The 144,179-nt window shown below is 39.6% G+C and overlaps 1 protein-coding gene across 1 annotated transcript; it reads right to left on the reverse strand.

Annotated features, from left to right (window-relative positions):
* Window positions 1-21,343: 21,343 nt before the first annotated feature.
* On the reverse strand, window positions 21,344-22,111 carry LOC147422398 (uncharacterized). The gene has a single exon (XM_086503058.1). It carries the CDS (start codon window positions 22,106-22,108, stop codon window positions 21,344-21,346), a length of 765 nt encoding a protein of 254 aa, XP_086359184.1. The 5' UTR covers window positions 22,109-22,111.
* Window positions 22,112-144,179: the final 122,068 nt, after the last annotated feature.

Here is a 144,179-nt window from a genome sequence, read left to right on the forward strand (position 1 = left end):
AGGGTGAATATATGTATACACCACGTTGCGAGAAAAGAGAGAGAGAGAGAGAGAGAGAGAGAGAGAGAGAGAGAGAGAGAGAGAGAGAGAGAGAGAGAGAGAGAGAGAGAGAGAGAGAGAGAGAGATTTTATTATCGTCCTCGGAGGTCAAATATGACCTATGGGACCAAAGTTACATGTGATGTAGTATGTGTATGGCTGATGAGTGACTCTCGATGCTCCAAAATTGTGGTGATGAGAGTCGCAATGGAGAGCCCACACTTTGGCTGGGAGAGGAAAGTGTGTAGGTCTAAGTTATGGCTGAAAATGTGAGAGAAGCAAGTTTGGATGTGACCAAAAGCTGAGCACTCTAGTAGTGTGTGGTACTCAGACTCTCGAACTTGCAGTGAGCATAATGTGCACAGTCGATTTGACTCTTCTCCATTGCCCCAACGTCCTATCTCGCATCGAAGGAAATGGGAGCTAAGCCGAATGGCTGCGATAGTCCGTATCTCTGACAATGGGATAGGCTCAAGCATGTAAATGTGCGTACGGTTTCCTCTTTCAGCGAAGAACATGGTTTTGTAGTTGGGGGCAATATGGGTGGTGTAATGTATAAAGCGTGACCCACCGGATTTCTCCCAAGCTGTAATACATTGGTGTTGTAGAAAAGCTTCATTCACTTGGGAGTCAATTGAAGCATCATGTAGCAAGTGTAATGCATCCCATCTCCCAAACCACTTCTTTATGTCTTGCATCCATCCCGTGCTCAAGATCTTGCTTTTATGCGTCTTTTGAACTTTTTTGCTTGCTTCCCATGCAATTGTAGGAAGTCGATGTGAGGGGTTTTGACGCATCTTTATCATGTACTCCACAACCCTTTCCATGCCCATAACCTCAATTGGAAGACATCCCGACTCAAGAAGTAGGAGCATATATGGTGTTTGTGTCTTCACTTGGAGAAAGTTGATAAGAAAATGCTTTTGGACATTCTCAAACTCTTTCCAAGTAGACTTTGAGATGCTGCCGCCCCACACTTCAACTCCATAAAGAAGAACCGGTGTCACCAATGCATCGAAAAGATACTTCTTGAGAACCCAACACTTGATGTTTCCCGCATTACACATGTTCTCAAATGCATAAAATGCTCTCTTTCCCGCTTCCAAACGACGCATAGCACATTCATGCCACTTGTGATTGGACGGAACCTCGAGGCCAAGGTACTTAAAGCTCTCAACAACTTCAAGTGTCTCATTGTTGTACACAATGCATGGTTTCTCCTTATGGTTGGTTTTCACAAGCATAACCTTTGTCTTAGATTCGTTCACAATCAGCCCACTATGAGAGAGAGAGAGAGAGAGAGAGAGAGAGAGAGAGAGAATATAGTGGAGGGTGAAATAGAGTGCACAAAGACATGAGAAAATGACAACAAATAATCTTTAAATGCCCCATCTAAATGAAAACGGCAACCATGTATTAATGCAATGACAAAATCTGGGTATATCATAACATCAAAAGGTTTGTGACATAATACTAGCAGAGCACCGGACCCTGTGTAGGGATTGACTGGTCCACCCATCCACATCCGCTCTACTACGGATAGAGAGAATTTCACTTCGCCGGGGGCAAGCCAGAACACCTCCAACCTACCTGAGCCAGACATGAGACGACTTCACCTCTCTCCATGAACTCGAGCTCTGAAAGTATCTCAAGTACTAGTAGGTGGTAGGGTATCAACACCAACCATACCAGTTTAGGCACCACGCCCCTTCGATGCCCAACACCGGTGTTTAGGCAAAGCCAAGAAAAAATCCTTGATGCGTTAGCCGTGTAGGTCATTCAACCCCTGATGCACTAACCGTGTAGATGAGCCTAACAAATGGATGAGCCTAACAAAAAGAAGAAGACCTACGCAACACCCCCGATCCAGCAAAGCCCCAGGTCAACGACCCTTTAGTCTAAGGCTAAGGGATGTAGGTGATCCTAGTTTTGTAGCGACGCTGCCATGAGAAACATAATACATGAGTCCAATCACAATAGCATTTTTCATATGCACAAACAATCTTTTCATATGCACAAACAATCTTTTCAAGCAGTTAGACTATTTTGGGTCTCTACCCTTACATGTCTACCAATAACCATGTAAATCACTTCATGATCCAATCCCAAAACCATAAACCATAATCCAATCACATCACACGGGTGAGCACTCTACCCAACTCGGGTGAGGCACGACCATTCCTGCATAACCACTTTAGAACATAACATGCCTGCAAAACTTTTGGCAGCATAACCAAATCCATAAAAAAAAAACCATGAGCCACACCGGCTTCCACCATAAAATCACAACCATAATCCATGAGAGAATCTGAGCCCGTAACCATAAATCATAATCACACTGAACCAACTCCCACACTTGGAGTTTGACACATCCCCCTTCAATCAGTTAGAGTTCTTAAGACGTGATTCTTTCATGCATAAAAAGAGTCCAACCAGCAACTAATCATGATATTAAATTCCAATTTTGACAACATCCAACCATGCAAAGTTGATGCATCACATCTACACTTCACCTTCCTAGCACATAGAGCTAGTTTTGACCTAGAAATGTGGAAAGAAATCATAACCATGCATATGAGGCATCCATATCAATCCAAAAGTTCCCATACATCATATGATAACATTCCATCACCATAAACATGATGCAAAACAGCTCCTCAACCATAAACCATAACTTCACAGATATGCAGAAAACAACTTTTTGACATTTTTGGGAGCATGCATAACACACAAATGAAAGTGTTTGACCTCAAACCAATGCATAAATCTCAGCTCCATAATATAGACTATCACTTTATCACATCACTTCACCCATATGGTACTCACACAACAAACAATAACCCAAAAACAAAGCCACTTTAATCATATCCGCCTATACGGTTTGGGATGTCTAACCATATACCTTCATATAATTTTATGGCCATATAATAGTTGAAATCAACTCACCAAAACAAACCATAAATCATACATAAACGGATTGGTTAACTCACGACGTCATATGGTACCCCCCCTACACGTGTAGGTAAAACCGGTTATAGAACGATTAATAAGTCGCATTCCCGAGGTGATTATAGAGACCTAGATTCATTTATCATCAAGTTTCATCAAGCTTTCCAATTGGTTAAGTGGGTTTGCCCATCCAGTGAATCTATATAGTGGTTCTCCAAGGAGCCTGGAGTCAAAAAATTTGGTTTAGTGGACAACAAGCTATTTTTGACCATATCTTTTAGATCGTGCGTGATTTTCATATGGCACCAAAGAGAGAAAATGTTCTATATGATGTGTTTTATCTCTGGTCTAAGAGGTTCGAGTTGATTCATAATGGTTTCTGATTTATGACCAAAACAGTGTCCCTACGACCTCTATGGCGTGAAACGAAAAGCGCTTTTTATGCACGCACGTGATCATAAACGCATCATGTGCATACATCAACGTGTTAAAGATGATGAAATAATCATGGGGCAACTTCATACATACTCGGTTAAGCCATACATGCACTCGTATATGAAAAAACAATCATCGTGAGGGTTACTACTCTGAAAAACGACATAGAGAGAGAGAGAGAGAGAGAGAGAGAGAGAGAGAGAGAGAGAGAGAGAGAGAGAGAGAGAGATGATGGCTATGGAGTTTAGAACTTCTCACCGTGCTTTAGAATCGATTAGGGGCTGTGAAAAGGCTTCTTGCTTTGCCGCAAGAGAGCGGTGATGAGAGCTACGTAGAGGTATTCACCACGAAAGCTTCTGGAGAGCGCGTACACCGTGAAATGAGAGAGAAGATAGTAAGCAAGTAGAGAGAGAGTATCCTTCTTCTTCTTCTTCATGAGAGAGAAAAGCTTTTGGAGATGGTGATGAAGATATTTCACCACTCCGTATTATAGATACGTATAGCCTTGCGGTAGTAGATGCAACAGACGGCACTGAAAATTGAGCACTAACCGGCAATTTATAGGCAAGTGCAGCAGGCTAGAGTAACCCCAAGCCAGAAGGTAGTGTTACCTCTGAGCTGGATTAGCTTCTTGCTTTTGGGAAAAGACTCCAGTCTTTTCTAAAAACATGGCACAGCTTTTGGTGGTCAACTCTCCCACTTACCATTCAATTTTTACAGCAAAATTGACCAATTGAATAGTATCCGGCCAACTAATGGAAACCGTAGCTAGACTATGTCGCACCGTAACGTCCCGAGATAATTATGACTTTCCCGTTTTGCCCCGGCGTATTTACGATACCGCTTTTCAAAAAAATAATTCTCGTAAAAATTCCGTTTGGTCTCATTTTGCCTCCGGGTGATCATTTTTAAATCCGATGGAGACTAAAATTAATATTTTTATGTTTAGGTCACATAAAAAACACATTGCTTTTCAAAAACGTTGAAAAGCACAAAAAGCTAAAAATAGCGTAAAAAGCAAAATTTTCTAAAACTGAACCACGGGTTTCCCTTGTCCACTGGAATAAAAAAGCGGATTCGCTTTTCACTAAAAAGCACTAAAAATCATGAAAAACTAAAAATAGTGTGAAAAGCACTCAAAAAACAGATTTTTACAAAATTGGACCATAGCTTCCTTGGAACACGTAGATCAAGGACCCGACCTTACTTTTTGCAAGAAAACACCTAAAAGCATGAAAAAAGCTAAAAATAGTGGATTTTTCCAAAACTGAACCAAACATCTGTCTAGCCTACTGGAACATGGAAACGAGCTTGCTTTTTACTTTAGAACCTTCCAATACTGTCAATCAGGTATCTTAAGTCAATATTTGGCCAAATAGATATTGAAAGCTAATTTTTTTATTTTTAGAAGAGACCCAAACATTGGGGATCTTACATTTAAAAATCCCAAAACATCGGTATGGTTTTTGGTATAAGCGTCGATATCGTACTGTCGAAATAGACTTTGGTATGTGCGGCATCCGTATAAGAGCTGGAAAATACCGACGCTTATTTTGATGCATATTTCAGAGTGCATACCAATGTCTATACAAACACCTCTACCGACTTCAAAACCTAGAAAAAAAGTTTGAGCAGAGTGGAATGGTAGATGGTGTTGCATGTACTGCAACAGTAAAAACCGTTCCTCTCTGCTCAAAGGGAAGAGTGCAAAAGCAATCGCACTCCACTATATTTTGGCTAAAAATTGAGCAGTACTATGAGTACACATTGACATTGTAACCATTACCATAACAAGATTTTAGAAGCATAACCATGACAAGATTCACAAACCATAACCATAACAAGATTTTCAAACCATAACCATCACAAGATTCGCAAACCATAGCCATATCAAGTTTCCAAAATCATAACTATAGCAAGATTTACAAACCATAAGCTATAACTATAACTATCCCAAACCATAATCAGATGCTTCAACCATAACCATAACCATAACCATAACAAGATTTGCAAACCATAACCATCACAAGATTCGCAAACCATAGCCATATCAAGTTTCCAAAATCATAACTATAACAAGATTTACAAACCATAAGCTATAACTATAACTATCCCAAACCATAATCAAATGCTTCAACCATAACTATGACCATAACACGATTTTAAAACTATAGACATAACCATCACAATCTTTTGAAACCATAATCATAACCATAGCATGATTCCAAAACCATAATGAAAGAGCGATTCCATATCCATGACCATAACATGATTCCAAAACCATAACCTAAGATCAATTCCATAACCATAAGCTAATAGAAATTTCATAACCATGGCCATAACATGACTCCAAAATCATAACCATAACCTTAAGCGGATCCCAAAACCATAACCATAACATGGTTCCAATACCATAACCATAACACGATTCTAAAACCATAACCAAAGAGCAATTCCAAAACTATAACCATAACATGACTCTAAAATCATAACCAAAACCTTACGCAAATTCCAAAATTGTAAGCATAATCAGGTTCTCAAACCATAACCATAACCATAACCATAACATGATTTCAAAACCATAACCATAACTATCACAAGATTCTGAAACCATAACCATAACCATAACATGATTTCAAAACCATAACCATAACTATCACAAGATTCTGAAACCATAACCATAACCATAACCATAACCATAACCATAACCATAACCATAACCATAACCATAACAAATTTCCAAAACCATAACCAAACAACAATTCTATAACCATGGCCAGTATCAAGACCATAACTATAACCATAACAATGTTCATAATCATAACCAAAACCAAAATTGAGTATACATGGATATACTAGAACCATTAAGTGTACATAAACCAAAAGCATGACCATAACTAACTATACGTAAACTATTCTCAATGAATACATATATATAAACCTTACTCGTCAACGTAATGTCTCCTAGTCGATGGCCTCTCCCTCATCCTAAAGCTAGCACTGAAGAGCACTGAAGAGCACTGAAGAGCTGACAACCCATGATTGAATCCATATTTTTCTTCTCGACGTCTTGGAGAACGCTTCATGGTATGTTCCTATATGATAAACACTTATTCATAAGATAAACATTAGAAAAACATATGTACATACTCTATTTAAATAGTGTATGACACTTACAAATTCATGTCAAAGAGTCTCGTAGCCTCCCCTCCCAAGATGAGATGATCCTACAGACCCCAAGTGTACTGTAGCTGCATCTCAAAAGAATATAGTCATCTGCTTCAGTTTGCCGATTGGACTAACTGGAAAAATGAAGCTCGGAGAGTATGGCTCCTTGTTGTCTACCATGGTGGCAAAAACTAATTTAAAAACATATATACAATATGTTAGTTCACTTAATCATAAATACTTCTTGAAGTGGCACTGGGTGTGGTCAGATGGATGTGCTGCTCAATTCAAGTCATCTAGACCGTTCTTCTTCATGTCAAGGTACGCCAGGTTTTATTCCACCTCTGATGAAAAGCTTCCAAAAATTTGTTTCTGCCCAACGTTGAAGGTGGGTCATTGTTTTAGGTACTACGGTTTGGCTGGCATTGAAATGCTGTGGAGTTTCTTTGCCTCGGGCCACAGAAAAGGGGAGCATGATGGGGCAAGGGAAGTTGTTAAGAGGGCTTTAACACATGAGCAGTGAAAGCCTGATGGATGGCACATGAAGTGTGCCAAGGATGTTGTTGGCTTCTTGAAGCATAAATTTAATGATGAAAGTGGTCACACAGGGGTGAGTCGGATTTTTTGGGAGGTCCAAGAAACTGAGGTGCCAAGGGAGAAGAAGTGGAATGGCAAGCGAGTTGAAGGCGCACGATCAATACATTGTGTCAATGGATACTCCAAGAGTGACAAGAATGCACTCTGTTGCAACTTCTCTCTTGTTTTCGTGAATTTTGTATGTCCCAGCGTTGGAGGTGATGCTTGAACAACACACATGTTGAGAACTGGGAGTATCTAACCCTTGAGGCATTGGATGGTGACAATGCAAAAAGTGAAGATTTTAGTGATGACGAAGGATCACATCTGTCGATGTATGGTGGGCACCGTGACACAATTAGTGATACCTTTGCCACCAATGCCAATGAAGATGGAGCTGATATCTACCTTTTGAGGTGCTCAGAGGAGAAATACAAAATAGCAAGGGCCACAGAAAAGGGGAGCATGATGGGGCAAGGGAAGTTGTTAAGAGGGCTTTAACACATGAGTAGTGAAAGCCTGATGGATGGCACATGAAGTGTGCCAAGGATGTTGTTGGCTTCTTGAAGCATAAATTTAATGATGAAAGTGGTCACACAGGGGTGAGTCGGATTTTTTGGGAGGTCCAAGAAACTGAGGTGCCAAGGGAGAAGAAGTGGAATGGCAAGCGAGTTGAAGGCGCACGATCAATACATTGTGTCAATGGATACTCCAAGAGTGACAAGAATGCACTCTGTTGCAACTTCTCTCTTGTTTTCGTGAATTTTGTATGTCCCAGCGTTGGAGGTGATGCTTGAACAACACACATGTTGAGAACTGGGAGTATCTAACCCTTGAGGCATTGGATGGTGACAATGCAAAAAGTGAAGATTTTAGTGATGACGAAGGATCACATCTGTCGATGTATGGTGGGCACCGTGACACAATTAGTGATACCTTTGCCACCAATGCCAATGAAGATGGAGCTGATATCTACCTTTTGAGGTGCTCAGAGGAGAAATACAAAATAGCAAGGGCCACAGAAAAGGGGAGCATGATGGGGCAAGGGAAGTTGTTAAGAGGGCTTTAACACATGAGTAGTGAAAGCCTGATGGATGGCACATGAAGTGTGCCAAGGATGTTGTTGGCTTCTTGAAGCATAAATTTAATGATGAAAGTGGTCACACAGGGGTGAGTCGGATTTTTTGGGAGGTCCAAGAAACTGAGGTGCCAAGGGAGAAGAAGTGGAATGGCAAGCGAGTTGAAGGCGCACGATCAATACATTGTGTCAATGGATACTCCAAGAGTGACAAGAATGCACTCTGTTGCAACTTCTCTCTTGTTTTCGTGAATTTTGTATGTCCCAGCGTTGGAGGTGATGCTTGAACAACACACATGTTGAGAACTGGGAGTATCTAACCCTTGAGGCATTGGATGGTGACAATGCAAAAAGTGAAGATTTTAGTGATGACGAAGGATCACATCTGTCGATGTATGGTGGGCACCGTGACACAATTAGTGATACCTTTGCCACCAATGCCAATGAAGATGGAGCTGATATCTACCTTTTGAGGTGCTCAGAGGAGAAATACAAAATAGCAAGGGCCACAGAAAAGGGGAGCATGATGGGGCAAGGGAAGTTGTTAAGAGGGCTTTAACACATGAGTAGTGAAAGCCTGATGGATGGCACATGAAGTGTGCCAAGGATGTTGTTGGCTTCTTGAAGCATAAATTTAATGATGAAAGTGGTCACACAGGGGTGAGTCGGATTTTTTGGGAGGTCCAAGAAACTGAGGTGCCAAGGGAGAAGAAGTGGAATGGCAAGCGAGTTGAAGGCGCACGATCAATACATTGTGTCAATGGATACTCCAAGAGTGACAAGAATGCACTCTGTTGCAACTTCTCTCTTGTTTTCGTGAATTTTGTATGTCCCAGCGTTGGAGGTGATGCTTGAACAACACACATGTTGAGAACTGGGAGTATCTAACCCTTGAGGCATTGGATGGTGACAATGCAAAAAGTGAAGATTTTAGTGATGACGAAGGATCACATCTGTCGATGTATGGTGGGCACCGTGACACAATTAGTGATACCTTTGCCACCAATGCCAATGAAGATGGAGCTGATATCTACCTTTTGAGGTGCTCAGAGGAGAAATACAAAATAGCAAGGGCCACAGAAAAGGGGAGCATGATGGGGCAAGGGAAGTTGTTAAGAGGGCTTTAACACATGAGTAGTGAAAGCCTGATGGATGGCACATGAAGTGTGCCAAGGATGTTGTTGGCTTCTTGAAGCATAAATTTAATGATGAAAGTGGTCACACAGGGGTGAGTCGGATTTTTTGGGAGGTCCAAGAAACTGAGGTGCCAAGGGAGAAGAAGTGGAATGGCAAGCGAGTTGAAGGCGCACGATCAATACATTGTGTCAATGGATACTCCAAGAGTGACAAGAATGCACTCTGTTGCAACTTCTCTCTTGTTTTCGTGAATTTTGTATGTCCCAGCGTTGGAGGTGATGCTTGAACAACACACATGTTGAGAACTGGGAGTATCTAACCCTTGAGGCATTGGATGGTGACAATGCAAAAAGTGAAGATTTTAGTGATGACGAAGGATCACATCTGTCGATGTATGGTGGGCACCGTGACACAATTAGTGATACCTTTGCCACCAATGCCAATGAAGATGGAGCTGATATCTACCTTTTGAGGTGCTCAGAGGAGAAATACAAAATAGCAAGAGCCTTGAGTGAATTTGGGAAAACATAGTTTCTGCTGGGAGCTATTTGGTTGAGGGGTACTATTACGAGCCAGTGGAAGGTGCCGAGAATATATATTACATGCCTGCTAGTCAACCAAAAGTGCTTTTGGCATCACACTTAGTTAGATCGATTAAGATACCCTTGGAACCCTTAAAAGGAGAGCCACATGAGTGTAAACTCGTTGCAGAGGTATACTAAAATGTGTATAACAGTATGCCAATAGTGATATAGGTTGCTACCCAAGTAACTTGTAGAAGTACCAGTAATTAGCTTCAAAGTACCATGCAACTATTCCACAGGTGGTTTTTGTAGGAGCCTATCATAGGTTTCAAAACCTCTTACAGGCTAGTCCAAACAAGCACTTGTAAATGTTTTTTTCTACTTGAGTAACAAAAATAGCATTTCAATTTTGGAAGACAAAGTACCGGTCTGCCAGCCTAAAGTACCTTACAGGTAGTCCACAAGCACTTCTGTTAAAATATGTAGGAAACAAGCACTTCTAAAATTTTGTCTACCGGCCCAAACTACCTTTAAGGTAGTCCTCTTGTGGTTTCTGTATGTTAAGATATGTAGGTAACAAGCACTTGTAAAACTTTTTGTATGCCATCTTGAAGTACCTCTAGAGGTGGTTTCTATAAGAAACTGTCTGTGAAATTATGAAGGAAAAAGGCACATTTAAAAGTTTTCTGTATGCCTACCCAAAGTACCTTATAGGTAGTCCTCAGGTGGTTTCTATAGGAAACTGTCTGTTAAAATATGTAGGAAACAAGCACTTGAAAAAGTTTTGGTCTGCCAGTCCAAAGTACATTATAGGTACTTTACAAGTCTTGCAGGTAGTCCACAGGTGGAAACTATCTTAAACTATGTAGGAAACAAGGACTTTTAAAAGTTTTTGTATGCCAGCCCAAAGTACCTTATAGATAGTCCTCAGGTGGTTTCTGTACATAACACTCTGTTAAGTTTTTGTATGCCAACCCAAAGTACCTTACAGGTAGTCCACAGGTGGTTTATGTAGGAAACTGTCTTAAACTGGGAAACAATAACAGAATAAAAAAAATAACACTTCAATGCTATGACACTTTAGCAGTCTTAAACTACTTGAATCAGAAAGTAACACTTCAATGCTGGGACACAAAGACAACGCATCCAACCAAAAGGAATATATTACATCTTCATCAATTTGACATCAAGTCATTACATGAGTTACAATGGCAATCAAAATGAAACCAAAAAATTGGTTTCCACATGGAAAGTAGCATATAAATATACAAGGTTCTGCCTCGGGTTTATTTGAGTTATACAAAAGGTACATAAAGGATCTATCATCCTAAAAAAATTAGCAAGGGACGTCATTGTGGCTTGCACTTTGTGGACATGAGCTGCGGCCTACATAAGTACGCATCATACGATGTCTTTTCAAACCCTTTTGCAATTGCTGTGAATACATACTTGTTGTCATCAATAGGTTTTGATTTGCTGAATGTGTCCGCCAAGGCACGACGATCTATAGCATGCTGCCACCCTTCTAGCCAGGCGTTTAGATCTTTTGACAAGTATTGGCTGGAACGATGCTCAATACCAGGCACTATGATGTACGTACCATATGGATTATAATGATATTTATAGGAACTATTGACAATTAAAAGGACATTGCAGGTATCATACTGCTGCAACTTCGCAATTTTTTTTTGCAATACCTTGAAAAATACTGGTCTTCCACCACCAAAACAATAACTACCCACATTGCTGTGTAGACTAGCTAGCAACAGAAGTCACAGTCACCCTCTACCCATAAACGATGTTAAAAAAATGATGGCATTCTTGAAGTGGTGGCATTGTCCATTTCTTGCAATTTTCCACGTCCCCTATAAATTATTTGAAGGGTACAAATAAAACATAAGAACTACTTCGAAAACCACCTGAAAAAGCCCTTAAACTGACCACCATTTCATGCTTTTAGCCAATAATATTTATCTTTATATCTCATCCTAATATTTATCTCAAGGGTAATATTTTCTTACTTTATCGTTAGAAAGTACTATGGGAAAAAGCATCAATAGCTCTGCTTCTTTAACTTGGGGCAAAAAGCATTGGTTCTTTCTTTCTACTATCTCATTACCATCTCACAACCTAGCTAGATCCTATATCTAGGGTAACTTCCAATATATATATATATATATATATATATATATATATATATATATATTCTATGTAGTTTTCATATTTTTCTTATATTTAGCTACTAGGAAGGAATCAAATCCTAGTGAGACACTAGTTTGCATGATTCTCAAAGATACACCTATTTTAATGCATTATTCCAAGGATGATTAAAAAAAATTGTCAAGGAGCAATGTCATGATTTCATATTGCATGAGGTGTCCATTGGAATCAAATGAAATTCTAAGCTAAGGGGACCACAAGAAGACTTTTGCTGCCAGAAATGTACTCTAATTTGATGATTTTTTAACACAAGGTTCCAATCTGAATTGAAAAAAGTATATAAAACGGGGGTCGTAGCTTATGAGCTGTATTTTTTTCTCCTATTTTTATTTCTTTATTTAGAGCCACTTGAGGAGATATGATCAAAATGCTGGACCCCAGTGTGCCCACATCATGTAGGGACAACCCATTTCAAACTTTGCCAGTTCCTGTTGACACTAGCTCCTCTTTCTTGTGTAACCCTTGGGGGTTCCCTTCACCTATAAAAGGGGACCTATTCTTTCTTGAAATTCATTCAAGAGGGAGTGAGAGGATTCATGCCAAATAAGCCTTTAACCCTACTCTTGCCTTTGAGATAGGCTAGCTAAACTTGAAAGCATCCTTGTAAACATCAATTCTAGTCAATCAAGGCCGAAGTCTTCTATCTCTTGCCATCTTCATCAAATTGGCAAATAATCTTAAGGGGTTGATAATTAAGCTGTTTTTTTTAATTTTTTCTTTTGTTGATTTTTTTGTTTTTCATCTCCAAGCCCACCAATCTATACCTCCATGTCTTACTTCTACCTCTACTCCTATCTCCATCTCTCTTGTGTCCTAATTGTTTCTCTTGAAGGCATTTAAGCAACAACGCTCTATCAACAACCTTCTTGTGAAAAAACACTAGTGCACAAGGTACATCTCTCCCAGCTATAGGTACATCTCGCCCCAAAGTGTGCTTTTTGAAGGGCCTTGAGGGCCAAGCCTTGGAAGAATGCCACATGGCAGGGCATTGCCCCATATACCAAACAAGGGAGCAGAAAGGCATGGGATATATACTGGAGAGGATGCCCCCCATAGACAACAAAGGTGAGGGAGGGGAGCTCCCCCTTGGCCTTGGCAATGGCACATGTGCAATGGAATTGTGTGTAGCGTTCGGGTGGTGCTGCTCATGTGGTGTGGTTGATGATGTAACCGCTTGGTTAAGGGCGGTGCCCACAAGCCCTATGGGCACCCAAATCTTTTGAAGGCAAATGTTTGCTCAAAATGGTTGTCACGACATTGTGACAACCAAAATGAGCTCAAGGGAGTACTCTCAAGAAGCGTGCAAAAGGGAATGAGGTGCTGAGGTGTTGGCACTTCACAAAGGGTGCTAAAATGGTCTCCTCGAGTGGATAAAATAAATTCAATCTAAAAAAATGGGCTCCTAGAGCTGTAGGGTAAAAAAAACCCACCGTTTTAAAATTTTCAAGTGTAGCCTCCTATAATTTTTTTATAAAAGAGTTGTAAAGGGTCTTTTTTGCTAGTCAAGTTTTTGGAAGAGCAATTCAGGAGCTTTCTTGTGTGTATCTATAGGATCCTTGTAAATGAAGTGCAATAAGAAGCTCACCTTCCTTCCCTCTTTTAATGTTGATTACCTGCTTCCCCTATCTTCTTTCAATCGTGTACAATGCCCATGTTTCCGATTGCAGTGCGATTGAGTGCAACCCCAAACCGACGTCCTTGGATGCAAGGAAGGAGAGAGAGAGAGAGAGAGAGAGAGAGAGAGAGAGAGAGAGAGAGAGAGAGAGAGAGAGAGAGAGAGAGAGAGAGAGAGAGAGAGAGAGATAGATAGATAGATAGATAGTTCTATTATCGTCCTGGGAGGTCAAATATGACCTATGGGACCAAATGAACATGTCACGTGGTGTGAGTGGAGTTCATAAGTGACTCTCGATGCTCAAAAATGGCTGAAATGAGCGTCGCAATAGAGAGTCCACATCGTGGTTGGGAGAGGAAGGTATGTAGGGAGAGATCATGGCTGAATATATGGAGAAAAGAGGACCTAATGTGGTCAAAAGCTGAGCACTCAAGTAGTGTGTGGTACTCACTCTCTCGCACTTGACGAGGGCATAAGGTGCAAAGTCGATGACACTCCTCGCCAGTGCCCCAACGTCCTGTCTCGCAGTGTAGAGAAAGAAGGGAGACATAAACGGAAGGGAGCTACAACACTCCATCTTATCAACATTGGGTTGCTCATAGAGATTCTTACAATGCATATACATATCCTCAAGAGTCAAGTCACCAAAGCTCTCAACGCGCTTGCCTTTTAGATTTTGCCAAAACTTGCCACATGCATGTGCTTTCTCTTGTGCTAAAAGAAGTTGTTTTTCGACTTCCCACCTTCTCCTTTTCTTTTGAACAAGTGCTTTGTATGTGTGTGAACATTCCAAGTAAACTTCCTTGTCTTTGATTGCATCCAATCTTAGCAAGTGTTTTCGGGCTTGACTACATTCCATGTCAAACCATTTCTTCTTGGTGCTACCCTTCTTAGACCTTTTGCAAGACATGTGTTTCACCGAAAAGCATTCCTTCGCACAAGAGAAAATTACCTCTTTGAAAACTTTCCACTTGCATTCTAATGTTGGGCTCTCTTGATGCTCTATCATGCTTAACATTTGGTCCACCATATCAGCATATATAAGTGCTCATTTGAAGTTTAGACGTAGGTACAAATGATTCACATCATGATTGGAGGCTACATGCTCGGGCCGTTTACCACACTTGAGGTCAATACATAACATCCTAAAATCCGATTCCGGATTCCATTCACCAAGTGTAAAGCTTTGTATGCATTCTAGAGTGGCTTCCGAGAACAACATATAGTCAATCACGCTAGCACCGTTGTGCTTTCTACATGTAAAGTCATTGGTGCCTTGCCATAGAGATACACCATTTGCAATGAGCATTCCGGTACTATTGCACATATGTAGAAGTGACTTTCCATAGCGATCCACTTCTTTTGCATCATTAGAACTTCGATTATACATGTATGAGTCATCCATTCTTCTTGAGACATGCGGCATGTCTACTTGTTGTGTGTCGTGTTGTAGCATATTTGTGCGAGCATTCATGTCTCCAAAAACAATGACTTCACCTTGATCCTTGTAATGAGCAATGTCTTCCTCTAGTTCAACAAAGGGCTGATCTCTATCTATATTCAAGCAAGCATAAAAGTTGGAGTCATAGTGAGGAATGTAGCAACCGGCCACAAACATGACTTGACCATTTGGTGGGCTGATTTTCAGCCATAAGTAGCGTTTATACTTATCTTCTTTGACAATGGAAACATCTTTCAAACCCTTTTTGGTCATACATGCTACGTCTCCTTGGCCTCTTCGTTGCTTTGCATTTTTGGCCCACATCAAAGAATGCACATCGTATTTGTCAAATCCAAGAATTCGTTGCGCATCATGCTCCCATGTTTCGACAAGAAGTATCACATCGGAGTCATTGGTAAGCTCATCAATGCCAATTCCCGCATTCCATGGATACCCGTTACAATTCCAAAAGCTTATTCGCAAGCGTGAGTTGGTCTCATAGATCATGTGTCCCTATTTGTTGGGTGGACTTGCATCCTCCTTAAGTGGCTTTTCTTCTTGAGGTGATACCTTAACCTTCTTGCTTCTTTCCTCATATGCTTTGCGACGTACATTTTGTTGCATAATAGTGCGATCCTCATATACATTACAACCTGTTCCTTTGAGGTAGATCCAACCATTGTCAAGGATGATCTTTCTCTTTACCTCATCAACCATGGTACATACAATAGGTCTTTCTCCCGAGCGAGGGACTCCTTGTTTTCCAACTCGATGTGCACCATAAGCCATGATTCCTGACATGCCAAAGTGTGTAGCAAAAAACTCTTCAATAGCAACTGCAAGAGATTGGGGTGTTTCCATGCTTTCCTCCTTGATTCCACGAATGATGATGTTCTTTGAGAGAGAGAGAGAGAGAGAGAGAGAGAATCCGTATGCACTAAGAAAGAGAAAGAGGAAAAATTATGTTTTTTCTCTCATGCTAAACAGAGAGAGTGAAAGAGAGCAATTGTGTGTGTGTGTGTGTGTGTGTGTGTGTGTGTGTATGTGTATTGAAAAAGAGAGATAGTAATCTCTTTTGTTCTCTCATTGGGTTGATCCAAAAGAGTGCAAGAGAGAAATTGTGAGAATGTGGTTGTGTGAGAGAGATTGAGTGTGTGATAAAGAGAAAGAAATAGCTAATCCAAGGGGAGAGAGAGAGAGAGAGAGAGAGAGAGAGAGAGAGAGAGAGAGAGAGAGAGAGAGAGAGAGAGAGAGAGAGAGAGAGAGAGAAAGAATGTTTTTGGAAGGGGATGAAAAGGCCACTGGTGGGTGAAGTCAGGGGAGGAGGAAAACCTCCTTGATGACATGCATGAAAAGAAATTTTTGGAAGGCAATGAGGAGCCCATTGAGTTGAGCCAGGAGAGGAGAAAGACAAACCTTCTTGATGCCATGCATGGGAGATAGTGGTGGGGGCCATTTTGGCCACCCACTTGTTATATATATATATATATATATATATATATATATATATATATATATATATATATACACACACACATATATATATTGAGGCGGTCCGGGGTGGACAACAAGAGAGGCAACCTCTAAACACCCCTCAAAGCTCCCGTGCTACTCAATTGGGGCTGGGGAAACCACAAGCAAGAAAAAGAAACAACAAACCCACAACCAAACAAGTGAAGGGGCACCACCTAGTTATGGGATGCGAACTAGGATGCAAGAGAGATTTTGTCACAACCAAGAAGAGGTGCAACAAAAACACACACACAAGCAATCTCACACCAAGACCAACACTAAATGGAGCAAGAGAGAGATAGAGAAAAGGGAAGAGAGAGAGCAAGAGATGGAACTTGTATAATACCTCTTTTGTAACTTGCAAATGGAGATGGTTTGCCACAACTCTACCATAGAGCTTCTACAAAAACTAACCCAATGCATAGTGAATGCTAAACATTGCCAACACACATGCACACTGTCTTAGGATGTGGCCCGAGTCCTCTCACCACAATATTCTCTTACAATGGACACAAATTTGGTGATAAAAACACACTAAGAATTTTCTCAAACAAACTCGAATGATAGAATTTATAAGAAAATGCCGATGTCAGTTGATGAGAATACCCAATTAGTAGAGATTAAGCATGGTTTTACATGCTGATTTTTATGCATATAGAGAAGAGATAAAAGGAATTGTAATTTAGAGAGAGACATAGAGATGGTATATGTACATGTAAAGTTCATATGAGAGTGAATGGAGGTGAGATGGGAGGTTAATGGTGAAGAGGGTGAGAGAAACCATGGAGGATGCATGTTTTTGTGAGGGATGGAGAGGAATGAGTGTGTGTGTGTGTGTGGAAGTGATTGAGGTGAGAGAAGACTAGGGTGACTTGTGAGGAAAAGTGGGAAGACTCGGGTGCACCAAAAAAATCATATCTCGCCAGTGGAAGCTTCAAAATTTATGAAAACTTTTGAAGCAATTATTTAGCTTGTGAGCTAAATTTTGCATTTTGGTCACTTCCTCAAATTCAGAGTGGAGGTGGATGCCAAAAATCTCACTAGAATGCCTGTTTTTCCTCCTACAAAAGTCTTTAGTGGCCCCCCTTTTGTTGAATTTGCATAATCCTCCATGAGTAAGTGAGCCCCTCCTTGCATGCGAGCATGACCTAAAATATTTTTGAGGGTTTGAAAATATGCATGGATTAGGATTATTCACAAATATGATGTATAGATATGAAAGAAAAAAATAGTTTAGTATATAAACAATTCATGGAATCTAAAATAGTGTCACCTTTATATAAATATAAACTGGAAAAATATTGTGGAATACACAGTGCGTTTGATCTCAAGATTGGACTCAAAACCTCTGCCCTCGTTCAGGCCCGCGTTCTTTCCTATATAGCATGTACCCCCTACATCAAGATACACTTTCTTGCCTTATAGGCTTACATCAGCACTGGCCGGTACTGCCAGGTGGACTTACTCCACACCTCCCCCCAAAAACAGAAGAAGGGGGTCATCACGTCTGTGAAGGGGCGTGATAAGGCTTCATGCGCGTGATGTGAGCAGTGGTGATACGGTTGTTAGACAATCGCTGCAATCTATAGGTGTTGGTGCGGAGCTTGTGCAGGATTTTGTAGGGCCCAACCCAACGGTGTAACAAAGATTCACTCAAACCCGGGCGTCGGATGGGGTAGTACAGTAGTACTAAAGAATTCACTGGGTATTCCACCAAGATCCGGCCTTCATCATAAGCTTTTTTCTGACGGGTTTGTGCTATGTGTAAATTGTGAAGAAGGGCTCTACGAAGAAGAGGTTGTTGTTGCTGGAGATAATGTAGCCAGTCAACCGCATCTGCTTTGGATGGTGTGAGTTGTAATGTTGCCATATCAGGAGGAAGGCGAGGATCGCGCCCATACAAAGCTCGAAAAGGACTAACTCGTGTGGAAGCCTGGACTGAAGTGTTGTATGCATGTACTGCAAACGGCAACACTTGATCCCAGTCTTGATGCAAAGGATCTACAAATGCAGCAATTACTTGCTTGAGTGTGCGATTTAAACGCTCTTTTAAACCATTAGTCTGAGGGTGATATGGGGAAGCAAAGAGTTGAGCTACTCCCAGACTTTTTGTTAGAATCGCGAGGACTTCACTCTTGAATTGTGTTCCTTGATCAGATAAGAGTTGTCTAGGACATCCATGGCTGAAAATAAGCTTCTGTAAGAGTGTTGTAGCGATTGTAGATGCAGTTGCATCTGGGAGCGCAATTGCCTCACACCACCTGGTTAAGTATTCTGTGATGACGAGAATATAGCGATTACCTGTAACAGATGTGGGGAAAGGGCCCATTAGATCCCAGCCCACCAGCTCAAATGCTTCACTGACCACTATTGGGGCTAGCTGTCTTGTATTCCGAGGGGGAGATTTAGTGCTTTGACATGTCTCACATCTTTGAAGGAAGTTGGAGACTGACTGCCTCATCTTTGGCCAATAATAGTGTAGGCGCAGCTTTTCTAAAACCTTGTGAAAGCCTAGATGTCCTGACATGGGATGAGCGTGATAAAATTGTAAATAGAGAGGTTGTAATGCAATAGGCACCACAATCCGCGGCTGTTGGCCCTCAGAAACATAGTGTAAAACCTGATCGAATACCATAAACCTTTGCTGATGGTTTGTGGACTGTGCTGACCGTAGCTTTTGGAGTATATGCTGAATTTCGGGGTCTTGCTGTTGCAAGGCAGCCATCTGATTGAGTGCTACTGGTAGATTTGCTGGAGGGGGGGTGAATTGTGCTACTTGGTGTTCAGCCCTAGAAAGCCCATCAGCCACGAAATTGTGGATGCCTTTGCAATAGATGATGGAGAACCGATACTCCTGCAAAGCAAGAGCCCAGCGTAGTAATCGCCCAAGAGGGTGGTGCTTTTGCAACAGATGAATGAGAGGCTTGTGATCTGTTTCGACCATTACCTGCGTCCCATGAAGGTAAGGATGTAGCTTGTGAAAAGCCCAAACTATGGCGAGAAACTCCTTTTCAGTTGTCGAGTAGTTAGCCTCAGCCTGTGTAAGGGACCGACTGATGAATGAAATGGGCTGCCATCACAAGAGATCATCTTGCTGGAGGAGCACTGCTCCTAAACCCTGATTTGACGCATTTGTCTGAAGCTTAAATGGCTTTTGGAAATCGGGGTGAGCCAAAAGAGCTGCTTCCTTTATGACGTGCTTGAGCTTTTCAAAACTTTGCTGACATGCTGATGTCCAATTGTACCTAGTATTCTTTTTGAGCAGTCATCGAAGAGGATAGGTTATGGAAGCCAAGTTGGGGACAAAACGCAGGGCAAAATTAGCCATTCCTAGAAAACTTTGGAGTGTTTTAACTGTAGTTGGAGGAGGGTAATCCTGAATGGCAACTATTTTTGAAGGATCCATTTGTATGCCTGCTGCGGAGATGATAAAACCCAGAAATTTAAGCTTGGTGCTGCCCCACTTACACTTTTTGAATTGCAACTGGAGTTTGGAGTCCTGAATTCTCTTCACGACTTCCCGCAATACTTCTAGGTGCTGGTCCCAACTCTGTGTGTGGATGAGAATGTCGTCTAAATACACTAAGACCACGCCCTGTTCGATGAGATCGCCAAAGATATTATTGGCTGTTCTCTGGAACGAGCTTCCTGCATCAGATAGACCAAACGGCATTCTTGTAAATTCGTACAAACCCATAGGTGTTCGGAAAGCAGTTTTGTGGGCGTCAGATGCGTGCAAAGGGATTTGCCAATACCCGGAGGCCAGGTCAAGGGATGTGAAGTATTGCGATTTTCCCAGTTGATCCAACAGGTCATCTATTCTAGGTAAGGGGTAAAGATCATGGATGGTGACTTTGTTAAGCGGCCGAAAGTCAATACAAAATCTGTAACTGCCATCTTCCTTCCGAACCAAATGGGGTTCGGAGACCCAATCACTACATGAGGGTTTAATTACTCCCTTTCTGAGCATATCTTGGACTACCAGACTGATGCGTTGTTTCTCTAAAGGAGACCTACGGCGAGAGGCCATGCGTACTGGGGGAGCATCACTGGTATTGATACGATGCGTGATAGGAAGATTGATTGGGGAATTATGTGTCCTAAACAGTTTGGGAAATTGATGTAGCATTATGCGGACGTCACGAAGACGTGTATCTTGATTTACAACAACATACTGTGCATGCACAAAATTTGGCCCTCGATGTGAGCAAAATATTGAAAGGGGAACTGTGTTTGGCAAAATTAAATGCTGAGAATCAAAGTGTAATTGAGCTTTGGTCTTAACAAACCAGTCACAACCTAATGTAATGGGAAACAACTGTCTAGGCAAAACATAAAATGCATGAGTGAATTGTTTGTGGGCTATTGTGAATGTGCAAAAAACTTGTGAGTGGGAATGATACTTTTGATTGTTGTCTCCAAACAACACAGTGATTGGAGGAGCTGTGCTGGTGAGAAGGCCTAATCGCTGGACTAGCTCCTGACTAATAGAAGAGATTGTACTCCCAGAATCTAGAAGTGCCTCATGTGACGTGTCCTCGATTTGAACTGGCAATGAACACACCATGCGCCCGGAAGATGTTGCTGCTTGAATATGCGGGTGATGCTCTTCCACCACCGTCCCGCCTAGATGTTTTCCTGCAGTTCTGCTAGGGCAGCAGCATCAGCCAGTTGAATTTGTGCATTTTGATGTTTTTGAGTTGCTTGGAGCCGACGAAAATGCCGCCTAATGTGGCCATATGTGTTGCAGTAAAAACACTTGGGACGTCCTTGAGCATCACGATCAGGTAATGCTCTCCTGCAGGTCTTTGAGCAGAAGGTTGCGATGTTAACACAGTAGAAATGTCAGATTGCAATGTACCTTCAATGCATTGTGCAATTTGAATAGCCGCATGAAATGAAGTAGGGCCCTGATCACGAACACGTCGAGAAATGTCATGTCGCAGACGAGGCCAAAGAAAGAAGAGTTTCATTTCCTCGGACATGGTAGGGTCGGCGCGAAGAAGCAGTTGATTCATTTTGACAGAAAATTGGGCGACAGGCTCTAATTGTTGTTGTTTTAAAACATGCAGTTGTTGTAAAGCACTCTGGGTAATGTTCTGGTGAGCAAAATTTTGAATTAGTAAAGATTTGAGCATACCCCAGTCACTTTTCACGTCCTCCGGTTGCTGGATGAACCAAGTCGCGGCCACGCCTTCGAGAAGAGTGCGTGCTTCCATCGCTTTGCGATCATCAGACCAGCGATGATAACTGGCCACGTTATCGAAGTGGTCCAACCATGTGAGGACATCTTCGGTCGAAAACCCCGAAAAAGATTTGGGCCTAATCTTGGAATCGGGTTTCTGCGTATGTGGAGCAGCAGTGGACAGGTAATTGAGCAATGCCTGATTTGTGTGGCTAACATGAAGCATCATGTTGGAGATGGTCTGCAGCATTTGCTCCATTTGTGTGTTGCTGGTAGTGAACTCAGGATGCATAGATGCATCCTCATAGTGAGGAGAGCTGGGTGCTTGGTGTGGAGAGAGAGGATGACTCATTTTCTGGGCAAGAATGAGATGCACAGGGGCGGGCTATGCTGGAGAGCAACAGATAGATGTCTGCTGCCCGTCTCCTCCACCAATGTGGAATACACAGTGCGTTTGATCTCAAGATTGGACTCAAAACCTCTGCCCTCGTTCAGGCCCGCGTTCTTTCCTATATAGCATGTACCCCCTACATCAAGATACACTTTCTTGCCTTATAGGCTTACATCAGCACTGGCCGGTACTGCCAGGTGGACTTACTCCACAATATATATATATAAATATAGGGAGTCAAATGAGGGGGCCCTCATTTGTTTTAATTGATGTAAGACTATTTATAAAAATGAAGGAAAAGTGCATGTAGAAAAATGGTAATTTAGTTAAAGAGAATGACTGGGTGAAAGGTATTTTTTTTGGTGATTTTTTCTCGAAGTGGGTTCACATCAAGATTTGGAGAGGGTTGCATGAAAATATTATTTATATAATAAAGAGTATGCGCACTGGTAAGAAAAAATATGGTAATGTGAGTATAAAATACTTAGGAAAATAACACCCACACCTAGGTAGAAATATATAAATAAATACCAAAAATAAATATAACAAAAACCCCTATATTTAGGCCCTATATAAAATGAAATCTTTACACACAAATGGGCCATAATATATGTTTATCTTTTGTTTTTATTTATTATTTTGGTTCAACTAGCCCAATTACTAGCTAGCTAAGAGTTTTAAGAAGATATGGGGAAAGTCCCCTAACTCACACACGCCTATGTACAGTGAAAGGGTGAAGATAGCCACAATGTTTGAGTGATTTTGATAGGGTGAGATAGATCACTATGGAAATTTTGGATAAAACGACTATCATTAGCCCTCCCCTAGGTTGATGGTACATGTACCATCAAAAGGCATCTTTTCCAATGAGAGCGGTTCCAGGCTATTTGCGATGTTTTGTGCCTCAAAAAAGTCTTCATTTTGTAGTTCTTCTTCACCTTGTCTTGAACTACTGACACAAACCAAACTACAAGACTTACATGATGATATAGATTCTTGGTGATGCTCTTGCAAATCCTTTGGTAAAGTGCGACTCAAGTAGGGATTTAGTCGGTACCCATTCGCCTTCTTAGGATGCTCCTTGCTATCTAAATCCATGAGCTAATAATAGCTTGAACTAAAAGTTATTTTGACCACATACGGACCTTGCCATCTGATCTTGAATTTAGCATCAAACCTATTGTCAAGTTGATACCCACCTTCCTTGATACCCTTGTCCTTAACCTTCTTATCAAGCTTTTCCTTTGCTTGCATAGCTTTCCTATTGTAGCACTCGTAAGCTGCTTCTGTTTTCCACTCAAGCAGCTTAGCTAAAGTAAGAAGTCAATCCACATGCATCTTGATCTCCTCCCGTCCCTCTGTTGTGGAGCCGCGTTGTTAGAATGTTGAGCTCGATAGGCTAAAAATCCTCATGACCATAGACCAAGTGAAATTGCATGAACTTTGTGGCTTCCCTATATGTGGTTCCATATGCCCACAAGGCACCATCCAAGAAGTCATCCCACAACTTTGTCTTGTTTTGCACCATATTTCTAATGATGCCTGTAATGACACCATTAGACTTCTTCACCAAACCATTTGACTGTGGGTAGTAGGATGTGCTATGACGATATAGAATGTGAAGCTCTTCACAAAATTTTGTGAGTAAACCCTTCTTGAACTCTGAACCATTATCAGAAACAATATCTCCAGAGGTGTGCCAAATCTGCAACAAATACTAGTGTAGACAAACCTGCTCACTGTTTTCCCATTTACCCTTGCCACACTTTGAGCCTCTACCCACCTAGTCATGTAATCTACATCCACTAGAATGTAGAACTTACCATTTTTTGTTCTAGATAGAGAACCCATAGCATGAATGCTCCACTTTTCAAAGGGTCCATTTGCAAGCACAATTTGCCTTGGACCATGTACCAATCTCCTATTCCCATTTACTTGACAGTTGTGACAACTTTTACACCAATGTTGGACATCCACATGCATGCTTGGCCAAACATACCCCGCAAGAAAAATCTTCTTCACAGTTAACTCTTGAGCAAAATGACCGCCACATGCCTCTTCATGCAAACCTTTTAGAATGGCTGGAATTTCCTTGATAGTTGGTACTCTTTTGCACACTTGATCCTTCGCTCTTTGATAGAGGGAGCCTTCTAGGAAGAGATAAGAACTTGCCTTCTTCATGAGTCTCCTCTTCTAAGTTTTTGTGAAGTCTAGTGGAAACTCGCCCTCCAAAATGTAGCCAATAATGGGAGCCAATGATTCCAATCCTTGGTATCCCGGCTGCTTGACAGTTGCTACCACCATGATGACATGCACTTCTCTCTTAACACATGTAATTGCTTGTTGTGCAAGTAAATCAACATCTTCATTTTGTTTCCTAGGAATATGATATAGTTGCACTTCTTCAAACTTAAAATTTGCACTATAGGAATATTCTTGCATGCCCAAAAGCTTAAAATTTGCTTCACAATGAGAACTGCATCCCCTTTTACCATGAGACGTTGTATACCTTGGCTAATGTACATCTTCAAACCATGAAGCAGTATGTCTTACTCTGCTTCATTATTGCTAGTCGAGCGTGGTAGATTGACCTTCTCTTTCATGACCACCTCTCCACTTGGATTGAGCAATAGTAGCCCTCCCCCGGCTTTTCCTATGGCTCGTCAAAAAGATCCATCAAAGAAGAAGGTAAATGCATTAGGGATACTTTTCGATGGTGGAAATGGTAGGGCCCTTACTTCAGGCACTTTACATGCACCCTATAAGTGAGAATCCCTACCAATTGTGCACGTACACTATCTTCTACCTTGAAAGAGTATTGGAACTCTTGCAATTCCATAATCCACTTTGAGATACTAGTACTAAGATTCATTTGAGATGACACCCAAGGAAACAAACTTTTTGCAATGACAATTACAAAAGGTTTTGGTAGCAAGTAGGATCTAAACTTTCTCACCGCAAACATGAGATTAGGCGTCATGAGTTCAGCTTCTTTGTAGCCTCTCTTCAAAGCATTCATGACCCTACTAGAAAATTAGATGGGTCGCACCCTGGTACTATGGGGATCTTGTTGTAACAAAAGAGTCCCAATAGTTTCCTTCCCAACGCTAGAGCTAACAAAGAATGTGTACTCCCAACAAGGAGGCATGATTGTTGGGTAGTTCTAACAGAATGACTTTAATGTTACAAAAATATTCTTCAAGCTCATTAGACTGAACAAACTCAATTTGTTCTATCAATTTTTGCAAGGGGTGAAATAACTCCGAGGCTAAGTGAATGAAGCGTGACATATGCTTTACCTTTTGAATGAATGAGATGACCTCCTTAAGACTCTTGGGTGATTATAACTCAATAAGAGCCTTTGCCTTTGAAAGATCCACCTCAATGCCTTTGTAAGAAATTTGTGACCAAGCTAGATCACCTCGTCCTCACCTATATGGAATTTGTCAGGATTGAGTTGACCTCCCACGTCGTACAATTTATTTAAACCTTCTTCTACCCTCTGTAAGTGCAATGATTTTGAACTATAAATGCAAAAGTCATAAATAAAAACCCCAATTTACTTTATAAAAAATGCTTGAAACACCATGTTCATGAAGCATTTGTCAGGCCAAATGGCATGACTCTGAAAGCATAACAACCCCAAGGAGTGATGAAGGTTGTTTTCAATTGATCCTTTAATGAAATCCCTATCTGAAAGTAACCTGAGTATCCATCATACACAATGTACTTCTCATGACCGGCTACCTCATTTAGTATCTCATCCTAAAATGGGAGGGGAAAGTGGTCTCTTTTTGTCGCTTCATTGAGTGGACGGTAATCCACACACACCCTCCACCTGCCGTTCTTCTTGGGAGTGACAACAAAAGGAGAGACCCACTCTAAATTCTCCATTGGATAAATGAAACCTACTACTAGAAGCCTTTTTACCTCCTTGAGTAGAGCCTGCTCCTTGATAACTCCTAGCCTTCGTATCTTCTGAGCTTTAGGTGTGGCCTCCGGCTTTAACTAAATATTGTGTTGAACAACATCTACTCCACGTACATTTGTGTAGTATTTAGCAAAAAACTTAGGAAACTTTCGTAGCACACCTTTAAACTCCTCTCTTTCTTTCTCTATAAGTGTTGTTGATAGCATACCTTCTAGCATCCCTTCATCTTGCACATCTTGGTTCTCTTGAGGACCTACCTCCTCCAAACCTTGACAAGAGGTCTCTTCGACGTTGTTTTTCTTAAACCTCACCCCCATGAATTCAATGGAAGGCGATCCCTTGCATGCATATTCTTGAGATGGTGTTTTTTAACCAGTGGATTGTAACATATCTTTTGTATATGCAATGCACTTTGGTACAACATGTATCAAGATTTTCTTTGAGCTACAAGGTTGGTGGATTATTACAAATGTTTGTTAACCACCGGAATCCACTTCTAGTAGTCATGAGTCGGGCTTGTTGGTGCAATAGGAAAAGGGTAAGAGTAATCGCCGATGAGAGGTGCACTCTAACTAGAACATTCAAGGGTTAGTTGGCTAAGCATGGGTGCCCAAGTGTGAATGGGCGAGCTCATAAAAAAGTCACCTAAACTTAAAAATCACTTATTCTCTCATTTGTGCAATTGAAGAGTGCTCTTGCTCCATCTCCTTCTTCTTCTTCATCTCCTTGTGTGTGTGTATGCATGAGAGAGAGAGAGAGAGAGAGAGAGAGAGAGAGAGAGAGAGATTGAGCATTGTGACAACACGGCGGCGGCGAGGAGGTTGAGCGCGGCACAGCAGTAGCTCCCTCTTCTTCGCAGCAAGGAATCCTCCACGAAGGCAAGCATTGGGCGGTGAGTGACACACCCTTGCTCTCTTGAGCTAGATTAATCTCGTTGTGTGCTTGTAGCCATTTATGGCTAGCACACAGTGTACGACAAGTCTCTTGCTTTGACACATGCGACATATGCACACATTTTTGGCACCATAGCCGGGGAGATGCCCTGCACTAGGCTTGAATATAACTCTATGCTACTTTGTGGTGCAATATGAGATGTAGGAAAGGTAGAGAAAGAAGGTGTATGGATGTTGAGAAGGAATTGTGAACTTTGTTTTTGCTACAGTGTATTGTTTTCTATTAATAAATTGTTAGATTTTTTTGCTACGATGTACTGTTTTCTGCTGATAAGGTGTTAGATTTAAGGTATTAGATCTATAATATTAGATCTGTAAGGTGCAATAAGTAGATCTGTTAGTTGAATCCTTGAAACCCTTTGAATCTAAAAAAATCTCCTTTGAATGTTGGATGTCTTACTTATTTTGGAAGCCCTTGAGAAGCTTTGATTTCTTTGAAGTTGAAGTGCTTGAAGATCAAAATGAATAAGGCCTTTGAAATTGAAATCCTTGAAGCTTTGATAGCTATGGATTTTCCCCTTTTGGAGCACCAAAAAGGAAAATTGCCTACTGTTAGAATTGCTCCTTATTGTGGTGCCATTCTTACTGTATGGCCGTTCTTCACCCACACAATGACTAGAAATTTTATTTTTAGGTTTATGTCATTTTAAAAAGCACATTGCTTTTCCAAAATGTCAAAAAGCATGAAAAGCTAAAAATAGTATAAAAAGTAAGATTTGTTAAAATTGAAGCATGGATTTTCCTCGTCCATCCAAACAAGAAAACAGACTCACTTTTTATGAAAAAGAACCAAAAGGCATGAAAAGATAAAAATAGCATGAAAAATACTCAAAAAGTTATTTTTTAACAAAATTAAACCAAAACATCATCTGAACTCATAAATTAAGGAACCGGCCGTGCTTTTTATAAAAAAGTATTGAAAAACATAAAATACAAGAAAAGGCTAATTTTTATTTCCATAAAATAACCAAGTGTACGTTTGACATATTGAAACATGAAAACGACTTTACTTTTCATTAAAACCTTACAATATTGTCAAGCGAGTATCTAAACCAAAAATTTTAAGAAATAGACATTGGAATCTAGTTTTCCTATTTTTAAAAGACACCCAAGATTTAGGTATCTTACATCCTTCCACACTTGAAAAATTCAAGGTATACTCATCTCAACATAAATATATCAAATACGTAAGTTTAAACTCACTAAAAATATAAGCTACATTGACTATTCCAGAAGACATTCACTTATGATCGTGTCCTGAAGAGATTTTGGTTGCAATAGTATGGTATATTGTTGGAGCATTAGCAGGTCCAAAAGGCACTAAAAATTCTTCATTTTCTCATTGATTTGCAACGATTACATAGACACAAACATTTTATGGATTTTCTCCACCTCGAGCATTCTAAGTTCTATTTGTTTGAGTTCCTCCTTGATATTGTCGATTTTCTCTTGAACGAGGTGGTATGTTCTTGTTGGGTGGTCCATTTCTTGTAAAGATCAAATTATTAGGTCTGCAATTCCCTTGGTTCTATCGTGGTCTCTAATCTTGTTGATACAATTTTTGTTGTGCTTTATTAAGTATAGACCAAGAATTTTTGAAATTCCTATTAGTGTTTGTACTTCTAGCATCATTTTGTCTTGCAAGTTCATAGTTTTTTACTTCAGATATGAAGCTATCAACAAGCCCTTGTTCCTCCTAAAGCTCCACTGTGGAGTTGGAACTGTGGTGGGATCAACATCTTCAAGCATTAAGAAATCAAGTGCTCCAATCATCGTTGGCACTAAATTTGGCAGATCATCTTCTATTATTTTTTGCTTGCCCTTTATTTGTTCCTGAGCTGTTGCTAGGGCTTCTTGTAAGTCAGCTATTTGCTTTTCTCCTCTTCTATCATAATAGAGAGTGAGATATCTCTCCTTTGCATCTACTCCAGCTTGAGCTTCATCTCTATGTCCTTGTTGTATTCCTCTATGTCTTGCAAGCTGGTAGGTTGGCGTATCAAAGATTCCGACTTGCTCGACCTTTTTCTTTCCAAATCCTCTTCTCGGTAAATCTTTTCTAACTCTGTGAGAGGGTCTTTTCCATAGAAAGGATTCTTTTTTCTCAGTTTCAAATGAGGGTTTGGTTGCCAAAACTCCTTAAAGTCTCCCTGCAAACCTCTTTCTCTCTCAAAAGCCTCTTTCTCTTTATCTAGTCTGCTTGTCCTCTGTGAGGGCTCTTAAAAAATGTAGACTCTTTTTTCCGATCATTAATCCATCTTCTATTTTCCATTATCCATTGTCTTATTTTCTTCTTCTTATTCTGGGTCAAGATCACTTTCATCAAAAACTTGGTCTGCAGACTCCTCCCTGGGTGTGAGATCCCCAAACCCGCCGACACCAAAAGCGGAATGGGATCCTTGACAGGTCTCTAGGCCTAATAAAATCAGAGTCTCTAAACAAGAAGAATCCAAGGATTATACTTTTACCATTAATAATGGTTTAGGTTTATAGCCCTAGAAGGAGACCTAGTCCTATCTTGTCATGGATATGGGACAACTTGTTGAATTTCTAAAACTACTCCGGCCCTATAACTTCCTTCATTCGGATAAGGTTTCCTTAGCCAACACTTTTTAACCCCTAACATATGTGAGGGCACAGCCCGCTGGTGGATTCCTCTTCCAAGTGGAGAAGTTTCTAAACACTTTCAGTGCACAGGAATGGATAGTTACCTGACTAATTAGGTCCACCTGTCTTTTATTGAAAACCTTAGTCAATCCCCACTTACCACCCCGCACTCACACATGTTGCTTTGTTATTTGATTACTACCACATTCTTGTCACAATTAAAATAATGATTCCTTTTATCCTTCATAATTGAATTCCATTAAAACAGTATTAAAAATAGTATTGAAAACATTCTTAGCAAACATACATCTTTAGACTTAAGACAAGGTACTGTCATTTTAGAGTAACTATGACCAGTACTGACTTGTCTCAAGACCACCTATACAGGGGTGAAAATGGCACCCATTCCTTATTTATAAAAACCGGGGTGGAAAAAGTCATCACCCAAAATCCGGGCGCCCATATGCCAACCGATTGCCCATACAACCGAGTGGTTCCTCTAGGATAAACTCGATATCCTAAGTAATATCCCCAAACACAGACAAGCATGGAGTAAAGACTCCACGCACACTGAGGAAACCGACTCATCTATGGCAAAATTGCCATAATTATTCGTCACCTAGAGTAAAAATATTCCAAGGAATTAGAGGTGTCTTGAGACAAGCTGTTTTAAGGATGATCAAACATTTCTTTCCTAGGTCAATCAGTCGTAGCCCAAACATTTCTTTCGTATTTACAACCAATGCTCATTGGTTTCTTGGAAGTTACCTTTCGTTTACCGCCAGTTACTCCTTCCTAGTTCTTACGTATGCAATGTTAATTTATAAAAGAACTTTAGGCTATTTAAAGAACTAAATGAACAAATGGAAATCCACCTGTGTGACTGGTCAGCCATTTGCTGCTGTGCTAGCGCCTATAGAGTCTCCTCTATAGGCCTATGACTAGGCCCAGCCTCATGGTCATGGGTTGCTCTAGTCCTTTTGGATTGGATCCTCTTCATCGGAAAGAGGATTTCGTCTGGTCCTTTTTGGACCCATATTGGTAGCCTTTATAAAAGGATACGTAATCGATTAGAGAATTAAATGAATAATCTCTTTTCTTCCTTTTATCCAAAAATAGGGACTTTCGGAGTAAATAGGTATCTTTATTAAATATTTGGGTGAGATATTTCTCATGTAGCTTCCTGGTAGTATTATTATTCTCGCATAATTATCTTATAATTATCAAAGCTATTTTACTAAATTCCTCTTTTAATTTATATTCCAAAATATCCTATTTTGGCCTTAGTAATTTATGAATTACCTATCTGCTAGTGGGGTATTTTTCCTAGGTGGATTTTTATATATTATAACTCTAGTAATTATCTGGCTAACTGATAAATTGATTTACAAATTTCCCTTCTAAATTTATGGTCCAATCTAGACAATATTTAGCTAAGATAAGTTGTTCTACTAACTATTTGGGGTTAACTTAATTTTTCCAACCTTCAAAAGTTGTTTCCTATCTTTGGTAATTATTGTGTAATAATATAAATTAATTTACTAATTTCCTTTCTCCAATTTATAGACAAAATTTGATAATATTAGCTAAGATAATTAGCTAAACTAAATATCTGAGTATGATCTATTTATCTCAAATTTTTAATAGTAATTTGTACCTCTGATAATTATTATATGATTATCTAAGTAATTTCTCTAATTTTCCCCTATATGTTTTTCCTAAAAATAGATATTTTTGGCCTATTTAATTAGGTAAATTAATATCTTGAGTATACCCTAATTATTTTGGCTTCTTAATCATAATTCTACCTCTGGTAATTACTGAGTAATTATCTACGTAGTATTTCTAGTTTCCTCTTTTTATCTAACCTCAAAAATAGTGTTTTTCCACTAAGATAATTAGCTAAATTTATTTTTTGTGGTTATTCTAATTATCATAGGTTTTTAAAGATGTGTTTTAACTCTAAAAATTATCTCAAAGCCTTTTAGTTTAATTTGCTAATTTTCCCCTTGAATGTTCCCTTAAAAATAATGTTTTTCTACTAAGATATTTAGCTAAAGTAATTATTTGTGGTTAAGCTACTAATCACGGGTTTCTTAAAATGTATTTTAACTCTAAAAATTATCTAAAAGCTTTTTAGTCTAATTTGTTAATTTCTCCCTATAAATTTTCCTTAAAAATAGTGGTTTTCTACTAAGATAATTAGCTAAACTAAATATTTGTAGTTAAGATAATTATCACGAGTTCCTTAAGATGTGTTCTAATTGTGGAAATTATCTCAAAGCGTTTTAGTTTAATTTGCTAATTTCCCCCTTTAATTTTTGACTAAAAATAGATAAATTATGCTTAAATAATTACAAAAACTAAGCAAAAAATTAAGAGATAATTTTCCTAGTATCTTAAAAGTTTAATACATCTTTAATAATTATCTTATATCAATTCAGATTCTATCAAAATTCTGTTCTGAAAATTTCTAAGCATAGTAAAGTCATATTACGGTTCCAAAAATACCAATATTTGCCATAGCTGGATAATTCTACATTGTTTTCTTAACAAGCAGGTTAATTTGATCATGCTTTGTACAATTTCTAATATCTCAAAAACTAAAAACCTTACAATGGGACCCTCATCACTTTCTTCATTGCTCTTGACTGGAGCTTGATGGTCTAGTTTTTTCTTTGACCTTCAAATAAGTAGTGGCAGCTCATCTTTTTCTTCTTGTCCTTCTTAATGTTCTTCATTCTTCATGCTCACAACCGAATCTTGCAGACATAGTATTCTCTTTGACTTTTGAATAACTAGTGGCGGCTCATCTTTGCCTTCTTCTCCTTCTTCATTTTTTTCATTCTTTAGTCCGGCTTCCGAAGAGGTGTTTTGGTATGATGATGGCAGTAAATTATATGCCATTGCCACCGCATGGTAGGAAATGCATGTCAGTACCTCTCGTGCTTCCAAGTACTTGATACCTTATGTATTTTTGGTGCTCTTCAAAGTGTTGAGCAGGTAGGAGGCATGATCTATCAGCATTGGCAACTTAGTCTTTAAGGAAGTGGTAAATATTGATGCCATTGCATGGTTTAGGCATGTATATCTTGGTGGTCTCTTGGTTTAGAAGTGGAAATGTTTGTGAAATAAACTGGTGGGCTCCTCCATCGGCTTGTGGATTATATCTTGAAATGTTGTCGTGGCAATGTTCCAGGTAAATATCCCCATTCTTTTCTTTTCCTTCGGCCACATTGATTCCCCTTCAATTGGTAGTTTGAGAGCCTCGACCACTATCTCCTTTGAGATGTTTCCTTCTATTGGTTGGCTCCATAGAATCTGATATGTGAGTTGTCCCATCTTCTTGTATGGAGTTTAGCAGTTCATAGGCTCTTCGCAAATCTACGCCACAAGGTGCCATATGGTAAAAAGATTAAAGGCAAATCTTCATGTGGGCTTTGGAGCTTCAGCCACATTATACATCTCTTTTGGCATCATTTGAAGTTTTACTGCCTGGTTATATGTTGTTCTGAACTGGCCGTGGAAGATGACCACATGATTTTTGTCAATGAGATCTCTCGCAAAAGTACTTGATGTAAAATCCCACAAAAGCCCAAGGAAACCCCTTCCAATCCAAAAAGTGTAAAGCTACATTCAAGGCAACGAACATCAAGTACAACCTCCCTAAGCCAGGAAAATGCAAAAAAGATGAGAAAATTCTACAATAGATAAGAAGAGTGTTTAATATCTATTGCTCCTAGATGAGTCCAAAAGTGCTAATTCTTATTTCCATCAACTTCATCATGCCCTCACAAGGCTACAAATCAATTTTGGGACTATTTGGACACACCAAAATTTTGCACCAACACTTAGTCATTTCAGAAGCATTCCAATAAAAAAGCGATCTCAACCAGGCATTCATGCATCCAAATTTTCCCAAACAATCATATATATTTTCAATGCCTACAACCCATGTGCATAGCCCAAATCCATGTTTGAAGCCAAATCACACCCTACATAATAAGCACTCTTAAAATCTATGATGTTATTTTTTTGCCAAAGCATGTATTGAAAGTTTGACTTCTTGGTTATATGTTGTTTTAAACCGGCCGTGGAAGATGGCCACATGATTTTTGTTGATGAGATCTCCCCCAAAAGTACTTGATGCTCCATTGCCTTGAATGTAGTTTTACTCTTTTTTGGATTGGAAGGGGTTTCCTTGGGCTAATTTTGGGTATTTCGGAAGCTTTGGTGCGTTCTTTCATGGTGTGATCATGAGATGAGTGATTTTTGACATGTGAGGGGGTTCAAGGCCTTGATGCATCATGTGGACAAGGTGTATAAGGAGAAAATTTCAAGTTGAGTCATTTTGGAGTCAAAAGATAAACTATTATCTACCCTTGCAAAAATTTAGCCTACTCAACTTTTAATGTTGCACACTTGTCCTACAAGCCTAGTAAGTAACTTTTAGCCCTAATTTGAATTGATTTTGATCTCCTAAAGTTTTTTTTTGCACTTGGTCCTCTGACTTTGGAGGTTTTTCTCACACTTAATGAGGGTCACTTTTCTTGCATCCAGTTTTGGGGGTGGTGTCCCATATGTCTTGAGGAGCGGCCTTATCAATTTTGGTACCTTTTGGAGTGGTTTTGAGACCCTTGCTAAAAAATCACGCTTTGTGATGTTCCGAACCAATTTCTTTTTTTTGAGGCCCCAACTAAGATTTCCATTTGGTTCCACCCAGGTACATTGGTTATGACACCTATGTGGAAGTCTTCTATGAGGTAAGATTGTGATTCCGACTCCGAGCCAAATTTCAACTTATTATCTATAGACCCCCCTAGACTCAATCAAATGTTCATATGAGTCATATGGAATGTTTCATTAGTACTTTATATGCCCCCCTTCAAGTTTGCTGGTCAAGTTTGGCCCACAAATTTGGTCGCTACAATCATTTTTGACTTTTCTTTCTCACGAAGGTTTTGCTAATCTAGGGCTTTCTCGAGCTATTTGAGCCTAAAAGTAAGTTCAAACAAGCTTGTTAGGAACTTACCCCTCATGTCTCGTGCAAGATTGTGTAGCATAGAAGCTAGTAGGAGTCAAAAAAATGCACGAAATAGGGCTCAGAGGGCTCTCTTCAAGAAGACAAAGTAGAAATGAGATTAGTTTTGGCCTACCTTGGATATACATACCTGAGCTTCCCGACTCATTTTCTCTAGAGCTGCCCAATTAGTCTTGCTAGACTGTGAAGTACATTTTCCTTTTCAAAAGTTCTTATTTGGACATCGATTGCTCCTTTTTTGAGAATTTCACCAAATCAGGCTTTGCGAACCCAATTTAGGCTTTCCGTCACCGTCGTCAAAGTTGAACAAGATTTGACATGCCGATTTGTCTTCCCTATCTGATCCCAAGACATCTTCCATTTCTCCATATGAGCTTGTTTACTATTTATTTTCTTTTTTTGACTCTTTTTATGAAAAAATTTAAAAGAAAATTACGAGGTTAATCCAAAAAACAAAAAAAAACAATCCAAAAATTATCTAAACACACATAAACACTAGACTTGGTCATATTTTTGTGGAATTCTTTATTTTGATCACCATTCTGGGAAAAAAACACATAAAAAGAGTAAAAATTATAATATTTTTGGCTTTTTTGGCAACATTTATACTATTTACACACACCTAGGGGTTATCATATTAAACTATCCCCGTTCTCTTTATTTATAAGGGAATCTTTCTTGGATTGCAAAAACTCACATGTTAACATACAAGCCCTTCAAAACATTGCTCTTTTTCTAGTCGGTTTCACCTATCTTGGTCTACATTCAAACTGCCTCCCCCGTCCTTTTTGGAGTCCTCTGGGATAATAGGGTAAAGCCCAGATAGTGTATTGCCTCGATAGTCAAGTCATGTCTATGCTTAGCTAGTATTAGCTCTATTATGCTATTAATGTCAATGCAATTCAAATTACTATGTTGTGCAAGAGGAGGGTCTTGAGAAAATAGCTCAAGGGCTATCGGCATCGAGGTATCCTGTTGATTAAATCTCTTGAAAAGTAGATTTTGGAGCAATTGTGCTTGTTCTTTGATGGTTTGTGGCAAACAAACATCTATTTCCATGAAGTCATTTTGAAATGATGCGAGTGTTGTTTTGGTGGATGCTAAAGCTTTGATATCCACTTATAAGCCACCTTTCTTGGTGTCAATGACTTTAAAATAGCCTTAGGTTTCCATTTGTACATTGGTTTGGGTTGTGGCATGGCTTCAAACTGCCTTGTTGGTATCCACATCCACTTAGACTGATGTAGCTGATGTAATTGACGTGACTTGTTTAGCTAGGGTTGTGGAGGTGCTGATTGTGATTTCTTCTGGTTGATCAAATATTTCTTGGGCATCAAATTGGATTAGGATTTTTTTGCAATTGATCTGCTCTCATGTCTTCTAGAAATTTTTGATTTGTCAAGTATTCTATTAGATATCTACTCTAGTTTGGTGTAACGGATATCTGAAATAACATTTCATGTGGAATGATTTATCTTTCTTTACATTGGGAACAATTGTCTACATAGGCATGAACATCTTTCCATAGTAGGCCAATAGACTCCTAGCCATGTTAGTCATTGTAAAGTTTGATCTTCTTCAAAATGGATTCCCACTACTATTGTATGAGCCTGATTTGATTAGTCTACTTGTTCCTCAAGGCTTATGCTCATAAGTAGAGTACTATCGTTTTTCTTCCAATATAAACTTTCTGCTAGAAACTACTTTATCAATCATGGTGTATTAGGAAGTGGGATCTGTAAATCTACTTGAGATATGGTCATCAAAGAGATAAGATCTTCTAACCATCTAGGAATCATTTCCATGGAGAACAAATAAGCATATGCAAATCATCATCCACTCCTTTTGGAGGTTCTTTGAAAGTGGTTCTTGAAAGGTGATATGCTCATTGATGCATGGTTCCCTTCTTGACTACCACTATAAAATCAAACTCTAGTAGGATGATAAACCATCTTACAATCCTCCCAGTATTGCATGGCTTTTTTACCAGATAAAGTACGGTTTTGTGGTCCACAAAGAAAAACTTATTAGCCAATAAGTAGTGCCAGAAGTATTTCATCGCATACACCATTCTAAGTCCTTCCCTTTCAGACATGGTGTGGTTTTTTTCTGCTATGTTTAACTGCCTACTAGCATATGAAATTGGGAAATCCATTGTCCCCTCTCTTGGTTGGGCTAGTATGCAACCAATAGGCAAATTTAAAGTATCCACATTAACATGGAAATCTTTGTTCCAGTCTAGGATCTTCAATATTGGTGCTAATTACAAGGATTGTTTAAGCTCTTTTCAAACTTCAATCCATGGGAAATATTTTTCTTTTTAACCCGATGAGATCAGGTGTGTGGATCCTAGGATGGTGGATCCAACGTTAATGTGGGGGTAATATTCATTGTTCTACACTTGCCTTGGAATTTACGTCCTATTCTTGTTCCAAAAGCTCACCTTCGAAAGTTGGTTGATCTGCTTAATGAAAATATTATGATGGGAATTTTGGAACCCTCTTGTGCCCCTTACTCTAACATGTGGTTTATGGTTCCCAAGAAGAATGGTACATTCAGGTTCATACAATATATGCAAAAAGTGAACAAGGTAGCCATCACAAATATAGGAATAGATCCAGTGGTTGATGATTTTGTAGAAGATTGTGCAGGTAGATCCATATGTTCCATGGGAGACTTGTATCTAGGCTATGATCAATTACAATTGACTATGGAAAGCAAAGATTTGACAACCATGCATACACCTTTGGTATTGGTAAGAATGTGCACATTGTGAGTAACCAAATGACTAGTTCAGTTTCTCACATGATGAATCAAATGAACAAAGTGTTGTATGATTTTATCCCTTAGAGTTACCATGTCTTTTATGAATGACATGACGAGTAAAGCATGCGAAGAGGGTGAAAAAGATAAGGTCAAAGATAATAGGGAGTGCAAATAGTTAATGGCTAACCATATTGTTGATTGTGATAGGGTATTATCTAGTCTTGAAGAGGTGAACCTTACACTCTTAGGCCAAGAGTCTTTGTTTGGGGTAAGAAAGTGGATGCTATTCAAAGGATGAAATTGACATGCAATTCATTTACAAACGTGCAAATATTCTTAGGTGCATGTGTCTTTTACTTGATATGGCTACCCCATTTTGCTCATGTTGCAAAGTTTTTATATCAATTTCTCAAAAAGGATCGAAAGTTTGTCTGGAAAAAATAAAACTTGAAGGTTGTTTGCAAACTAAAGAAGATGTTACAAAAGGATCCTACATTAAGGAAAATAGACTACAAAAGCAAGAAGCCAGCTATTGTGATGGTTGACAGGCTACAGGTATTGGGTGGGCTATTGGGTAGGATGATGAGTAGGGGAAAAGTTATGTTATTAGATTTGGTGCCAAAGTATCAAGTGCATTGCAAATAGCATATCCCTAAGTAAAAAGGGAACTTTGGTGTGTACCAACTTCCCTAATGTGCAACAAGGGTGATTTTGTAATAGTGGAGACATATTCTTTACTATTCTTGGGGATGATTACAAGTTGTTCTACACCAGATATAGCCATGCTACATTGGATTGCATACATTAAGTCATTAGATCCTGAGTTTCATTATATTGCAGGTAAGGATAATCTAGTAGCTGATATGTTGGCGAGGACTAGATTTTTAGATGAAGAGAATATAATTTTGGAAAGTGAAGATGTGGGCTTGAGGTTCTTTACCTCCTCATCAATGCATGTAGAATGTGAAAGTATGATTTATGCATTACAGTCTTATCCAAAGGATAAATATGAAGGTGAATGGTTACTGATCAAAAAATATTTGAGTACATTAAAAAGGTAGAAGGACAAGATTAATAAAGAGTTTCAGTGAATCCGTAAGAAGGCTTATGGGTATTTCCAACAGGATGGTTTTTTATGGAAGCATCCAAAGAAGCAAAGAGGTGCCCCTTAGCGAGTGGTTTGTGAGACAAGGCAACATAGCTTCATGTACTTAAAGAATTTCATGGGTCACTATGGGAAGGTCACAGGGGAGTTTGGGCCACTTTTGCCAAAAGCAAAGACCAATCTTGGTGAAACATTATGTATAAACATGTGGTACAATTTGTTAAAACTTGTGTTGTATGTCAAATGTACTCAACTATAGAGCATCATGATGGATTACATCCAACATATCTCTTCTGTGTGTATTTTAAGTGGGTGCTTGATTTGATTACCATGCCCATAGATTTATGGAAAATGAGATACATCGTGCTTGCCAGAGAAGATTTGAAAAACCAAATTGAAGGAAGGGCCTTGCAAACCAAAGCTGCAAGTGCTGTATGCAATTTTTTCCTTAATGATGTAATATGAAGGCATGGTTGTGTTAAAAAATTACTACAAATATAGGAGAGTTGGATATTGACAAAGGGAGAGACTTTGTTGCTTGTATGGGTATCAAGCTATCACTTATTGTTGCATACAATCCAAAAGGGAATTGCAAGAGTGAAAGGGGGCATCCAACTATGTGGAAGATGGTTAAGTGGTGGCTTGGCCCGTATGTGGCTTAACATGCTTTTCCTACTGCTACCTAGGTTATGTGAGATGGATGGTATGGATGTGAAGGTCCCAATTGTTGGTAAGCGTGTCAAAATATAACGAAAGATTCAAAGCTTCGAATTAAAAATGAAGGCTTGAGTGTGCCCCAAGACACGGATTTGGATGATGGATATGAGATTTTAGATGAAAATGTTTCCTTAGATGACTTCTAAAAGGTCGCACATACCAAAGGATGTGGAGGTTTGGAGGGGGTGCATGTCATGCCACTTTGCAATCATGGGATGAAAAATGAAAATCTATATGCATTTTGAATTTTTGCCAATCTTATGATCTATACCAGGATGTGTTATGAAATCAAGTTGATTGAAATGAATACTAATTGTGGGTTTTGAGGTGAAATGCATGTAGGCCAAGATGGTAAATTTTGTCAAAATGTGGTTTTATATGCCAAAAATGTAGTGCTTGGCACTCTCTCCATGCCTAGATTTACGGTTCGTCAATCGGAGACAAAACAAGGAAGGTATGGGCTATTTTTGGACCCGCCTTGAGATATGTGTCGATAGATTGAATTAAAATTAATAAGTGTTTTTTTACAACATGTGCTTTACAAAGCTCAAATTGGGCATTAACTGTTCAAACTTATGGTTTGTTGAGTTATCTCTGTAGTTTCAAACATCCATGAGCAAGAAAATTGATGTGGATGCAATTAAAGTTGTGCCCGTCACTACTTTGGTCAAATATCTGGGCCAACCAGGGTACTTGGAAATTCCTTGGTTGATTTGCATGACAAATGCAGTGCATTTGTCAAAGAAAAATTTTTGCTTGATTTTTCTTTAATCATTATCTACGGGTGCTTGGTAATACTTGGTTAAGAGGTAAGCTAATTCTGATGCTGTTATGACAAAAAAAAAAGTCTTAAAAAGCTTCTTATCTTAAATGTCATCACTTGGAATGCATTGATTGAAGAAAATGTCTACATGGCTGTGGTAGGGAAGCTTTGAGCTATCTTAAATGGGTTCTAAGGAAAGGCCTTTTTTCAAATTCTTTTGTTGATGTATGCACCTTGAAGACTTGAAGGCTTATGCAAATTCATAAAAAGATTGTTTTTCAAGGGTTTTTTGAAGAAGGATGATGTGCTTCAACGTGCTAATGGTGAAGCAAGTTCTCCTTGGCAGTTCTTTGGTTGATATGTAGACCAAGTTGGGAAAGGGAAGCAACCCGCCTTGAATTTGTTAGCTAATGTCCAATCAAATGACCACCTGTGATTTAAAGCAAGTGGGAATTCAATGGAAAAAATGGATGGCTTAGGCGTGAGTACCAAGTGATAGAGGAGCGCAAGATCTGGGGGTTCATGGGGAGTCAGGTAATGCTTGAATGGATTCTCCAAAGAAGTGAAAAATGGTCTACATGTTGTGGTTCCCCCGTTGATACCAATAACGACCAGTTTTGTGTAGCTCCCTCTACTTACTACCATGTCATCAAGAGGCTCTGCACATGCCAAGTAATAGCAACATCGCTATTGGGGGGGGACCAATTTTAGTATTTTTGAAATTGAGCATGTTAACTGGAGTTAATGGAAAGAGGTAAAGAGAGTTTCCTACATGAGGGGATGTCTAGCTCTCTCGCTATGCCTCTCCCTCATACCCAAAGCCATTTATCTCTCTCACCCTCATGAAGCTTAGGAAAGATATCTCATTTCAAACAAGCGGATCTCTTGAAATCCTTAAAAAATCTTGATAGCTCTTAACCGTTAAGGTTCCACAACCGAGGTAATTCTTCTCACTTCCAATCAAACTAGCTTAGCCATTAATCTCACTCATCTTCCCTCAAGATCTATAGCTCATCAATAATCCATAATTTATTACTCTCCCACTATCCCTCAAGCTAAAAATTCCTTAGCTCGCTCTCGATCAAGCTAGTATAGCAATATCTCTCTTCTTCTGATAACAAAGCTCCATAGCTCTTTCTATCTCATCAAAAAGTCACCATAGCATTTGTTCAGGATCATGTCTATCTCTCACCCTAATACTTATATAGAAATATACCTCTCTATCTTGGAAAATTTTCACAATCTTAATCCAAGAATATAGCTCTTGCTTTTGAGTAAGCCATAACCGTGATTTGGGGATTTTTTATTAGAGGGTTACAAAAATGCATACTGATGCAAGCGTATGCAAATGTTTTGTGATAGGGATCTCAAAAATCAAATTTTGGAATCATCTATTGGTTAACAACATCGTATATGTGTAAATTATATGTTTCTTATTGTTTTCAGTAAACACGTTCTCAACTATAATCATCTCTTGTGAATTTTCTCTGATCTTCACTATTTACTCTTATTAACCCTAAAATTATCTCTATCTACACCTTTTCTCTTGGTTTGAGCCTCTACTAAGTTCCTATCTACAACCATAATCTTGATGCTTTTCCAATTGACCATAAAGAACCATGTTCTTCAACAACACAAAAATAAGTAATGAAGCAACAGAAAACAAAAGAAAACAAAATAAGTAATGAAGCAAAAGAAAACAAAAGGAGTACCTATGACTTTCATGAGAAATAAAACACACTATTTGTTGCTTGTAGGAGAAAAATATTGTGTCAAGATCACAAGGAGATTTGTGTAGTCTATTTCAACAAAGACAAAGATCCTAAGAAATTAAGCAAGATAGGAAATTAAAGAAGCAAGGTCATGACCCATTTTTGATTCATGACATATCATCTAGTGGAGTCATAAGGCTTGCTACATTAGAGGGAGAAGAGATGCCCAATTGGAAAGAAATATCATTTTCCAATAACCACCAAAATATTGGAAAATATCCATGAAGCTACTAAAAGAAAGAAAGAACCCAAGGCTAATAAGACAAAGGCTCAGTAGGAAGCTAAGTTGAGGATTTTAAAGCGCAAATAACAAAGATGCGACTTGCAAATTTAGCCACAACTAGAAATGTCACTTTCTCAAATAGAAGCAATTTAGATGGAGCACAATTGGCTTGGAGGCATGGATATACACATCAAAATACAACTTCCAAAAGGATCAACAAAACAAGCACTAGTGGACACAAGAGTAAGAGCCAATGTCATCAATTATTGTATATATAAAAGATGACAGATGCACCACTATCAACAAATCACATGGAACTAAGGTTTGCAAACTGAGGGAGTACTATGAGCTTAGTCCAAATCAATCTACCAATCACAATTGATGGCCATCAATGCTCACATCAGTTTTATGTCATCGCATATGCAGATATTAACGAGACAATCATCCTAGATGTTCCCTGGATGCACACATACAAAGTAGCTTGAGATTGGCAAGAGAATGCATTTAAGTTCATAATTAACAACACCTCTTATGTTACTCCACTGGCAAAAAGTGATTACTTGTGGGAAGTATAGCCCATTGATACAAAACCACAACAAGTGATGAAACCTATGTTTGTAATACATTTCACCGAACAATCAACAAGGTAGGTATGGGAAAAGAAATCACTCATGGCCATCAATCTTAAGCAAATATGGACACCCAAGGTCAAATCTCCAAAAGAGGCAACCAAAACAATATATCATAGTACTCCTAAAAAATCTCAACAACCTCAATGCAATTATACTTGGTAGTGGCAACCATAATGATAGTTGAAATCCACAAAAAACCCACCCCAAGTATCAATGGATTTACAAGAACACACAAACCCCATCAATCCCAACCAGCTTGGAAATGGAAACTAAAACTACCAACTCAATACTTAGCCTAGCGATCTCCGCCAACCACAACAATCAAGTACAAGTGGAAACTTAATCTGTCAAACACAAATGAGATCATGACATAGGTACTCCAAAAACCCACAATCAAAGAAAGAACGTGGCATCTTTAAGCACTTTTATTCAAAAAATGTAGTATAAATAAGTCCTCTATAGAAAACACCACTGAACAAATAGTTCAATATCCACATCTTGCACATCATAGTCTTTTCCCATGCATTTCTTCCATTGGCAAGCTAGGGCGACATTACACGGCCTTGCATAGACATAGTGTTGTTGCCCATGCACAATGCATAACCTTGTATATGGGATGACTCAAAATAGGAAGGGAGGAGTAGTGGCTACTGCAAGATGAAGCATAACAAACTCCGGGCTAGAAATTTTCAGAACAAAATTCTGATAAAATCTGGAAAAGGGATTCTGAAAGGTTACACTAGGAATTCAATTAGTTAAGTAAAATTGGATGGTTTCAGTAATTATTATTAACAAAGACTTTCTTATCCTAAGGTTCTAGAAATTACTGATCTTTCCAATTTTCATCATTGGAAATCAATGAAAATAGTAAAAATCGATTCTGGAAGCTAAGGGGGGGCTGTGTGGGGTAATGATGAACTTTCCTAGACTAGATTTAGCAACAGGGGACATTTTTTGATCTGTAGGGCTGCTTGGGATGCAAATTATTGCCATTTTCCAGCCTGTGAGTGCCCAAAAACCTATAAATATGACCCTTGCTTCACAATTTGACAGACTCAGAGCCTTGACACACTCTCTCTCATCTAGAGAGACCGCTACGCAGAAATCAATAGAGATTAAGCTCTAGTTGATTAACTTAAATGGTAATTAGTCTAATCCTTCTTAATTAGCAAGCTAGATTAATCTATTTTCTTAATAAATTAAAAATTAAGCCTATGTATACTCATAAATCCTCTCTTAATTAAATATTCTCTGTTGATTGTTGTAATTAAGCTTGAGAATATTAATCTAATTAATTATCCTATCATATTGTAGTGTGCTCACTACAAGACACCTGAGAGAGAGACTGGACCAAACTAGGCTTCCTTTTCATTAATCCGTCATCTCTCTTAGAGCAAGAGAGGTTGGTTACATATGCCAAGAACCTACTAGTGTCCTCCCACACTAGGTGGTCGGACACACGACCACACACCACACCTCCCCCCTTAGGGAGAAAAAGATGGACATCTTTTTACAAGTTTGGACTGAGAAGGGACTCGACATAAAGGGATCAGCTCCAACGCCTCATCTGGGGGGAGTGATCATACAACAGCTTAGCAGCTAAGGACTGGGCTTGGGGAGTGGACTCGACTAGAGAGAGAACATCATCATGCCGAACACATCAAGGCATGGAACGCGTACGTCTCGCTTATGCAAACATCAGGCCGCTATCCCAATGTAATGGACAAGACGAGGAAGGACAAACTGAAGACTTGACATGTTATTTTTGCGACATACATCCATCTCCATAAGGGGTTTGGTGTGACGATAAGGATTGGTCGACAAGACTGAAATGACAAAAGACTATCACTAAATGCGTAAAAAAAAAAAAGATATAATGTGGGGTTCTGCATCACAACTATGAGAGCATAAAGACTAAACTAAGGACCAAACTAGCTTCAAGGTGATCTGAGGCATAAATATGAGCACTCTAGAGGACATTAACTGTAGATTATCATGAAACCATCATGAACATGGGCCTCGCTACCATCACTACGGCAAAGTGAGGCCTGGATGGAGTTAGGATGCGAAGGCCGCGTGCATGATTGCCTTCTTGCAAGCTTCTTGAATATGGCATCCTTCGTTTCTGCAGAAACTTGATGGCATCCTTCGTCTTCAAGATTATTCGTGCAAAGCTTGTTGCTCCTCACTGGTCATCATAGAGGCACTGCTTGTATCACCAGGAGACACATCTTGTTGGTATGCTGCTGATAGAGCTTTCCCTGGGCCAGCTCACTCTCTACTTGGCTCTCAGAGATGAATCCCTGAGGCACAAAGGAAACCATCCATGTCTGGTGCTCGGCCAACATCTCTGTGGCGGGCATCACATGCATTTGGCGGGCACGCAAGAACCTCATAAGCAATATGGCGTCGTCAATTCCCTGCATGGAGACGCCTTGCACGAGGAGAGAGGTGTGCATTTCCGCAAGCTTCGTTTCCATGCCATCGTCCTCCAGCTGCCGGAGCTCCATGCTTCCTGTCATCTGCTTCTTTCTGCTAGACAACAAGCTTTATAGGTACTGCCTTTGCTTTTCCTTTCCTCTTACCCACGGAAGCAAAGCTCCTCGCTCAGACATTCCAAGATCAGTCAATCACAACCATCAGCTTCGTCACCTTCAGCACTTCCTCTCTTGACCAGCCTTGTGGAGCTCTCGCGTACTCAGGTGGAGCTATCAGATGCCCTGTCTGCGTGGCGTTGCAGTTTTAATGAGACCTCAAAGGAGGGGGCACACAACAAGAACTGGTTGACCCTATGGAATTATGGTGCTCAGTAGACGAAGGCGAAGAAGAGGCCAGTCAAGAAGATGCTCAAAGAAGAACACGAGCATCACCGTGAGCGTATACTGATGGAATCCGTGTTGGCTAAGGCTCAGGCGCTAAGATGAATTCCATTGCTACCCTGTATCAAGCAGGAACGCCATAGCTGCAGGAGCACAAATAAAAGGCAAGAACCAAGAAGCGTTTCCTAACTGCCTATGCCCGTCTCCTCCACCAATGTGGTGTACCCAAATGTAGAGCAAGATTGAGACTAAATGAGCCTCCTTTCTCCCGTCTGGCACCTCCTTATATTAGCTTGTAAAGGTTACATTCCAAGAACATCTAGAGGTGTCCTCCCACACTAGGTGGTCGGACACACGACCACACTACAATATTAGGGCTGAAATTATCCAAATTAACCATAAATTAATGAGGAATATATTAATTAAGTTTAGATTAAGTTGAGGTAATGATCAAAGCTGCATTAGACAATCATTAAGCTAGGAAAATTATCTTTTAATTTTTTGAGTAATTTTCATAATTAGTTAGGTAGAATTACACTATTTTTTTGAGAAAATTAAAGGAGAAAATAATCAAATTGATTCAAATTACTTTGAGTTATTTATCATAGGTTAATTACATGTTAGAAAACCCATGATAATTATGTTAAGCTCAGATAATTAATTTACATAATTACTTAAGCAAAATTACTCTGTTTTTAGGACAAATTAAATGCGAGAAATTAGCAAATTGATTCAAAATGTTTTGAGTTATCTATCAGAGGTTAGTTATATGTTAGGAAACTCATGATTATTATGTCAAGCTTAGATAATTAATTTACCTAATTACTTTAGTAGAATTACTCTGTCTTTAAAATAAATTAAAAAGAAAAAATTAGCAAATTGATTCAAAATACTTTGAGTTATTTATCAGAGGTTAAATATATGTTAGGAAACCCTTGATAATTATTTCCAGCTCATATAATTAATTTACCTAATTACTTTAGCAAAATTACTCTGTTTTTAGGACAAATTAAATGGCAGAAATTGACAAATTGATTCAAAATGCTTTAAGTTATTGATTAGAGGTTAGTTACATGCTAGAAAACCTGTGATACTTAGGTCAAACTCAAATAATTAATTTACCTAGTTACTTTAGCATAATTACTCTATTTTTAGGACAAATTAAAAAGGAGAAATTAGCAAATTGATTCAAAATGTTTTGAAATATTTATCAAAAGTTAATTATATGTTAGGGAACCCTTGATAATTATGTCAAGCTCAGATAATTAATTTATATAATTACTCTAATAGAATTACTCTGTTTTTAGAACAAATTAAAAGGAGGAAATTAGCAAATTGATTCAAAATGTTTTGAGTTCTTTATTAGAGGTTAATTATATGTTAGGAAACCTGTGATAATTATTTCAAGCTCAGATAGTTAATTTACCTAATTACTTTAGCAGAATTACTCTGTTTTTTGGACAAATTAAAAGGGAGAAATAAACAAATTGATTCAAAATACTTTGAGTTATTTATCATATGTTAATTGCATCTTTTAAAAACTATGATAATTATTTTACCCTCAGATAATTAGTTTACCTAATTATCATAGTAAAATTACATTATGTTTAGAGAAAAATAAAAGGAAGAAATTATCAAATTAACCAAAAAAGCTTTGAGATAATTATCACAGGTAAATTACATCTTACATAACCCATGATAAATATCTTCACCATAGATAATTATTTAAGATTATTATCCTAGTAGAAAACCACTATTATTGAGGGTAAATCAAAGGGGGAAATTAGTAAATCATGTGCTATGGTTTCATGCTATTTATTAAAGCTATAATATAGGATAAAGAGGTCGTGATAATTATGTCAAGGTTAGAAAAGTAGTATAGATATTTATCTAGGTCAAATTATACTAATTCTAGCTAAAAACTAAAGGGAGAAATTAGTAAATCATGTGCTATGATTACATGCTATTTATCAAAGCTAGATTATAGCATAAATAGGCTATGATAATTATGTCAAAGTTAGAAAAGTAGTATAGATATTTATCTAAGTCAAATTATATTAATTATAGATAAAAACTAAAGGGGAAAATTAGTAAATCATGTGCTATGATTACATGCTATTTATCAGAGTTAGATTATACAGTAAATAGACCGTCATAATTATTTCAAGGTTAGAAAAGTAGTATAGATATTTATCTAAGTCAAATTATACTAATTCTAGCTAAAAAGTAAAGGGAAAAATTAATAAATCATGCTATATGATTACATGCTATTTATTACAGTTAGATTACATGATGAAGAGGCGGTCATAATTATGTCAAGGTTAGAAACTTGGTATAGATATTTATTTAAGTAAATATATACTAATTCGGGTTGAAATCTAAAGAGGAAAATTAGCTACTTATGTTAAATGATTACATTCTATTTATCATAGTTATCTTACATAATAAAGAGGCCGTGATAATTATTTGAAGGTTAGAAAAGTAGTATAAATATTTATTTAAGTTAAATTATCCTAATATTATCTAAAAATTGAAGATGGAAATTATATAATTAAGTTGAAAAATAATAAGATAATTACTAGAGGTCAAAAATATTCTTATTTACTTGTGGTAATTATACCATAGTTAATTAGTGAGTTTAGGAAATTATAATTGACCAAAAGTTCTATTTTTAGCAAATGATTAATTAAAATAAATTGTCTTTGCGATCAAAAGATTTTAAGAAAATTATAGTAAGTGTAAACCTATGATATCAAGTTGAGGAAATTAAATCTTTAAGATAAAATAAATATAATAAATATTAAGTTCAAAATAAATAGATTCCGAGCTTAAAAGTTGATGGGAAAATTAGGAAAAAGATATAGACAATTATAAGAAAATTAGGAGAGCTTAGAAAACCCTTACGAAAGCGGTGGAGAAAGTTATCATGCCTATATAGACAAATAAGAAATTACTAGGTCAAGAATTTACCCATTAACACTATAAATTTAACCTTGAATGGGTTACGGTTGAATACAAAGGTTAAGTTTAGATTTAAAATAATTTACCTAATGATTAGACATACTTTTTATAAGGATTATAAGTTATGGCACCTAAAAGGACCTGAGCAAATGATGATGAGGACATAGCTCCAAAGCGAACTAGAGCGTCGCACGACGACAAAGCCGGGCCTAGTAGTAAGCCTACAGAGGAGAGTCTTCAGCAGCAGATGGCCGATCAGTCTCAAGTGGGTTTCCCATTATTCAATTAAGTCTTTAAATATTTTAAGTTCTTTTATAAGTTAGCATTGCATACATAAGGAGTGAGTAAGGATCAGAAAAGGAATAGTTGACCAAAAACGGAAGGTAACTTCCAACGTGCATTTGTTTATAAAGTAGGAAAGAATTGTTTGGATTAAAACTGGTTAAATTAGGAAAGATATGATTGATCATCCTTAAAACATCTTGTCTCAAGACACCTCCGACTCCTTGGTATATTTTGATGATAATGATGGATTTCCAGCCACCACGGATAAGTCGGTTACCCCCACGAACGTTGAGTTTCTACTCCGTGTCATGTCTTGATGTTTCTACATAAGTTAGGATACCGTTTTTTATCCTAGGGGAGCCGCTCGGTTGTATGGGCAAATCGTTTGGTGTATGGGCACCCGGAACCTTGGGTGGGGGTTTATCTACTCCGGATTTGAATAAGGAATGGGTGCCGTTTTTCACCCTTAGGTGGTCTTGAGATAAGAAGAGTATTGGTCATGGTTATTATGGACAATGTTTTGATTGACAGTACCCTGTCTTAAGTTTAAAGATGTCTGTTTGCTAAAAGAATGTTTTCAATACTGTTTTCAAGGGCTTTTTAAAAAACATTATGTTATGAAGGATAAAAGGAATCATTATTTTAATTGTGATAAGAACGTGGTAGTAATTAAATAACAAAAGAATCATGTGTGAGTGCGGGGTGGTAAGTGGGGGTTGGCTAAGGTTGTCAATCATGGACGGGTGGACCTGATTAGTCAGGTAACTATCGATCCTTGCGCACTATAACGTTTAGAAAAATTCTTCACTTGGAAGAGGAGTTTACCAGCGGCTGTGCCCTCACATATGTTAGGGGGAAAAAAGCGTTGGTTGAGGATACCTTAGTCCAATTTGTGAAAGATATAGGGCCGAAATAGTTTTTTGGACTTTTAATACGTTGTCCCGCTTTCGTTGCGAGACAGGACTAGGTCTTCTTCTAAGGCTACAGACCCCAGCCATTGTTAATGGTAAAGGCATATTCCTTGGATTTTTCTGGTTCAGAGACTTTGACGTTTATCAGACCTAGAGACTTGTCAAGGATCCCATCCCAATCTCGGTATAGGCGGGTTGGGGACATTACAAGTGGTATCAGAGCGTGTGTTCATTAAAGTCTTGGACCTAGGGAAAAGTTTAAGGTGTTAGGTTGAAATAAGTGATCTTTGACAAATTCAACTAAAGACGTATTTCATTGAAAAGAGGGAGTGAAAGGAAGAGAGAGAATTATCCCCATCCTTGCAGGAAAATTTCCATCAGGCCTACTTCAAATTCATGGATTTCAACATTAGGTTTATGAGGGCTTGCCTATCCAGAGACTATTCAATGCGAAAAAGCGTGATGAAATGGCTGGATAATAGATTTTCTCCTTCCACTTGGAGAATCAAGTTGTTAGGATCTGGTGGAATTTTCTTCGTTGATGCGGGAGAATTAGAAGGTTTAGAACTAAATATGAAGAAACTCAAATGGGCCGAAGATCTTCAAGTGATTGAAGTATACTTTTTCATTGGGACGGAGAATCCAGAAGAAACCCTTGTAAGAGACGATGTCCAAGTATCACAAAATCAGTGGGTGTTTGATCAGGTGTCTAAAGTAATCAGATGTTATATATTTTGATCCTATATCTGATCCACCCAAAGTCCTCAAGATTTTAGTATAGGACTATTGTCATCTTTGTAAATCAATCCCAGGGAAATACGCGCATAAATAGCCTTTACACTGTTAGTCAAGAGAAAAAGTTACTACTAAAGCAAGTTCACCTCCCTACTTTCAAAGGAGAGGGACCCAATTTAGAGCGAGATACCGAAGCGTGGTTAGATGCTATGAATGACTATTTCAAAGCTGCAGGAACTACTCTAGAAAACCAAACAATGTTGGGTATGTTCCATCTCAGCGAAGATACCAAACTTTGGTGGAACAACCTGCAGAGATAATCCCACAAGTAGTCCATCTTGGGAGAAAATGAAGCAGGCAATCAAAGAACGTTATCTCCCTACTGCACATCAGGCTATCAAGATGAACGAGTTCTTTGGTCTACGCCAGCTAGGACTTTCATTAGAGGATTACTACACCAAGTTTGTGTCTTTACGACGCTATGCTCCCCAGATGACCATGGAGCAACAAATTGCCCGTTTCTGTCAAGGCCTCAACAAACCCCTGAGTACACGTCTCGAAGCCATGAGGTCTACATCAATACAGAATGCCCTTCTCAGGGCTAAGCCTCTTGCAGCCGAAGGAACCAACTCTACAAGGAACTATAATGGATTTAATAACTTTAGGGGAAGAGCCAGGGGAACTTTCAACCAAGGATACCAACAACGTGGACTAGCTGCAACAGTGAACTTAGAGCAGACCTTCCTAAATGTTAGGTGCTATGGATGCAATCAAATGGGGCACTATAAAAATAACTATCCTGAAGAGCAAAACACTCGAACTACTGCTAGAGCCATTCCTCAAAATCAAGGAGATAATCTAAGAGGAGGTAGAAATGGAGAACGAGGTAGAGGAAGAGCAAGAGGAGCCAGATCTTATGCAACCATGGGAGAACCAACCTTATGAGTGAGGAAGATAAAAGAGCCACTCGCTTGGCTACAGTAAGCAATCCTAGAGTTTTGTAAACCACTATAAATCAATAATGTAAAACTTTGAGCTACTTATATATTAAAATGGCATACATGATTTACTTTTCCAAAATTACTTAAGGATTCTAAAGTTAAGTTAGCATTCAATCAAGAAATTAAGGGTTGATCTAGCAATTGAGTCAGAGGTTCTTGATAGTATGAAAAGAATTTGAATCTTGAGAATGAGATAGTTATCAAGAAACCAACTCACATTCTTTGTGCACATGATAGCCTTCATTGGAAAATGACATAGATATGAAAGTATCAAGGTACGAAACTAATAGGAAGCCGAAAAGAACTTTTGGTATGATACTTCTTAAAACCCTTTACATATTGTTGGTCAACCAGGTTGGAGCACAGAGGGGGTACCTCTGGTGCAATGGTGGAAACTTGTGCTGAACGCAGATTGCTCAGAATGGCAAGAACACACCGAGCGCGTCCAGATTGGCAAAGCTGAAATACATGATATTTGTCGAACGCTGATTTCTCTGAATGGTCAGTTAGACCGAGCGCGTTCATGTTGAAAAGGTGGATATATGAATCTTCTATGGAATTGATTTAACCTGGTTTTTGAGATGATACAAATGGTTTGTAAAGGTTTTTAAGATGGGCTCAACAGTAAGAGTTTCTTGAGGAAAAATTGGCAAGCAAGTAACTCCAACCAGAAACTAGAAAGAACTCTTAGAGTAATCAGTAACATTTGGTAAAGTGGAAAGGTTATCCCTTCGAAGAAGATGATGAATTTCTTTTCTCAAAGACTTTCCCAATTTCGGTTGAGATGAGGGCATCTCAAATTCTTAAGTTAGGGTGATGATTGACAAAGCAATGTAGAATTGTCTGACCATGGCAAATATTGGTATTTTTGGAATCTTAAGCACAACAAACCCCGAGCTAGAAATTTTCAGAATAGAATTTCGATAAAATTTGAAAAAGTTATAGGTTCTGAAAGGTTACACTAGGAATTCAATTAGTTAAGTAAAATTGGATGGTTTCAGTAATTATTATTAACAAAGACTTTCTTATTCTAAGGTTCTAGAAATTAATGATATTTTCAATTTTCATCATTAAAAATCAATGAAAATAGTAAAAATCGATTCTGAAAGCTAAGGGGACTGTGTGGGGGTAATGATGAACTTTTCTAGACTAGATTTAGCAGCAAGGGACATTTTTTGACCTGTAGGGCTGCTTGGGATGCAAGTTATTGTCATTCTTCAGGCCGTGAGTGCCCTGAAACCTATAAATATGACCCTTGCTTCACAATTTGACAGACTCGGAGCCTTGACACACTCTCTCTCATCTAAAGAGACCACTACGCAGAAATCAATAGAGATTAAGCTCTAGTTGATTAACTTAAACGGTAATTAGCCTAATCTTTCTTAATTAGCAAGACTAGATTAATCTATTTTCTTAATAAATTAAAAATTAGGCCTACGTATACTCATAAATCCTCTCTTAATTAAATATTCTCTGCTGATTGTTGCAATTAAGCTTGGGAATATTAATCTAATTAATTATCCTATCATATTACGATTGAATTATCCAAATTAACCATAAATTAATGGGAAATATATTAATTAAGTTGAGGTAATTATCAGAGCTGCATTAGACAGTCATTAAACTAGGAAAATTATCTTATAATTTTCTGAGTAATTTTCATAATTAAGTAGGCAAAATTACACTATTTTTTAGAGAAAATTGAAGAGGAAAATAATCAAATTGATTCAAATTGCTTTGAGTTATTTATGAGAGGTTAAATACATGTTATCAAACCCATGATAATTATGTCAAGCTCAGATAATTAATTTAAATAATTACTTTAGCAGAATTACTCTATTTTTATGAGAAATTAAATGCGAGAAATTAGCAAATTGATTCAAAATATTTTGAATTATTTATCAAAGGTTAATTATATGTTAGGGAACCTTTGATAATTATATAAAGCTCAGATAATTAATTTACCTAATTAGTTTAAAATAATTACTCTATTTTCAGAACAAATTAAAAAGGGAAAATTAGAAAATTGATTCAAAATGCTTTGAGTTATTTCTTAGAGGTTAATCATATGTCAAGGAACCCGTGATAATTATGTCCAACTTAGATAATTAATTTATCTAATTACTTTAGCAGAATTACTTTATTTTTAGGACAATATTAAATGGGGGAAATTAGCAAATTAATTAAAAATGATTTAAGTTATTTATCAGAGGTTAATTACATGTTATGAGACTTGTGATAATTAGGTCAAGCTCAGATAATTAATTTACCTAATTACTTTAGCAGAATTACTCTATTTTTAGGACAAATTAAAAAGGAGAAATTAGCAAATTGATTGAAAATGTTTTGAAATATTTACCAAAGGTTAATTATATGTTAGGGAACCCTTGATAATTATGTCAAGCACAGATAATTAATTTATATAATTACTTTAATAGAATTACTCTGTTTTTAGAACAAATTAAAAGGAGGAAATTAACAAATTGATGCAAAATGCTTTGAGTTCTTTATTAGAGGTTAGTTATATGTTAAGAAAACTGTGATAATTATTTTAAGCTCAGATAATTAATTTACCTAATTACTTTAGCAGAATTACTCTGTTTTTTGGACAAATTAAAAGGGGAAAATTAGCAAATTGATTCAAAATGCTTTGAGTTATTTATCAGATGTTATTTGCACCTTATAAAAACCATGATAATTATGTTACTCTCAGATAATTAGCTTACCTAATTATCCCAATAAAATTATATTATGTTTAGGGAAAAATAAAAGGGAGAAATAATCAAATTAACCAAAAAATCTCTGAGATAATTATCATAGGTAAATTACATCTTACATAACCCATGATAAATATCTTCACCATAGATAATTATTTAAGATTATTATCCTAGTAGAAAACCACTATTATTGAGGGTAAATTAAAGGGGAAAATTAGTAAATCATGTGCTATGGTTTCATGCTATTAATCAAAGCTAGAATATAGGATAAAGAGGTCGTGATAATTATTTCAAGGTTAGAAAAGTAGTATAGATATTTATCTAGGTCAAATTATACTAATTCTAGTTAAAAACTAAAGGGAGAAATTAGTAAATCATGTGCTATAATTACATGCTATTTATCAGAGCTAGATTATAGGATAAATAGGCCATGATAATTATGTCAAGGTTAGAAAAGTAGTATAGATATTTATCTAAGTCAAATTATACTAATTATAGATAAAAACTAAAGGGGGAAATTAGTAAATCATGTGCTATGATTACATACTATTTATTAGAGCTAGATTATAGGCCAAATAGACCATGATAATTATGTCAGGGTTAGAAAAGTAGTATAGATATTTATCTAAGTTAAATTATACTAATTCTAGCTAACAATTAAAGGGGGAAATTAATAAATCATGATATATGATTACATGCTATTTATCAAAGCTAGATTACATGATGAAAAGGCTGTGATAAATATATCAAGGTTAGAAACTTGATATAGATATTTATTTAAGTAAATATATACTAATTCTCGTTGAAATCTAAAGGGGAAAATTTGCTAATTATGTTATATGATTACATTCTATTTATCAGAGTTAGCTTACATAATAAAGAGGTCGATATAATTATGTCAAGGTTAGAAAAGTAGTATAAATATTTATTTAAGTCAAATTATCCTACTTTTATCTGAAAATTGAAGATAAAAATTATATAATTAAGATTGAAAAATAATTATCATATGTCAAAAATATCCTTATTTACTTGTGGTAATTATACCATAGTTAATTAGTGAGGTTATGAAATTATAATTGACCAAAAGTCCTATTTTTAACAAATGATTAATTAAAATAAATAGACTTTGTGGGCAAAAGTTTTTAGAAAAATTATGGTAAGTGTAAACCTATGATATCAAGTTGAGAAAATGAATCTTTAAGATAAATATAATAAAATTAAGCCCAAAATAAGTAGATTCCAAGCTTAAAAGTCGATGGGAAAATTAGGAAAAAGATATAGACAATTATAAGAAAATTAGGAGAGCTTAGAAAACCCTTATGAAAGCGGTGGAAGAAGTTATCATGCTTATATAGACAAATAAGAAATTACTAGGTCAAGAATTTACCCATTAACACTATAAATTTAACCTTGAATGGGTTATGGTTGAATACAAAGGTTAAGTCTAGATTTCAAATAATTTACCTAATGATTAGACATCCTTTTTATAAGGATAATAAGTTATGGCACCTAAAAGGACCCGAGAAAATCCTACATCTGATGATGAGGACATAGCTCCAAAGCGAACTAGAGCGTCGCACGGCGACGAAGCCGGGCCTAGTAGTAAGCTTATAGAGGAGAGTCTTCAGGCGCCATCGCAGCAACAGATGGCCGATTAATCTCAAGTGGGTTTCCCATTATTCTATTAAGTCTTCAAATAGTTTAAGTTCTTTTATAAGTTAGCATTGCATACATAAGGAGTGAGTAAGGATCAGAAAATGAATAGTTGACCAAAAACGGAAGGTAACTTCCAACGTGCATTTGTTTATAAAGTAGGAAAGAATTGTTTGGATTAAAACTCGTTGAATTAGGAAAGGTATGATTGATCATCCTTAAGACAACTTGTCTCAAGACACCTCCGACTCCTTGGTATATTTTGATGATAATGATGGCTTTCCAGCCACGGATAAGTCGGTTACCCCCATGAACGTTGAGTTTCTACTCCGTGTCATGTCTTGAGTTTCTACATAAGGTAGGATACCGTTTTTTATCCTAGGGGAGCTGCGCGGTTGTATGGGCAACTGGTTTGGTGTATGGGCACCAACAACCTTGGGTGGGGGTTTATCCACTCCAGATTTGAATAAGGAATGGGTGCCGTTTTTCACCCTTAGGTGGTTTTGATATAAGAAGAGTACTGGTCATGGTTATTATGGACAATGTTTTGATTGACAGTACCCTGTCTTAAGTTTAAAGATGTCTGTTTGCTAAAAGAATGTTTTCAATACTGTTTCAAGGGCTTTTTAAAAAACATTATGTTATGAAGGGTAAAAGGAATCATTATTTTAATTGTGATAAGAATGTGGTAGTAATTAAATAACAAAAGAATCATGTGTGAGTGCGGGGTGGTAAGTGGGGGTTGACTAAGGTTGTCAATCATGGACGGGTGGACCTGATTAGTCAGGTAACTATCCATCCCTGCGCACTATAACATTTAGAAAAATTCTTCACTTGGAAGAGGAGTCCACCAACGGCTGTGCCCTCACATATGTTAGGGGGAAAAAAGCGTTGGTTGAGGATACCTTAGTCCAATTTGTGAAAGATATAGGGCCGAAATAGTTTTTTGGACTTTTAATACGTTGTCTCGTTTCCGCTGCAAGAGAGGACTAGGTCTTCTTCTAAGGCTACAGACCCCAGCCATTGTTAATGGTAAAGGTATATTCCTTGTATTTTTCTTGTTCAGAGACTCTGACTTTTATCATACCTAGAGACCTGTCAAGGATCCCATCCTGATCTTGGTATAGGCGGGTTGGGGACATTACAGATCTCTTTGAAGGGCTGCAGGTGCTCTTGTGAACAGAATCAGGTATCTCGGATTCTTGTTCAGCCATCTTAACCTCCACTTTGGGTGGTCTTTATCTGCGCCATCTTCTTGCATATCCTTGTACAGCCTTTCTTTCACCTGTAATAGTTCTACTTTGATGAGAGGGTACAGTAGGGATTGTTGGTGCCATTGAGCGTTGATCTGATTGGGAGTGAGTTAAGTCACATTGACAGAGTGTAAAACTCTCAACTCCCAATCCATAGCGGCTTTCCACTGTCCATCCACCTCTAGGGTGATCTTCTCCTTCAGTGCGTGTTCTTCAGCTTTTGACAGCTGGACCATTGGCACTGTGTCTTCATCCGTGATGTTAATATGAAAATCTACATTACCACTCGGCTCTGCTGTTGATTGTGTCTCAAACTCAGCAAACGAGAGTGAGGGTATGTCTATCTATGGCGGATATGAAGTGCCTGCCTCTTCCTGCATGTCTGGTTTCCCATCTCTGAGGAGTTGATTAATTTGCTTTAGTTCTGCTATCTCCTTTAGAAGCTCCTCCTCTCTTTGAACCCGCATCAATGCCAGGTCCTTGCGCTGTGACTGTTCTAGCTTTAATTCCAATTCTAGGTCTTTGTTTTTCTTTCAAGTTCCTTGTACACTTCATTAGTTTCTTTGATCGAGGCCACGACTGGGTTTTCTCTGATTTGCCGTAAGAAAATGGCCTGATCATTTATCCTCTGTTCAAAATACTGCAGAGAAGCATTGGAAACATCTAATTGTACATAAATTTTTTGAGCTGACAGAGATGTTGTAAGAAGTTCATTTGTAACTTCTATCAACTAGTCATCTTTTTCTTTGCAGGCATCGGACAGTTTAGTGAGTAGATTACCTAACTCCTCTATTTCTTTTTGTTGTTTATCTCTAGCCAATTGATGCTGTCCCGATTCTACCTTCAGCTCTTGCACCTGCCTTTGAAGATCAGTGTGATGACAGTCATCCTGTCTTCTAACTCTCCTTGGAGAGCGTCTATCGCTATCTCAAGTTCTTTGGCCTTGGTGCTACGTTTTAGTGCTACTAAGAGGAGTCTCTCCGTCATTTCCTGCATCTGCCGTGCATATTCATTGACCTGTACTATTACGTCATCGTGACTGCTACTCCTCCTTTGTCTTGCCAGCTGGGATGTGCCTGCAGCCTTGTGTGTGGCTTCTTGTTGCGTCGTAATTGCTGGTGGTTCTTGTGTAGAGGTAGATGGTCAGTCTTCTTCTTGGGTATCCTAAGGCTTTGATGCCTCGGCAGTTTCTGACTGAATAGAAGTAGAGGGTGTGGGCTCCGACCTTGCTGTCTCTTCAGGTGCCGGCCCTTCTTCCTTCTCTGGCTCAGGTTCTGTCTCATGTGCAGTTGTAGACTCTTTTCCCGCATCTGCTTCTTTATCAATCTCTTGTTCAAATCCACTTGCCTTTTTATCTTCTGGCTTTTGAGTATCTTCTGCTGCCTTCTCTGGTTCTGGCTGTTTTGGCTCGGCTTCTATTTCTTTTTGTCTGTAGGGGTGGCAGCTTCTTGTGAAGATTCTGTTTGTTGAGTGGACTCAGAATCTTTGTCTTTCTCAGGCTCTGCTTCTTCTTTGGTGTCTTTGCCTGCAGGTGATGGTGGTGGACTAGGCATGGGATGGTCTTGTTGTTCTGTAGGCGGTGAGGTGGGTTGGGGAGATGACTTTTCTCTTGGCTAGTCATTTCCTTGGCTTGCCTTTGGTCTTCCACTTCCTTGGCTTTCTTTGCAGCTTCTTCTACCTCCTTCAGCTTTAGAGCTTCAGCCTCTTGGTACATCCTTTCTAAATGCTCTGTTGGATTATCTGCCTCTTTTCTTGTATGATGCTTTGTTCGAGGGTCTATAAGTTCTGAAGGTACTCATTTTTTTGGGTCCTTCCCTTGTGCTTGCCTACTGTGTTGGTACGCCTGTTTATCTCTTTCAAAGCACGCTTGTTTTTGAGCTGGCTCTTCTTGGTGTGCGGCCACAGCTTTCCTTTTCATCTCTTCTCTCCGAGCTCTCTTTTCTTCGTTGTCAGAGCTCTCGCTGCTGTGCCATTCTGGCGAGCTATCAGCCGACTCATCATCAGATTTATATGATCTTTTACCTGACCTTGTAGATCTTGGAGAGGGTTGTGCAGCCAATATCCATGTATTCTGATAACGGGCAGACGGTAGGTTGTCGGCTATGCCGATGGCATGATATGCTATTCGACTCAAGACCTCTGGCGCACCCAAGTACGTGATTTTGCCTTCCTTCTTGGTGCCCTTCAAGGTTGTCAAGACATACTACGCGTGGTCCACTGGTTGCCTTGTCATTGACTTGAGAACCTGAGTGAACGCGGTGGCCATGTCGTGATTTGGTGTAGTGTACCTTGGTGGCCTTTTTTCCAAGAAGTGGAAGTGTTGATGGTACAAACGGGCTGGCTCTTCCACCTGTTTGTGGATAAGATCGACGAATGTAGCCGCGACTATCTCTTTGGTAAACGTGCATGCGGTTTTCCTGTCTCTTGCCCGCATGGTCATTCCTTCAGTGGGCAGTCTGAGTGCCTCTCCCACTATCTCTTTAGTGATCACTACTTCGACCTTGTTCCCTTGGGTGTCGGATATCTATGCGGTTCTGTCTTCTTTGATGGTGGATAGAAGCTCATAAGCCTTCTGGAAATCCACTCCACAAGGTTCTTGTTTGTAGAAATGCCTGAGCCCCAACCTGTGGTTAGCCTCTTTTGTCTCTGGCTTGTGGTAGCTACATCATAGACTTCTTTGGGCAAGAGTTGCAACTCCACCTGATGCCCCTCTTTACTTTTGAACCTGCCAGTGAAGACCGTAGTGTGATGCTCTTCTAACTGTTCTCTAGAAAGGTAGGATGCCTTTGCTGCTTTGACTGACTCGGGCTCTAGTTGATACGTGGGTAGTTCTTGTAGTTTCTCTTTTTGGTTTAGCTTCTTCTTGGCCCTCTTCGCTGCTTGCATTACTCTTGTTCAGTGAATAGAGTTCAAAGTTAGTAGATTTATCAGAATTTTCTATGAAATGTCCTTTTAGACTGAAATGCTGACAATTTGGTCCAATTTGCTTCAAATCCATTTTTGAACAAGCAAAGATGCATAAAAACATGCAAGGAACAAAACTGTATGGTCAAAACAAAAATTTGCAACCAAAGTAAATAATTGAGATTATTTACAGCTGAGGAAAATTTTCAACTTTTTGCAAACTTGGCTTTATAGGCTTGAAGTATATACCAAATACATCCTCTGAGTGAAATATGGGCTCATTTGGATGCACAGGGTGAAAATGGTACTAGATTTCGGCTTTAGGTCTTTGAAACAGTAGATATAGAGGAAATTGGAGATTTTGAACTCCAAATTGATTCAAAATTGGCTAGTGGGCTTAACACATGTGTACTTTGGATGTATGATGACAAAATATCCAAATTCTCCAATTTTGACCAGAAAGTAAATAATCACGATTATTAACTTTTCTTCCAAAATTGACATTTTTTGATAAAAATTGGTTCTATGCATTGTATGGACCTTGGGTATGAGATATGAAACGATTTGGATCAAGAAATGTGGCATAACCCAAATTTTGGCTTGCAAAGACTTCTTTGCTTTTTTTTTTGGCAATTTTACTAGTAATGGGTGGTCATTTTGGCTCATACTTGATTTTTGGCATGTAATAGGTGTGTACACATGATAGGTGAGGTGATTTGACAATTTCCAAGCAAAATTGATGCAAAAGTAAATAATCGCGATTATTTACAATAGTGACAAAAACTTTGCAAAACCCACAAATTTTGACCTAGACATGTTTCATACACCTAATACAAGTCCTAAATTGAATTTCGTCAAGTTTGGTCATGCCGGCATCACTTTGTGCTCTGTCGACTCTGAAATCACCGCTTTTTGTGACTACACTTCCTGTTGGGTTGGTTGGTCAACTTTGAGGCTTCAGAGTTGTCCGCCGCAACATAGTCGTGAAGCAATCTGTCCAATTCTGGCTCATTTGGAGTCAGTTTGACCCCGTATGTTGAATTTGATGCTTTGTAACCTTCAAGCCATTTTTTGCCTTTCGAGGGCTTTGCTTGATGGATTTCAGCAAACCAATCATATATATTGTATATGGACCTCATTAGCAAGCCATCTGTGAAGTCAGGTCGAAATTCTGGCATTTGCCAAAAAACCTAACTTTTATACTGGGGACCCCCTTGACCCCAGTCGAATGGTCATCTGATGGTATAGAAAGGTTCTATTATGTTAGGGCATGCTATGATTCAAATCCCATCGGATTTGGTCAAGCTGGCAAGCCGCTGTGGTCAGTTTCAGGTCGTAGGTCTTCGTGCACTGCTCGATTTCTAGGGTTTTTTCTAGGGCTGTAGACTAGCTACCGGCCGTACAAAATGGATCATTGTCAAGTAAAGAACTTACCCCTCATGTTTCATATGAGACGGCGCTGAAAATGGTCAACTGTGGGCTCCGAAAAAGTCGCGCGAAAGAGGCCGAAATCTCTCTCTGCAAAGGCTCCATGTGGAATGAGGTGGTTTTAGCCTACCTTGGATATCTATACCCGGAGTTCCCGAACCAATTTTCCCTAGATTCCCCCGTTAGTCCTACTAAGCCGTGAAATCTATGTTAGACTCAAAAATTTCCCTGATCGGATTCCTGTAGCTCATTCTGCAAGAATTTTGCAAAAGTAGACCTGGCCGCAAAATTTAGGCTTCCCGCTTCCATCTTCTAATTTAATTGAAATTTTTTATGCTTGTCCGCCTTGTCTTTCTGATCACCATCGTGTCTTCCATTTTTCCATTTGAGCTTCCTTGTTATTTATTATTAATTTTTGACCTGTTTATTTGAAAAAATAAAAAAAAAGAAAATGCTCTAAAAAAGTAAAGTAAAAATTCAATAATTAAGAAAATCCCTTGAAAAACATAGCTTTATTGTTTTTTGTTGGATTTTTCTATTTTTAAGCCGCATTATCAACAAAAATGATGAAAAATACTCAAAAAAGGACTATTTTTGATGATTTTTTGATAGTATATACACTATTTACACTCATCGGGGAGATATTATCTGTGAAGTTTCCCTTGGTGATGAATTATAAGGGCATTACTAGGTAATTTTGCAAAAAATCACACATTAACATCAAACTTTTTCCTCCCTCTTCAAACATTGCCCTTAATTACTTAGTGCCCTTCCACCCCTCCTAGATGGCGTACTCCGGGACGACTGTGTGCATGGGTTGAACAATCCTGTCTATGCATAGCCGTGATTGGCTCTACCATGATATGAAGGTCAATGCAATTCAAACCAATATGATGTGCAAGAGCTGAGTCTTGAGTAATTAACTCAAGGGTTTCCGATGTCGAGGTTTGTTGCTGATGTCTTCCAAAGAGAAAATCTTGTAGCTTGTGTGCTCTTTGTTTGATTGTACCATCAAGATGCTTTAGCACACTAATTGCTTGAGCTGTTGGTAGCACTTTTGACTGTTGTCGAGCTTTTTCTCGCCATTGGTACTTTGGTCGGCGTGGTGCTGCATGGTGTGGTGGAGTCTGTTGAGACTTAACTCGCCATTGCTTGATTGGTTTTGCGGATTGTGGAGAAGATAAGTGCTCCTTTTTCTTCCAAACCATTTCCATGTTAGGTTCCTTGCTTGGAGATGCTTGTCTCTATGTTCGAACCCTTGGAACCTTCTTTTGTTTCGTCGATGAAGTTTTAGGCACCCAGATCTTAATCTGTTTATCCTTAAGCTATGCTTTTGGTACCCAAATTTTCCTGACTCCTTGCATGCTATATGTAGCATTTGATTGTCGAGGGGATGGAGAAGATTGACCGTGGATTGGTCTACTGATTGCTTCTTTTCCATTCCTCCTTGCTTGGTGCAATTGGAACAATGAGTTGCCCTCCTTTAGGTGATAGCTTTAGTTGATTCGTATCCCAATCCGGTACTGCTTTGTATGTACGCATCCGGGGAATTCCAAGAATCATCGTCTCATTCATGTGTTCATCTGGTAAGAATACAAACTGATGAGGACATGAACATCCATGTACTATCACGTTCAAGTTGACTACTCCCAATGTTGGAGTTGGGTTCTTGTTGCATCCTTTGATTATCGTTATTCCTGCCCCGTCAATGCTTGACTTGTTGCTTTCTTGTATGTGGAATAACTGACTGCATTTACTGTAGCTCCTGTGTTGACCAAAGCATTGGTGCTATGATTATTGAGCTGTACTTTGATGCGCAGGTCCATTCCATCTAACCAGTCATCATCTGTTGAAATTGCGTCTTTAGGCAATTCCCATTGTCGATCATCTATTTTCAAAGCGTTGATGGGAATCAGTATCTATTGATTCTTGAGAGCTAATTTCCGCTTGAGTACCCAAAGCCTAGCTTCCTCTTGGGCTTCATCAATAACTTGCTATCATTTGATCTTTCTTTGTTTAGGCAGCATGCATTCTCTCTAGCAATTCATTGGTTAGTGGCAAATTGTATTTTTTTAAACAAAATCCACTAATCCAATTAGCCATTGGTTTACCATCTAGGGTGGACAATTTTAATGCTCCACTTGGAGATACATCTTCAATGGTAAATGGTCCATTTCCCTTTTTCTTAAACTTGGGAATGTGTTGCTTAAGGGAATAGACTAGAACTAAGTCCCCTTTCTTGAAGATCTTTCTGATTAAGTGGGAATCAGAAAACTGTTTTTGTTTTCGATTTTGTGCATAGATATGAGCTACAACAATTAGCCTTTGCTCGTCTAGCTTTTCCAAATCTTCAAGTCTTTTTGACAATCCATGTCCAGTCCACTCAAGATTCTGTTCTACCCTTAATGTCGGCAATATAAATTCTATTGGTAGTATGGCATCAAGACCATAAACAAGGTTAAAGGGTGTAGCATTTAGATCTGTTTTGAATGAAACTCGATAAGCCCATAGACCATCATGGAGATTCATTTCCCAGTCTGTCTTTCCTGAACTAACCACTTTAGTCAACACCTAGCTAAGAATGTTATTCGTATGCTCAGCTTGTCCGTTTGCTTGTGGGTGATAGAGAGATGATTTGTTATGGATGACCATAAATTCATTAAGCAAATACTCTATTACCTCATTGAGGAAATGAGTTTCCCGTGTTAAGTATGGAGCCTGATTTACCCTTGTAATTTTCTGTGGTAAAAGCGTACATTTGTAAGGCCCCCATTATGAGGAGAAGCCATCGTGCGTGAAGGAAAATCACTCACCGGAAACCAAAATTTTCACGGACAAAAATCAGAGGCAACTTTAAAGGCCTCCGGGGCGGAGGCCCCTGAGACTTTTTTTTTTCCGCCGGAATATTATGGCCGGACGGCGGCCGGAAAGTGGTCGGAAAACAACCGGTCGGTTGGCCGGTGGCCGGAAGTCAATGGCCGATGGCCGAATTCAATGGCTGGTGGCCGAATTCAAAAGCAGACTTGTCTTCTCAAGGGCGGCCACACATGGGCGGATTGGAGGGTCCGATTTGGACTTATTCGCACAAGGGCGGCTACACATGGCTGTCTCTCATAAGAGAGGGCAGCCCTTTTGGCCTATAAAAGGAGGCCATTTCTACACACATTTCATAGTGTGAAGTTGATGCAACAAGGTGAGTGTGAGGTGGTGAGAGTGAAGCAAGGCGGGAGCTCCATTAAGGGTATAATCCCTTTGTAAACTACTTCTTGTTTTGAAGTACTAAAGCCATTGAGTGGCTGCTTTCCCATGGACATAGCCCACATTGGGTGAACCACGTATATCGTGTGTACTCTCTCTCTCTCTCTCTCTCTACTCTATAATCTCGTGTATATAAATCTGTGTCTCTCCATTAAGTAATCTACTCAATTATCTATTTAGCTACGTCTTATTTCCTAACAACTGGTATCAGAGCAAGGTTTGCTCGTAGCTGAATTATCTCAAGGAAAGGATTCCTTGAATTGAGTGGGAGTTATGGCGGAGGAAGGGAAGCTCAAGATTGAGAAGTTCAACGGCAAAAACTACCAACATTGGAAGATGCAGATTGAAGACTATCTCTACCAGAAGGACCTCTATTTGCCACTAGGCGGTCTTGCGAAGAAGCCCGCAACAATGGCAGATGAAGCATGGATTGTCCTTGATCGAAAGGCACTGTGAACAATCCGGTTAAGCTTGGCGTCAACGGTGGCCTTCAATGTTTCGGAGATGAAGACCACGGAGGACTTGATAAAGTCACTTGACGACTTCTACGAGAAACCATCGGCATCCAATAAGGTATTTCTTATGAAGCGCTTGTTCAATCTAAAGATGGCAGAGAATGGTTCAGTTGCAGAACACCTAAATGACTTTAACACAAACATAAGTCAACTTCGATCAGTGAAAATCAATTTCGATGACGAAGTGCGAGCTCTCCTTATACTATCATCTCTACCGGATAGTTGGGACAGCCTTGTGATGGCTGTAAGTAATTCTATCTCTGTCACAAATACTCTTAAGTTTGATGATGTTGTGGGTGTTCTCCTAAGCGAGGAAATGCGAAGGAGAAGCACAGGAGAATCATCAAGTGCTGCACTATCAGTGGAAACAAGAGGAAGGCTTAAGGAGAGGTTCAAAAACCAAAAGGGTCGTGATCGCTCAAGGCGGAGCAAGTCACGCACAAAGTCAGTTCTTGAATGTTGGAACTGCGGCAAGAAGGGCCACGTCAAGAAGGATTGCTGGTCCAAGAAGAAGAAGGAGACAGAGTCTCAAGACAACAAGCCAACATCGGAGGCCAATGTGGCAGGTAAAGTAGAGCAAGATGCTCTAATTCTCTCATTAGACAATGTGTCTAATTCATGGATAGTAGATTCCAGGGCTTCATTCCATGCGACACCACAAAAGCAACATTTCCAAGACTACACCAAAGGTAATTTTGGGTATGTATACTTGGGAGATGATGAAGCTTGTGAGATTGTCGGCAAAGGTACAGTTTCTGTCAAAACTGCTAACGGAAATGAATGGAAGCTTAAAGATGTTAGGCATGTTCCTTCTCTTCGCAAAAATTTGATCTCTACTGGACAATTGGACGATGAAGGTCACAACATTGCATTCGAAAACAAACGGTGGAAGATCTCAAAGGGATCTTTGGTGGTTGCCAAGGGTGAAAAAGTCGGTACACTTTACTTGTGTACTGTTAGCACACAACCTTCAGCTTGTGCAGCAACTACAGAAGTTGACAGTGCGGTGTGGCACTACCGACTTGGGCATATGAGTGCCAAAGGAATGCAAATCCTTCAAACAAAGAAGCTTCTACCAGGTTTGAAAGAAGTGGACATGGAGTTCTGTGAAGATTGTGTTTATGGTAAACAAAAGAGGGTAAAATTTCAAAAATCAGGAAATGAAAGAAAAAAAAAAAAACTTGAGTTGGTTCATTCTGATGTTTGGGGTCCTGCAAGTACACCATCACTTGGTGGCTCATTGTACTATGTAACATTCATAGATGATGCGACTAGAAAAACATGGGTTTATGTCATGAAGAATAAATCCGATGTATTTTCCATATTTCAAAGGTGGAAAGCCTTTGTGGAGAATGAAACAGGTACCAAGGTTAAATGCCTCAGATCTGACAATGGAGGCGAATATTGCAGCCAAGCTTTTGAAAGCTTTTGTGCTAGCAATGGCATTCGGAGGCAAAGGACGACCCCAAGGACACCTCAACAAAATGGGATTTCGGAAAGGATGAACAGGACAATCATGGAACGAGCACGAAGCATGCGGCTACATGCAGGCCTACCGCTTGAGCTTTGGGCGGAAGCTGTAAGTACGTCTGTGTACTTAATCAATCGGTCACCCTCAATGGCATTGGATGGGGGAGTTCCAGAAGAGGCATGGACAGGTAAACCAGTGAATTATGCATTTCTCAAAGTGTTTGGGTGTGAGGCTTTCATGCACATAGATAGAAGCCTAAGATCAAAGTTAGATGCAAAGTCCAAAAAGTGTTTCTTCATTGGCTATGGAGAAGGAGACTTTGGGTATCGCCTATGGAATCCTGAAGATGGTAAAATCTTAAGGAGTAGGGATGTAATTTTTAACGAACAAAATATGTACAAAGATTACTTGGAAAGAAAACAAACAAAAGAAACAGGTGATGAGTACATGGAGCTTGAGGACGGTGAAGACTCAAGGACTGCAAACGGTGACAATGTGCAACAACGTCAACCAAATGAGGAGCCTCAACCTATTCCCCTAAGATCTACAAGAGCAAGTAGACCTCCAGAAAGGTTTGTTCCTTCCTTCAACCATCTCTTGATCTCAGATTCTAGAGAGCCGGAATCATATGAAGAAGCTATGCAACATGAATCCAAAGAAGAATGGACGAAGAGCATGCAAGTGGAGATGGACTCACTACATCGCAACCAAACATGGGAGTTGGTTGAGTTGCCTAAAGGTAAGCGGGCACTTCAAAACAAATGGGTGTACAAGCTAAAGGAAGAAGAAGGTGGGAAGAAAAGGTACAAGTCTAGGCTTGTGGTAAAAGGTTTTTCTCAAAAGAAAGGTATTGACTTCAATAAAATATTTTCTCCTGTTGTAAAAATGAACTCAATTAGGCTTGTCTTAAGCCTTGTGGCTGCTCATGATCTAAATCTCGAGCAAATGGATGTAAATACGGCATTCCCTCACGGTGACTTAGAGGAGGAAATCTACATGCTTCAACCAAAGGGGTATGAAGTAAAAGGTAAGGAGAAAATGGTTTGCAGATTAAAGAAGAGCTTGTATGCTTTAAAGCAAGCATCAAGACAATGGTACTTGAAGTTTGATCGATGGATGTTGGATCATGGATTCACAAGATGCAACTCGGATCATTGCGTCTACACGGAGAATTTGGGATATGGGAAATTCATCATCCTAATGTTGTATGTTGATGACATGTTGATTGCAAGTGCTAACATGCAGGACATCAAAGACCTAAAAGAGGAGCTGTCCAAATCTTTTTCAATGAAAGATTTAGGTGCTGCAAAGAGGATACTTGGTATGAAAATATCAAGGGACAGGACGAAGAAGACAATAAAGCTATCTCAAGAAGATTACATCAAGAAGGTACTAGAAAGGTTTGCAATGCAAAATGCAAAACCAGTTTCTACACCTTTGGCTGGTCATTTTAAACTAACGAAGGATATGTGTCCAAAGACACAAGAGGAGATAGCCTATATGTCTAAAGTTCCATATGCTGCAGTGGTAGGTTCTCTAATGTATGCTATGGTCTGGACAAGGCCAGACATTGCACATGCAGTGGGAGTTGTGAGTAGGTTCATGGACAACCCAGGTAAAGAGCATTGGCAAGCTGTGAAGTGGATACTTAGGTATCTAAAAGGGACAACAACAAATGCTTTGTATTTTGGAGGAACTGATATTTTTCTAGAAGGGTATGCTGATGCATATATGGAAGGTGGCAAAGATACTCGAAGGAGCACTACTGGCTATGTGTTCACGGTTGGAGGCACAGCAGTAAGCTGGGCTTCAAAGCTGCAGAAAGTGGTTTCACTTTCTACCACGGAAGCAGAGTATGTAGCAATGACGGAGGCAAGCAAAGAAATTCTGTGGATTCACAGATTCTTAGAAGAGCTTGGATTCAAACAAGACAATTGTGTCTTGTACAGTGATAGCCAAAGCGCTATCCATCTTGCGAAGAACTCAGCCTTTCATTCAAGGAAAAATCACATTGAGGTGAGATATCACTTCATACGCACTCTTTTGGAAGAGGGACAACTAAAGCTAGGAAAGGTGCATACAAGTGAAAATCCTGCAGACATGTTTACAAAGGTGGTCAACAAGGAGAAGTTGAGCTTTTGCTCATCTTCAATCGGCATTCAAGGATAAGAAGCCAGAATGGAAAGCAATTACAGGTTTGGTTCTGAGATCAGTCTCCAAGTGGGAGATTGTTAAGTATGGAGCCTGATTTACCCTTGTAATTTTCTGTGGTAAAAGTGCACATTTGTAAGGCTCCCATTATGAGGAGAAGCCATCGTGCGTGAAATAAAAACACTCACCGGAAACCAAAATTTTCACGGACAAGAATTAGGGGCAACTTTAAAGGCCTCGGGGGCGGAGGCCCCCGAGACTTTTTTTTTCGCCGGAATATTATGGCCGGACGGCGGCCGGAAAGTGGTCGAAAAACAACCGATCGGTTGGCCGGTGGCCGGAAGTCAATGGCCGGTGGCCGAATTCAATGGCTGGTGGCCGAATTCAAAAGCAGACTTGTCTTCTCAAGGGCGGCCACACATGGGCGGATTGGAGGGCCTGATTTGGACTTATTCGCACAAGGGCGGCTACACATGGCTGTCTCTCATAAGAGAGGGCAGCCCTTTTGGCCTATAAAAGGAGGCCATTTCTACACACATTTCATAGTGTGAAGTTGATGCAACAAGGTGAGTGTGAGGTGGTGAGAGTGAAGCAAGGCGGGAGCTCCATTAAGGGTATAATCCCTTTGTAAACTACTTCTTGTTTTGAAGTACTAAAGCCATTGAGTGGCTGCTTTCCCGTGGACGTAGCCCACATTGGGTGAACCACGTATATCGTGTGTACTCTCTCTCTCTCTCTCTCTCTCTACTCTATAATCTCGTGTATATAAATTTGTCTCTCTCCATGAAGTAATCTACTCAATTATCTATTTAGCTACGTCTTATTTCCTAACACCCCGATCACTGACAATCTCTATTGGCAGTCCATATCTCGTGAATACATACTCATATAAGAATGCATCAGTGGTTCTGGCATTATTCGTTTGAGTTGCTTTAGCCTTGGCCCACTTGGTCAAATAGTTCGTAGCTACAATGATATATTGCGCTTGGGTTCTATAAGCAGGTGGCTGTATTGGTCCAACAAAATCTATACTCCATTTTGTGAAAGCTCTAGACCCCATCATCGGTCTTAAGGGCATGCTATCTACTCGTGTTGGCATTTTACTCATTGACAAGCATCACATCTTTGAGCATATTCTTTGGCATCTGCAAAAAGTGTTGGCCAACATATGCCTGCCATCAATATTGCTCTTGCGGTGGTCTCACTAGAAAAGTGACCTCTAGCTAATCCAACATGCACTTGTTCTATAATCGAAATATACTCATTTTCATTTGCACAAAGACATAAATGTTGATCTTTACCTCTCCGATACAATTGGTTCCCAATAAGCGCATTTTCTCTTGCTTCAGTTTCAATTGCTCTTTGATGGCGTTGACTCCTATTCTCAGGAAATGTTCAGCTCGATAAGTAAGTAGCCAGATAATTACTCCACTTAGGAACATGTGACATTTGAAACAATGTTACATGAGGAATGGGTTTTTGTTTTTGACATTGAGGGCAATCCTTTACAAAAGATCTAACATCTCTCCTCATAGCCGGCCAAAATACTCCAAGTCTCAAGATTTGTTGCATAGTTTGGTCTTCTGCAAAGTGAAGTCCTACTATGGTAACATGTGCTTGACTTAGGTACTGTTCTTTTTCTTTAGGGTTAACGCATAAGAGCAATAACCCGTCTCGATTTCTTTTGTATAGCCTTCTAGCTAGTAATTGATACATAGCCGATTGCTCAATTAATTTGATTGTGATAGGAAGTGGTATTTGTGAATCCACTTGAGCTATTGTCATTAATGACACAATGTTTTACGACCATCTAGGTATCATTTCTACGGAGAACAAATAGGAATCTGATAGATCATCGTCTACCACTTTAGGTGATTCCTTGAAAAAATCCTTGACAAATGATCTGCTCGTTGATGTGTAGTGCCTTTTTTTACAACCACAGTGAAATCAAATTCGAGAAGAATGATGAACCATCTCACTATTCTCCCTGTGATGCATGGCTTGTTGACCAAATACAACAAAGCTTGGTGGTCCACAAAGAACACAAATTAACTTGATGGCTAATTGGTAATATCTATACCTTTTAACGGCATAGATCATTCCTAGTCCTTCGCTTTTGGTGGTGGTGTAATTATTTTCTGACATGTTCAATTGTCGGCTAGCATAAGAAATAGGAAAGTCAATTTTCCCATCTCCTTGTTGAGCTAGTATACAATGATAGAAAAATTGGAAGCATCTACATGTACGTGGAATATCTTATCCCAATCTGGTGCTTTCAATATTGGAGCTGAGGTGAGAGCTTGCTTAAGCTTCATGAAGGATTCTTCACATACCTCGGTCCATTCAAAATGCGTAATCAAGCTATACATGGGTTTTGCAATTATAGCATACATGTAGATGAACCGTCGAAAATATCCACAATGTCCCATGAAGGCTTGTACTCCCTTGACTGTTGTTGGTCTAGGCAAATCTGCAATGACATGAATCTTCTCAATATCAGTAGCCATGCCATTTTTAGACACTATGTGTCCAAGAATTTTTCCTTGTCTACCCATGAATGTTCACTTTTCAGGATTTAAGCAAATCCTATAAAGTCTACATTTTTTGAATACCTTTTTGAGGTGTTCAAAATGATCAGCCCGGATTGATGAATGTAGTATAGATCATCCATATATACTTCTAAGAATTTTCTAAGATATTCTTTGAAAGCATGGCTCATCAACCTTTGAAACGTGGCTGGAGCATTAGTTAACCCAAACGGCATAACCTGATAGGCAAATATACCCCATTCTGTTGCAAAAGTAGTTTTGTGCTGATCTTTTGGGTCAACCAAAAGTTGATTGTATCCCAAAAAGCCGTCTAAGAAGCTGTAAGCTTCTTTTCCTGCAACTTGTTTTAATACATGCTCAGTTATGGAAAGAGGAAAGTTGTCTCTAATGGTAGCTGCATTCACCTTTTTGAGATTAACACACACTCGTAATTTTCCATTCTTCTTGGGTACTACCACAATTGGAGACACCCAATCTGTGTGTTCAATTTCGTAAATGAATTGGGCTTCCTTTAGTTTTTTAATCTCTTCTTTGATCTTCTTGGCAAATGTTTCATTATACGTGTATGGTCTCTGTCTACTTGGTTTCGCGCCATCGCTCATGGGTATAGTATGTTGACAGATTTCTGGATCAACACCCTTGAGATCCTTGTAAGACCAAGCAAAGATATCTCGGTATTCCTTTAACAAGCTCAGCAAAAGATTTTCTTCTTCTTCTTATGTTAGGTCATTCGCAATGTAAGCAGGTCTAGGCTCTTCTCTTGGTTCAACCAACTCTAACCTTTTAGCGTTTTTAGGCCCTTTATAAGATTCTCCTTGTTTCCGTAGTTCCCTAACAGGTTGTTCAATTATGATTTTCCAATCTTGGAGAGTATACTTTTTGTAATGGGATGGAACATGCATTACATCCTTACCATCCTCTTTCGTGGTTTCCATTTCGGTTGTGTATATCATGAAACCATCTAATTTAGCATGGTATAGGGATGCTATGGCTCAAATTTTTTTGAATTTGGATCACTAGTTGGAGATTTATGCCACTTCTTGGCAATTTTCCACAAAAAATTGGCATTTTGGCTAGGTCTTTGAAATCCAAATGGCTTGGTAGGATTTTCTTGACAATTAGGGAAACTTAGTGCACGTGTTCTTATAGCCTATCCTAGTACACTGGTGAAATCTTTACAAAGTTGGACAAGTTTTTCCAACGTTTTTCTCAATTTCCCAGTTTATAGCACAATTTGGTCTGGTTTTGCCATATTTAGTTTTGGATGACATCTTTGACTCATGGTGATCATTCTGTTTGAGGAATTTCCCTTGTGATGATTGAGAGCTAGAGAAGGCTCCCAATCCTAACTATCTATTGATTTTCACCCCAATTGGAGCTTGTTTGGACCTCTTATGCCCTCTAGGAAATTTGGCCCACTTTGCAAGCATGTTTTTCATTCACTACAAGAACTGTGTTGTGTAATATCTTGAATTTACGTGGTGTATTATTTTCCAAGGTATTCTACTTACATGGTTCAATTTATGGAGAGAATTTGGACATAAGCAAACACAATTATTTCCCTAATAGTTATTTACTTAAACAATGCATTATATAATAATTTATGCACTCCAATTTATGTGGACCATAATTAAAGTTTTTCTTTAAGAATATGGGTTGCTTAGAGGATGTCCAATACTAAGGATGGGAGTACTATCTTCTCTTTCACAAGTTTACTAACATTGGTGGTCCTTTATCTTTATTGCAAGATGCTTGGTAGTGAGAAACCTTCATATACTTGCAATCTACCATTACAAGTTTTGTTAAATATCTCTCCTTCTGACAATAATTCTTCATGGAATGCAATATAGATATACCTGGTAACATATAGATCAGTCATCAACAATGCTAGCATATGAAGGATTCATGAAGTAATATATAATATTCACTAATTGAATGAACTTTTTATGACTTGGATAGAAAAGAAGTCAATCTATGAAACGAGAGAGAGAGAGAGAGAGAGAGAGAGAGAGAGAGAGAGAGAGAGAGAGAGAGAGAGAGAGAGAGAGAGAGAGAGAGAGAGAGAGAGAGAGAGAGATTTTATTATCGTCCTCGGAGGTCAAATATGACATATGGGACCAAACTTACATGTGATGTAGTATGTGTGTGGCTGATGAGTGACTCTCAATGATCCAAAATTGTCGTGATGAGAGTTGCAAGAGACCACACTGTGGATGGGAGAGGAAAGAGTGTAGGTCTAAGTCATGGCCGAAAATGTGAGAGAAGCAAGTTCGGATGTGACCAAAAGTTGAGCACTGTAGTAGTGTGTGGTACTCAGACTCTCAAACTTGTAGTGAGCATAATGTGCACAATTGATTTGACTCTTCTCCATTGCCCCAATGCCCTGTCTCGCATAAAAAAAAATGGGAGCTAAGCCAAATGGCTATGATAGTGTGCAAGGGGATATGCTCAAGCATGTAAGTGTGAGTACGGTTTCCTCTTTCAACAAAGAACATGGTTTTGTAGTTGGGGGCAATATGGGTGGTGTAATATATGAAGCGTGACCCACTGGGTTTCTCCCAAGCCGTAATACATTGGCATTGTAGAAAAGCTTCATTCACTTGGGAGTCAATTGAAACATCATGTAGCAATTGTAATGCATCCCATCTCCCAAACCACTTATTTATCTCTTGCATCCATCCTGTGCTCAAGATCTTACCTTTATGCGTCTTTTGAACTTTTTTGCTTGCTTCCCATGCAATTGTAGGAAGTTGATTTGAGGGGTTTTGATGCATCTTTATCATGTACTCCACAACCCTTTCCATGCCCATAACCTCAATTGGAAGAGATCCTGACTCAAGAAGTAGGAGCGTATATGGTGTTTGTGTCTTAACTCAGAGAAAGTTTGTAAGAGAATGATTTTGGACATTCTCAAACTCTTTCCAAGTAGACTTTGAGATGCTCCCGCCCCACACTTCAACTCCATAAAGAAGAACTGGTGTCACCAATGCATCAAAAAGATAGTTCTTCAGAACCCAACACTTGATGTTTCCCGCATTACATATGTTCTCAAATGAATAATATGCTCTCTTTCCCGCTTCCAAATGACGCATAGCACATTCATGCCACTTGTGATTGGATGGAACCTCAAGGCCAAGGTACTTAAAGCTCTCAACAACTTCAAGTGTCTCATTGTTGTACACAATGCATGGCTTCTCCTTATGGTTGTTTTCACAAGCATAACCTTTGTTTTGGATTCATTCACAATCAGCCCACTATGCAAGCAAAAGTTCTCAAGGACAACCATAAGCTTTTGTGCATCTTCTAAAGTGTGTGCTAGAAGCACTACATCATCCGCATACAACAAAAGCATGATTACCACATTGCAAATAGTGACCTCTTCAATGCCTTCTTCTTGCATAAAGTCAAGCACCATTTGTTCCAATTGATTGATGCATAAACCAAAGAGAGTTGGTGACAACGGACATCCTTGTTTAACCCCAATAGTGCTTACAAAAATTTCTGAAATTTCTCTTCCCATGCGCATTTGACAAATCATCTTCTCATAGATTTGAGAAACTGAAAGCATAAACTCACTTGGCACTTGGAGTTCTTCCATCCTTCTCCACAAATTGTTACATGGAATCATATCAAAGGCTTTCTTAAAGGCCACAAAATAATCGGTTACCTTTTAACCGACTTTCCTCCATGAGAACACATAGAGTGGCAATATGATCAATGGTGCTATGGCATCGATAAAAACCCGCTTGTCCTTTTGCACGCTTGTTATTCTCTTCAACCCAGTCACTCAACTTCATCTCCATTATGCACCCAAATAACTTTTCCATAAGAGACCCAATCATGGTAGTTGTTTACATTCTTTACATCCCCTCCTTTATGCAATGCCTTAACCCAATTAGTACTCCAATCATAAGGCATACCATGTTGAAGTGCAAGGTTGAACATATCACACATCCACTCATGCATAAAATCTCATGTCCATTTGATCATCTTTGGCTTGATACCTTGAAGATCTCCCACTTTGTGAGTGGCCAACTTTTCAAGCCCACCACATACATCCTCAATAGTAAAAGAGAGAGAGAGAGAGAGAGAGAGAGAGAGAGAGAGAGAGAGAGAGAGAGAGAGAGAGAGAGAGAGAGAGAGAGAGAGAGATTTATCATCCTCACAAGGTCAAATATGACCTATGGGGAAAGATTTTTTGATTGGAGCCTTTGAGCTTCTTCCATGGACCTTTGAGCTTGTGTCCCTGGAATATGCTCAGCTTATTGTAGTTTCTTCTTGATAAGGGGTATCTCAATCTCTTCTTCTTCCTTGGTCATTTGATACTCTCAAGGAGTGTCTTCCTTTTTTATCTCACGCTAGAGATCTATATTTGATTATGTGGCTTCATTGTCTGTGTGGTAGGTTCCTTGGAGCTCAATCCATGCATCTTTTGCTTGGTGGGAGTAGTTTAAGCACACCTTATATCTTGTACATTGTGCTTGGACTTGTGCAACAAATCAAGATATGATTTTGCCTCTGGGATATTTTAAGCACTCCTTATATCTTGTACATTGTGCTTGGACTTGTGTAATAAATCAAGATATGATTTTTCCTCTGGGAAGTTGTCAACAATAACAAGAGCTTGGTATGCAATGCAAGTCAACATTGGTCCCCCATTCATGTTTATTCTTGTTGTTTTTCTTGAGGTTGGCCTCTACCAGAATCTCTAAGATGTAGTTGCCAATTTCACAATTGACGACAAAATGCTATGACAATCCAATGGCAATGGCCACCGCTGGTTGTAGGATTGGCTTTGTGTATCTTGGTGGATTTTGTACTTTAATATGCAGTGAAATTAGCCTCAAGTGAAGCTCCATTTCTACGTAAATAAGGTCTTTGTACATAAGTTTGTAGCCTTGCTGCTTGATAAATGATTTGTTGTTGTTGATTGCAGTTTTCTTTAAAAGTAGGTTGTGGTGGCCAACAAGTAAGTGAAGGGCTTGGTAGATTAAATCACTCGTAATCTTCACCTACATTGTAGCTCCATCGTTTTTCATAAAAGTTGCCTCACCATTGTATTGTATGGTAGACCTCACCTCATGTGCTCTTTGAAAATATGTGCCCCATGGTGGCAACCAAAAGAAGATGTCTAGTTGTAAACACATGGTACTAGTACTTCAAGATTTTGGTGGAGAGTCCATAATTTCTTGGGAAATATGGTTATCTTGACCTTCATTCCATCAGCTGCTTGAAACTTTCCAATGAATATGTTGGTTGGTATCTGCTCTAGGTCTTCATCTTTGATATATGACTTCTCATTCAATGAAATATCTACCACATCATAAGGGGAAACTCTCCACTCCTTTGGCACAAGTCTTTGAGGCATCCTGCTAACAAAATTCATCATTTAGTGTTAAAAATTTGGTCATGGAGTTCAAATCACTTTTGATCCTCCTATCAAGCCCTTGCAACTTGTGGAAACTGAATTTTGATTTTGATTGTTGTGATCAGTTTAATGTTTTTTGTGTTGTGCAGACCATACAAAAATGTTGGGTAAGGTATATAGGCAGTACTTATAGAATCTCGTGTACAGTGGTTACCAGATGGCATGTAGCACAAAAAAACATGGCATGTGCTCTAGGTCACTGAATGATCTCTCTCTCTCTCTTTCTCTCTTGACAAACGAGGTCTAAATTAACCTATCTTGGGTATAAGTATCAGACTTACTTGGAACCCAAAGTGTACTTTTACCTTCTTTGCTTAGATCGCTCATGTCACATCACCTACAACTTAAACATCTCATGATTTGGAATGATTTTGTCACTACTTGCCCTTGATTTTGCAAATTTTACCATTCGTAGGTTAGCCAAAAATTTCATTTTCCCAAATCTTTCAAAATTGGATATGCTTGAAGCTTTTGCTTTGCTGATTTGGTGTTTGCTTTTAGAACTTGATTTTAGCTCTCTTGGGTACTTTTATTAGATTTTTATCCTTACTAACTAAAACTTAAAGAAAATTGCTACAGTTTATTACTTTACGACAAAAAATTAGCCAAAATTATTTCTTCCTCTAATATTTACATGCTCTCCCTCTAGGCATCACCAAAATTTGGTCAGTATGGCTCATTAATATGTCTTATAAGACATATAAAACCAAATAAAAAGCAAAACATGAAGCAAAAAACATATTTTGCACACTGTACACATGAATTCTCACTGCCCTATACCTAGAGTAAGGACATGGCAAGCGCATGAAGCACTGCAAAAGAAGAGGCCAACTTGGCTCAACTTCCCCAGGCTACCAGCTCCAGAGAGAGGCCAAGCGACTAAGAAATACATGGTGAAAACCCTAACGGGCACCATGTCTTTCTTCAAGAGTCTGCCAAATCTCTCCTGTGCCATGCTATGTAAGATCTGCATAATACTGCTCACATGTATACAAGTTTTTAATGAGCCTGAGCAAACAAGAGCCCCATGGCTATCATTCTTGGAAGGAAACAAAGGCTTATGCTACGGTCTGAGTGGGCAACCTTCAGAAGAGGTCCTTTACGGATTCTATGCCACATGCATGTTCTTTCCATTGAATAATATGCTGGCCTTTGAAGAAGCTTTCTACACTGGATTCTTCACCTGGCGAACGAAGATATTTGCACTGGTAGGCCATTCACAGTATTTCATAGCTTTTGACATCGCTGACCCGCGGCCTAATTTCATCATAACTAGGAATTTACACTTTTAAATCGAAAACTAAGCATAGGCGGGGTATTGGGGCATCATTGCTAAGCATTTAGATGCATTCTGGGTCAGAAATCCATTACTGTTAATAATCACGATTTTGAAACTTGACCTAAAGTGGGGTTTGAGACCATAGGCATGTGTGCTTAGGTCTTATAAACTTGTCCTAGAAGTTTCGTTATGTTTGGATGTCATTTGATGCTGTAACGGATGTGATTTGCTTGCCGATGAGCGATTGGCTTTTAGTGATTTCAGTCACTTGATTGTAGCTTGACTTAGATGCGAGTTGTTAGTTGTTTTCCGAGAGATTGACAACCTCTTGTAGCCTCCATGCACTAGCCGAGTCAGCTTCATCCCATAGTTTGACAAATAAATCATGGTTCTCGCTAAATACTGCAGTAAGATAGGATGGTGAGGTTAGACATGCGTCCCACAGGCCATTAGTGCCATAAAGGCTCAGACAGTGGTAGGGGAAGTCCCACCACCAGCAATTGGCAAAGAGCAAGCAAGCATGGATCTTCCCCTTGTAGATCTTCCAAGCACGTCTATAGAGGTAGGGCTACATGATTTTGATGACATAGAAGATATGACAGATGCAAGGGAGGAAATTCAAAGATGGATATCAAAAGTGCGTGACACATCACACAAAGAATATATGTGATATGAACTCAAGGTACTTGAGTTGGGAACACTTCTAATGATCACTCTTGATAAAGTAGTCGAAAACCATGGGTACAAAATGATATCTCTTTCACTAATGAAGCAAGAAGCCCTTTTATGGAAAAGAAAGATGTTGAAAACATTAGAGAAAAATCACAAAGGGGATAAGAGAGGTGTCCCTGTAATAGTAGAAAAGGCACTAACTATTCTTGATAATCAACCCCTATGGCAGAATTGATGGTTTGAAAAGTGCCCAAATGATGAAACATACTACAAAAATGTGCCACAATATCTCAGGATCGATTGGACTTTCTATCCTATTAATAGACGACAATCCTAGAATAATTTATATAGATGGCAGAGCAAAAGACCAACCATGCTCAACAACCCAATTCTCACAAAGCTAAGGCATAAATTTCCTCCATCAGAAAGGCACATGGTCAATAGCTTACAAGGGGTCATCAAGCAAATGAAATATGTTCTGTATTTGACATGCCAAATGCTGGTGAAGATTGCCAAAATGCTCATCACATGCATCCCCACATTTGAAGACATAGAAGCAATGGAACACCCTTGGCAAGTGTTCCTCAAAGGAACAAGGGGCTTGTGATGGAATCTGGAGACAGAGATTCCAAGCCACAATGTGATCATGGCGTTGTATGCCGGATTCATGTTCTTGCCCTCTCACTACATGCAAACATATGAAGAGGCATTCATGACAAGATTCTTTGAAATTGATTCTTACATATTCAACCTCATGACAAAGAATCTTCCTGCCCGCCATAAAGCTTATGATTTCACATAAAATAAAATAAAATTCAGAGAGTTAGCAACAAAGGTGGAGATTGAAACAAGGGAAGAAAAGTTCAATTTGCTCATCCACACACTTAAAAAATGCACACTAGACTACTAAAGAAAGATACAATCAAATCACTCCAATAGTTGCCCAAACCAAAGACACCATGACCAGGTGAAGACCGAGGTAGTTTTCATGAGGACGTGAAAAGACTAGGAAGGGGGGAATGTTGGTAGCCAAAATAGCCAAACCAACCGGATGGGAGCCCTTCAAGTCAACCCCTTTATTTTTTAGCCCAAATTCTGATATCTATTATTTTGCTTTTGTATTTATTTGAAAGTCTTTGATTTTATTTAGATCGTCTTGAGTCCGCCTATGTTACATTTGAGTTGTAAAGTTTGTAATTGAGTTTGCACCTTGTAAAGTCAGCCCACTGGCCAAGAGAGCTCTAGGTAAAACATTCATTTTGTAAAGTGGTAAAATGACCCTTGTCATTATCAAGTTTTGAGTTTTGAAGCATACGACCAAGAGTGGCTACTCTCATGCGCCTTGTAATCCTCATATCTTGAGCTCTAGTAATCATATTTTGATTCTAAAAACTTGTAATGTGTTTCGTGTCTATTTCTCTTTCATTCAAGTATATTCATTGTCAATTTTGTTGTGATTTATGACCACACATTAGTAGGCTAAATTTTCTGTTATGGGTGTGTTCATGACTATTTTTTAACATGCTCACCATAGGAGAGTGTTCCTAGACCCTAGGGCAACCTTTCTGGTATTTTTTGTTGCAATTTTTAAGGACCTTGATAATGATAGATTGCAATTTTGGTACCTCCTTGGATTGTAACCAAACTTGGTAGTTTAGTGCCCCAAGTGTCTTAGACCTCCTCCCAAAGTTTAGTAGCATTTTGACTTTGTTCAAGTGTCAAACTAGGTTGATGACTTAGTGTTGTGACATAGGACATATGCACGTTACCATATTTGAGAGTGATGAATTTGCAAGTGCTAGAGATATTGTCATTTTCTAGGTTCACTTCTTGAGGTTGACACCCTTAAAGAGTCTCCGTGCCCCATCCGAGTCCCTTCCCTAAGTATTCACATTATTTTAGTGCCAAAAACTATGCTATAGACATCCATCACGACAACCTACTAACAATGCTCTCAAAATCATGTAGCCCACCCTCAATAGATGTACTTGGTAGATATATTAGGGGTATCTCTAACCAAGTGGCTTCTACTCCTAGAGCCAATGTGTGTTGGAGTGGAAGAATGGTCCTTGCTTGTAGTGCACTGATTGCCATTTCTTTCTTTTGCATCTCTTGTGTATGCTTTTTAATATGAGCAACTAGATCCTCTTGTGCTTTTGCTAGTTGGGTCCTTCAAAGTCTGGATGTCTTGGTCTTTTTGAGCTTGGATGACCATATGACCAATTGTCATTACCTTTCTATCAAATTCGACGTGAGACAACTCTGTCTTAATTGTATTGTTCACTCCTTAAGGAGAGCAGCTGGAGCTTGTGATGTAGAATCTAGAGTCGTGGTATCTTGGATTGCAAGGATCTTGGAGAGAGTATGCTTCATGATGTCATGTGAGTTTCTTTATTTGGCAATTTGTTGTTGCTCCCTCTCTAGCTCCTCTTTGAGTCTCTTTTGTTCCACGTGTATTTCAGTGTTAGTAGCAATATGCTCTTCAAGTGCCTCGATGTAGCTAGCTTCTTCTCTTTTCTCTTTGTCTAGCTCCTCTTGTAGCTTGATGTTACTTTCTTGTAAGCTCTCTATTTGCTGTTATAGTCTTTTGTGTTTTGCTTTGGCATCTTGGGCATCCAACTCTTGAAGGTTGGATACCGCTCTTTGATAGTGAAATTACAGCTTAATTCTATCGAGGTGAATTTCAAAATTGAATTCTTTGATTCTACAATCAGCATCCTTGATTACGGTGCAAGAGTGCGGATATACTGGTCCTCTTTCTTGATTTGTTCGTTGTTGAGAGTTCCAGCCTCCGGCTCTTTTTTCTCTTGTTGATCTTTGGCTTTGCTATGATCTTCTTTCTCAGGTTGAGATTGATCAAAACTTTCATCTTCCTTTCCTCTTGATTCTCAAGAGTGGTTTCCCTCTTGATTCTTCTCTAGATCTTTCTGCTTTGGAGAAGTCTACTTTAGATCTACAGCCTTCTTATGAGAGTCCTCTTTTTCTTCATCAGCAGGCGGTGGTGTTGTTTGTTTTGGTCACCATTTAGGTTTCTTGAGTGTAATCTGTCATCTCCTCCCTTGGCAATCCTTCAGTTGTTTTGTCTTGGCCCTTGGGGGAGTCCTTTGGAGACTCTAAATCATCAAACTTCTGTTTCTTTGAATCTTCTTTGGCTCTTTGCTTGGTCTTCCTCTTGAGTACCTTGTGAATGTGTTGTTGCATGGTGCCATCAAGCTCTACTTCTTCTACAATTTTTCCTCTTTTGTAATGCTTGATCTTCTCTAACCGCTTTGCTTTTCTTTTTTCTGAAATCTTGTTAAGTTCTTCTCATTTTCATTATCAGCTTTTAAGCCCTCTACATTAGCTTTCTTCTTTTCTTCTACCAGCTTTTGGTATCACTCTTCTCGTAGTCTTTGAGCCTCCTCCATAGGTCTTTGCGTTTGTGTTATGGGTATCTGCTCCATTGATCAACATTTGATTCTCACCAAGGGAATGGTGATATCTTCTTCTTCTTTTGATTTCTCTACAAACGTTTGGAATTCAGATGGCATGTCTTTGTTCCTTGGTTTGATTTTGCTATTGAGCGCAATACTACTCACTATGTAGCTTCACTATCTAATACCTTTGCTTTAGAGCTTTGGCCTATTTGTTTTGACCTCTTGTTCTTATTTTGGTTGAAGTCAAGAAGGATCTCCCTACCACGCTGATAGAGTGTTTGGCTTTGTGTAGTAAATCATGTTGATAATCTATAGGTATCAAATGGTCTATCATCCCCAATGCTTGGTAGGTGATCCGCATCAGCACTAGTCTAGAATTCATGTAGGTCTTGTTGGGGTTGCTTCCCTTTAAATTAGCTTCTACTAGATTCTCTAGAATGTAGTTGCCAAGGTTGCGTCGGATTACCCTTTCCTCGCTAGCCCCATAGCCATGACCATTGCAATATGTAAATAATTGGGCTCAATGTATCTTGGGGCTTATGCAACTTTAGATGTTGGGAAATGAGCCGCAAGGGTAGCTCCATCTCTGATAAATAAGGTTCTTGTATGTAAACTTGTGGACTTGTTGCTTGATGAATGCCTTATCGTTATCAATTGGCTTGGTTTTGTGCAGGAGGTTGTGGTTTCTTGGTGGTATGTGGAGGACTTGGTTGGTCAATTCATATGTTATTATGACCTTTACAATAGCTTTGTATTTATATGTTAAGGGAGCTTCTTCATTGTATTGAATAGAGCTCATCGATTCATGCACTCTTTGAAAGATTTCTCCCCAAGGAAGTAGCCAAAAGAAAGCATCCAGTTGCAAGCACCTTGACCCTTCTATGACCTTCCACTACTGATGCAATATCTACAACTCTCTAGGGAAGATTGTGTTCTTCACTCTGGTTATGTCGGCAAATTGGAACTTTCCAATAAGCACGTTAGTAGGTATCTTTGTTATCTCCTCTTCAAAAATGTGGGCTTTCTTGTTTGATGAAATTAAAACCACTTCATAGGGTGTAGCCTCCCAATACTTTTGTGGTCTTTTGCGAGGCAGTTATGGCATAAAAAAACCAATTGGCTAGCTCCTGAATCTAATCAAAAAGTGGTCAAAAAAGTTGAAAAAAAGAAAAAATTGACCATAAACTAAAAAAAGAGCATAACTTGATCAAAACAAGTCCAAACTTGACACCAATGCATCTAGGAAAACTATAGGCACTAGGTCATGTGGTTATAGGTCACATTTGGCTCTAAGGTGCATGGATCACGATCCATGTTGGAACACAATTTGAATATCTAATGAGATTTTTTCAACTCTTGATATTTCTTTTTCCGCTCGACTCTGGTCATGAGTGATTTCTTATCCTGTGATCTTTCTTGAGTACCATTCCTTGTTTTTCTCGATGTCTGGGACATTTCTGAGTTTTTGTTTGAAGGACATCTACCAGTTATTTTGTCCTTGACACAATCATTAGCATCTATCTGCATCAGGAATTGTGTTTTACTGGATAATCATATCAGTTTGATTAAGCTTTATACAATCTTTAAGGTTTCAGAAACTGCAAACCTTACAAGATCCAATATACATACATCCATTGTTGCTAGAATCTGAGTCCACTCGAATGTCTCAAATAAATACTCTGGAAAGGGTTCAGGTACGCAGGCTTCGTTAGTGCAGTCCCTTTCTAGGATACATTCTTCTCGTCTTACGCTTCCGTTTTCTGAAGCTCCACACATCCAAATAGGAGTGTCTTTGTTTAACTAGGATGGGAGTTTGGTTTCAGCTGAAGAGACTGAATCAAACTCTTGGATGGGTGTTTTCAAGACATCTCTATAAGTGTGATCTTTTAGATTGACTCTTGTTATAGATCCCACTTGCTTCAAGTATAGATAATTGTTTTCCCAATCTTGGATAAGCTGTACCTGTCGCATGAAAGGTCTTCCCAATATGATTTCTTAGTTGAGTTTTTTCCCAAAGTCTACTATGGCAAAAGTATGTTGATATTCAATTCCACAAGAATTAACTATCACTTTTTCAAGAAGCCCTAAGGGTCTCTCAATATGTCTGTCAGCCAACTGCAATTTCATTCGAGTGTGTCTGATGGCTGGCTGTCCCCAAGATTCCCATACTGCTTTAGTGGCTATGGCTATGATCGCTCCACTATCCAGTATTGCCATGGTTTCAATGTTATATATTTCACCGGGAGGGTGATGTTTTCTTCTTCCCCTTCATAATATTCTCCACCTTTGTTCATAGGAAGTGATCAAATTTCTTTGTTTTCCATTTCATTTTTCAAATTTCCCAAATTCTTTGAGATTAACCCCATTATCCCTACCTTCTCTAGGGTTTTCTGTAAATCATTCCATAAGTATGGTGTGAGTTTGAACAGTTCTCCCAAAGTAAGAGTGCATTGGATGGGTGTAGACATGATTGAATGAATGTTGTCTACTTCTAGGGTCTGCTCAGCTCTTTTTACTTGAGTGGTCTTGCACATGATGGATTCATCTTCGTTATCTCCCAAGTAAGAAAGTAATGCTTTTAATATCAATGATTTTGACATTCCTGAAGTTTTCGATCCGCAATCCCCGTACAAGGATTGTAAATCCATGTTCATATCAGAAGGTAGGTTATCCAACCAGATTTCCTCTATAGGAGCTGACTTTAGAGTTAGGCTCCCATCATTGATCTCTCTCACTTTTTCCCATAAGTGTCCTGGCTAGTCTTTTTCTATGAATGGAATTCCGTCTAAGGCATCTTCGCTGTCTGGCACTATAAGCTCTGGTTCATTTGTTTCAAGGTGGGGTTCTACCATCACATTGGATTTTGCTTTTGTTTCTTTTACCGCAAGCTCTTCAAGTTTTGCAATACTTTCAAGCTTGGGTTTTTGTTTTTCCAGCATTTCTTGCGTGATTCTTACCAAATTTATATAAGCTTCCAGCTTAGCTGCTTCCATGTCTGGAGATGGATAGTTTTTCCACTTGTTTTCCATGTTTTGGCCTGCTTTAAGTACTACTTTGTAGGCTTCCAAGGTGGCATTAATAGGCTCATAAATTTTATCAACCAGAATGGATCCTCCAGATTTCATGGTTGTTTCCTTGATTCACTGCCAGTTTCTTTCAACTTGTCTTGGGCTAGCTTCTTTGCTTTCTCTTCGATTTCAACCCGTTGTTTTTGTTTTTTAATCTTGTATCTTTTGCTTCTGCTCCTTTTGATTCTTTGAGAAGAAACTTTCGTGTTCTCCGAATCATCAAAGGAGCTGTGTTTCTTTTTCTTTGCCTGGGCTCTAGTGATTACCTTGATTGGAACAATCGGTTCACTCTCTGATGAGATACTAGGCATCACTTGGACTACATTTAATACGGTTTTACCCTTGTTCAAAGGATTTTTAGGACAATCTTCCGAAAAGTGTCCCCCCTTTTTGCAACATTGTATGCGATAGGCTTCAATTGGTTTGAGGTTTTTGTCAAGCTCTGGACATTCGTTTTTCCAATGGTCGTCAGCACCACAATTATGATAGTTTCCTATTCTAGGCTTGATCATGGGTCTTCCCATGGGAGGTCTGACACCTTGATTAGCTAAATAATACATTGGTGAGAGCTCTGATGGAGCATAAGTCACGGTTTCTTTCATTGGTGGTGGATGTGGATTATATCAATCTCCTTCTACCATTACTGTAGATGGACTAGGCTTTGCATAGGGTGTAACAGGCACTAAGGCTTGTTCATCTATGACTCCTTCAGAGTGCATGTACTTTACAGGCACTGCATTATGTCCTAGATACTGAGGTTGTTGTCCCAACACAGGTTGAGGTCTTTCCATACCCATTGGTGGTCTTTGAGCTTGGGCCATATTAGACTGATATCTGTACATGGGTTGTCCTTGTGACCTCATGGGCACATACGGAACATTCCCATCATACTTTGGTCTGAAGTAGCACTCGTGGGTCTCATGGTTGGTCCATTTACCCTCGATTGCACATCATTTTTGTGGCCTAATTGGTTGTCCCTGTGGAGGTATCCCTTGTCCTGGTCCTCTCATAGGTGCTTTTTGCATATTGTTCATCATGTCGTTCATCTTTTTTAGCATATATTCTATGGCTAAGAGTGGTGCCACAGTGTGTTGGTTTTTTGGATGTTGTCTTCTCGCTTTGGTTATCCTTAGGGACATCTTCTTCATTGAAGATCTCACAATTGTCTCCTAGGTCAATAGCATCAGAGACACACGCTTCTAGGGTTGTATACTTTTTACTATAGAGTATAGCATGAAGTTCTTTTTTTAGCAGTCCCTCCAGAAACAAAGATACAAGTCATTCTTCTGTAGGTATCTCCATCTCTGGGCATCTGGCAATGTATTGTTTCATTTGAGTTGCACAATCCCTAACAGACTCACCATGTTTCTATTTAAGGCTGTAGATTTGAGCTATCGTATTATGTTTGATCCCTGCTTTGGAACAAGTAGCTTCAAATCCTTGAGCTAATGTGTTCAAGTCCATGATTGACCTTGGTGGAATGTTTTGGAACCATGTCAATGCTTTTCCTTCTAATGTCATTCCAAACCCCTCGAATTGAGCATAGAAATCAAATATACGCTCCGCTCTTAGCACTTGTTTAAAGCTTGCTAAGTGGTCATATAGATCCCCTGATCCACTGTATTTTCTGACCCATTTTTGAAAATCAGCTGGTTTGACGCGTCCGTTTGGTTCAACTCCAGGTCTTCTGGGAGTTGGTCCTGTTCCCAGTCTTTCAAACCAGTCTGTTGGAAATAGTGACTCATGTAGCCCTGGACTGGCCTTTGTGTCACCCGGTTTTCTACGTGATGAGGTGGTTTCTGGTTTCTTCACATTACTCTCAGATGATCTCTCACGGTGTTCATCCCTTGGAATCGTTTCTGGTCCTTGCCCCAATATCCAATCCCGGATGGAATAACCTTGGTATTTGGTTTGTTCTACCTCCTCAGGAGTCATCATAACAAAGTTGTTGTTATAACAATCCCTAAATAGATAGGTTGGTAGGTCAGCTGATCCCTTATCTTTGATCTTGAAGATATAGATGATCTTCATGGCCGTTAATTGTCCTGGTTTGGCATGAGAAGTCCATAAAAGATCTTTTATGTTTATCTTCCCAACAATAGACTCCGATCCTAGGATTATTCGTACTAAGCCGTTTCAAAGGCTTCAAGTCTACTTGATCGTATCCCTCGAATTCTAAAATTGGGGTCCTTCTTTTGCTGACATATCTGGGACTATGGTGTTTACTTCTAACCCCCATTTGTCTATCACGTCAGGGTTTTTGACATGTAAATACTGAGTTCCATTTCGATCCATGTACATTTTTCCTTGTTTGTTTTCCCTAAACTCTTCTTCGAACTCAATACCATGGTCATCAATGTGAATAGCATACTCCTCGTTAGGGTCCAAGTAAACTTGGGCTCCATGAAGGTTAGTCTTGTAAAAAGATAGCCTATGCTTATAGCGCAATGTTGTTCCGGTTTTCGAGTGAGTCGAGTAAGAAGACATTTTGGATGTTGAATCTGAAAAAGTCTCTGAGACTTCTTCAAGAATTGAGTGCAAGGAATTGCCTTGATTCACGCTTTCTTCGGTAGATACGCTACTAGCGGTTTCTTCGAGTATGCCCTGATTTCCTAGTACCCGACTAGACCTAGGGTTCATATAGACTTATGAAGCCCTGGATAGAGTACTCACCTTTGGATTGACTTGTCATTAATTTCCACTTGATTCAATTGAAACTTTCTGTCAAGCCACTGATTCCTCGTTTGCAACGTGATTCCTGTACAAATTGGATCAAGTTAGCTATTCTTCTATAAAGACAATAGAGTTTTTGCTATTCTCGTGATTGGTCTCTTTGTATCACTTCAATTCGAGCTATGAGAGTCAAAATTTGACTTTCAAATTTGACTTTAGAAAAAATCAAAGGTTTGATCTGCAACCTAAAAACTAAGTGTACATGTATCAATTTTGATCTGATTGAACCCAAAATTGCCCTGTAGCTTTATATTATGTTGGTCTATCACTGTATAAGTTCAAAAGTCAAATTTGATGTCTCTGGATAACAAAAGTAAATAATCGTGATTATTTACTTTTGTCAGTTTTTTGCACTTTTTGATTGGTTTGGCAAGTATACAACTTGTTAAAGTCTCTGGACAAGTTTCGACAAAAATATGATCAAGTTTATCAACTGTTTGGTGTTCGTTGACTCTGATTTTGAGAATCTGGCTTAAGTCTCCCTTTTGGGATCCAAATTTCACCAAAATTGATTTGTGAGGTCTCCTTGATATGCTTGACCTTGTGATGCACTCAAATTTGCAAAATCATCAAGTTTTGAAGCAGATGTAAATAATCGCGATTATTTACTCCAACTAGATTTTTGCAAGTTTTTGCCCCAACTTTGACACAGTTCTGTTAAGCACCTCAAGTTAAGGTCACTAGCCAATTTTCATCAAGTTTGGACAGTTTTTGGTCAAATGGTCATCAATTATCTATCCGCAGACTAACTTTGCAATTTTAGCCACAAATTTCACTTCAGTGGTCCGAATCTTACCAAATTTGGTTTGTGGGCTTATTACAACATGATGAAGCTAGTGGTATGCTGACTTGGTCAAAAAAGTTGAAAAATTGGGCAGATGTAAATAATCACGATTATTTACTTCTGACAGATTTTTGTAAATTTTTGGTTAATTAACTGAGCATATACACATGTTTATCACATCAACATAAGCCTATGAATCAAATTTTAACAAGTTTGGATAAATTTCCCCTAATTTATACTTAAGATTCAAAAAGTTAGTACAAAATTTAGTTTTTACCCAGTTTTTTGCCAGTTTAGTGATCCAGATCTCTTGGGCCTTTACAAAAGTTATTTGTACACATGCAGTGAGTCAATCGTATGAACCTTGGTCAGTTTAGAGTAGAAAGTTAATAATCACGATTATTAACTTTAGGCTTGAAATGAGCACTTTTTTGAAATTTTCTCAAGGACAGTCTTTATATGATGTATTTTAAGCCTATGAATCAAGTCAAAACTTAATTTGGCCTAAAATGTCAAGAAAAAGTAAATAATCTGAGTTTTGGCCAATTTTCTTGAAATTTGTTTTCCTCGAAGTGTCTTTGAGCTTACCCACTGGTTCAGACAACTCTTAGGCTTACTCTCCAGTCGGATTGAGTGGATTCGAGTCTTTTCAAGCTATTTCTAGCCATAGACCTAAAATTCTGCAACTTCCAATAACAACTCACACTTGATTCTTTCAAAGAGAGCAATGTTCTGAAATCCACCTCGGATCCTACTTACCCTACTCCTAGATTCTCATGCAATGGGTTGTGGAAAGTGTCCACAAACACTTGTTTTTTTTGTGTTTTTTATGTTTCTCAGAGCCTTGATCTTAAGGCTTGTCTTGTTAAGTATGGAGCCTGATTTACCCTTGTAATTTTCTGTGGTAAAAGCGCACATTTTTAAGGCCCCCATTATGAGGAGAAGCCATCGTGTGTGAAGGAAAATCACTCACCAGAAACCAAAATTTTCATAGTAAAAAATCAGGGGCAACTTTAGGGGCCTCGAGGGAGGAAGCCCCCAAGACTTTTTTTGCCTTGCCGGAATATTCCTTTTCGCTGGAATATTATGGCCGGCCAGCCGCCGGAAAGTGGTCGAAAAACAACCGTCGGTTGGCCGGTGGCCGGTAGTCAATGGCCGGTGGCCGGTGGTCGGAAGTCAATGGCCGGTGGCCGAATTCAATGGCGGACTTGTCTTCTCAAGGGCGGCCACGCATGGGCGGATTGGAGGGTCCGATTTGGACTTATTCACATAAGGGCGGCTACACATGGCTGCCTCTGATAAGAGAGGGCAACCCTTTTGGCCTATAAAAGAAGGCCATTTCTACACATATTTCATAGTGTGAAGTTGATGCGACAAGGTGAGTGTGAGGTGGTGAGAGTGAAGCAAGGCGGGAGCTCCATTAAGGGTATAATCCCTTTGTAATCTACTTCTTGTTTTGAAGTACTAAAGCCATTGAGTGGCTGCTTTCCCGTGGACGTAGCCCACATTGGGTGAACCACGTATATCGTGTGTACTCTCTCTCTCTCTCTACTCTATAATCTCGTGTATGTAAATCTGTCTCTCTCCATTAAGTAATCTACTCAATTATCTATTTAGCTACGTCTTATTTCCTAACATGTCTCGTCTACCAATCATTCTCCAAATCCTAATCTAAATCTGCAGTCCTACAATCCTAAAGATACTGAGCAAGTACGATTACTTCCAAGCTACCTCTACACAGCAAAAGATGACAATCTTAAGCTATGCGGTTTTTAAAAGAAAGTTTTGAACTCTAGGTGAACCTAGAGGAAGTTAAAGGACAACTACACAAGATGCTTGTGTTTTTTCCTAGTTTAGGTCTCTTCGATCCCCGGCAACGGAGCCAAATATGGGACGCATGTCTAACCTCACCATCCTATCTTATTGCAGTATTAGCGAGAACCATGATATATTTGTCAAACCATGGGATGAAGCTGACTCGAGTAGTGCAGAGAGGCTACAAGAGGTTGTCAATCTCTCGGAAAACAACCAATAACTTGCATCTAACTCAAGCTAGACTCAAGTGACTGAAATCACCAAAAGCCAATCGCTCATCGGCAAGCAAATCACATCCGTTACAACATCAAATGACATCCAAACATAAGGAAACTTCTAGGACAAGTTTATAAGACCTAAGCACACATGCCTATGGTCTCAAACCCCACTTTAGGTCAAGTTCCAAAATCACGATTATTAACAACAATAGATTTTTGACCTAGTCGTTTTCGACCCAGAATGCATCTAAATGCTTAGCAATGATGCCCCAATACCCAATCTATGCTTAGTTTTTAATTTAAAATTGTAAATTCCTAGTTATAATGAAATTAGGCCGTGGGTCGACGACGCCAAAAGCTACGAAATACTGTGAATGGCTTATGTCAATGCGTAGAGATCTTACCTACGGTTACAATGCAACAAACACAATCGCAATGTGACAACCGAAGAGGGAGTAGGAAGCACGAGAAGGAGAGAAGTGAGCGCAGTTAGCTCACACTATGTATTTCTTATCCAAAAACCTATAAAAAACTTGCAAAAATTGGCTTTTATACCTTAGCCAAGGTTTTAGGGTGGTCAAAACTAATAATCTGGAGTTTTACCAAAGCTGGGTGATGTGACTGGTTGATACAATCTAGAAGCTTGTAGCCCTGGCTCATTAATTACAGAGTTTATCCGAGAAAGTAGGAGTTATATTATTATCGATTTATCAAAATAATAAATGTTTTACAAAGAGAACTCTGAAAAATGGTGTCCGTGTTAGCTTGCTGCTAACATGGCCATATCTTTCTATTGTAGTTCAAGGGCATGTGTTGTTCTATGTGGTGCCAACTTTTATTGTGCTCTAGTCAGTTGCTCTTTCAACTGCATAATCTTGTCCTCTTTTTAACTTTGAGTTGCTCTATGCCATGCAATCATGATTGATCATATTTTTCTTGAGCTAGGGACTCCTTGAGATCTTTGAGCTCTTGCAATGTTGAGACATGAGCCGATGAAGTAGAGGCAGGTGTTGGGGTGTCTTGCATCACCAAAAGTTGAGTGAGTGTGCTCTTGAATACCCGGTATGACTCCCCTAGCTTGACATTCCTTTGATGTTCTTTATCGAGGTCCTCTTTCAATCATTTCAACTTGAAGCTGGGTGTTTTCCTCATTGAAGTGAACTTCTTTATAGTAGTCGAAAGCATTTGCCTTTTTATTTTGTAACTCAGAGTGTAGCTCCAACTACATGCTTTGGAGTTCCTAGATCTTGCATTGCAGACCTTGGTTTTCTTCTTTTACTATTGCTACTTTAGATTTGGTCTCTTCTAAGTCCAATTATGATGATTTTGAGAGTCCCTTGACATTGGAATTGAAGTTTAATATGTTCAAGATGCTCGTCAATGTCAAACGAGTGTACTATATGATGGGGTTATCCCGGTTATGGTAGGTGAAGACGAGCCATGGTCCAGCTGCTGATAGTGTGCAAGAGAGAGAGAGAGAGAGAGAGAGAGAGAGAGAGAGAGAGAGAGAGAGAGAGAGAGAGAGAGAGAGAGAGAGAGAGAGAGAGAGAGAGTTGACACAATATGAAAAAAGAACGCTATATTATGATTGACCAAAAACTTCATTTATATATTCAACTGAACCTTTCCATGCAAACTTCGAAAAGAAGACTAGAGTGTATGTGCATGCCTTATGAGGCGTTTCCCATAGGCTTAACACACTAGACCCAGCATTGAATACCCAACAAACCCCCCCCCCCCCCCCCCCCCCCCCCCCCCCCCCCTCAAGCCCAAACCACTAACTATGGACTTGATACAGACCATGGCAGAGTTCAATCACCTGAAACTACGAGTAGAAGCCCCCTTCCTCCAATTCCCTCAAACAACAATCAGTGTGAGACAAACTAGAACTCAGAACCAAACATAAAAGGGTTGTCTTAGCACTGATGTGTGGTAGTGTCTATAACCCATACATTTTATTGAAAAAGATGACATAAAAGGAAACATAAAACAAACCAAAAACTACATGAAATCATTATCTACGAGAAGCATCGATGCTTCACCATCTTCATCACTTTCAACCATGTTGACTTGTCATTTATTCTTCTTAAAACACTTATTCAAAAGATGATTGGTCTTTGCACAATGGATGCAAGGATTTTTGTTAAAACAATCCTTGGTTTGATGATTGACGTGGCCACATATCGCACAAGGTTGAGTGCTGGGGTTGAGGGGTGTGAGGTGTTACAAAAGTCAATGAAAATCCCTACAAGGAGGGGGTGAGCCATGCAAGTAGGAGGGGTGGTCTCTTGACTACTCTCTCTCCCAAAGGGCACCACTTGCTCAAGAGGCAAGTAGGACACATGTGTCCTAGCTAGGTTAACCTCAAGGAGTGTCCAAAGCCTATTGGTTGGCCTCCCAAGGGGTTGAGTGATAATTAAGTAGATTTAATTAATGGTTTTTGCATTTATCAAGTCCTCTCTCTCAAAGGGGAAAGGGAGACACTTGTCCCAAGATTATCCTTGTTGCTTGTAATGCATCCTACATGTGATTGGCCAGTCTTGCAGGGGTCCAATAAGATTCAAGCTTGAGCTACAAGAAGGGGGCTAGCTTGGGGGGTATAATATCCCACACATACTCTCATTGTGTGAAGTGCAAAGTGAAAGAGCTCCATGTCCTTCTCCAAGCTAGTAGAGAAGTTGAGAGCCTACACCAACACTCTTGGCTATGGAATGCAAATCCAACCAAGAGCCATGCTTCAATGCTTAATTTTTCCATCTTCATTACTATGCTATTATGTATGCTAGCAAGAAGAGTGATGATAAGTGAGGAACTAATCCTTTCTCCTATGAATTGTTTCTTCTACCTCTTCCCTACCCTCATTCCCCACTAGCTCTCTCCACCTTCAAAGGTGTTTGAGGCCTTGGGACTGAGGCTTGGGATAGTTTTTTCTTTCCACAAGTTTATGTTATGCTCATGATGCATGAAGCTTTCCATCTTCATTTCATCACCTAGGTCACAAGGAACTCAACTGTTTTCATGTTCTCTAAACTCTCTCTCTTGCAAAAGTATTGTTCATGCCAAGTATTGTTTAAGTTGCTACCATCAATAAGTTCACCATCTATGCTCACAAAGTAATTCTACAAAAGTACTTTCTCTAATTTTCGCTAGTCTCAAAGTTAATAGGCCATTTCCATTACATTTGTATTAGAGCATTTGGTTTTTGTTTTCTTCCTTAAGAAGAGAGGTCCTTAAGTAGCCTATAAATGGTTGATTTTGTTAAATATAGTAGGGTAAGTGGGATTGAGATCCGATATCGGTTTTGTTGAGCCCCCTATGGTGGGATATGATGCACACCTCGGGAGCTTTGGACTTAATAATGGGGTCTTTTTTAGACTTGCCTACGGCTTTACCATTATTGAGCCATAAGAAGTCCAAAAGGAGCTCTCCCCTGGCAACTCTGCAATATTAGACCCACTCCACTACTCTCTATAATTAACCAATTTGAGCTGTGGGTGTGGATACTTAAGTGCTGATTTTCAAATTCTACGCGGAGTAGCAACTAAGGTTTTGAATTGCCAAAGCATACACTAATCAAGTACTCAAATGTTTTTAACATGGCTGACGATAACCAAGAGAGTAGAATGAACATTGATAGCTTTAATTTTTTACATGAAGGTGCTAATGACGATGCCCACATGTTTGTCAATTATCTTGTTGCTAGGTTGCAACAAGATATGGGCAACCTTGCTTTGCAACCAAAGCTACTTAACAACTTCGCACTTATGGGATTACTTACTCTCCAAGATGAGAGAGAGATTAGGAGGCCTCTTGATGAGACCCCCAAAAGTAGACTCTCTCCCAAAAGAGAGAAGGAATCCAAAGAGCAAGAAAGTAATCAAATTTTAAGTTCCTCTGAAGATGTGGCTCCATGAAGACGATAGTCTAGACAATCGCCAACTCCTCCCAAGAGGAAACGTTCAACCCACAATACTTCCCCTCATCACTCCAAAAGGAAAGAGACGAAACAAAGGAAGAAAAGGGCAAGAAAGAGGTCACCCTCTTCTTCTTCTTCTTCACCTTCCACCTCTTTTGACAAAAGCTATGGCTAGTCTCCTAGAGAATACAAGAGGGGAGGACATCCCAAATCATACCCTGCATGGCGAAGGTCACAAAAGCTCAAGAAGTTCAAAGAGGGAGGAAAGAGTATCTCTTTTGTCACCTATGATGGCACCTTTGGTGCCATAGACAAAGTATTGACCTCAATCCAGCAATTTGATGTGGCCTTTGGAGACGAGGGCTTCATGGAGTCCTCCAAGCTACATCATGTAGCTATGCACTTCCAAGAATCGGATCGTCAATGGTGGGCTAGCCTTAGTGGTGAGGGCGAGCTTTTTGAAATGGGGCCTCTAAACCCAAACCAATGGGCCTACCCTCACAAAATGTTCGTAAAGAGGTACACACACTACTTGGGGCACCACCTTCTTTTGAGAGTGGAGAAGGAAACCAATCAAAATAACACTTGCACTCACCCACTCAAGCAACACACTTTGAGAACCCCCTTACTCTATATACTCTTTGGACACTTGAACACCATCCACGATTATGCAACCCAATGCCGTGCATCAAAATGAAATATGCAATTTGTGGAATAGCATTCACCTTCTCCCAATAAGAATACCCATAATACATCCAAACTCTTCCTCTCTCAAGCACTCATAAAAAAAAATCATGCGCACAAGACTTGCCTCTCAAACACACAAGAGAATCACTTACATCAAACTAACACACTTTGCATAGAGAGATCATCTCCATCTATGCAATGCCGTGTAACAAATAAAATCACCATGAGAGGTAGCCACATGCATATGTAATGAAGCAAAAGAGAGTTGGAGTGAGAAATTTCTTTAGACCAATTGAATAAGTGTGGAGAAACAAACCAATGGTAAATTGAGAATAGAACACTTACTTGATTTCTCGCACACCTTTTAAGGGGAGGACAGACGCTGGCTAACCATCACGAATTGCGACACTTGAAAGTTTTGAAGATGATTTCATGATCATTAACATAACCATGAGAGAGATCATGATGTATTTACAAGTTATTGAGGTGCTACAAATGATTTATTGGGTTGATGGAGTAAGAGATTGTAGAATGGAAAGAGTGGAGAATAGAGTTGCACTTCCTCCAAAGAGGAGGGTTAGGAGGGAGGATGTGAAAGAGGGAGAGTTGGGGTTTTCTCTACTATTGATCAAGAAACAACATGAAGTTGAAAATATAGGTGTGTGTCATTGAGTCTCTCCAAGGGGGGCTATTTATAGTTGTGTAGGAGTGGGATTATGCTACACTTAACTAGAGTAAGTGATTAGACCTAATTAAGTGTCCTTTGACCACTCATTGAATATTGGACATAAAAGGGACTATTTATTCACCAAAAATATCATTTTAGACCGTGAAGGCTCCATAGGGGTGCATAATGTAGGTGGGCCCCACCATGAGGCCCTACGGGTGGCTCCTGCGGGGTATCTCAACTTGTCTGCCTTGGCATTTAGAAAGCATCTTTAGGTTGGTCCCATCACATGCAAGTGAACTTGAACACTCATTGCTCTTCTAGAAGATGAGTAGGGGAAAAATAAGATCTCACCCTCTTGATTTACTTGATTTACACTTCCCTTTTGCTGCGTATCTGATACACTATTTTGACTATAACGTTTTACCTGTAGCTCGGAATGACATGCTTCAAAAGGCAAAATTGACCTTCTCAACATGTTTGATATGAATTTGGACTATTCTTCAGGCCCATGCACCAAGGAATTCGGTTTGGAAGGTCCACACTAGGCTAGGGAACCTTTGCTTCCAAGTCTTCTTGTATGGGCCCTTTGCTTGTATGCATCCAAGGGGAATCATGCTTTTTCAAAAGGCTATGATGCTTAAACAAATAGAGGAGGGCCCAATATTATTTTCTTGTGAAAAGAATATACAATTGGAGTCTTTTTGAAAGGAGAGAAACTATATGTATATTCTTAAGAGATATTGGGCCACCTATGTAGGGGGCATAGAAGACTTGTAGAGAGGGACCATAATCTTTGGTAAAGACAAGTGGAGAGTTGATTTCCATGGGAATTTATCTATATGGGGTGGAAGATGGATATATTATTTTTATACTACTAATTCACAAGAGGTAAGAAAGTTTGGGGGTATATAGTTGGTTATTGTATGCTTATTCTATTTACAAAGCAAAAAAGAAAAGGGTGGTAATATAAATATATGACTAAGGCGACATTTTTGGGAAGAGTATAATGTATGTGTCGCCACAAAGGTTAAACGAAGAGGGGATATATACACATATGAGGAAGAGGACGTTGAGTAGGCTGACAAATGTTGCAAAAAGATGGTTACCATTTTATGCCACTCATATTAGCCCTCCCCCAAGCCTAGAGATATTCATATGTTTAGGAGGACGGTGTTGCTTCTTTTTCTTCTTTTTTTTGTCATTTTTCCTTTTCCACTTTTTTTTTTTTTTCAATAGGAGGAGTGTCATGTACTCTTTTACTCCATTAGACTTGCTTTTCATTACCTCAATCCCATAAATCGGAGATGGGAGGGTTGCCTTGGGTATGTTCAGATTCCAAGGTTGGTTCTTCTTTGCACATCAAAGCTTAAAAAATAGGTGGAGCATTTGTCAAGCCGAAGGGAGCCATGTCAATTTGGAGCTTAGACGATGTAGGCAGATGACTGCCTATCAACAGATTGATACGTTGAAAGTAGGGCTTTAATCTCCATCCATTGACTCTGGTCTTGTGGAGTTTTCCTGATAAATCTCCTAATCTGTAACTACCATTCCCAAACTTTGTTTTTATCATGAAAGGTCCCTCCCATCTTTGCAAAAACTTTTTGTCAAGTCGAGTATCAAGTCGGTTATCATAGCGAAGAACCAACATACCTTCCTTCAATCCTTTCCCCTTGAGCTTCTTGTTGATTTTATCCCTTTGGCTTGTCGCTTTGGTGCTGTAGTGATCAATGGACTCTTCTCTATCTAGCTCAAGTCGTTGGAGATCTAAGATCCTTTCATGTAGAACCTCTTTTGGTTTTTTTGCCACTCTTGCAAGAACGTGCAAGCTTGAGAGCTCTACCTCAATGGGGAGAAGTGCCTCCTGTCCATAAACTAGATGAAAAGGGGTGAATTGGGTAGATACCTTGAAAGATGTCCTATACGCCCAAAGAGCAGCCGTCGAATGGCGATCCCAATCCTTAGGCCGATCCACAACCTGCTTAGAAATGATCTTACATATCATTCCATTCACTTTTTCCACCAATCCATTGCATTGAGAATAGTAGGGTGTGGAATGCAGGTGTTTCACTTTTAACCTCCTCAAGAGATCATTCAGAAGGTCAGCCCTAAAACCCGGGCCTCGATCTGATAAGATTTCTAGGGGTGTTCCAAACCTACTACAAATATGATAAAAAATAAACTTTGATACCTCTTCAGCTGTGATTCGGGTTGTGCTTGTTGCTTCCGCCCATCGTGTCATGTAGTCAACACCCATGATGATGAAAACCTTCCCTGTAGAAGTACGAGGTAGGGGACCTATTGCATCCACACCCCACTTTTCAAAAGGGCCATAAGATATTATTGGGACTCGAGGCTCATATGTTAGTCGTCTATCCCCAGCAATTTGGCATGGCTTACATGCCTTACACCAATATTGGACATCACGATGTAAGCTCGGCCAAATAAACCTTGCTTGTAAAATCTTCCTACTTGTAATATCTTGAGAAAAGTGACCACCACAGACATCATCATGACATGAAAGAAGAATTTTCTCTATCTCTTTCACACCTGGTACTCTCCTCAAGACCAAATCTTTCCCTTTGTGATATAAATCATCCCCGATCAACTGGTAAGGTGTGGCCTTCTTAACTAGTCTATGTCTTTGCACCTTGTCTAAGTGTTTGGGACACTCACCTGCTTGTAGAAAGAAGATAATGTCTTTTAGCTCCTCTTGACCTTGATATTTGGGTTCATATAGTTTCACACCTCCTACCGCCATTTGAAGCTTTTCATTTGCGAGTAAGTCTGCTTCCTTGTTATGAGTTCTCACAATGTGTTGTACCTGTGTTGCTTTAAAACCCTTCATCAAAGATCTTACACTACTAAGCCACTCAAACAATGTACGATTATTGCACCTCCAAGTCCCTTGGATTTGCCTGACCACTAGCAAAGAATCACCTTTTATAATAAGTCTTTGTATGCCTAATTCTTTGCATTCTTCTAACCCAAGGGTTAGAGCAGCATACTCAGCCTCATTGTTAGAGTGAACACTGGGTACAGTGATACCTTTTCTAACCATTACCTCCTTTTGTGGGTTCAAAATGATGATTCCCCTTGCTGCTTTGTCTTGTTGGCGTTGATAAGCTCCTTCAAAGCATAAAGTATGGGCATTATCAATCTCCTTCACTTTGAACTGTTTTGAGCCTTCCTCTCTTTGTAGTCGTGATCCTTCCCTTTCTCTCACTTTGTAGGTGAGAATGTCTGCAAGTCCTTCTCTTGTGCTATCTTCTACAAGGAAAGTGTATTCAAATTCTTGGAGTTCAAGCACCCACTTTGCTATTCTAGATGAGAGGCTCATGTGTTGTACTACATATGGTAGATTGTGCTCTAAGGTGAGAAAAACAAATGGCACAGGGAGAAGATACGATCGAAACTTCCTTACCGCAAACAAGATTGCAAAGACCACTTTCTCCATTTCAGTGTATCCCTTCTCGACCGGAGTCATCACCTTGCTTGCAAAATAGATCGGCCTCATGTATGATGTTTTAGGATATTTTTGCATCAAAACAAAACCAATTGCTTCGAAACCTACACTTGGAGTGACATAGTAGGTCTCCTTTGGATTTGGTGGCATTAGGATTGGGAGAGAGCTAAGAATGCCCTTCACTTCCTCAAAACATTTTGCATGTTCCCTCCCCCATTCAAATGTAGATTGGCTTGCCAACCTATTCAAAGGGGCGATGGATTCTGCTAGGAGATGGATGAAGCGAGACATGTACCTCACTTTGTGGTTGAAGGTCATTAGCTCCTTAGTTGTTGTTGGTGGAGATAATGACAAAAGGGCCTCTACTTTAGAGGGATCCACTTGAATTCCTTGTGAAGAAACCACATGGCCTAGCAAAACCACCTGAGATTCACCGATATGAAACTTCTCTGGGTTGAGTTGTCCCCCAAATTGATGGAGCCTCTTAAGTCCCTCTTCAACCTTTTGGCAATGAAGTGATCTACAACTATAAATACAGAAATCATCCATAAAGACTCTTATAGATTTTCCAAAGAATGGCTGAAATACAAATATTGTGAATCTCATGAAGGTGCTAGGAGCATTGGTGAGCCCAAAAGGCATTACTCTGAATGCAAAACATCCCCAAGGTGTGATGAAGGTGGTTTTTGGTTGGTCCTCTTCTGCTATTCTAATTTGAAAATATCCTGAATACCCATCACACACAGTGTAGCATTCGTGACCTGCTACTTCATTCAAAATTTCATCTTGGAAAGGGAGAGGGAAGTGGTCCCTCTTTGTCGCAGCGTTGAGGGGTTTGTAATCCACACAGACCCTCCACTTACCATTCTTGTTGGGAGTGACTACAATAGGTGATACCCATTCGGAGTTGGATACTGGATAGATGAAGCCAGCCTTCAAGAGTCGATTCACTTCTTGTAGGAGAGCCTTTTGTTGCACAGATCCTAGTCGCCTTAACTTTTGAGCCACGGGTTTGATCCCTGGTTTCAATTCAATTCGATGCTCTATTACATCTACACCTCTTATTTGTGAGTAGTCAGTGATAAACAAATTGGGATACCTCCTTAACATATTGATGTAGGACCTCTTCTCCTCACAAGTAAGATCTTTTGCAAGCATCTTCTCAAATCCTTCTTCAAGGTGGTGGCATCTTTCATCCCCTCGTGTGTGATTGTCTGTTGGCTTTTCTTCTACAGGAGCATCTTGAGTGTTGGCGTTGAATACAATTCCCATTACCTCCAAAGAAGACTCCTCTTCACTGGTTGATGCACTGGTTAATGCTTCCTCATCACTTGAGTAAGGACTCTCCTCCTTGCTCTCTTCATCTGCCGTGGTTTCATAGTTGATATCTAGTTGCTTTCCTTCTTGCCAATCATACACCACCGGTTGACCCTTCTTAAGAATCAAACGACCACTTCTCCATTTTTGATCTGCATTCACAGCAATGAGCCAAGGCCTCCCTAGGATGATGGGATAGCCCTCCCCCTTAGCTGGCATGACATACATATCCACTCGTGCATCTATGTTACATACAGAGACTTTTACATTTTCAATGATCCCCAAACACTTCACACTTGAGTTGTTGGCTAGCCTAGCTTGACAATTAGAGGACTTTGTAATTTCAAGCCCTAACCTATTCATTGATTTTTCCGTGATCACACACATTTGAGCTCCACCATCAACATATACATTAGACACCTTTTTACCCCTTATGTAAGCATCGACAATGGGTTCCACATCTTTTTGTAGATTTGAGGCCACAACCTTAATGGAAAGATTTGCTAGCTCTTTTTTGGAATTCTTGTACTTACCAACTTTGGCCACTGCCTTCTTACTTTGGCTGATAGGTGTAGAAGTTGAGGCCATGAAATGTTTGGCTTTTGGGTTTGTAAATCCTCCAGGATGTTATAGAGCTCTATCTCCTTTCCCAATGGGAAGTCGTTGATACCAATTTCCCGTCGCCTTGATCTTTTCTTCCTGCTACTTTCAGCTTCTTCCATCTTTGACTTCTTCTTCTTGTCCCTTCTGGCTGAATTTGTTCCTTCACTTCTCATGTCTTCATCCTTGTCATGTGCTCTTGTGCGTTTTTCTGTTGGCATAACATCAACGTTTAGAGTATGCTCATCTATTACCTCTTCTAGCTTGATGATGTTGACTCCTCTTTCTTCCTCCTCATGTGGGACGGGAGGTATATTTGCTGGTGGTGGTGGTCGACGAAGGATTTGTGGGCCTTGAGCTAGTTCTTGCTGCACAATGAGAGGAGGCGGTCTGGGGGGATATATGTCTCCCGGAAGTCTCCTTGGATGTGGACAATTGTACATGCCATGGCCCATTTCATTGCAATTCCAACATCGCAACTCTTGAGCTTGTCTTCGTTGATTGCGATTCCCTTCTCTTGGTTGTCGTTGTTGAGGTAGGCCTTGTACTAGATTCATAGTGAGGTTCTCAAGCTGTTGAGTTAGCCTTTGTAAAACCTTTTGTTGAGAGTTATCTCCTATTTGTGAAGATTGTGCAAGAGGGGCCCTAATTGGTGCTTCCATGGTTTGTGAAGACTCCCTCTCACTCACTTCATTCAAACCCCTTGCTCTATGTGCTTGGAAGTGTAGTTTTCTAAACTTGATGATGGCTACCTCACGTGCTTCTTCGAAGGTGGATGGGAATTTTAGCTCTACTTTAGCCTTTAAAAGTGGATACAAGCCAACCATGAATCTCTCTTTTTTTAGAAAGTTAGGTGCACCACCATGATTTTCTAATGTAGCCTCCCACCTACCCCATAGATTGACAAAGGTTGCTTCATAAGAGGGATAGTCTTCAAGTGATACCTGCTTATGTCCAATAAGACATTTCCATAGTCCTTCAGAAGTATCACCTTGCCCGAACTTGGAGAGGAAGCTTGCTCGCAGTCTCTCCCAATTGGACTTGATTTGGGGTTGCAAGGTCTCATACCATGCTTTAGCTTCTGCTTTTAGAACCAACGGGAAGGCTCGTAGCTTTACTTCCTCTTCATCTCTCCCGGATATGAGATGTGCCATCTCCAAGTTGTCAAAAAACTCTTGCGCATCTTCCCCACTTCTTGCATAGAACGTGGGAAAAGAACTTGACATTTTGTTTAGACATTTTGAAATTTATTTTTTTTAAAGAAACTTTTCTCTTACGGGCCGCACAAGATTGTTGACACTATAAATCTGATTACATTAAAATGAAGATGTACACATCCATTGTTAATTCGTACTTTATCATAGGTAGAATAAATGGATTAATTGAAGCATTGATTTCATTGAGGCGAGTGGATCCAAATATCATCCTTATGATAGATTGAAACCTAAACTTAGTTGCAATGATTATATGAATGGATTGCTGAGCAATAGGCCTAAAAGGTTCATTGTTTTGATCATGATTCATGTGCTACTCCTCGTTGTTGGTTTGAAGACCTCGTTCCTTCATATGGCCCTTGAGCACCCCTTCACCACTCCTTGTTCCTGCCTTTAAAACAAAATGAAAACGTGAACATCAAAAGAAGTTTCATAATTGATGATTGGAAGTATAATTGGATTGGGTGATGCCAGTATTTCTCTAAGTCTTTCTGCACCAAACATAAAAACAATGCGTTGCTAGAAAAAGACTTCTCTATCTATGTGAACATTTACTCTAATGTGTTGTGCAAAATGAAATGGATAGATGGGAACTCCATTGTTCATCACTACAAAATTTGAAGGTAACTTGGAAATATGTTCCTCCGTGGGGGCACCACTTAATGAGGGCGAGCTTTTTGAAATGGGGCCTCTAAACCCAAACCAATGGGCCTACCCTCACAAAATGTTCGTAAAGAGGTACGCACACTACTTGGGGCACCTCCTTCTTTTGGGAGTGGAGAAGGAAACCAATCAAAATAACACTTGCACTCACCCACTCAAGCAACACACTTTGAGAACCCCCTTACTCTATATACTCTTTGGACACTTGAACACCATCCACGATTATGCAACCCAATGCCGTGCATCAAAATGAAATATGCAATTTGTGGAATAGCATTCACCTTCTCCCAATAAGAATACCCATAATACATCCAAACTCTTCCTCTCTCAAGCACTCATAAAAAAAAATCATGCGCACAAGACTTGCCTCTCAAACACACAAGAGAATCACTTACATCAAACTAACACACTTTGCATAGAGAGATCATCTCCATCTATGCAATGCCGTGTAACAAATAAAATCACCATGAGAGGTAGCCACATGCATATGTAATGAAGCAAAAGAGAGTTGGAGTGAGAAATTTCTTTAGACCAATTGAATAAGTGTGGAGAAACAAACCAATGGTAAATTGAGAATAGAACACTTACTTGATTTCTCGCACACCTTTTAAGGGGAGGACAGACGCTGGCTAACCATCACGAATTGCGACACTTGAAAGTTTTGAAGATGATTTCATGATCATTAACATAACCATGAGAGAGATCATGATGTATTTACAAGTTATTGAGGTGCTACAAATGATTTATTGGGTTGATGGAGTAAGAGATTGTAGAATGGAAAGAGTGGAGAATAGAGTTGCACTTCCTCCAAAGAGGAGGGTTAGGAGGGAGGATGTGAAAGAGGGAGAGTTGGGGTTTTCTCTACTATTGATCAAGAAACAACATGAAGTTGAAAATATAGGTGTGTGTCATTGAGTCTCTCCAAGGGGGGCTATTTATAGTTGTGTAGGAGTGGGATTATGCTACACTTAACTAGAGTAAGTGATTAGACCTAATTAAGTGTCCTTTGACCACTCATTGAATATTGGACATAAAAGGGACTATTTATTCACCAAAAATATCATTTTAGACCGTGAAGGCTCCATAGGGGTGCATAATGTAGGTGGGCCCCACCATGAGGCCCTACGGGTGGCTCCTGCGGGGTATCTCAACTTGTCTGCCTTGGCATTTAGAAAGCATCTTTAGGTTGGTCCCATCACATGCAAGTGAACTTGAACACTCATTGCTCTTCTAGAAGATGAGTAGGGGAAAAATAAGATCTCACCCTCTTGATTTACTTGATTTACACTTCCCTTTTGCTGCGTATCTGATACACTATTTTGACTATAACGTTTTACCTGTAGCTCGGAATGACATGCTTCAAAAGGCAAAATTGACCTTCTCAACATGTTTGATATGAATTTGGACTATTCTTCAGGCCCATGCACCAAGGAATTCGGTTTGGAAGGTCCACACTAGGCTAGGGAACCTTTGCTTCCAAGTCTTCTTGTATGGGCCCTTTGCTTGTATGCATCCAAGGGGAATCATGCTTTTTCAAAAGGCTATGATGCTTAAACAAATAGAGGAGGGCCCAATATTATTTTCTTGTGAAAAGAATATACAATTGGAGTCTTTTTGAAAGGAGAGAAACTATATGTATATTCTTAAGAGATATTGGGCCACCTATGTAGGGGGCATAGAAGACTTGTAGAGAGGGACCATAATCTTTGGTAAAGACAAGTGGAGAGTTGATTTCCATGGGAATTTATCTATATGGGGTGGAAGATGGATATATTATTTTTCTACTACTAATTCACAAGAGGTAAGAAAGTTTGGGGGTATATAGTTGGTTATTGTATGCTTATTCTATTTACAAAGCAAAAAAGAAAAGGGTGGTAATATAAATATATGACTAAGGCGACATTTTTGGGAAGAGTATAATGTATGTGTCACCACAAAGGTTAAACGAAGAGGGGGAATTTACTCTAGATAACTTAATAGCGTAGAAAAATATATACAGATATGAGGAAGAGGACGTTGAGTAGGCTGACAAATGTTGCAAAAAGATGGTTACCATTTTATGGCACTCAGTGGCATAGGCAAAGCACCAAAGACATGGAAAAATCTACGAGTTTTGGTCATGAAGCAATTCCTTGCAAGCAATGCAAAGGACAAAGTGATCACCAAATGGCACAGTTTGAAGCTTCTCTCTCATGAGTTTATTCACAAATATGTGGAAAATTTTTGGGACTTACATTTGAAGGCTACTGTCTTCCAAAAGATAGACTTTGCCAAGCAAAAACAACAATTTTGTGTGGGATTACCTGCAGAGATGGCTGAGTATGTCAATTCCCAATAGCTTGGTTTTATTACCAATGGAATCCACCACACCATGGTTGCTTCACGCATCAATTTTGAACAAGGGGCTATACACAATATCAAGCCCATGGAAAACAAAGACAAAAATGATGCAAAGGGGAAAATCAATGCCCAAACTTCTTCCCAAGTCAACAATAACAACAACAATTGGTCCAAGGAGAAGGGAGTTTACAAAGGTAAAAACAAAATCTCTCTTGAAGAGCTTGAAGCTTTTTGCATGAAACATAAATGCTTTAAGTGTGGGGAGCAAGGATATGGATATCATTCTTGCCCCAAGGGAAATGATCGCAATGAGACTCCTAGAGCTTCCAGCATGGAAGCTCCAAAAAAGGATGCTCATTGCCAAGGTGCACCTCTCTCCTATGCTTGGGGCAATGTAAGGGAGCATGCTGCCTTCATCTTGTTTGACCAGGTGGCTCTAATCACAACTTCATATCAACCGAGTTGGCCACCAAGTTGGGCATTCAAGCTTTTGAGATGGGAGACGTTGTAATGATCTACACTGCTTTCAAGGGACACCGAGCCTCCGTTACTCCCTTGATTGGGAAGTTGAGGCTTCATGTCCAAATCTATGTTGAAAAAGAAGACTTTTTCACCTCTCCTCTCCAACATGAGGATGCTATCCTAGGGACACCATGGTTCAACCGCATGGTTGCCAACATGAAGTTCCTTGAAAGGAGAATCTACTTCACCTACAGGGGAAAGAACATGTATATAGATGCTAGTGAGTTTGGTCTACCTACTTTAGTAGGTAGGATTGACCTTAAAAGTGGTTATCATCAGATAAGGGTAGTCAATGAAGATATTGTAAAGACCACTTTTCGCACGACATTTGGTCTTTATGAATATTTTGTCATGTCTTTTGGCTTGACAAATGCTCAGGCACCACATTCAACCACTTAATGCAGAAAATTTTTAGGCCCCACCGTAAGTTTACAGGAGTTTTCTTTGATGATATTATTATCTACTCCAATTCTCTTGAGGAGCATAAGCAACATCTCCAAGTAATATGTCAAACTTTAAGAGAGAATAAACTTTTCATTAGTAAAAAACAGAGTGATTTTTTTCTACAGAAGATTCAATACTTAGGTCACATTATCTCTCAATATGGAATCCGAATTGATCCAAAAGCTAGATGTAATAAAAGTGTGGACTAAGCCAAGGAACCTACACAAGCGACAAAGGTTTATTGATATGTGTGCATACTATAGACACTTCATAGAGAAACTATCACTAATAGTAGGACCATCACATGAAGTAACAAAAAAGAACATTAAGTATACATGGACTACAAAAGAGAAAGATTCTTTTGACATACTCAAAGAGAAGCTTATCTCTCAACATGTGCTTACACTACCAGATCTCTCAAAGACATTTGAGGTCCAATGTGATTCTTGTGGCGATTACCATGGAGCAGTTTTGCTTCAAGAAGATAAATCCATAGCATACGAGAGTCCAAGACTTAACTCCAATGAACGAGTACTGGGCATATATGAAAAGGAGCTACTAGTTGTTCTTCATGCACTGGACTCATGAAAGCACTATCTATTCATCCTACGCATGGATCACCAAAGCCTCAAGTATTTCATGACGCAAACCAAACTCTCTGACAAAAAAATGAGGTGGCAAAATTTTCTCTCACAATTAATTTTCATATTTCTCACATTGTTGGGAAGCATAATCAAGTGGCCGATGCACTATCACGATAGCCAAGAGAAAATGCGGTATCTATATCAACTCACAATGATCTATCTTTTTTTATTGACCTCCATTTCAAGGATGTGATTTCATCCCTTGAATTAGGGAAGAAAGAGGATCCATTCACCTTGCAAGATGGTTATCTTCTCTATGGAAATAGGCTATCTGTTACTAACTCACTCTGTGAGAAAGTAATGTATGATAGAAGGAAGCAACCTGCATCGCTCCAGCCATTTTCAACTCCTAATTCACCATAGAAGAGTATGTCCATGGATTTTATCTTTGGATTGCCCAAGTATATTCATGGGGATACATGAATATGGACAATAGTTGACAGGTTTAGCAAGCTAGCACACTTTATACCTATCAAAAAGACTGTTAAAGCACATTAAGGGCAACCCTCTTCATATCTCAGATTTTCAAATACCATGGATTTCTATGGTGTTCGACAAAGATCTTAGAACGACAAACAGTTTCTAAAAGGGTCTCTTTGAGAACCTAGGTACAAGGTTAAATTTATCTTCGGCCTATCACCCACAAAAAAATGGCCAACATGAGATAGCTAACCTTACGATTCTAGATCTACTAAAAACCTATGTCACAGAAGTAGATCAATGCTCACAATGGGAGAAGTATTTATCCCTTGTAGAGTATGAATACAATAACACCGTACATACTTCTACAAGAAAGGCACTTTTTGAGGTCATAGAGGGAAGACTAAAAGTCCCTTGCTACTTAACGTACATGAGAAGATCTTCATTTGTTGATGAGTATAGCCGAGATCTACAAAAATATTTTTGAAAGATTAAAGAGGCTAGATCCATCTCATAGAAAAGGCAAAAGGATGTTGCTAACAAGCACATAAGATCCTTAGCTTTTAAGGAAAATGATGGGGTCTTGCTAAAGTTTCCCAAGGCTCATTTAGGGCAAACTATGAGCAAGAATCCCATGGGCCACCAAAAGTATTATGCTAAATTAGCAAAAAGATACTACGGTCCTTTTAAAATTCTTAAGCCAATCAACGAGATGATTTATCAATTAAAGGAATTTTCCCAATCATTGGCTCATACACAATGCTTTACATGTGAGTCTACTCAAGCCTTAGAAAGGAGAGCCACCAAAAAAAGCAATAAATGAAGACCCTTCAAAGATTGAGGATCAGGAAGAGGTGCTTCAACCCAAATCCATCCTTTGACATGAAGACAAGGTGCTAAGCCATGGTAGAATTATCCAATAGTAGTTTATTAAATTCGATAATTATCCTTTTGAAGATTCTAGATGGATTCAAGGGACACAACTTAAGGATAATATGAGCCTTGTCAATGCTTACAATGCTCCAATAGAGTAAGAAAATGTAAATGCATCTTATATCAACAATTTTTTTGGCTTATAAGACTCCCTCTTTTTCTTTTATTGAGAAATATGCATGCTTAGAATTTTGTTTGTGGTGACGACGTCTCCCAAACACCAACTCAAATTTGGCACTCTACTTTGGAAGTATGATATGGACTAAAGAGCCGACATGCTTGCAAAAATTGAGTCTCTCAAAATGGATAAGTCATCCATTCTGGAATGATGTTCTAGGGTAGAAAGGGATCCTTTACCTGCTAGGAAACCATGGACTAATGACTAGGATTTACCTTCTGTACCCCATAATTGAGGATGACTATGATTTCAAGAGAGAGGTAATGTCATAAAATCTAATATCCACCTATCCCAAATGATTTTCTCATGTATTGAATTGATCATTGAATATGAGAAGATAAATGGGAACAAGAGTTATGATATGGATATGTGTTGCTGGGGACCAAGAGAAGAGATAAGCTCATCTCAATAAGGGTGCAAATGGAGAGAGATCTACCAAAGAGCAATGTACACTAATGGTTCTTTAATAAAATACATTAGGTTAAGCTTCATTAAAGCCTCCAAATCTTAGTGTTGAAAGTCCTTAGGCCTAGAACCTTTAGGTAAGACTTTAGCCAACTTGAGGTGCTTGAGCCAAAAAGTCAACATAAGTCCTACAAAGGAGGGGGAAAGCCCCATATCTAGGAGCACGAGAGAGCACACACACACACACACACACACACACACACACACACACACACACACACACACACACACACACACACACACACACACACACACACATTGTGGTATTACTAAATGCTTTATTTTTTACCCTCCTATATATTTCCCCTCCCCCCCCGAAGCACTCATGGGACACTAGATCATAACTTGCTACTCATGGCGGGTGGGACTAGGTCCTTGCTTAAAAAAACTCTACTATAATTAAACACATTGAGCTCTCATAAGGCGGCCTGCGCATCCTGGGCTGAGATCTCCCCTTGAAAAGTTTCTGTGCATCACTTGAAGATGCTTAAACAGGAGGGCGGCTTGCCTCTCTCACCGATCACACTCAGGAAACGAAGCTCAAACCACTATAAAAAAGGTGAGGGCGCACCTTGCCCCTCACTTAGCTCTGGAGTAGGTATTTTCTTTCTGTTTTTTGCTACTATCTGATCTTGCCAACATGGAGCTCGCAGCTCAAGTCACACAGGTATACCTAACTTAGCTTAGGTTTTTTTTTTAAAAGATGCAATACCTTGCATAGCACTATGTACTTCTTGCTTTTCCAATCTTGCTAAACGCAGTAGGGAAAGATGTTTTAACATTGTGGTGGTTCTGCTTGACTGGTTGTTTTTGACAATCGTCTACTGTGGTTCTTAGAAGCATGGCATATGGTTGCTACTACTTACCTAAGCTCTCAAATGTTTTGGCAGCGTTGTACTGTCTGCAAACAGTTTTCGGCATTATACTGGTTTTTTAGGGGTTCTTCTTGACTGGTTTTTTTTGACAGTCGTCTACTATGGTTCTTAGATATATGTTTTGGTAGCATGGCATATGGTTGCTACTGCTTACCTAAGCTCTCAAATGTTTTGGCAGCGTTGAACTGTCTGCACTAGACAGTTTATCGGCATTATACTGGTTTTTTAGGGGTTGTCTTATTCTTAGTCTTGATTGATGCGCCTGGTACTTTCGTTTACTGTGGGGACTTACATAAAAAAATGGACTTCTATTACGGTCCGATCCCTGACCTCTGTATAGTTGGGTTTTTTGCCTCTCTATGCTCGTTCTTCTGATGGTAAGTATATGGCAATTTTTTGGTTTTGTTTTTTTGGGGCCTTTCTCAAGTCGTTGCAGGTTATCTCGAGTTACTGGCCTAACTGGTCTTTCGACGTTAAAACTGGTCTTTTTTGGTTAAAAAATTAAAATCTAATCTTAGCTTTGTATCATTCAAATCATGGGGTACCTTGTACGGATTCACAATGTGAGGAAGGATAACCTCTTGCTTGGCATAACCCTCGGTTTTTTAGGGGAACTGCCAATCTTTGACTATTTTGCAGTCTCGAAACTTGATGAAAAATAATGGATATCTTTTCGCACATTACCCTTGTATCGGATCATTAAATGCTTTCCATAATCTAATAGTTCATTTGGGTTTTGTTTCCCCAAAGTGAGTGCCATTGATGTGTATGTAAAATAATAATTTTCACGACCACCAGCGTACCCCGGACAATATCCAAAACATTTTGTAGCAAAAACTTTGTCAACGAGGATAAATTTTTCTGCATTTTGTGGTAGCATTGGTGCACCTAGGAAGCATGAGAGCGTCTTGAGGGCGAATGTTGCAGTACTTCTCTCTTGGGACATTTCATTGTGAAAGACTAATATGGGTGCCTCACAAAGTCTGGCAAGGTATTGTCCTAGTGCGCATCCCCTCCACGTACTCTCTTGTCCGACAGCGAAGGAAGTCACCGTTTAGGCAATCCATGACTGTACACAAAAGGATGAGTTAGAGAAAGACAATGACAGCTAGAATTATTTTTTTTTTTTTTTTTTGGGGGGGGGGGGGGGGAGGTGAAAGGGGGCAGGGTGGGGGGGCTTACCATGTAGCTCTCATCTTGCATATATAGGTCATCCTTCCATAGGTCCATTGACCTTGTGGACCCTTGTGCGGAACGCGTAAACCAATCCTCTACTTCCGGAGTACTGGTTGATTGCCTGAGGTTGTTATTGATAGCTTGGAAGGTGGCCTCATTTGGGAGTGTCTCTCTATACTTTTTTGCCTTGTCAAAGCAGAGTTTGAGGCACTCCATTGGGTTACTAGAGGTTTCCATCGCCTCGTTGTTGCTACTACAATCATATACAAATCCACTCCTCCACTCTTGAAATTTGGAGAGCGTGGCAAGTGTGAAGTCCCCCCTTAAAGAAAATATACTTTGAATTTCATGGAGGAAAATGTATGATCTCTCATCAAATTTGAAGTCTGACAGTCCAAGAAACATCAATGTGGCTTGCTTCTCATTAAATCTAGAGACATCTAAAGTTAGTTTGATGTCAAATTTTTCAATCGTAATTATTTTGCTTCGTTGCACCTCTTAAGCCTCTGCTTCAAGATTAATATCCTCCTCAATCTCAGGAACCTCATTAGAGTCCATGTCCTCATCATCTTGTTCATTGAGTGGTAGATCCTCCTCATCCAGTACCTCTGAAGGATCTTTCAATAGACTAGCAAATAGAGAATTTAAGAATAGAAGTAACCCAAAGGGTTATTTAATTAGCTTGCAATCTCATTCGTGCATAGGACATCATGAGGGTCTATAGATGATAGGCAATTGATGGTACTTCTTGTATAATCATCTTGTGGAATCACAGTCTTTTAAGTGCACCACCATCATGTTAGCAAGAACCACCCTGCCCCTGTGGACCTCAAGCGCAAACTTTTCTCTTTTAGAATTGAAAAAATCGTTGTGCTGAGCTATATGGTCATCCATAATGAATGGGGCATTGAAGATAGAGGAGACCTTGTCAAACATTTCAGCAGCTCCTACATATATTGCAAAATCAAAAAGTATTTCATCCACACATGCAGGATGTTAAACCCCTTCCTTACATTTTGTAGCTCGCTCACTGGAGAAGAAAGATCAATGTTTTTCTTTTTGATACTAGTCACTTGAAGCTTCTGGCTTACGGGCACTTCATCCTGTTCTAAATCTTCTGAGTCATTAGGGGGTTCCTCTGTCCCCACAACATCATCCCCAAGAAATGTATCTTTGGCATGAGAAAAGTTCAAATCTCTCTTTAAAGAGCCTCTCAGCAACATCGTTGGTCTCTCTTCTGTTTCCTGTTCACCTAAGACAATTTTTGGATCGACCCTCTACCTCTTCATTTTGTGGGATCTTAATCCTAAGAAAAACATAATACAATTAAAAATATGTAAGTATTGGGACAGACCAACATTAAATTTTTTTTATTAAATATTATAGCACATTTCTCCTAAATTGCAAGTTGATGCTCTCTCTCTGTCTCTCTCTCTCTGTCTCTCTCTCTCTCTCTCTCTCTCTCTCTCTCTCTCTCTCTCTCTCTCTCTCTCTCTCTCTCTCTCTCTCTCTCTCTCTCTCCCCCCCCCCCGAGAGTGCCATTATGGCATGCGAGAACAATTTAGTGATTGATAGAATGATATCCGCGCACCATTGTGCACACAAGGCATGGCAATTTTAACTTGTCTTATAGCATGCGAACGGGTTTTGTTGGTCAGGTGATTGTCCTCCGTGTGCCGTAGATCACTAAAAGGGTATGTAGGGGGGTAGGCACTCAAAGAAGACCGGCATAGGGTAAAAAACTTGAGTTGTCTATCTCTCTCTGTCAAAATGTACATTAAATCGCACCTATAAGAAATGAAGAAGAGTAGGGATTACCTTTTCCTGGGCTTGGCATGGCAACCTTCAAGAGATGCTGTTTTTTGCATACATGTCTCTCTCTCTCTATGTGTGTGTGTGTGTGTGTGTGTGAGTGTGTGCGAGCTCTACCTAAGTGTATCTCTCTCTCTCTCTCTCTCTCTCTCTCTCTCACACACACACACACACACACATAATCAAATTGTTCTTAGTACCATTGCCGGCATGCACGGAAAATAACTACATGATTTACATGTGTCAAACGGCTAAAAATAACTAGTGGGCATTTATTGTACTGTATAATTTTGATTAAGAGGTCACTTTCATACTTAATGGGTTGTACAATATTCGTTGGCATACTTATTGTAGCACCTTAGAGAGAGAGAGAGAGAGAGAGAGAGAGAGAGAGAGAGAGAGAGAGAGAGAGAGAGAGAGAGAGAGAGAGAGAGAGAGAGAGAGGGACAACAACTCTGAGAGAATCGCACAGGGTGACAACGCAGAGGGTCTTGCTGTCCATCTGAGAAACCCAAATTCTACATATACCTACAAGTATGAGAGAGAGACCGAAAGAAGGAAGTAGATTAAGACTAGGGAAAGGGGAGACAGTGAGTAGTGTTGTGTGTGTTTGTGTGAATGCTAAACTAAAAATGGTATGTTATTGGGACTGCTACACAAGCCAAAATGACAACCGTCCATAAATTTGATGAGTTTCCACAATGGCACAAAGAGACAATTTTACGTTCAGCTAAACGTCATACACACACCATAATGACACTTTGTCACAGATAGAGAGTTGGGTATGGGAATGAAACCACAGAGGATAAGTATAGCAAGGGTACAAAGAGGAAAAGAGAGAGCCGGTGTGTGTGTGTGTGTGTGTGTGTGTGTGTGTGTGTGTGTGTATGTGTGTCCCTAAAAAAGTTGAGCCCGTGTGAGCACAATGGTGTATGGATATCATTCTATCAGTCGCAATATCATTCTCGCGCGCCATAATGCCACTCTCAATGAGTGAGTGAGTGAGTGAGTGAGAGAGAGAGGAGAGAGAGAGAGAGAGAGAGAGAGAGAGAGAGAGAGAGAGAGAGAGAGAGAGAGAGAGAGAGAGACCAATCTTAGACACAGTGAGAGAGAGAGATTTTTAGAGAGAGACTAAGAGAGAGGGAGAGATTGGATTACAGGTAAATGGCAAGAACAAAGGCGACTGCAAGAAAGGAGGCAAAGGACTAGGTTTTGGTTGCTAAAGCACGAGAAAGATCTGCTAGTAAAAAGAAGAGACCAGGAAAGTCCATGAAAATCTTGAAAGCTCCTAGGATGAATAGGCTACAATGACACATCAGATTGTTCAAGGAAATCAGGAAGGCTCAGAAATGTATTGAGCTACTAGTACCAAAGCTTCCATTCCAAAGACTAGTCAGGTCAATATGTGAGGAAGCATGTTTTGGGACCATGAGGTGGAAACTTGTTGCATTGCTGGAACTACAAGAGGCAGCTGAAGATCTTCTAGTGAATTATTTCAATGACATAACAATTGTTGCAGCACATGCACACAGGGTAACGATTATGGACAACGACGGTGAAAATCTGAAAAGAGTAAGGGGGAGATATGATAAGCTGCTCTATCCCAATGAATTTATAGATAATAAAATGAAGAAAATTTTGCTTATTCCTCCATCAAATCCAGAGGTAGTGAAGATTGTAGAAGTCACCCCCACGATGTGAATACCAGAGCCACGACTGAGCAGGAAAATTGGCGTGTAGAGGAGATGAATAAACTGAAAGACAAGGAAAAGGAAGCAAATGCTATAAAAGAATAGATTAGCAGCTACCAATTTGTTACACACAAAATTAATGTCAGCAACAACAACATTTTGTCATCTATGGAGGAAGGATTAATAGTAGATATACATCTAGAAGATGGTATAAGAAGACTTGCATTAGATTCTACGGATATCAATATATTGCGGGATCCAGATGCTCAAATCACAGATTCAATTGTATATATCTTCCTGAAGTAAGATGCTTTCACTAGCTCTATCATATTTTTATTCAGCCTCAAGGCTAGAGACTAACAAATAGTAATTGTCTTGTAGTTGGATAAAGAGACAACTATCTCCACAAAGCCATGCAAAAATATATATATTGGATTCCTAGATTTCTTACTTTCTCAGAATGAAAAATACCCCTATCAGCACATTCGAGAAGTGGCTTGCTCATTGTCCAATGCTACAAAGTAACAACCATAATCTTTCCATATGAGAGCAACCAGCACTGGAGCCTAGTTTGCATTGAAGCCAGTTGTCTGGACTCTAAACTCAATTCGAGGAACGCATCCAAAATTGAGACTATGAGTATTGAGAATTATAAATTGGTTTTATTTTTTATAAATAATGGAGAGAGATATTGTGTTGGGTTCAAACCAACTCCTCCTGCTTGCAGATGCATAAAAAGACTGTTGCACGGCTACGAAAGGCTATGCAGAAATCTAGAGCTGTACAGGTTAGAAATTAAGAAGTCATGGTGCCTTTACAAACTGATGACAACTTGTGTGGATGGAGATGCCTCCTCCATGCTGAGTACATATTACAGATCTTTTTTGCATTAAAGCCATTCATGTCAAAGGTATGCATTTTGCACAGCATTACTATAACATTGTGACAGTTTGGACAAATATGTGTCTCAATTCCTTTTTGTTTTTGTTTTGTCTTTTGCAGAGAGCATTGAAGAAGTACACAATAGAGTATTTGCACCGATACCATGCCACCCTAATCCAGTATCTGCTTGCAATTTCACATTTAGTGAGAATGGATGTAGAACATACCCTATTGCGTGACCACATTGTAGAGTTAACGATGATTGTTGATGGACTGCAACAAACAGGTTCCATAAGGGTTGCTGAGAAAGGACATGAGCAAGAGAAGGGAGGGACTTCTGAGAAGAGAAATGTTGCAGAGGGAGAGTTTGTCAAGGAGAAAAGTCCAAATGAGGGGCTGACAGAGAAATAAATGTTGAAACTCCCTCTACGCTTGGAAGATTCTGGGTTGCAATATGGTCCTCTATGCTATAGAAAAACCTCAAACCCCTTTTAAATATGGTTTGCACCATAGTGGGAATCAAATGTTCGCAATTTGATTTTTTGTATTCGAAGAAGGAATGTGTTTACATTGAAGGCCACTACCAACCTACCAAAACAAATGTGTTGGTATTCTATAAACCTTTTTTTCAAATCCATGTCCCTCATGATCATATCAACCTTTGTTGATAGATGAAACACCCCATAAGAGATTTCTAAATCCACTGGGCATCACTCTCTCCCCACTGTCATTTGAAGGTTATGAGCATGACTTTTATCCAGAGTACATTTTGATCCCTTATCTCCAGAATTTGTATTTCATCCCATTGACTGTTTCTAAATTTGTACTTACAAATACTCGCTGAAATGCTAGATATCTAGATTAATATGATTCTTTGTACTTCTCAATGCGGTGCTATGGAAATGTGTGTGTGTGTGTGTGTGTGTGTGTGTGTGTGTGTGTGTGAGAGAGAGAGAGAGAGAGAGAGAGAGAGAGAGAGAGAGAGAGAGAGAGATTATACATCAAACTCTACATATGCATTAGGAAGAGAATGGGGTCTAGGAGGGCCTCTTTATTTGGCAGTTTAAGGGAGTCAAGCCTTTAGTATTAAGAAAGCAATCATAGGACAGCTTTTGATTTCAAACAAGCAAAACATCTAGTTTATTTAAATTCAAATTTCCTTCCCATAATAAAATTTAAAATGTAGCGAAAAAAACCATAAAGAAGAAAAAAACATTAGAGATCATATGTAGAAGTTATGGAAGGCCAGAAATCATAAAGTTTTCCACCCCCTTTTTTGGGGAGGAAAGTGCATCCTTCGACCACTCTTACACCTCTCTTACACACCCACTATTCTTGCACACATGGCATGCATCTATTTTTCAAAATTCTTATCACTTCCATAATCTCAAGGCAAATAAAGAGGCCGTCCTAGACCCATCCTCTTCCTAATGTTTTTTCAAAATATACAGTAATCACACTACTAGCTAATAAAGGGACAGAGGTAGTGAGATAGACCTCATCTTACAATTGAAATAAAGATATAACCAAATTGTGGGAATCATCTCACAATTGAAACAAAAGATTTAAAGTGCAAGAAACGTTGGAATGGAAGTCATGAATATAGATTCACTCAAGTTACATTGATACGATTTGAACTCGGACAGTTAGTTCTCTATATATAATCTCTTTTTCTCTTTGTTGCATTACTTTGCATATTCCACCAATTAAGAAATAGAACAATGAGGGCTCATTCTCCACGGTCTCGTCTACGATGTCGTGCTGAAGTTGCAATAGAAGGTTTCATTGCTCTCTTATTGTGACCACTGTCACAAGGTTGAGCTCTTTGTTGTATACCTCCACATCTATGACACCATTGTTCTCTAAGCCTTCCAACTCTTGATTGATAGGAGTAAACTTAGAGTAGCCTGCAACAATTTGAGAGTGCTGGTACCAGAAGGAGATGAGGAGGGATTCTGTGCCGATCATGTACTTGTCTACCAAAGTGTCCAGTGCAACCTCGCAATGTATGTCGTTCACCTCTTTAACATACCACCCTCTATCAAGCAGCTTGTCACAAAAGCAAGCATCTAGAGATTTACATACCAGCATTGTCTTTGCAACATGTATGTAGCATGTGGGAAATAGTTCCACAAATAAACTTATAGGACAAAAATTAGAAATCTTTACCAATTTAGTGGGCACTCAATTTTGTAGGGACCTCTGCACATCCCTAGACGGCTTGCTTCCAAGAGGTTCACACAATGTAATGTTCGGGATTGGCTAGTCAATACACCTATAATTGGTAGGGAGAGGGACTTTAACCAAAGTACCTTTTTGATTTTTTTTGGTTGATTTGGTAGAACTTCTCGTAGATGAAAATTCCCTCATTTGTAAGACTCTTGCTAGTTCTTCCATCATACTGTAAAACACCAATGTGAGCGTGGATTACAGAGATGATACCTATAATACACTCCACTAGCTCCCATTCCTTGTATGATGAAGGATAAACATATGCAATTGCAACAACAAAATGTAATAGACCACCTAGTCTAGCTATTGAAACGAATGAAAAACTTATGAGAACTTGATCTACCTATGTTAATATTGTTCTACCTCTTCAAAAAGAAATAATAAATTAAGAGAATAGCAAGGTCTAAAAGAAAGAATAGATATGGAAGGCTATGAAAACACTTACAGTTGCATTGAAGATGATAAGCCAATGAGACATCCCCACCATTAGCAATCACATTGGAGTGACTATAGACATGCTGTACCAAAAACTCCTGAACATTTTTCTTGCCCACCTCCACTTTGAAATCTAGAACTCCTGCTTTTCATGTTGAACGAAATAGATTTGTTGTTGAGGATCTTTTCCTCCTTCTTGGTTGCTTAAGATCCCAAGAGCCTTTGTATAATGTTTGTTGTTGCCATTGACTATCTATATTGATGGAGTTTGTGATAGTGATAGAGCTTATGGTGCTACTTGGCTTCCTTGGGAGGTTAATGGCGAGGATGGCTGGGGAGAGAGCACAACAACCCCTAGAGCTATTAGGGTGGGAAGAAGCAAAAGAAACCATGTATCTTTTTGAGTGGTAGAAGAAAGCGTGAACTTGCTTCCAATGGAGGGAAATTCAGTTTTGAATGCTTGGTTAATGGAGCAAGAGCTTTTTGTGGCGGGAGAATGATACATTATCGTAGATGTCTTTCAGTACCATAACTACATTCAGACCTTGGGTCCACATATAGACACCTTAAACACCATAAACACGAGGTTTTATCTCATGTTCTTCTCTTTGTTTCTCATTTTTTGATTGATTTCTTCCTATTTCTACGTTACGTTGGCTTGTTGTTCACTGGATACACCTCCTTTTCTCTCTCCTCAATAAGGCCCTCCAAATGACCTCTCAAATTACCTAATGAATACCTCAAAACATTGCATGTTTCTAAGATCTCATTAGTGCCAAGTGGATCCATGAGAGAATTATCAAAGCAAAGGCACGTGGAGAGGACATCACCAAAAAAGAATGGGAGTATGCATGAGGTTGCCTGCCAAAGGTATAATACTCATACTCTTAAACCATTGCATATTGCATAGTTCTTATTGAATTTATTGTTGTAATTTATTTTATATTTTTTCTATTTTATAGTGCCTTTTCTTTACGTCTATGTGATCAAAGGGTCGATACTTTCGTACATGCCACGTTGATGAGAGTTGAACCACCATGGATTGTGGAGTCATGGGTAGCTTTGACACAAATGGTGATGAAGAGAGATACTGTGGGACTATTGAAAGGATAATAAAGATCAATTTTAGAATCTTTCATACCTTCATCTTTAAGTCTAGACAAGATGAGAATGGGCTCTACATGGTGGACTCTAGTGTGTATCACATGGGAAGGTATGACAACTTAGTTTTGCCACGCAATTGTGAGCAGGTGAGTGTAAACTCTACCCTTATTTTTTTGTAACATGATACCAATGTCACTCACTTTGAACTTCTCTTCTATAGGTCATCTACATATTATCAATCCATCAACCAAAACTTTTGTTCATAGTTCCCGTAACACATCGGGGAAGAACCATTTTTGCCACTAATGAAGTGGAGAGCGTCTTTGCCCCTCTCCCACATATTACATTGGATGAGGGGGAGTTAGGGGAGAGAGAGAGATCAATGATTTAAGTCCCAGTGTAACCAATTTGAATGAGGATGATTTCCATGATGATGATGATCAAATGGAAGATTACGGGTTCAAAGAAGATGAAGCCAACACATCCACAAATGACAATTCAATTTCTCTCTTTATTGATTTAGGAACCATGGGTTTAGATTTTATTCTATGATAAGTTTTTGTCATGTCACCCATTCGTCGCTCTCTCTCTTTCTCTCTCTCTCTCTCTCTCTCTCCTTATAAAAGGAGGGTGTAGCTAGCACAAAGGGAGAGCCATAAGCAAGAGCACTATGCTATAGCTTGAGAAGCCAAGCTCAACCTCTCTAGAAGGAGCTCTTGAGTGGAATCTCATTGTCTTATGCATGTGCATGTGTTGTAATAGAGGTGATTAGCAAGGAAACTCTATGCCATTGTAAGAGAGAGACTGATCATTCAATTGAGAGTAGGAAATCTATCATTTCTCCTACTAGTGTAAGCCAACATTTGCTGAATCAAGAAGGGTGGATTTGGACTAAGCTTGGATAGCTTGTCTCTCTTCCAACGTGAAGTAATGGACAACAATGATGTGTAAGTGTCTTGGTGTTTTTATTTAAGTTCTTGATAGCTTGTCTCTGGGTGTTGTCATCACTTTGTCCATAAATCCCACATACTGTAAGAGGGCGACAGGGTGGAGAGGACTCCCCTGGCCTTAAGACAGTGATTGGGGTGGCTTTTCTTGTGATGTGTTGTGGTGTAATTTACTCAAGCTATGTTGAACAAATACTAATCTCACTTTCATTGGTCATGACAGATTTGTAAGAAGGTATTAGTGCAACAAGCACCCCCTCCCCCTTCCCTCCCTTTCTTACATATATAATTGTGTTTGCTTGATCATTACCGATACATTTCAAAGCAGCCTGAGCACTATATATATATATATATATATATATATATATATCTCTTTTTACGTGTCCTAGTTCGCATCCAAAACTAGGTGGTGCCCCAAATTTGTGTAGGGTTAGGTTGCGGGTTTGTGTGTGTGTTGTTTTTTTTTTCCAACCCCAACCCAATTGAGCAACACGGGAGCCTAGAAGGGTGCTTAGAGGCCACTCTTCTTGTTGCCCGCCCCGGACCGCCTCACCAGCAGACAATGCACTCAAGCAGGCGCCAAATGATGCATACCCACAACAACTGCAAGCAACACCACTGCTAGTATATCACTTTACTCCAGCTACCTGTACCTGTGTGAATCACCTGTACCTTTACCTGTAACCTGTGACTTGTGACCTGTAATCTGTAGTCTGCAACCTGTAATCCCGAATATCGAACCTTGAAGCTCGAAGCAGAAGGTACTCGAAGAAGATCCTCCGTAGGGTTGCCAAAAGAATGTGAGCGGGATGGAAACACACACAACTCCTCTATAATGACCCGACACACACTCTTGGGAAGATACACACACACACACACACACACACACACACACACACACACACACACACACACACACACACACACACACACACACACACACACACACACACACACTATGGGGCACCACTCGGCATACACAATCCACCTGGCCGAGACAGGGAACACACCGATGGAGTGAGAGGAGAGAGACTAACCACTTGCCCATTCCACACAGAGACACACACACACACACTCAAAAACTCAGCTCAAAAGAGGAGAATTTCTGATGTTTAGATACAATTGAGCTTGGGCCAACACCAATGGGGCAAATAGCTCACACAATATGGGTAAAATAAGCTTCGCTCATAGGAGAAACTTACACAGCCAAAACAACAGAAAAAATAGTGAGGAATTTGGCAAAATGGACAGCGCCATCGCGTCCAGAACAGCCCAAAACCCCAGTCTACAATGTCAAAGTACTCAAATCTGACCTCAGATGAGCAGTTTACGGCCAAAACAGGCTCCAAAAACACAGTTGCAGCTGTTCCTCCTCTTCTCTCCACATTTTTTCTGATTTCTCTCTGTTTTTTCAGTTCCCACACTTACCTTTTTTCGTTGGGCACACTTGGCCTTTTAGTTGACCTCAAACGGACCCCGAACATGCCAAAAACTGACCTCGCAGTGCATAGTTGTCAACTATTTGCATCATCCGCACGCTTGGCACACAACTTTTTCCAATAATGCATCCTGTCACCACGTGAAGTGGCCCCAAAAAATGGTCCTCATGATGACCTTTCTACATAATTATCACAAGAAAACATCCATGTCGTGTTCGTACTCATCCACGTGCAAGTATTGACCCCATTTGGCCTCCTGACGCCACTAGATGCCATCAGACGCACTTGCTTACCTCATGTCGTCGGCCTGGGGATAGCTTCCTTGAGAATTTTTATGCGCTACCAACTCCTCATTATTATAGGAACAAATACACTGGTAGTGGTAACGATGAAAATCGATGTACTATGTACATGCTTTCCTACCTGTACACATGTGGGCCCCACGTAACCACCTTGCTCTGGAAAATGGGCAATACTTTATTTGATGCACCATGCATGTGTATATACATATGCACAATCCCTTGTTCCAAAAAACTCCTGACAACGTCATGCTAAAAATGGTCGAGAATACAGATTTGACCAGCACCTAGGGACTTTGTTGTGACACATATTGGAAATAGTGGTGCCAGTGTCAGTCCAGAGACTCATATTCTCCACATGTGGAATATGTCTCATGTGAGGATGTGTAAAAAAGAACATCCTTTAAGTACAAGATGTACTTGTCGGTGGAGGTAACTTTAAACACTCTGCCACAAGAGTGAGAGGGACCCTCATTCATTGCTCCACACTGGATAAACCGAACTCCTTGAGTTCCTAGACCATGTTGTATCCCATGTGACAACATGTGCCAAATTGAACCCTACAAGTAGGTTAGTAACAGCATAAGGCAGAAAGATAGATTGGACACTTGGCCCAAAATACTTTGTGCCGACATGCCCTTGGCATGACTCTGTAACATTCAAGCGTACTTATACGTCTTGAAAACCCAAGGAAAGCATACTAAAAATGGAATAACACCAAATCAATAGCTGCGTACCTGGAGATTTGAACATAATGTTCACTTACCCATATTCAAATGGAGAGGAGCACGTCCCCTACCTAAAAAAACAAACAGCATTGCACTGGGAACCCTGGGTGTTGTCTTTGCAATCCAAGCCCTTGGATTAGAATCTACATAGTCAAACCCCTTGATAAGACTCTTTGTAGAAATTGCTCAACTAGCAGATAACGGTAACCAACATAGTCAATCGTATGTAGATTCATTGGAATCAACTTGAAAAGTGTGTTCGTCTGCTACCGTGTGGTAGATTGTGGAATTCTTTCCTTGAAAGTATAACTGGGAGAGATCAACTGTGATCCTTAATGCCTATGGGGTGATGTAGCAATCACCCGCCGGGTCTTACCCCAAAAGAGTATGTCCATAGACACTCCGTAGTGCTATAGAGAGAGCAGGAGACCCACACAAGTGAATTGCCGATCTCTTATGGACAGCCATGCTGTCACAACTGATTGTTGCGTCTATACTCCGTGGTAGAGATCAGCTGGTGTGAGTTTAAGATTATCAAAAACTCACTTGAGCGTCGCACTAAAAATATGTAGTGCAAAAATGACACCCTAAACATCCGTAATAACAAGACGCTTGCTTGTCAATTAACGTCAATGTGTACTCCACTGGGTAGAGCTATTCGATCTTGTGAACAATCATCCAAGGAATACCAACAAGTGGATCTTACCCTAGATTTAACAATGGATCTTAGCCAGCGTCTGTGGCTCATATCCTTCATGGAAATTAGTGTTCAATCATCGAACCGATGAAGAATAATGTGGATGGCATCTTGCCCAATTTCTAGCTGAGAGTTAGAGTATCTTGGCTCAGGAGGACTCACTAGTGAAAAATGTAGCAAAAGCTTCTTAGAAAGTATGCAGTATTCTTCGAGAGAAATAAGAATGAGAGATAAGAAGAGCATGCTGGGTTGATAAAATTTCCTTAAATTTCTAGAGTGTGTGCTCAATCCGTGTGTTACGCATCTTATGCATGACTTGTAGTTATCCTATAAGCATTCCACAATTTTCTGGTATGACTCTCTTACCAAGAGAGGGTAAAAAACACACACACATTTTGACCTACCTACCGTGCAGGGGTTGTGATTGTATGAGAATGACTTAGCATTGGCACTTTGCCTAGGAATGAAGTCCAAATTTTAGGTTCCTTCGTTGTGTGTTGACAGCAATTAACAAGCATGTTAAACAATCCAAAACTTATCTTGGTCTTGACAAAGTGTCTGGTGTTATAGCGGAAGCATAAACCAAGAAGTGATGGAGTTCATTTCACCTGGCTAACATGCCTTGCATGCAGAGTTATAAGCCCTTGGCAAGAGTGATGGCTTCAAACGTGAGATCCAAAACCATAAGTGCCTCGCACAGATGTAATGGTAGGGATTCTTTGAGAGATATTCCCATTTTGCCAGTTCCCCAAACTTGTGTGTTGCTGCCCGTGATGCCAAGTCATTGGGCAGTACCTTGGCACAAGGGAGAATCCTTGCTTCATGTAAAATTGGAAAACCCCTATGCTTTGCACAACAGCAGTAGTTTCTAATGGAAATGTATAAACATGGAGAAATAAACAATATTGAACATTGTCTAACCTAGTCATCTTGCTCAAATCAGTTGTTTGAAGATGTCCGAAGAAAAGCGGCTCAAATGTAGATCATCACCATCTCTGTTGCGCAAGAGAAAGTTGACTTGAAATATCCTGCATTCATATGGAGAAATTCCCCAAAGGAGTGTGCTCATAGCATGCCCCAAATGGGTAAAATCTCAATGTAAGAGTCGTAAATTGAAGCCTTGCTTCACATAAATATGTTTGTGTTGAGAGCCAACGAATGTGGCTGCATATATCATGACAAAGAGAATCAACCGTGTCGAGCAATTTCAATTGAAAGTAACCGTAACTGTGTGGTAAGCATCCTCCATCAGTGCGTAGAAAACGTGACAAGGAGTCGGCCATTCCGAGCAACTTGCTTCCTTTAACAAGTCAAGTAAGAGGCCATGCCTGTCTCTTTGAGATACTAAAAAATTGGCCCTTGCCATCAATATATGCGACAAAATGTGAGTGCTTATGTGAACTGTCAGAAATCGTGCCTACTTGGTGTGGAGAAAGTGCATCCCCTTTGATGCATGTTAGAGATATGCAATAGAGGTGATACATGCTCCATCTAGGTCAAATGCTTCATAAGAAATTGACATCCCTGTTGTTATTACATCAATTCATGGTCGACGATCAAACGATGTATGCTAAGTGCCTCATGCCAGTCTCATACATTACCTTATGTAGAGATACGTCCAGAATTGTGTAACCATTTATGCGGATGACAATAAAGTATAAGCATCCTAATGCGCAGACAAAGCCTACCTTAAAAGGATTTGCTGCTACATGGATTATCTATTTGTAAAACCTTAATGACCAAATACATCCGATCGTGCCTAACTATGATTATGCTAACCACAGAACCACCTTGTGTGTGGTATAGGCCTTGCTTGTGGATGCACGTACACGGCTAGTGCATACGAGAGTTTCACGGCATGACTAAAAAAATTTTGTAAACAAAAACCAAAACTATGCATACCTTACCTTTGAAGGTCAAAGACCAAAGCTACATCCGTTGTCGTTGCCCTTATGACTGTTTACTTGCTTTGGATCTTCTGCAATTGCTGCTCACCTCGGACATTGAATAAATGCAATTTTTGCTCCTTGCTATCGAGATTTAAGTGTTTTAGGCCTTGCTTTACATTCATTCGTCTTGCCCAATAGCAATATTGGAAGAAGACGATCTGCCAGTTATTTGCCCAAACTTGGTTTTCCAAAGCTCTACAATTTCCTTGAATTTGTAGTTGTTGGATGTATCGAGATGCACGACCTCAACGTACTGTGTATTCCGGGGTGGGCATGCACTCTATAGTAAGTAAATTGCCCAAGGCCAAAGGCCTTAGGGCATCTTGATGAGAAACCATCATGAAGCTGGGCGATGGAGTTCTCCACAGAGCCGCCGCGAGAGAGAAAGGGAGGTCGGGCTCCACGTGTTGCTCGATGCGCCCACCACCGAGTCGGGTTCTCTCCAGCTCCGCCTCGCGCTCCCATCTAGCCTGACCACGAGCGGTTTGGAGCCTGTCGACAAGCCATCTCCTCTTGCCTCAAGAGACCTTGCACACACCGCGGCCAACCATCATCTTCCTCCCGCCTGCCTAGGGGTCGCTTCCACGGTTCCTTGTTCATGCACATGCAAAAGCATGAGAGGACCACGCCTGTCTTCCCCAAAAAAGAGTGGCTCTGATACTAGTGTAAGAACTAGGAGACTAAGACATAGGATCCTCCTCCCTACCGCCCTTTATATAGGCCTAGCTCCTAGCTCTTGCCCTAAGCGGATCCCCAGTCCACACTGGTCCAGTCCAGGCCCTTGGCCTAGGTCCCTGACCCCCTAGGTTGGGCCTTGCCCCGTAGGACCCTTGTCCCGACACCAAACTTGCACCATAGTTAGAGGACATCACGAGGAATCTAGTGGTCTTTTCAAAACTGAATTTGGATATAAAAAACCAAACCAAAAGCCCCAAACTACCAAGTACACTGAGCAAGTGCGACAATTGACCTAACTTTCAATCCAGAGGTCCATTTTCAAAATTTTGATACCATAATACTTTGAATCATGTTGATTCTGATGGTACCAAGAAAAGTTGATTTGGACTACAAACATGGATTGTGATCCATGTATCCATAGTAACAGCTTAACATGAAACTTTCCAAATCAGTAGTGCATATAAAAGGAAACATATCCCCAAGTCCAATTTTGAACAAAAAAACCAACAAATCTGGGTCAAAAGAGAGAAAAACAGGTGATAGACCAAAAACCGTTGTTCAGACCTAGTGTTGGCCATTTGACCTGTCAAAACAAGTCCAAATCCAAAAAGATTTGCGATTTAGCTAGTAAGGAACAAAATCCTAAGTGATCATGTCTAGATGTGGTTGAACATGGATTGCGATCCATGTACCTCAACCTCAAAATTTGATGAAAATTGGTACAGAGCTTGTATATGACATTGTCTACATACTATCAAAATTTGAAAAAAAGTGAAGAAAAAAATTTGACAGAGGAACATGGATCGTGATCCATGTACCTCAGCATAGTGGGGGTTTCTGACTTGATGATCTTGTAGACATACTTGAGTATATCCAAATCTCAAGTTTGAGCTAAAAATACATTTTGGAGACCAATATACAAGCCAAAGTTCCTATGTGCTAGTCTTGAGGTTTTGTTGAGTGTTGTTTCAAGTGCAATTCACTAAAATTGTTCTAACTTTTGATAGACACCTCCAAAATGAGTTAGGTATAGCCAAGAAGAAATTTTGGGGGAAATAGGACATGCCTAGGGCAATATGTTCTGGTTTTAGAGCTAAATTTTTATAGTTTCCTAAATCCAAACTTTTAGGGTACCCATAACTAGTTTTCAGAGACCAAAAGAGTAAAAAGTTCCTAACTTCGATCAGGGGCAAAGAAGGGATAAGTTGCACTAAGCCAAAGTGTGCTTGTAAGAGACTATCTTGAGAATCTTGAATGAGCCTTAATCATGACAAATCATCCACCACCAGGCTTTTCTACTCCACTCAGAGACATGAAAAACGCAAGAAACACTGCAATGCCTTCAACAATGGAATTGGGAGAATACCTAGAGGAGAGGTATCCTATCATAAATAAACCAAACGTAAGATTCATCAAAACCAATGAATCCATGAGAGTGCTTACAGATTATGCTCATCAAGGCATTTATAGATTCACAAACGGGGATCAACATATCTTCTACAAGTGTGGAGAACCCTATGCTGGAGAGATGCCATTCCATAAGAATCTATATGCATTCACGTACAGCTGCGCATGAAGTTCAAGTTTTGATGGTAGATAGGTATGGACAAGAGTACAAACTTCTTGATCTAGTTGACTTAGAATGATACACATAAAAGGCTACTCCAATCTCTACTTACTTTCAACCAATAATGATACCAGAGCACATATCTAAGAGGATTCCACCGAGATTTTGTCCAAGATGAGAGGTGAGATCTAGAGACATCTTTCCAAAAGACCACAAATTGGCTAGACTAGTGACTAACCACAACGATTACAACCATATCAAGTGGCTCAATGTATTAAAACAAAGTACAGTGGGTTAGGGGATCCATATACTCATGTCTCACTCTTCAAATAAGTTTTGAGAGTTGAACAGATTACGGATTTCCATACTCAGTATGAGGGATCTAAGTTGATATTACAAGGAACAGATTTGACATGGTTCCAGCCTCTAAACAGAGGTGATTTTCCAAACATAGCACAACTCTGACAAGAGTTTGTAGAGGATTTCTCGAAAAGGGGAGTTAAGCACAACACAGTGTCACAGTTCTATGCTTTCAAACAGAAAAAGGACGACAAAGTGAAGGATTCTTTTCTTCGCTTCAAAAAGTACATAGATAGATGTCCTGTGAGACAGATGCCACAAGATGAGATGCTATCAGTTCTCTTCATAGAGGGCTTGGTGAATGAAACTCCAAAAAAGGACTTACATTTGAAAGGATGCACAACATTTGATCAAGTCACTAGAGAAGCTCTCTATCTAGTTGACAATTGTAAGGCCTACGAAGAGGTGACTAAAGATACAGACAAAGAGACTAGTAGGGCCTCTTCTCCAAAGAGTGAATCCACAACAAAACAAGGTTTTCAAACTCCTATAATGCAGATCTTTGATCAAGTGGTCAAAGAGGTGATTAGAAGAGTTAATCAAGTCTACATACAAAACCTAAATGTATGACATCCTCAATTAAGGAGATGTAATACTTGTGGAGGGATCACCCCACTCCATGATGGTGTAACACTCAACCAAAAATGCAACATATGCTAGGGCAACAACCACCTCTTTGGAATGATGGTAGAGTAATAGTCAGCTACACTCATCCAACACGTGCCACAACCTATAAAAAACCAGTATTGCATGGATGTGAATACGCATATGTTCTTAGCCAATCAGGATCATAGATCAAAGAACATTCTTACCAGGAAAGAACAACCATTGGTTGTATCACTAGCTATAAAACAAGAAGTTCCATGCTATGAATGTGGAGGTGACCATTGGGCAAGAGGTTATCCAAACAAGGTTCCACAAATAGGACTATTTGGCTTCTGTGATGGATGTGGGAGAGACCATCTACTCCAAAACTGTGCTAAGAATCCAAAATACAAAGGGAAAGCAAAAATGAATCTTGACATAGGCGTGATTCCTTCTTCAAGCATATTTGAGATAAAAAATGCAATTCCTTTAAAGGTAATTTCTTTAAAGGTAATGACTCGATCTTAAGCTCAAGAGGCTACCAAAAACACAGTTGTTGAGGACCCCACATTGCCTATTCAAACAGACATCGAAAACTTATCGGTGAGAACAAGAAGAAAATCATGGAAAGCCAAACGAGACAAAATGAAAGCAAAGAGGCTACAGGAGAAAGTTGCTTTGGAAATTGAACTAAATCAAACAAAAGAACAGCTTAAAGAGAGCAAGAAAGCAAGAAAAACACAAAGGGACCTAGAGAGTCAAAGACTAACTCAGAAGGTTCAGTCTTGGTTCACAAAGTCTTTGAACCCTTAGATGCAATTTTGAAGACCTATGAAGCTAGGCTAGAACCAGGTCAAACCCAAGATCATGGATGGTTGACGTATCCTCATCTAGGGTGTGAAAAAGAGAGGCTGCAAATGTGCAAGGAACTCATCCGGATGGCCCAATCTCTTATGAAACCACATGTTCCAGATGCTCCAAAAATGGAGGTGCTAATCCACACAAAATCCAAAAAATGGAGAGCCATGCTATTGTAAATAGATACCAGGAAGAGCCACAAGTTGAGGCATCTTTAGATACAAGGGAAGTAGCCAATACCATAGATGGGGTGGGCTCACAAGCAGTGATGCCTGTTCCGGGGATAGAAGAACCGTGGCCACAATCCTTATGGGAATCGATCAGAAACCAAAACGCACCAGCTTACAATCGGAACCTATCCCTGAGATAAACATGGATCACAAACTTTTCCAAGGGGATATAAGATCTTTGTATGGGGATGCTAGGTCTGTCGCATCTTAAGAGAGAAAACCACACTCTCTACAGACTTTTCCATCTTTCATAGGAGAACTAGAAACAAAATCGGAGGTTAAAATGGTACCTTCTCAGTGGAAAGACACACCAAAAATGATAGATACCAAGAGCTTGCCCTCAACTGAAGAGGAAAAGGAGGCACCTACTTGGTTGCAAGGCAAAGCGCATATTTGGGTGTGCGAAGCTTCAGAGTGTGGAAGTCTTAGAAAGGAAGAATTCATCCTAGAGTGTTCAATAGAAGATGAAGCTTACATTAAGGAACCATTTCTAGAGGATATTTTTGAACCCTTTGGATGGGATCAAATACTGGCAACTCTTGATGTTTGTGTAAATGAGGCAACCAACACCATCAACAATGCAATGGAAACCAAAGCAAAAAGTCTACCAACCAAAGTTTCCATCACATCCAAAAGAAGCCAAAGAGAATCAACCAAGTGCTAGTATCCAAAGAGCACATCCAAATCAAAGACCCAGTTTGGACACATGAAGCACAATTTCAACCATAACAACAAAAGGTGATAGGGTGGGTAGCATCAAATCCATCAATCACTGCTTAGGGCTACTTACAAGGAAACACTAATGTTTGGGCCAAAAAACCTAAAGTAACAGCTTGGATGTACTCACCTCAAGAAAGAAGTTCTACAAGGAGCAAGCCAAGCTATCAACAGAATACAAAAAACTCAGGCAAGTGAAAGAACAACAACAAAAGGGAAAAAAAAAAGACCTTCCAAGCGAGAAACATGAAAAGTATTGGTGCCGAAGTCAGACCTTAGCCAAGCTACCCAAACAAACACAGGTGAAGTAGCGGCTAATTATAGTCAAGCTACTTGAAGCACAAGGATTTCATGAAGGCAACACTTGCATATGGTTACCAAAATTTCTAGCTCAATCTGGAACAACCATTAGAAATCAAGCAGCTCAAGATTCTATCCAAAATCAAGCAAAGACAACCAATATCCAACAAAAGCTAGTTGCAACCAAAGCTGCTACAATCTCTACATGGATACCTTGTCATCAACTACAGAATCATGGCTACTGCACAACTGAAACAATCACTTATGGATATCAAAGCCTAGTGTCCATCAAGTCATCGAGAAAAAGAAGCAAATACAAAAGAAAATCACACAAGGACCAAAGACAAGGTGGGTTCCAAAATTGCTAGTAGAAACCACACACATCAACAATTGCTTCTCATGGGAGATAGAGCAAAAACTACATCAGTCCCTACAAGAGCTGAAGGACTTGTTTCACAAAGCAGTGTGAAAATACAACAAGTAAGTCCAGAGGAGCCAAAGTATGCCAGCCTAATTGAAAAAATGGTGGTAGCCAGAGGCCAACATAATAAAAAAGGCCTAAATTTCCAAAACTTATGGAAATGAGTTTCTAGCCTTGAACAGGTAATTTCAAGTTGCCATTAAAAATACATGGCAAAATAGTCAGAGTAGGACAGGTAAGCCATTAAATGAGTGAGGCGTTAGATTCTTTGTGGACTAAGCATCCTAGTTATCCCGGGTACTGCTCGAGATGGAAGAGTTGAGCATAATTACATTGTGTCTCTCATGCTGGTATAGGTGAGGATAAGAGTCGAATTCATTGTAGTATAGTGGTGAAGTGAAGGAGGAAGTCCAAGAGATACTCACACACTCAACACATTGAGGTATGAGTGGAGAAGCTTCTACATCAAAAAACCTTCTTGGAAACATGGAAGCTATTCCGACATCCTTTGATGTCACATGTGCCACATTTGTTCCTTGAAGCACCCATCAAATCCCTCTTTTGCACTGCATACTTTTGTTTCACAAATTTCTTGTATGCATATAGAGTGTCCCATAATTGCCACTTTCATTAGGCACTCTTCCTTTGTTTCTCCCAAGCACTCACCTTGCATGACAGGTACGTCAAGTCCAAATTCTCAACTCCAATAAGAGCGTGTACCAAAGGTATTTTTTTCCCACCTGATTTTTTTCCTTCGGTCATCCAGGTTTTAAGAGCCTAATCTAGAAACCCTCATCATCAACTTCTTGTATATATATTCCTTATACATCAACAATAAGAAAATGGATACCCAAATCAATCATCAACGACTTGGAGATAAAGTTGTAAATCACAACATGCTTATTGCGAGCAACAAAGCTCCATAAAAAAATGGCAAGTTAAAAATTGGCCTACAATGAAAAGAAATGAAAAATTCAGCAAGTGAGCTATCCACAACAACCATACGTAGCTCACACAGTGCTTCAACATTGGCTACCTATTGTGGAAAACTCAAATTGCAGTGGACCATGCCACAAAGAGGATCAGTTCTATAAGCTCAGACATATCAACTTCCATCTTTATGATGGCTAAGATTGGCAACAAAGAGGCGAATGCACAATGAGAAGAAAAGTTGCCTTGAAAATCAAAGATCAAATCACGTATCAACAACATGGCCGATATGTCATCGATGCCAAAGCACTTCTCACACTAAAGACCAACCTTGAAGACAAAGCTGAAGACAACCCTATGGCAATACTTCACATGGTCATGTCAAGGGACGACAGGAGCTAGGAAGGGGGGAATGCTTGAGGATTGGCTGAAGGAGCATCCACCTGGCCCGGACACATAGCCGAACAAACATTTGTAGTATATTATTTTGTCGAGCTAGTGTAGTGACACTCTATGTAGATCTTGATTTAGAGTAGCCGGTCAATTCCCTGTGTTGTAATTCCTTCATGGCAATTGTAAAGGTCCATGTGAACCGGTCACTGACCATTTAGAATGCCCTAGGTATAAATGTCAATAACCTTAATGTGAAAAAAGGCCTATCTTTAGAGAAGAGAGAGCTCTGCTATACGTACGCTCAAGCTACGCAATTGCTCCAACTTGTAATTAACTTTTCTAACGATTGGGTAATCCGTTTTCAATAACAAAACTTGCATTGTGTTCCTCTCTCTTTGTTCTTTTATTTAAGTGTAAGCATTGTCAGTTTTGTGGTGTTTCACGACTACGTGTTTGTGAGCCTAATCTTTAAACTTGAGTGCTTAAATCATTGTTTCTAGTCATTTTGACCATAGGAGAGTGTTCCTAGACCATAGGGCGAACTTTCGGGATAGTTTTGTTGTAGTTTTTAGGAACTCTTTTATGATGGGTCATTATTTTGGTACCTTGTTGGATTGTGACCAAACTTGGTAGGATAGTATCCCTATGTGCCTTAGACCTCGTTGCATTTCGAGTCCGTTCAAGTGCCGAAATGGCGTGATGACCTACAACTGTGAGAAAGATATAGGCAGATTTCCCTATCATTGAGTGTTGGTTTGCTTGTAGAGTTGTTGTGTTTGCTTGTTAAGGTTCAATTCTTTGAGATTAACAATCTCAAAGAGTCTCCTTGCCCCATCCGAGTCACTTCCCTGAGTATTGACATTATGTTAGTGCCCGATAGCTATGCTACAGACGTCCGTCACGGCGACCCGCTAAAACCCCCCTCCCTATGTTTGAAATGGACACACGCATATACACACATTGTTTGGAATGCGCGCGCACACACACACACACACACACATACACACACACACATAGATATTTAGAGATATTCATCGTTTGCATTAATCGTTTGTTTTTTCCCCCTGGTCGATTAGTTTGCACCAATGTACTTGTATAATGTGTTCTTTTGTTGCCCATATCGATTTGTGAAAGAGAGAGGAAATGAGAGGGAGGTGTGTGTGATTAGCGCATGTGAGTAATTATAGTGTGCTTAATTACAGTGAGATTAGAGTGAGGAAATAATATTTGTATAATTATTGTATGAGAGAGGGAGATGAAAAGAGAGAGAGGAAAAATGTAATTGAGTTTGAGTTTTTATTAGCTAATTTAGTGAAAATAGGTAGGTTAATTAGTTCTAAAAAAAACTTTAAATGAATGTTTGAAAAAAACAACCATTAAAAAAACTTTAAAAAGTACAGAGAGAAAAAATGTGGAGAGAGGAATCGATAGATAGATAGATAGATAGATTTTATTATCGTCCTTGAAGGTCAAATATGACCTATGGGATCAAAGTTACATGTGATTTACTATGTGTGTGTCTCATAAGTGCCTCTCGATACTCCAAAATTATGGTGATGAGAGTCGCAATGGAGATCCCATATTGTGTTTGGGAGACGAAAGTGTAGATCTAAGTCATGGCTAACAATGTGAGGGAAGCAAGTTCAGATGTGATCAACAGATGAGCACTCTAGTAGTGTGTGGTACTTAGACACTTGAACTTGCAGTGAGCATAATGTGCATAGTCAATTTGACTCTTCTCCATTGCCCCAACGCCCTATCTCACATCAAAGGGAGTGAGAGCTAAGCCAAATGGTTGCGATAGTGTGTATCGTTGACAAGGGGATAGGCTCAAGCATGTAAGTGTGAGTAGGGTTTCCCCTTTCATCAAAGAACATGGTTTTGTAGTTGGGAGCAATATGGGTGGTGTAATGCATGAAGTGTGACCCCTCAGATTCCTGCAAGCCATAATACATTAGAATTTAAATTAAAAAAGCTTCATTCACTTGCTTGTCAATTGAGATGTCGTGTAGCAAGTGTAATGCATCCCATCTCCCAAACCACTTCTTATCTTCCATCCGGACTCAAAAAGTAGGAGCATATATGGTGTTTGTGTCTTAACTTGGAGAAAGCTTGTAAGAAAATGCTTTTGGACATTCTTAAACTCTTTCCAAATAGAATTTAGATACTCCCACCCCACACGCCAACTCCATAAAGAAGAACGGGTGTCACTAATGTGTCAAAAAGGTACTTCTTGAGAACCCAACACTTGATGTTTCCCACATTACACATGTTCTCAAATACATAGTATTCTCTCTTTCCTGCTTTTAAACGACGCATAGCACATTCATGCCACTTGTGATTGGTTGGAACCTCAAGGCCAAAGTACTTAAAGCTCTCAACAACTTCAAGTGTCTCATTGTTGTACACAATGCATGGCTTCTCCTTATGGTTCGTTTTCCCAAGCATAACCTTTGTTTTGAATTCATTCACAATCAGTCCACTATGCAAGCAAAAGTTCTTGAGGACAACCATAAGCTTTTGTGCATCTTCTAAAGTGTGTGCTAGAAGCACTACATCATCCGCATACAACAAAAGCATGACTACTGCATTGAAAATAGCGCTTCAATGTCTTATTCTTGCATAAAATCAAGTACTATTTGTTCCAATTGATTGATGCATAGACTAAAGAGAGTTAGTGACAATAGACATCCTTTTTTTACCCCAATAGTGCTTACAATTTTTTTTGAAATTCCTCTTTCCATGCACAATGGACGCATAACCTTCTTATAGATTCGAGAAACGGCAAGCATAAACTCACTTGGCATTTGGTGTTCTTCAATCCTTCTCCTCAAATTGTTACGTGGAATCATATCAAAGGCTTTCTTAAAGTCCACAAAAAAACAATACAATTGCTTGCCTTTCAACCAAATTTCCTCCATGAGAACACAAAGAGTGACAAGATGATCAATGGTGCTATGGCGTCAACAAAAACCCGCTTGTCATCTTTCACAATTGATACAAAATATTCCAATCCTTTCTTAACCATACATGATACCTCTCCTTGCCCTCTTTGTTGCTTGAGATTCTTTGACCACATCAATGAATGTACATTGTAATCCTCCAAGCTGTTGATCCTTTGTGTATCATGCTCCCAAGTTTCAACAATAAGTACGACATCGGCTTTTCTTGTTAGCTCATCAATGTAAACCCCCGCATTCCGTGGGTATCTATTGCAATTCCAAAAGCATATTTTCAAGTGTAACTTGGCCTCATAGGTTGTGCATTCCTATTTGCTCGAGGGACTTACCTCCTCCTTGGGCACATTTTCTTCTTGAGAGATCTCCTTGTTTTTCTTATTCCTCTCCTCATATGCCTTGCGACGCATATTTTGTTGATGAGTAGTGCAATCTTCACATACAAAAGATATTGTATCCCTAAAATAGATCCCAAGGATAATCTTTTGTTTGGTCTCATCTGATGTGGTGCATACAATTGGTCATTCTCCTGACCGAGGAGCTCCTTGCTTACCCACTGTATGTGTTCCATAGACCATAACTCCGGATATACCAAAGTGGGTTTTGAAGAAATCTTTGATAATAGTGGGAAGAGAAGGAGGCCTTTCTAACTTCTCTTCAAGAATTCCACGAATAACAATGTTCTTGGAACGTAGCTCACGTTCCTTCAACTCCTCCACATCCACATTCTCAACATTCTTTGTTTGAGCATAGCTTTCATGAGGGAGGAATTAAGAACCACTGCTACCACATACATCATCGTGAATACATTTTTCATGTCGCATACATCCCGGCTCATGGTGTCAAATTTCTCCTCTTTCAATACACGGTCATGCTCTACTTTGTTCATGCACTTATTCAAAGCATTCAAGTCCACAAGAGAGAATTTATATTCCTTAATTTCCTCTTTCAACTTGCATCATACGTGTTGTTTATATCTCAAGTGTCCTCTTGCAACCACAAGAATCTTTAGCGTGTAATTCTCCATTGCAAGTGCCCGTAAGTCTTTACCTTGTTTGTTTACATTCTCCAACAACAATACCAAGTATGCCATGATCATAGTTTTTGATGTCGTTGGTTGAGTGGTTGTGTTGCTATCTCCACACTTAAGAGATTTTGGATCATTTTCTATCAAGATTGTGGACCTTGTTGAAGAATAAGAACACCGAAAGACATTACATGTAAAATAAGAGATAAGAGTGAATTTTTTTGAACCTGCTCACTTTCAAAATGATGCTACAAAAACAATTTCCATACCTTTGAAAATTTATGTCTTTGAATAAGTTTGTAGAGGGAGTAGTGCTCTTTGATTGAGGCTATGGATCACCCAAATCAGAGTTCAGATGAAGAAGTTGTGATCAAAAGAGTGAACTATTGTCTACTAGGTCAAAAACGGCTTCATTAAGTGGAGAGAGAGAGAGAGAGAGAGAGAAGAAGAAGAAGAAGAAGAAGAAGAAGAAGAATAGGGATATAGAGAAAGAGGAAGAGGAATCAAGAGAGAAAGAGGGAGAGGAATCAAGAGAGAATGTAGACAGAAGAATAGAGAGCGAATGTAGAGAGAGATAGAGAAAAGAAGGGGGGAGAGAGAGAGAGAGAGAGAGAGAGAGAGAGAGAGAGAGAGAAGAAGAAGAAGAAGAAGAAGAAGAAGAAGAATAGGGATATGGAAAAAATAATAGGGAAAGAGAGAGAGAGAGAGAGAGAGAGAGAGAGAGAGAGAGGGGGGGGGGGGGGGGGGGGGGAGATACAAAGAATAGGGATAGAGAGAAAGAGGGAGATGGATAGAGGGAGATAGAAAGAGGGAGGGGGAAGAGGAAAAGAGATAGATAAAGAGAGAAGGAGGGAGTCAGATAGAGGGAGAGGGAGAGAGATAGAGAGGGAAAGATGGAAACATGGAGAGGTAGATAAAGAGAGAGAGGTATAGAGCTAGAGGGAGAGATCGAGGAGGGATAGATAGAATTAGAGAGAGAAAGAGAGGGAGAGGGAAAGAGGAAAATAGAGAGAGAGAGAGAGAGAGAGAGAGAGAGAGAGAGAGAGAGAGAGAGAGAGAGAGAGAGAGAGAGAGAGAGAGAGAGAGGGAAATCCAAAGAGAAAAAGAGGTAAAGGGAGTGAGAGAGAGGGGGGTAGAGAGAGAGAGAGAGAGAGAGAGAGAGAGAGAGAGAGAGAGAGAGAGAGAGAGAGAGAGAAAGAAAGAGGGAGATAGAAAGAGGGAGGGGGGAAGAGGAAAAGAGATAGATAAAGAGAGAAGGAGGGAGTAAGATAGAGGGAGAGGGAGAGAGATAGAGAGAGAAAGAGGGAGAGGTATAGAGCTAGAGGGAGAGATAGAGGATGGATAGATAGAAATAGAGGGAGAGGGAAAGAGGAAAAGATAGATGGATGGAGAGAGAGAGAGAGAGAGAGAGAGAGAGAGAGAGAGAGAGAGAGAGAGAGAGAGAGAGAGAGAGAGAATGGAGAAAGAATTAGAGAGGTAGAGGAAGAGGTGAAGGGAGAGAGGTAGAGGAGGGAGATAAAGAGGAAAAGAGAAAGAGGGAGAGGGATGTAGGTCTAATTCATGGCTGAAAATGTGAGAGAAGAAAGTTTAGACGTGACCAAAAGCTGAGCACTCTCTCTCAAACTTGTAGCGAGCATAATGTGCATAGTCGATTTGACTCTTCTCCATTGCCCCAATGCCTTGTCTCACATTGAACAAAATGGGAGCTAAGCCGAATGGCTGCGATAGTGCGTATCATCGACAAAGGGATAGGCTCAAGTATGTAAGTGTGAATACGGTTTCCTCTTTCAGCGAAAGAGGAAACCGTAGTTGGGGAAAATATGGTGGGTGTAATGTATGAAATGTGACCCATCGGATTTCTCTCAAGCCGTACTACATTGGCGTTTTAGAAAAGATTCGTTCACTTGGGAGTCAATTGAATCATCATATAGAAATTGTAATGCATCCCATCTCCCAAACCACTTCTTTATGTCTTGCATGCATCCCGTGCTCAAGATCTTGCTTTTATGCGTCTTGTGAACTTTTTTCCTTGCTTCCCATGCAATTGTAGGAAGTCAATGTGACGGGTTTTGATGCATCTTCATTATGTACTCCACAACCCTTTCCATGCCCATAACCTCAATTGGAAGAGATCCCGACTCAAGAAGTAGGAGCATATATGGTGTTTGTGTCTTAACTTGAAGAAATTTTCTAAGAATACGCTTTTGGACATTCTCAAACTCTTTCCAAGTAGACTTTTTGATGCTCCCGTCCCACACTTCAACTCCATAAAGAAGAACCGGTGTCACCAATGTGTCAAAAAGGTACTTCTTGAGAATGCAACACTTGATGTTTCCCACATTACACATGTTCTCAAATTCATAATATGTTCTCTTTCCCACTTCCAAATGATGCATAGCACATTCATGGCACTTGTGATTGGACGGAACCTCAAGGCCAAGGTACTTAAAGCTCTCAATAACTTCAAGTGTCTCATTGTTGTACACAATCAATGGCTTCTCCTTATGGTTGGTTTTCACAAGCATAACCTTTGTTTTGGATTCATTCACAATCAGCCCAATATGCAAGAAAATGTTCTCAAGGACAACCATAAGATTTTGTGCATCTTTTAAAGTGTGTGCTAGAAGCACTACATCATCCGCATACAGCAAGATCATGATTACCGCATTGCAAATAGTAACCTCTTCAATGCCTTCTTCTTGCATAAATTCAAGTACCATTTGTTCCAATTGACCGATGCATAGACCAAAGAGAGTTGGTGACAACGGACATCTTTGTTTATAACCTCTATAGTGCTTACAAAAATTTCTGAAATTTCTCTTCCCATGTGCAATTGACAAATCACCTTCTCATAGGTTCAAGAAACCGCAAGCATAAACTCACTTGGCACTTGGAGTTGTTCCATCCTTCTCCACAAATTGTTATGTGGGATCATATCAAAGGCTTTCTTAAAGTCCATAAAACAACAATACAATCTCTTTTCTTTCAACCAACTTTCCTCCATGAGAACAGGAAGAGTGACAAGATGATCAATGGTATTATGGCATCGATGAAAAACCGCTTTTTTCTTTTGCACGCTTTTCATTCTCTTCAATCCAATGACTCAATTTTATCTTCATTATGAACCCAAAAAACTTTGCCATAACAAACCCAATCATTATAGTCTGGTAGTTGTTTACATTCTTTACATCCTCTCCTTTATGCACAGGCTTAATCCAATTAGTACTCCAATCATAACGCATACCATGTTGATGTGCAAGGTTGAACATATCACACATCCACTCATGGGTGAAGAGGGAGAGGGAGGTATATAGAGGGATAGAAAGAGGGAGATAGAGAGAAAGTGAGAGAGATAGATCGACAGAGGGAGACAAAGAGAAAAGCAGAGGGAGAGATATAGACAAAGAGGGAGAGAGAAAGAAAAAAAGAGGTTAGGTACATAGATTAGGTATAGGGAGAGTAAAAACTGGCTAGGTTCTAATACTCTAAAATGCATCTCTTGTAGGTGTCGGATGAGAGACCGCTTAGTGGCGAGCGAGCAGCCATCGCCCTCTTCCTTTGGATGGTTAACGTCCCAGGTGGGCGACCATTAAGGGTGGACATCCCGTCGACCTGAGTCTTCAGACGATACCTCCTAACTCAGGGTTTAGATTTATAAGTAGCTAGTTTTTCATGAGCTTAAATGTAGATTTCTATCCGTTTTTTGTAGGCATGGCCCTCTATAGCTTTGGAGGTGTTGGTCCATCTAGCTAGATTCCTTCAACGATGGTAGCTCCAAATTTCTTGCATGCATTTTCTTTACGTAAGGAATACCTGCATTCAAGGAAAGAATTGTTTTATGCTACAATGTACAGCAGCTTGCAGCTTATAGTCTTCCTCAGCAAACCACACTTTGAGGGAGCTGGGGGGACTCCATATGTCCAAAGCATCCCACTGACAGCACCTCCTTCTGCCCTCCCTTCTTACTGACCCACACCCCTTATTATGTAAGGAATACCTGCATTCAAGGCAAGAATTGTTTTATGCTACAGTGTACAACAACTTGCGGCTTGTGGTCTTTCTCAGCAAACCACACTTTGAGGGAGCCAGGGGGAACTCCATATGTCCAAAGCATCCCACTGATAGCACCTCCTTCCATCCTCCCTTCTTACTGAACCACACCCCTTTCATCATAGGGACCCACCCCCCTTCCATCACAAGGCCCCACACCGTTCCATTTGACTCCTGCTTTGCCTAAGCCTCATTGCCATTCCATAGGTATTCAAAGAGAATCTTCTAGCAATGCACGACGGTGTTCCTTTCAAGGTAGCTAGTACATACAAAGCAGTGAGGGCAGGCTTGTTTTGGTGGTGGAGGTGGGACAAACTCACCTATTCTGGAGTGTGCTTCTCCAACCGCAAAGGAATATGACACTAACACAGCCGTGTCGAACACACATGGGAAATACTACAAGATAAAGTATGGTGGCGAGGTTGAATTTGGGACTGCAAACAACAGAGCATTTGATGCCATCTACAAATTCTCATCCACTCGATGTATAAGAATTGGTTTATAAAATTCAAGGACCAAGTGCCTGATCATGCACACTACGTCAAGGAAGTGCTGCATGCTCGATTTCCAAATTCCCCTGACTAGTGTTCTTGACACAGTGACAGGAGGGGTAAATCAGAATTTTTTTTAAAAATAAGCAATCAAGTGTACGGCATGCAGCGGCCAACCAGGTCCCAAATACAAATAGAAGCTATCGTGGTGGCGACATGGCAGATCAGAGTGGGAGTGGGCAATACAAGAAAAGAGTGAGCAAGCTACAGAGGCGGTCCGGGGAGGGCAACAAGAAGAGCAACCTCTAGACACCCTTCAAGGCTCCCATGCTGTTCAATGGGGCTGGGGCACAACACAACACAAACCAAAACAATGAACCCACAGCCAAATCCCAACTACACCAGGGGCACCACCTAGTTTAAGAGCGAACTAGGACGCAAAAGAGGAGAATCGTTAGAGCAACCCACAAACAAGCAAGGAATTTACACTAACCCTAACACCAATGGAACACTCTCACACACTAAAACACGAGAGAGAGAGAGAGAGAGAGAGAGAGAGAGAGAGAGAGAGAGAGAGAGAGAGAGAGAGAGAGAGAGAGAGAGAGAGAGAGAGAGAGAGAGAGAGAGAGAGAGAGAGCGAGAGAGAGAGAGGGAGAGAGATAGTGCTCGGGCTGCTTTGAAACGTATCGGCAATGATCAAGCAAACACAACTATATATTTAAGAAAGAGAGAGAAAGGGGGAGGGGGTGCTTGTTGCATTAATACCTTCTTACAAATCTGTCATGACAAATCAAGGTGAAATTAGTATGTGTTCAACATAGCTTGCGTAAATTTCACCACAACACATCACAAGAAAAGCCACCCCAATCACTGTCTTAAGGCCAGGGGAGTCCTCTCCACCCTGTCGCCCTCTTACAGTATGTGGGATTTATGGCTAGATTGATGAAAACACCAGAGACAAGCTATCAAGAACTTAACAAAAGACACCAAGACACTTACGCATCATTGTTGTCCATTACTTCACGTTGGAAGGGAGACAAAGTATCCAAGCTTAGTCCAAATCCACCCTCCTTGATTCAGCAAATGTTGGGCTTACACTAGTAGGAGAAATGATAGATTTCCTACTCTCAATTGAATGATCACTCTCTCTCTTAAAATGGCATAGAGTTCCCTTGCTAATCCCCTATTACAACACATGCACATGCATAAGACAATGAGCTTCCACTCAAGAGCTCCTTCTAGAGAGGTTGAGCTTGGCTTCTCAAGCTATAGCATAGTGCTCTTGCTTATGGCTCCCTTTTTGTGCTAGCTACACCCTCCTTTTATAGCAATTTTGAAGGCTAGGGTTACTCCTCTAACCATGGTTAGGTTAGATTTTCAGCAATTTATCTAATTTCTTTTGCTTGGAATTATCAAGAAGTTGGTGGGGAAAGAGAGAGGAGAGAAATGGAGGTGATAGGACTTTTCATAGTGGGTTAGTGTTAGTAGAGTTAGTATTAATTTACAAATGGAATTGGATATTTACAATGGGAGTATCCATGTAGGATACAAATAAGGAAGAAAAACTCTTAAGAGGTAAGAAAAGGTGGATTTCTTACAAGGTTGATGCTCCAAGTGTCTTGAGTAGGGCCAATTTTGACGCTTGTTGACGGTCCACTAGCTTTGACGGTACATTTTTTCTCCACTCTTGACCTTCCTTGAGAGACAAGGTAATTGAAGCTGAGTAATCAACCACCATGATGCTGTCTTTTAAGAGAAGAGGCTGAATTTTGTGGTTTTTTTGAAAGATATGGGTAATTTGGAGGAGGAAAAATGAGACTAGGTGGTCAATTTTGGAATGGAATTGTGTGTGGGAGGTATGAGTTCACCATGGTTTCTCTTATTCTTCAAGGTTGAGGAGAAGGTGAGTAGGGTGCAGAGAGGAGTGGTGAGAGAGGTGGGGATGATGAGTGGAGAAGTGTGTGTGAAAGAGGAAAATGATAAAGTGGAAGAGAGAGTGTGGCTGCATAGCATGGGAAAAATGGGGTCCACTAATAAAATCATAGCTCACAGCTCGTAGCTCAAAAAAATATGAAAAAATTTGAGGCAAAAGTTCAGCCCACGAGCTAAAACTTTTGTTTGTATGACCTTTTCAAATTCGGAGAGCAAGTGAACTTTAAAAATTCAGCAAAATCGACCGTTTTTTTCCACTGCACAAGGTCCTTGTGGGGTCCTTCTTTGGATGATTCTTTTGAATACCTCCAAGAGTGAGCCCTCCATAGTGCATGTATGCATGCCACCTACCCTTGACCTTATTTGGTAGGTCTATAATTGAAGATATTGTTGAGATTATGATATAAGTGAATAGTACAACTAAGAAAATCAAATATTGAGGGGTCTAAAAAATATGTACATGTCAAATATAAATAATATAAGTGGAAAAAAATATAAAGGGGTCAAAAGAAATCTCTCTCATTATGAGGCTACCATAAAAAAATAAATATTTTTGGTGTTCTAATTTTTTAGAAAAAAAAACAAAATAGATGTAGAAAGGGAAAAATCACAATAGTGAAAAAATATACACATAAATAAAGCTAGTTTTTTTGGATTTTTGTTGGGGTGGAGTTACACCAAATATAAGAGAAGCTTACATGAAAATGTTTCTATATGGAATAAAGAGTATGAAAAATGGTAAGAAAAAATTGTGGTAATGGTGAGGCAATGTACAGAGCATAAATAACACACACCTAGGTAGAAATATTTAAATAAATACCAAAATAAATATGAAAAAATCTTTTATTTAGGCCCTATATACAAAGAAATATTTACATAGGCATGGGCCATAATATACTTATATTTTTTATATTTTTTATTTTTTTAGCTCAACTAGCCCAATGCCTAGCTAATTGAGGGTTTTTTATTTCAGTAAGGAGATATGGGAAAAGTCCCCTAACTCACACGCACCTATATACAGTGAAAGGGTGAGGATAACCACATTGTTTGAGTGATTTGATAGGGTGAGGTAACTCACTGTGGCAATTACAAAGAGCCGAAAAACGGCTATCATTAGCCCTCCCCCTGGATGATGGTATA

The sequence above is a fragment of the Adiantum capillus-veneris genome, chromosome 27, assembly GCF_014529385.1.
Source record: "Adiantum capillus-veneris isolate H3 chromosome 27, ASM1452938v2, whole genome shotgun sequence".
NCBI lineage: Eukaryota > Viridiplantae > Streptophyta > Polypodiopsida > Polypodiales > Pteridaceae > Adiantum > Adiantum capillus-veneris.

Excerpts from the sequence above, each read along its gene's own strand:
- LOC147422398 (XM_086503058.1), bottom strand. The coding sequence starts at position 22,108 with ATGATGCTTCATGTTAGCCACACAAATCAGGCATTGCTCAATTACCTG.